Genomic DNA, 128,470 nt, shown 5'->3' on the forward strand with positions numbered 1-128,470 from the left:
CCTTTGAAAAAACAATGCTGATGATAACTTGCATTTCCTTCTTATTTTTGAGGATCCATTGGCTGCCACCTACCTGGAATAGATAATGTGCTCTCTCTGCTGGACAAAACTTTATTATATCTCTTAATCATTATCTTAATATAATACAAAGCTCTCTGCAAAGCTTTAGAAGCTTTATAAATTCCCTGCAACACATGCAGGAGGCTGCATTACGTGATGCATCTTCCACTCAGGAATTCTTTAAGTGGATTGTGCTTACTGCTATTGACCTCTGGGGTGGGGTCATGGATCTCTGACAAAAATGTGTGTCCAGCATCGAGGTGGCTGCTCCCATGTGCCATGCACAGCATGTGCACTGTGCTACTGTTAAACTAGATTTCAAATTACTGAGCTGACAACAGATGGGTGGCTTCTGTGCAAGAGCAGAAAGCAGGAGTGTGTTTCAGAAGATGGTTTCTCTTTCCTAAAATATTTATCTATTCTTCAAGGCAGTGTAAATCAGAAGCTGCTGAACAAAGGCAGGCAGTACTACTAGATTTGTGTGATTATCTCTCAGAATTTCTTCTCTCATCAATTACAAACAAGCCTATTTTTTTATTGGTGGTGGTTTGAAATGAAATAAGATTCTCAGTCTTATCACATTGGAGCTGTTGCTTTCATCCACCTCTTATTGTGGGTACCAGGCCCCACTGCTTTTCTCCCTTGCAACCCCCTGGAGTTTGGTATTTCCTTGTGGAAGCTGTGTTTCCAGCCAGCTGTGTCTCACTGTTCCAAAGCTGCTGAGCCTCTGAGCCATCACTCTGAATACTACAGAAATGAAAACAGTATTGTCATATTTGCTTTTGTTGCTGTTGCAGTTCGCCTTTAGGCAAGACTGCTTCTAAGAAAATTTTTGCTGTGTCTGGTGATGCTGGACCTCAATTACCTGTGCAGTTCAACACCTGTCTTGATTTTTCTGATGTTTGACTTGTGAGCCATGTGCATAAATAAATAAAAATTATGTTCAAGGCAAGAGAACAGGTTTATTCTGTTCATCTTAAAGCTTTTGCCAAGCAGATTCTGTGATGGTTTTTTATGAGCATTTAGTAGGAAGTGGGAGTGACTTGGTTTAGCATTTTAATGTAAATAACTCGTACTCCATCTAGTGAGCAACGCTGTAGAGAACATTTGGCTGCTCCTGTCACTGTATTCAGTACCCCAGTTTTCCCCTCAGAATGGCAGATGTTTGTGTCTTGGGCACAGAGCTTTCTTCCTCCATATGTTCCAAAGAACATTCGCTTGATTTTGGGATTAAAAAGTTGATTTTAAGGGATTTATTCACCCAGGCAGCCCATAGTAATTGTTAACCTCTCTCAGAATCACCTATGACTTTGTACTGGATTTGGGGGCTTTTTCTTTGAGTATTTCTTTCTTTAGCTACCTTGATTAATACATCTGGAAATAGAATGAAGTGGATGAAAGAAAAAAATGAGGAAGAAAAGAGACATTTACTCAGTTGTTAAGTGCCACTTGCTAATGAGTGTAGTGCATGTTTTAAATGGAAGGCTAAGAATCACTCCAGTCCTGTGCTGAAGTTCCTGCCAGCAGATATCCAGAGGTGATACCTTCTTTAGAAATCACTTTTAGAAGAGGAAAAAGGAAACAAACTATTTTGTTAAATCCCTAAGGTATAAATGGGAGATTTACAGCAGTGCAGGATATGCTTGCTTCTCAAAATGTATTTTAAATCACTAAATCAGTCATGGACAAACCTGGGAATTTTACTTTAAACTAAGGCATGTGATGAGAAATATTCTATAAATATATGTATTCCTGACAGCTGCCTCTCTGAAGAGGTGCCTCTGACCCCTTTCTTTGTTTCTGTAAAAGTTAAACAGAAAACAATCATGTAGTAATGAATGTGGACACAATTCTTTAAGTGTGTTTTAAAAGGTACAAGTACTTTCTGCATTAGACACTCTGGCTTGACAGGGATGCCAGTTAGGAGATTATTTAGCTGCTGGAGTCTCCCACACCAATCCCAGATTCCCAGGGTTTAAGCTGGCTGCTGTCCTCACTTGCCCTGCAGCCCCAGTGCTGGGAGAAACCAGCACACTGCTCAATACTGCTGCAATTTCATTTCTGTTCAGGGCCAAGGACACAAAGCACTGGGGACCCCAAGGGATAAACTGATCCCTGTGGCTGCTCCATGACCCACATCCCCTCCCAAACCCTGCTCATCCCCAGCATCCTGGATCCCCCCTCTCAATCTCACTGCCTCACTCATAGCCTCACATCTCTCCTTCTCCCCAGCCTCTTGCTCTGAGTGTGATCTGAAATGCTTTCCCTGGATGTGAGAGTGTGCTCCTTTCCCCAGGGCAGGAGCAGAGCCCAGATCCTGTGAACGAGGATGCTGCTGGATGGGTGGGTGGATAAATAAATGGAGGAATGGATGGATAAATTCATAGGTAGATCTGTAAATGAAGAAAATGATAGATAGATGGATAGATGGATAGATAGATAGATAGATAGATAGATAGATAGATAGATAGATAGATAGATAGATAGATGGATAGATGGGTGGATGGATGGACGGATGGATAGATGGATGGATGGATGGATAGATGGATGGATGGATGGATGGATGGATGGATGGATGGATAGATAGATAGATAGACAGATAGATAGATAGATGGATGGATAGATGGATAGATGGATGGATGATGGATGGATGGATGGATGGATGGATGGATGGATGGATGGATAGATAGATAGATAGATAGATGGATGGATAGATGGATAGATGGATAGATGATAGATAGATGATAGATAGATAGATAGATAGATAGATAGATGGATAGATGATAGATAGATAGATAGATAGATAGATAGATAGATGATAGATAGATTGATAGATAGATGATAGATAGATAGATAGATAGATAGATGGATAGATAGATGGATAGATAGATAGATGGATAGATAGATTGATAGATAGATAGATAGATGGATGGATAGATGGATGGATGGATGGATGGATGGATGGATGGATGGATGGATAGATAGATAGATAGATAGATAGATAGATAGATAGATAGATAGATAGATAGATAGATAGATAGATAGATGACAGATAATACAGAGGCCTGCCTCTCTCGGGGGATTGTCCCTTCCCAGCTGGCCCCGCGATGCTGCCGAGCCCGGCTGTTCCCGGTCCAGCCCCGCCGCTCCTCCCCGTGACTTGCATCTTTTCCGCTGGGTTTTTCCTTTGTGGCGGCTGCTCTCTGGTGGGAAAATGGAGAATTGCAGCCGCTGGATTGGACCCCGCCGCCTCCGCCGCTCCCCGGGCAAGGAGTGAACTTGCTGCTGGTCAATAAACTGCATTTAAGTGGTCCCAAGGAGCGTCCAAATCTCATCTGGTCAAGCCTGACCAAAAGAAAGTGGTAATAGTTTTATATATGACAGATATACAAGCAGTACTGGCTGTTTTCTATTAGCCCTCCCCATCATTGATGCAATCCAGGGGTTTTAATATAAAAATATGGTTTTCCCCCCTCCCAAATGCATGAACCTGGCAGTAGGAGGACCATGACATCAGGATTGTGTTCCACCTATCCAGATACAAACTCTTTGTGAAATAAATTAGCTGACATTCACTTTCAGTGGTACCTGCTAAATGTGTTGAGTTTGTGTCTGTTTACCTTATTTTGCACTAGGAACAGTTTGTGCACCTGTCAAACCTGAAACTGGTTTTCAGTTTGTCTTTACCAGTGTGTCCTGCCCTTTAGAACATGTGATACAGGTATGAGTACCTGTCTGTTGCCTAAACAGTGAATAAACTCTGGATTTCTGTCTACAGAATGGATGTTTTGTTTTCTGTGAGTCTCTTTTTTTCCCCTGTAAGTCTCATTTCTTTCAGGGTATCTACATGCTGTTGGTCAAAAGCACTGAGCATGTCAAAGGACCATCCAAAAGAAAGACAGCTTTTCACTGCTCAGCTTTGTCAAAATACAAAAGTATTTAAAAATTAAATAAAAGACCAGATACAAGTGGGATAACAAGAGTCTAAACTTCACTGCTTTGTGTGAAGGATGACCTGGGTAGTTCAGTGGTCACTCTGTGTTCTGGGGATGGTTTGGCTGTGCCAGAGGCCCAGGGGCCATCCTGTGATCCCAGACAGTGCCTGCTTTGCAGTTGCTGCTGGAATCATGTGGGAGAAAGTGACCTGCAGCTGAGGCCAAAGGAAGTTAAACAGAGACCCCCAAACCCCTTTGCTTTCCCATCCTCCCCAAAAGGGACATCTCTGCTGTTTCAGTAAAACATAAACCAGATTTCCCTCATGCTGGGGTTACCCAGCTCTCACTACTCAGCTGGATGTGGCTTAGAAATAGTGTTGGTCACTAATTTAACTGCTGGACTAGTCCCTGTGCCTTCAGAAGCACCAGACATGGATTGAGGGGTGATCCCCTCATGTTGGTGCATCTGTGTTCACCAGTGCCATGAGCAAACACCATCACTCCCTTGATCTCTGTCTTATAGGGATAAAATATTTCTAAAATCATGGAATATTCAGGGGAGTTAGAAAGGAAGGATAGGCCTGGTAGGCCCTGGGAAAATGTTAGGCTGCACTTGTACAATCATTTGATGACTGTGATAAATGATATGATTGTTAGATGCAACGACTGTTTGGTAATTGGACAAAATTATTGTTAAATAGTAACAAGAATCATGAGAAACTATGCTGGGGTGTTTGATGGAAATTACAAAATCCATGCTTGGATGAAATCAGTGTATACAACAGAACAATATAAGTTTAATAATGAATATGTAGTTATACAAGGATAAGGGTATAAAAACCTGTTCATTCCAAACTCATGTCAGAGTCAGATTTGGGACTGTACCCCTGACACCCAGAGCTCTTCAATAAAAGCACCTGCATAGAATCATTCTGTCATTGTGTGTTCCTGAATGCTAACATTGTGGGAATTAGTAAAGGTTACAAGAAAAGCTGGGAAAGCAGGCCTTAGAAACAGAAAAAAACAGAAAATTTAGAGCAAACTACAGCTGCAAAACCTGAAAGCAGAAAAAGTTACAATGGTACAGCAAACAAGGACATTGAACAATAGATTGAGACTTAGGCTTGGCTAAGATAGACCTTAAGACTGCAGAAAAAATATCCTTACAAGGTAGTAGAAGGTTTTAAACTTAATACTGGAGTCTTGTGTATTGTTAATAGAAAGCAGACAAGCAGGCTTTGTGTGAAGCAGGTGTGTGTGTGCTTTTAACAATTGGCTAAACCAACTGGCTGTAAGCTTTAGCAAAGTGCTCTTGGCTAAAAGAGTTTTTAAAATGCTCTGTAACAAAGCAATCTTTGGCTGCTGCTGGCTCTACAGGAGCTTTGCCATCTTCCCACTGTCTCAGCCATGCAGTGAGGATGATCTCAAACCACGACATGCTGCAAATAAAGCTCCAGGAACAGATCCCAACAGTCCCACCCCATTTGTGAAAAGGAAAAAAAGACACACCAGAATCACAGAATGGTTTGGATTGGAAAGAACTTTCAAGATCATCTTGTTCTACCTCTTGCCATGGGCAGGGACACCTTCCTCTATCCCAGGCAGCTCCAAGCCCTGTCAAACCTGGCCCTGGACAGTTCCAGGGACAGGGCAGTCACAGCTTCTCTGGGCAACCTCAGGCCTCACCATCCTCACAGTAAGGAATTTCTTGTTAATGTCTCATCTAAACCTGCTCTCTGTCAATCTGGCAGGTATCTTCTGTCCAGAATTGCCTTTGGGGACTGGAGAATGCAGAATGTCTCTGAGGAAATCCATGAGCTTAGACTTTTGAAGCAGGAGTTTTCTCATTATTCTTTGAAGCTGGAAGGTACACAGGGAGGTTTTAGAGCACATGGGCTCATGAACTGGTGTCATTTGAAAGGAAATGCTGCTGCCTAGGAAGAAATATATTCTCTGTTGTGTCTGAGGAGCAGCAGCAGCATTTCTGCCTCAATCCAAACACTGAAGTCCTGACTTAAAAGTAGTCACTAGACCAAGGAGAGATCTGGCCACAGAGCAATACCTGCAGGCTCATCTTTAAGTATTCTTTGGAAATCTATTGCAGCTGACCCAAGGGGCAGTGGAGGTTCGTGCTGCTGTTAACACTGAATTGATTCTTAACTTTAGGGGAGGACAGACAATTGGAGATCTCCTTCTGAAATAGAAAGTATTCAAAACTCAGCCTCCCACAAACAGCCTGGGCATGAAAACGCCTTTATTTCCTGGAAAATGTAGTGCACAGCACATGAGCAGTGTTTGCTACGTTTGCCCTTTGTTACGCACACTTGATGGAAGGTTGGCATTGGACATTTCACGTTTTACTGGATGATAAATGCCAAACCAAACGTCTCAACAAATACCAAGGCAGCGCATTTACGTGCCAAAGAATCCAGGTGGGAAATATATTTCAGAATTCGCCCTTGCAGCAGCGGGAAGGCGAGAGAGGAGATTCCAGCCGAGGCTCGGCGCAGACGCCGCGGTGCAGTTCCTGCTCTGGCCGCTCAGCGGCGCTCTCGGCCCGCGCTGGGCGCGCGTTGCTGCTGCGGGGCAGGGCGGGGACACCGGTGAGACACCGTGTCACAGCAGTGACAGGCTGCGGGGCTAGCACCGGCTGAGAGCCCCGCAGAACGCCCCGGTTGCTCCGGAATACGCCCTGGTTTAAAACCTTTCCACAGGATGAGCTGGGAATCGCCGCATCGAGACGCGTCTGGAAAAGCCAAGAGCACAAAGTGAAACAGGGAGTGTGAAGGATGGAGATCGGCTCCCAGGGCCATCCCTGCGGGGTTTGGGACGATTTCACCGGAGGGCTGGGGTAGCTCAGGGTCGCTTGGTTGGTAAGCAGAGTTACTACCGAAAGAAATAAATGTCTGCTTTTAACCGACTGATGGGGAAAGCACTCGCTGCTCCGACTGCAGACAGAGGGAGGAGGATGGTGTGTGTCTCTGAGCCTCAGAACAGGTACCCGTGGTGTTTACAACACAACCGAGAGCCAGAAGGTTGGGAATGATTCTCCCAGCTTTCCTCACGTTTGCAGCCGGCTGAGAGCTCCGGCCCCAGTTCCGCGGGATAGCCGGGAATTCGGGGTGCAGCCTGACTGTTACAGAGACGGAAGAAGAAATCCATCCTGGGAGCTGTCCGGGAAGGAGAGGTCGGGAGTGTTGGTCCGTCCTTTTTATTCACAGGAAAACGCTGTGACTCAGGGAAGTGTCTGTTGTTCTGTTCTGCAGCCTCCTCCCAAGCCACCCTGTCCTCAGGGGGTGCTGGAGGGGAGCGGACAGTGGCAGCAGGGATGGAGAAGAAGCCTTTATCCGGGGGGACCACAAAACCGGGCATGGGATGGCTGAGATTTCATTCAGCGGAGCTGAATTCCCAGATGAAAGACCTGGAAGGATTTTGGAAATGGAAATTGCTCAGGCTTCAAGTGCGGGCAGAATTTTCTTTTAGCACGGTTGTGTTCAAAAACACGGAGCCACACCAGGAACTGAGCAGGATATCCTTCTGTAATGCTTTTCCAGCATGAAGTTTTAAATGACAGAGTGAAGAGGACTGTTTTTTTGGTTCTTCTTAGGATAAAGATGTCATCAGTAAAACAAAAGATGAGGAAGCCTGCAATATCACTGTATGCCCGAGGAGATAAGTGAATTCTTTGGCACATTTATGCAAATCTTTCTTATTATGGGCAGAGTTCCTTCGTTTGTCCTAAAATACAATGTGCCTCCGTCCGGCAGTGTTCAAACTTCTTTTTTTTTAATTAATACCCATCCATTTCACTGTTGTGACCCAAAGGAAAAGACCAGCATTGTCTCTCTAGTGCTGCACGGTAAGTGACCCTTTTTCATTTCTCCAAAAGAATTCTGAATATACTCTGAAAGAATATAAACATGGGTGGAAAAGCAGCATCTTCTGATGAGCAAAGATATTGCCACAGCCAAGAGCTCCGTCAGGGATCACAGTTCCCCTTACACCTGAAGCTGAAGAACACAATTTCCTTGCTGAAATGATGGCAGCAACAATAATTGAGCTCCTGCACTCAGGTAGGAAATGTCTGTGGAAGCTCTTCTCGGTCTGTGTCTTTCCCAGTGCTGCAAAGAGATGCCAAAGATTAGGATAAGTAGAAGGAAATACACATTTCCCCCTAGGAGGTGAAAAAACAGGCGCAAAGCAAGTGGATTACCGGTGTCACGGTTGGTTTTGCGTGGCCAAAAAAAAAAAAAAAAAGAGAGAAGCCACTTTTTCAGCACATCTGCTGCTGTGCTTGGCCTACGGTTTGAGTTCTCTGTTGGTGACAATGACCGCAGCTCGAGAGATGGACGTGCCCTGGAAGGGAAGAAAAGAGGAGCTGCCCTTTGATGTATGTCAGTGGTTTAGATCTTATCACGCGTCCAAGTCAAGGGGTGATAAGAGAAAGTCGCCGAAAATCACTTCGTTCGTGCAAGATCTTTTAGTAGCTAAAGTTTCCGGGAATCCTGAAACAACCCTAATGGTTACGAAGTTTTTACTTTAAAACAAATGAAGACATCAGAGAATTTCTAGGACTTGACCTCTTGAGTATTGTTTGACAGCGTCACTCTTTTTAGCAAACTAAAATAAGGGGAAAACCTCTAGGAAATTAAAGAAAAGGTGTCAAACCCAAGAGGGTTATGATACTGTATAATATTTTTTAATAGCGTAGTTTCTTTTATAGTAAAATCCGAATTAAAAATGCTCGAGACACAGGTAAATAATGCGAGCACTATTTTGTTCCCTCCTTCATTTTTTAATTCTCTTAAGAGAAAGGCTGGGCTGGGCTCGCAGGCAGCTGTGAACATCCTCAGTGCATTTGACACAGAAGCAGTCCAGGTGTCAATCTGTCTTCGGGGCCTGCCTGACCCTGAGGTTTTTATCCGATTTCCGGCACGAATTCTGCCCCACAGTACCCGACTGTGCTCAGAACCCCTCGATATCCCCTTCCACCTCCGTTTTCCCACGGTTGTTCCTACCAGGTCTGCTGTAGACATCCACCTCTTAGCGAGTTTGATTTTACCTCTAATCATCTCTCACAATAAGCCTTGCAAATTCCTGGAGCCCCTCTCAAACACCTCATAATCAATTCGTTCTCTTCCATTACATTTTTTCCTGATAATCCGTGAGAATCTTTAGAACTTTTTTCTTTTCCTTTATCTTTTACAGAGTTTTTTGTTGAACCTCTGAGGTCTACGTTTCAATTATTCTTTTAATGGCCTGGCAATTAGTGTGGTGAGAGCTTTATCTTTGCTATTGTCTCCGTTAGCTCCTCGTTAGCGTTTGTGTATCGAGGAGTTTAATTTAGGAGCTCCCTGTTTGTTTCCTTGCCTTCCGTATTAACCGGCTCTTGGCCATACATCCTAAGGCGGACACAGGACTTCAAGTTTAGCACTTTTTTCCCATATAGAAGTGTAAAATTCGGGCGAGTTGTGATACCCAGAAAGAAAAGAACAGCATTAGGATGATGTGTCCTAGGACAGCTTTGTCATCCTGCTGTGATGGCGAGCTGTGGTGATAATGAAACTTTTACTTAGGGACAATTCCTCGTCAGCTCTCTGGCACCAGCTCTTATTTTCACTAACTTCTCTGACTCGTCCCACTTGCTAATCGCCCTTTGCTGATGAACAACTGGAGAAGAGAAGGAAAATCTCTTCTGTGGCAGTGGAACTCGCCGTGTCTACACAAAGCAAACCAGAAGCTGTGTATGAAGAGTTCGTTGTTGCGAGTTGGGATGTGATACCCAGAGCAGAGCTCTGTGTGTGGGCAGGGATCCCACTTCTGAGAGAGGAGAGCTTTTACACCGCACCTCTTTTTTCCTCTTTGGCACAAAGAGTGCGGGTTGAAGCAGCAAACCCGGAGCCAGCGGCGCTGCCCCGATGGAGAGGAAATATTCCCCCTTCCGACGCTGGGTGGGGATGTTGGCCGCGGACCGGAGCGTTCCTCTGTCCGCCCCGGGTTTCCAGACACAGGGAGACAAAAAAGCCGTGCGAGCTGAGCTGCTCGCAAAGGAGTCAGAGCACTCGGGGGCTTCCAGATTCCTTCACCCCAGGATTGCTGGCCCACAGCGCTCATTTTCGGACGCTACTAAAAAATGCTGGGAGCCGCCGAGGACTGTGGATGGCTTTTTTGGAGAGAGATGGCCTGCGGGAGACGGAGCGGAGACAGAAAGAGGCAAGCGATCTTGCTTATTCTGTGTGTTTGCGTGTGTCAGAGCGGGGCTGAAACCCTCCGCTACTCCCTGCCGGAGGAAATGGAGAGGGACTCCTTTGTCGCCAATATCGCCAAGGACCTGGGGGTTCCTCTGAGCCAGCTTGCGGCTCGCAAAGCCCGCGTTGTGTCCGAAGGGAACGAGCAGCTTTTCCGGCTCAATCAAAACACCGGAGTCCTGACGGCGAAGGAATCGCTGGACCGAGAGGAGATCTGTCCTCAGAGCGATACCTGCACGCTCGTCTTTAAGATATTCTTTGAAAATCCATTGCAGCTTATCCGAGGGGAGGTGGAAGTTCGTGACGTAAACGACAACTCGCCCGTGTTCCCGGAGAAGGAGAGGGTTTTAAAAATTCTGGAAACAGCATCTCCTGGCTCCCGTTTTCCCCTGGAAAGTGCTCAGGACAAGGACGTGGGCATTAACGGTTTGCAGAACTACAGCCTTGCGCCCAATCCTCATTTCTCCCTCGCTATTGGAACAGCGAAAGATGGAGTAAAATACCTGGAACTTGTCCTACAGCGCCAGCTTGATCGTGAAGAGCAAGGAGAGCTGAATTTACTTCTGACCGCCACCGACGGGGGGTCACCACCCAGGTCGGGCACGGCTCAGGTCCGGATCGTGGTGCTGGATGCCAATGACAACATCCCGGTCTTCGAAAGGGAGACCTACGAGGTGCGCCTGGCTGAGAACAGCCCCCTGGAGCAGCTGGTGGTCAGAGTCGCTGCCGCGGATCCTGACGAAGGGTCCAACGGGGAGGTTCGTTATGCCTTCACCCAGACATCAGAGCGATCCCGGCAGCTCTTCCAGCTGAACCCGACCACCGGTGAAATACGAGTCGCTGGCAAGCTGGATTTTGAGGAAGCAAAATCCCACACTATGGTGGTGAAAGCTACTGACGGCGGAGGGCTATATGCGCATTGCAAAGTGCAGGTGGAGGTCCTGGACGTGAATGACAACGCCCCGGAGATAGCGCTCACCTCCCTCAGCGCCTCCATTCCCGAGGACGCCCCGCCACGCACCGTGGTGGCTCTGTTCAGTGTGCGGGACCGGGACTCCGGGGACAACGGCAGGACGGAGTGTTCCATCGACGGGGACTTGCCGTTCAGTCTCACCCCCACTTTTGATAATTACTACGAACTGAGAACAAACGCGGCTCTAGACAGGGAGAGGACGGCGGAGTATAACATCACCATCACAGCCACGGACTGGGGCAGGAAGCGGCTGAGCTCTCAGGAAAGCATCTTCGTGCAGATATCGGATGTGAACGACAACCCCCCAGAGTTCACCCAGGAGGTTTACACCATGTCTGTCACGGAAAACAACAGCCCCATGCTCCGCATCGGCAGCATGAAGGCCACGGACCCTGACGCAGGAATAAATGCCCGTGTGAATTACGCATTGGTGCGGCAGGAGGGCAAAGAGCAGCCCGAAGTGTCAGTCAACGCTGAAAACGGGGATGTTTATATCCTCCGCCCGCTGGACTACGAGAAGGTGCGCGCCTTCGAGGTGACGGTGCGCGCAGCCGACGGCGGCTCCCCGCCGCTCAGCGCCCAGGCCGTGCTGCACATCGCCGTGCGCGACGAGAACGACAACGCGCCCGTGCTGCTGCACCCGGCCCCCGAGAGCAGCGCGGCCGGAGAGCTGGTGCCGCGCTGGGCACCGTCCGGCTACCTGGTGGCCAAGGTGGTGGCGGTGGACGCGGACGCGGGGCAGAACGCGTGGCTGTCCTACGAGCTGGCCAAGGCCACGGAGCCGGGGCTGTTCCGCGTGGGGCTGCACAGCGGCGAGGTGCGCACGGCGCGGGCCGTGACAGAGAGGGACGCGGCCCGGCAGAGGCTCATCGTGCTGGTGCGGGACCGCGGGCAGCCCTCGCGCTCTGCCACCGCCACCCTCGCCGTGACACTGGTGGACGGCTTCTCCGAAGCCTATTTACGGGTGAGCGAGGAGGCACCGGCCGCCGAGCCCGACGGGCCGCTTACTCTGTACCTCATCGCCTCCCTGGTCTGCGTGTCGGCGCTGTTCCTCGCCACCGCGGTGGCCGCCGCCGTAGTGAAGGTGCGGCGGGCCAGGCGGAGAGAGACGGAGACTTTGCCCACGTTCCCGACGACTGCCACGGAGAGCAGCGCGGGCTCCCTGCCCCGCAGCTACGTGTACGACGTCTGCTTCGCCGCCGGCACCGTCAACAGCGAGTTCCGTTTCCTCAGGCCGCTCTTCCCCTGCTTCCCCGCCGGGCTGCCCCCCGGGCCCGGCGAGCAGCGGAGCTCGGTGTGCTCGCAGGATGCGGCCAACCTCGGGGCCGAGGGCGACTGGGCTGCGCAGGTGAGGGACTGACAGGGCCATCGGGCAGGAGGGAGGGAGGGAGGTGTGACAAGCCCTGGGAGCCAGCACTATTGAAGCTGCAGAAGTGCTAGTGGAGGAGTCCCTGGGTGGGAGGAGATGACGGAAGGGGTCTCAGAACTGCTGGAGAGGCTTCCCAGGAGGATCCAGCAGGGCTCAGCTGCTCCCCAAATGCTGACTAACCACGCCTCTCTGCGTCAGAGAAGGATAGAACATTTTGGGTTGGAATGGACCTTTAAAAGCTGTTAAGTCCAAACCCTCATGCACTGAGCATGGATACTTTCAACTAGATCAGGTTGCTCACCGCTCCATCTAACCTGACCTTGGATATTTCCATGGGTGGGGCACTCACCACCTCTCTGGGCAGCTGGGCCCGTATATGCTGAATATTTGTGATAGATCAAGTCTTTGGTGTCACTTCAAAGGGGAGGAGTTAGGCCATGAGAAGCTGAAAAGTACAGGTAGAGATGGCCACAACACACAGAGTATCACCATACAGTTTCAGAAGGCTTCAATCACAACCCCATACTACTCCAGAAGACTCCAAGCCTGTGCTTTTCTTGTTCTTTAGCCCAGCCTTTTATACCCTTCATGTTCATGCATTGCACCTGTGCATCCTCTCTACCTTATGGTGGTTGGCACCTGGGCATGCCAGGTCTCATTACCTTAAATACTGTTCACCTGTCCTGCACGGCTGTACCCCTTGGGGTTGAGGCTGGGACCCAGCCCCACTCCCAATTGCCACACACCGTGTGCCTACAGACATGTGGGTCCTGCCCACGCACTGTGTAGAGCCTGTAGGGACCTGGAGCAGGAATGACACCATTCCTAGGGATACGTCCACCCGGAGGTGACAGTAGTGGGAAAGTAGTGGCCTGTCCAGATGGTACTTCAGGGACAGCTGTGCAAAGAGTGACACCAACTATGTCCCCTGCCCTGCTGTTGGGAGCTGGTGCTCGGTGCTGCCCTGTGCAGTCACCAGGGTGGTGGCAGTCCTGAACTCAAGCTGTCTTACAAACTGCTGGAGCCTATGGAGATGGGAACCTCTACCATATAATTCCTTTATGTTTTTGTGACTTGCATGGATAGTGTTGGCCAGAAAACTGTGGTTATCAGTCAGTCACCTCTTAGTATGGGATTCTGTGGGGACTTCATGGAGAGTGTCCAAGGATCCATCTAGCATTTCACAGTAGACAGGATGATGAATATATAAGAGGTTGGAGAAACACAAACACCATCAGTGTCAGTTAATAGTTTCGTATTTCATAACCACCACTTGCACTCACTTTACTGCAGAGTGTCAGAATCACAGTAGCCTCAGGGAAGACAAGGACCCTTCTTGATATATCAACATTAAACTGCATTTACAGTTTGTGAGAAAGTGGTTTTTGTTTGGGGCTGTCAACATTTCGAATTACTCAAAATTCATCAAAGTTTTATAGAGACTCATTAAGGTTTTGCAATAGTACCATTTTGGAGGATGGTTTCTCACTTCAGGTGTTCTCTATTCAGGTCAGAGATCCACCAAGTGCTGCTTTCTCTTTGGCTCCCGGTGGAGAGGAGGGGTGTGACACAGGCACTGGTGTAAGACACATCCTCTAAGCTTCTCGGTGACTCCTGCTTTCCTTCAATCCATGTGACAACTGCTTTCTCTGTTCTTTGCAGGGCAGTGCTCCCTTCTCTGAAGATACAGGGCCCAGAGCTGCAGGTGCAGTTTGCCCTGCAAACAGGGAGCTGGAGCTGAATGTCAGTTCTGAGCAAAACCCTTGGCTTGCCCATCAATAAGAGAAAGACAAGTTTGTCTGTCCTCACAGGGAAAAGGGAACAAAGAGACCAAACACTTCCCTTTAAAGTACCAGGGAGATGAAGCCTTCTCTGTGAGAGTACTTTCCCCTTGAGCAGTACTTTATTCATGTAGGTATTTTGTAATTGTGCCGTCGATGGAGGAGAACTGTGCTGCATGTTAATTACATAATAATCAACTATTATCATAATAATCAATAATCATCATACATGATAATGTATGATTGTGAGAATGCTACTGCTTCTGCATACTTCGAGAAATACTGAAAACTGGCAGCAGATCTTCAACTTCTTGTTATACCACCTTCTCTTGGGGGTTTCCTTTCATGCTTTGTTTGTTTCTTTCTTTTTATGGAGAGAGCTTTGTAATAATATCTTAATTTTCTGCCGTGTATTCAACAACAGGCGAAAAAGATATTATGCAAAATAAAGTGGTGCTTGCAAAGGAATTTCTTAGAAAATAAGCAGAAGCTGTTTACATTTTGAACTGCTGGCATTGGCACACTTGGCATATTTGACCAGGAGTTTACAGGCTCTCCTAATGGTAAAGAGTGGGCTTTGAGCCGTGTATTCTTTCTTCCTTTCTTTTGTTCCATAAAGTTGAAAATACTATTTCACGGTTTTAAAAAACCAAGATATTTAAAAGTATTGTTTGTGTTTTTTCAGTAAAATAGACGAAGCCATTTACAATTAGCTTAGGACACTGTAGAATATAGGGTGCTAAGAAGCTTTCCGGGTTTCTTTCGTCACTATTAAACTATAAGGTAATGTGATAATTCCTATCGTTTAACCATTTTAAAGAGTCAAATGAGTGATGTTAGAAAACAATAAAATCTGCTTGGAACTCCCTCGGTGAGTGTGCTGTCTCGAGATCACTTGCCACAGTCATAGCCGAGGAAAAAGCCAACTCTAGAGCAAAATTTCGGGAATAAATCCGTGCATTTGGAGTGGAATTAATGCAGGGGAAGTCAGAACGACATGGGAAATAAGACGGACTCAGAAGTCGGAGCAAGGCGGAGGAGTTTTTTCTGAGTGGAGCTGAGGTCTGAGATGCTGTCCATTCCCAAAGGCTCCCAGCAGGAGAGGTCATGAACTGCGGGAACAATCTCTGTCCACTCCGAGAACGACTCTGGCGATTGCTGCCGCGGTTAAAAGACCACCTCACCTGCTGGCTGGACGCCTGTAACAATACACAGCTGTTCCAGCTGAGCAGTCGGAGAGTCATTTATTCAAAGCGTTCCTACCACGGGGAAGGGAGGGGGAACCAAAACAAAAGGAAAAACCCAGCTTTAAACAAACTCCATTTTGAAGTAGAAGGCAAACAGAGGCATTGCTCATTCAGCCAGTGGCCATACTTTGAATACGGTTGTATGGACATTTCAATCTCTATGCTTTGACCTAGGAAGGGAGAAAACGAGCCGTAAATCTCTGCTTTCCAGGCTTTGCGCTGGGAAATCTTCGAATCCTTCTGCAGCTTGGCCGCCTGGTGCCGCTGCTGACCGCGGGAGCTCCGCGCAGCTCCAGAGTTCCGCCGCCCCCGCGATTCGGGAGGGCGGGGCTGCACCATCTCGGGCTGCCCCGCTCGGGGGTCGGCAGGCTGTATCGGCAGCTCCATCCAGCTTACAGGAGGGGACATCGGGTCTCTGGAAGGGAATGAAGCCGAGGAAGAGCGAGGAACCGCTCCCGGGGCGAGCGGTGGCTCTGATCCTTGTCCTCTGCGTCTCGGGGATGAGAGCAGAAACTGCTCGGTACTCTGTGCCCGAAGAGGCCGAGAGAGGCTCTTTTGTGGCGAATATCGCTAAGGATTTGGGACTAACCGGTGAGGAATTATTGGCCCGTCAGGCTCGAGTCGTTCCTGAAGGAGAAAAGCAGTATTTACAGCTGAACCAGCACACCGGGGATTTGGTGGTGAGAGAGCAAATGGACCGGGAAGAGCTGTGTGGACAGAGCGAGCCCTGCTTGGTGCGTTTTGAGGTGCTGCTGCAGAGCCCACTGCAGTCCTTCCGAGCTGAGGTAAGACTCACCGACATAAATGATCATGCTCCTGTGTTCCTAAATAAAGAGATTGTTTTAAAGATCCCGGAATCAGCAATGCCGGGGACTCGGTTTTTGTTGGAAAGCGCTCACGATCCAGACGCGGGGAACAATAGCCTTCAGCATTATAGTATCAGCTCGAACGAGTATTTCCTTGTCTACACCCGGCGGCGGAGTGACGGCAGGAAGTACGCCGAGCTGGTGTTGGATCGAGCTCTGGACCGAGAGCAGCAGGCAGAAGTTGCTTTCAGCATCAGGGCTGTGGATGGTGGGAATCCACCGCGGTCTGGCACAGCTTTAATCCGCGTGGTAGTCCTTGATATAAACGACAACAGCCCTGTATTTACTCAGAGTCTGTATAAAGTCTCTGTATTGGAAAATAGCTCAGAGGACACCACAGTGGTGGTAGTGTCTGCTAGCGATTTAGACGCGGGAACGAATGGAGAAATAGTGTACTCCATAGTTCAAAATTCAGAAGAAAATCTCCAAACGTTTAAAATAAACCCAGAGACAGGCCAGATTCGACTCAAAAAGCCTTTGGATTATGAAAAAAAAAAGAGCTACGAGATAGACGTCCAAGCCACAGATGGAGGGGGCCTGTCCACGCATTGCAATGTGGAGGTGCAGGTGAAGGACGTGAACGATAATGCCCCCGAGGTGATCATCACCTCGCTCACCAGCACCCTCTCCGAAGCCGCCCCTCCGAACACCGTGGTAGCCCTCTTCAACGTGCGGGACCGGGACTCGGGGGACAATGGCAGGACGACCTGCGAGCTGACGGGAGAGCAACCCTTCAGGATCACGCTGCTGGCAGCCGACGCGTACGCGCTGGTGACCTCAGAGACGCTGGACCGGGAGCAGGTGGAGGAATACAACGTGACGGTACGAGCTCGAGACGAGGGCTCCCCCGCCCTTTCGGCATCCAAAACCCTGCTCGTGCGGCTCTTGGATGTGAACGACAATGCACCCACCTTCACCCAGGCCATTTACACCATGGTAATGAGCGAAAACGAACCCGCGGGGAGGAGCCTGGGCAGCCTCAGTGCCACGGACCCTGACGCGGGAGAAAACGCCCGCGTGAGATACTCGCTAGTGCCGCCACCGGCGGGCACCCTCGCCGCCGCATCACTCGTGTCAGTGGACGCGGAGAGTGGAACCGTCCGGACTTTGCGCCCGCTGGACTACGAGAAGGTGCGCGCCTTCGAGGTGACGGTGCGCGCAGCCGATGGCGGCTCCCCGCCGCTCAGCGCCCAGGCCGTGCTGCACATCGTCGTGCACGACGAGAACGACAACGCGCCCGTGCTGCTGCACCCGGCCCCCGAGAGCAGCGCGGCCGGAGAGCTGGTGCCGCGCTGGGCACCGTCCGGCTATCTGGTGGCCAAGGTGGTGGCGGTGGACGCGGACGCGGGGCAGAACGCGTGGCTGTCCTACGAGCTGGCCAAGGCCACGGAGCCGGGGCTGTTCCGCGTGGGGCTGCACAGCGGCGAGGTGCGCACGGCGCGGGCCGTGACAGAGAGGGACGCGGCCCGGCAGAGGCTCATCGTGCTGGTGCGGGACCGCGGGCTGCCGCCGCGCTCTGCCACCGCCACCCTCGCCGTGGCACTGGTGGACGATTTCTCCGATGCTTTCCACCAGCTTGGTCACGATCCCGCAGGCGGACAGCAGCCGCAGGTGGCCGAGGAGGAAATGCTCACCACTTATCTCATCGGCTCCCTGGTCTGCGTCTCGTCACTTTTCCTCTTGTCCGTCCTGGTCTTAACGGCGAACACGCTCTGCAAAGCTCGCGTCCGGGCAGAACTTCCTCCTCCCTCTCCCAGCTGCTACGGGGACGAAGGTTTCGCCAGCGACGGCGTGGGCGTGGGCAGCACTGGCATTCTGTCGCCGGCTTACCGCTACGAAATGAGTCTGACCAGCGGCTCGGGGAGGAGCGAATTGCAGTTCTTGAGGCCCATCCTGCCCAGCCTTCACAGAAATCCTGAGGCGGGGCTGGACAAGGACGAGGAGCCGCTACGCCGCTCGCAGCCTGCCAGCGACCGGGAAGCCCAGGCAGGGAGCGCAGCCACTCCTCCCTTTTAGCCGCAAGACTGGCCAGTAGCCGTGCGTGGCCAAGCCTGAGCCATGCTGGAACTTACCTCCGTTCCCCGTCCTCAGCCTGAGATTCCCCAGTAGTTGTAGTGTCGTTCCCTGCTGTTATAGGAGTAATCTCCCTCTTTAGGCCCCAGGCCGGTTTCTCATGCCGTGGAAGGCGGCTCAGTCCCTCCGAGATCAGCCTCTCCCTCATTCTGCTCTGGAAAATAGTTGAGCCGCTCTTGCCGCCGCGTTTCTTAAAAGCTGCAGACGCGCAAATAGCTGGAAAAGAGCACACCAGATCGCGAGCTCAGGCAAGGGAACGGAGAAGACTGGAAGAGGACGAGCCCCCGCTACGGGTTCGGGATCCCGGGCCGGGCCGAGCGGCAGCGCGGGCTGCGGGCGGCGGCGGCTGCAGTCCCAGCGCGCACCGCTGGGTGGTGCCCTCGGCCAAGGCGGCGCCGAGCGGCTGCGGCAGCGGAGGCGGCCGAGCCCGGAGCGCCACAGCCCGAGCAAGCTCAGCCCAGCCCAGTTCAGCTTAGAGCCAGCTCTTTTCACCTTAGACCAGCACAGCTCAGCCGGGCGGAGGTGGCAGCGGCTGCGGCAGCGAGCGCTGCCCCGTGTCACTCGCTGCCGGCACACCCCGGCTGCGTTACGGACAGCCGGCCGGAATCCCAGCCAGCGAGGGAAGGCGCCCGCCCCGCACTTCGCCGCTCTCCGCGGGGAATCGCCCGCAACACCCGCCGCGACACCGATACCGACACCGCAGCATCCGCCGCCGCCGCGCCATGGCGCTCGCAAGGCAAGTGCTTTGTGTCTCTGCTTTCCTGTGGCTGCCGCTCGCTCGCGCCGAGCCCATCCGCTACTCCGTAGCCGAGGAGGCGGAAAGCGGCTCCGTGGTGGGCGAGCTGGCGGAGGATGCGGGGCTGACGCCGGCGCAGCTCTCGGCTCGCCGCGCCCGCCTGCTCTCGGAGGACGGCCGGCAGCATTTTCGCTTAGAGCGCGCCTCCGGCCGCCTCGTCGTGGCGGGGAGGCTGGACCGGGAGGAGCTGTGCGCCCAGTCCGCCACCTGCATGCTCCCCTTCGAGCTGCTGCTCTCCAACCCCCTCCAGTTCTTTCGGGTCGAGGTGATAGTGAAGGATATCAATGATCATTCGCCAATTTTCTCCGATGAACGAGTCACTTTTAAGATCGTGGAAAAGAGTGATCCGGGTTCACTTTTCCCACTGGAGGTGGCTCGGGACCTTGATATTGGTAGCAACACAGTCCAGGCTTACAGCATCTCTCCCGAGAACGAGTATTTTAGTGTCTCCTATGGTAGTCGCAATACAGGCAAGAAGTATCTTGAACTTGTATTGGAAAAGCCACTAGACAGAGAGGAGCAGGAAGAGATAGAGTTCAGTGTTATTGCGTTGGATGGGGGCTCTCCTCCAAGGACTGGCTCTACTGAAGTGAAAATTATCATTCTAGATGTAAATGACAATGCTCCCATCTTCACGCAGGAGGTGTATCAAGGGCAGGTTTTGGAGAACATGTCAGAAGGCTCTGTGGTTCTGACTGTGCTAGCAACTGATCCCGATGCAGGAATTAACGGGGATATCTCCTATCAACTCAGCCATGCCATGGGACAGAGTGATTCAGCATTTGTGATTGATCCCACAAATGGTGAAATTAAACTCAAAAAACCTCTGGACTTTGAGGTAGCACAAACTCATGACCTCAGTGTGAGAGCCACAGATGGAGGGGGGCTCTCAGCAATCTGCAAAGTGTTGGTGGAGGTGGTGGATGTGAATGACAACGCCCCAGAGGTGGTGGTCAGTTCCTTCAGCAGTCCCCTCCCCGAGAACACAGTGCCCGGCACGGTGGTTGCCCTGTTCACGGTCCGGGACCGGGATTCTGGTGCCAACGGGAAGATCTCCTGTGCCCTGGAGGATCAGCTCTTCTTCTCCCTGCGGCCAGCCTATAAGAATTACTACGAGCTGGTGACAGTGAGCGCGCTGGACCGCGAGGAGACGCCTCAGTACATGCTCAGGGTCACGGCAGCAGATGCGGGCTCGCCCCCTCTCACAACCACGCAGACCTTCACCGTGGACATCTCGGACGTCAATGACAATGCGCCCGTCTTCAACCAGACCTCCTACACCATGTACGTGCGTGAGAACAACGTCGCCACGGTGTTTGTAGGAGCCGTGAGCGCTGCAGATGCTGACGTGGGGCTGAATGCCAAGGTGACCTATTGGCTGGCAGCCGAGCAAGGGCCGGAGCGGGCCTGGTGCTCCTGCATCTCGGTGAACTCGGAGAACGGACACGTGTTTGTGCTGCGGCCCCTGGACTACGAGCACTTGAGGCAGAGCGAGGTGACGGTCAGTGCCTCTGACGCGGGCTCTCCTCCCCTCAGGGCCAACGTCACCGTCCGCCTTGTGGTGCTGGACGAGAACGACAACGCACCGCTCGTGCTCTACCCGGCCCAGGAGAGCAGCCCGGCCTCCAGCGAGCTGGTGCCCGTGTCGGCCGAGGCGGGCTACCTCATCAGCAAAGTGGTGGCCGTCGATGCCGACTCGGGACAGAACTCCTGGCTCTCCTACCACCTGCTGAGGGCCACCGAGCCGGGGCTCTTCTCCGTGGGCCTGCAGAGCGGCGAGGTGCGTCTGAGGAGGCCGGTGACAGAGAGAGACAGCGTCAAGCAGAAGCTCCTTGTGCTGGTCAGAGACAACGGGCAGCCCCCGCTCTCAGCCACGGCAGCTCTGAGCGCTCTCCTGCTCAAGGACTTCTCCGACGTGCGCCTCCCTCAGGGCAGCCCGGCCACCGAGGATCAGGACGCCTCCCTGACCACCTACTTAATCCTTGCCCTGGTCTTTGTCTCCCTCCTCTTCCTCATCTCCACCGCAGTCCTGCTGGCTCGCAAGGTGTGCCGGAGGAAGGAGCTGAAGGCCGGCCATGTGCTCTATGCTGCCGACACCTTGCAGAGCGGCCTGGCCGATGCAGCCGCCGCAGGGACCCTGCCCCGCCCCTATTGCTACGAGATCAGCCTCACAACGGGCTCGGGCAACAGCGAGTTCAGATTCCTCAAGCCCATCCTGCCCAGCCTGCCCCCACAGCACTGCGCCCTGGGCCAGGGCCCCGATGAGGAACAGGATTTCCCCGCTGTCCCTGTCAGCACCGAGGACATGGCCCCAGACAACGCTGGCACTCTCTCTGCAGGACAGTTCAACGCTCTTTCCTTCAACTAGCTGGGGTAGGAACAGACTGAGGCTTTGTGGCTCTTGGGTGGTCACGATCCCTCCTGCAGTATATGACAATGTTTCCTCCTGAGTATATCTGTATTTGCAATTGTTGCAAAAAATTTCCTGCAAATTCTATTCCAAATAAAGATCTGCCTATCCAAGAAACAAAGAAGGAAGGAAAAGAAGCCAAGATTCTTTTTCTTCGTTACTAATGCGTTTGACTATTTTACTTCCATTTCCTGCAAGCTTTAACTGTGTAGTTAGCACTTACAGCAATGCTCCTGTTTCTTTTCCTGCCTGAGGAGACAGTGGAACCTTTTATTCTGAGCTTTAAGAAAATGTCACTGGGTGCCCTACCAGTCACATCATTACTGAAATGCAAAAAGCCCTTTTTGTGCTTCAGGAAAGCAAGAAGTCATGACTACTGAGTCACAATGTCTAGTTGGCATTAGGCCCTTTCTTCCCTGGGTTCTGGATGTCTCTGAATGAGATGTGAGCTCTGTGTGCTTTGCTTTCTTGACATTCTCATTATTTGTCCATGCAGACATTGAATATCTGCAGGTGCTTCAGCAGTGCTGCCTGGTGAAGCAGGGAGTTGCTCCCACCCAGCCAGTGCAACACAGGCAGTTCCAGCTCTGAAGGGAATGAGGTGATTTGGACACTGTTGGTACAGCAGTCTCATCTTCCTTATCTAGCTTAGAGTAGAGATACAACAAAATGTGCAACAAAATCTTCCTTTGGATTACGAGAAGGGCTTGGGTGTTCTGTCACCTCGGGATTGCCTTGGAAACACAGGAGCACAAAAAGTCTTAGGGGAGACTGTAAATGAACAGAGTGGTACAAACACGTTCTTTGTCATTGAATGCAGTGAAGGAAATCTCCACAATTATTAAAAGAGTATTATTGGGATGAGGAATAAAGAAGAACTTAAAAAGAGACATTGAGATAGGTCTTTTCATTGCTGTTCCTGAATCCCAAGACTTCTTGATGGGACTAAAAAGCTGTCCATGCATGATTTTCTGTGTTAGTGTCAGAGTATCTGCATTCCCATGTTTGCCCTTTCTCCTCTGAAATATACAAAGCACTGTACTCAGCCTTTTGCTCTAGAGAAGGACCATCACCCCATCTAGAGTAACTGGTTATTTCAAGGATGTCTGTGATTCATGAAATACTCTGAACGCCTACCTCACGCTATGATGTTCTGAACTTAGTTTAATATAGTAAATTTCTATAACCAAGTGATTAACAAGTGAAAAAAGGTGTTAGACTGAAATAAAGAGAGTACTCTGACTGATTTTGTGGTGACAGAAGTCTTTTTAGAGACGTTCTTTCTGGGAAAGCCCTCCCAAACTTCTGCGAAATTATTTCTCAATGTATCCCTTGACTGAAGCACTGTTGGTACAGTTCCTGCGTGTGCAGATGCAGCCAGTACAGTGTTCATTGGCATACCAGTTACGTCATCATGGCCCATGCCAGTGTGATTTCTCCTGCTAAAGAATGAGGCTTTTCTCACCTTCTCGGCTGAGCCTCGTCTTTATGCTGCCCTGGTTGAGGCCGCGTTCCGTTGCTGGCCCCGGGTGTCCCGGTGGCTTCGGCATCGCGGGCCGGGCCGAGCGGCAGCGCGGGCTGCGGGCGGCGGCGGCTGCAGTCCCAGCGCGCACCGCTGGGTGGTGCCCTCGGCCAAGGCGGCGCCGAGCGGCTGCGGCAGCGGAGGCGGCCGAGCCCGGAGCGCCACAGCCCGAGCAAGCTCAGCCCAGCCCAGTTCAGCTTAGAGCCAGCTCTTTTCACCTTAGACCAGCACGGAGCAGCCGGGCGGAGGTGGCAGCGGCTGCGGCAGCGAGCGCTGCCCCCTGTCACCGCTGCCGGTACACCCCGGCTGCGTTACGAACAGCCGGCCGGAATCCCAGCCAGCGAGGGAAGGCGCCCGCCCCGCACTTCGCCGCTCTCCGCGGGGAATCGCCCGCAACACCCGCCGCGACACCGATACCGACACCGCAGCATCCGCCGCCGCGCCATGGCGCTCGCAAGGCAAGTGCTTTGTGTCTCTGCTTTCCTGTGGCTGCCGCTCGCTCGCGCCGAGCCCATCCGCTACTCCGTAGCCGAGGAGGCGGAAAGCGGCTCCGTGGTGGGCGAGCTGGCGGAGGATGCGGGGCTGACGCCGGCGCAGCTCTCGGCTCGCCGCGCCCGCCTGCTCTCGGAGGACGGCCGGCAGCATTTTCGCTTAGAGCGCGCCTCCGGCCGCCTCGTCGTGGCGGGGAGGCTGGACCGGGAGGAGCTGTGCGCCCAATCCGCCACCTGCATGCTCCCCTTCGAGCTGCTCCTCTCCAGCCCCCTCCAGTTCTTTCGGGTCGAGGTGACTCTGGACGATATCAATGACCATTCGCCAGTTTTCCGGGAAGATCGAGTCAGCTTTAAGATCCCCGAAACGAGTGAGTCAGGTTCTCGTTTCCCACTGGAGGTTGCTCGGGACCTAGATATTGGTAGCAACACAGTCCAGGCTTACAGCATCTCTCCCGAGAACGAGTATTTCAGTGTCTCCTATGGAAGTCGGAATAATGGTGACAAATATCTTGAACTTGTATTGGAAAAGCCACTGGACAGAGAGGAGCAGGAAGAGATGGGTTTCCGTGTTATTGCGTTGGATGGAGGCTATCCTCCTAGAAGTGGAACCATCGAGGTCTCTGTTATCGTTCTAGATGTAAATGACAATGCTCCCATATTCACGCAAGAGGGTTATAGTGGGAAGGTTCTGGAAAACCTGCCAGAAGGTTCTGTGGTTCTGACTGTGCTGGCAACTGATCCCGATGCAGGAATTAATGGGGACATCTTTTATCAGCTCAATGAAGTGGTTGGTCAGAGTGACTCAGCGTTTGTGATTGATCCCAGAACCGGTGAAATTAAACTCAAAAAACCTCTGGACTTTGAGGCAGCACAAACCCACGAGCTCAGTGTGAGAGCCACAGATGGTGGAGGGCTGTCAGCAATCTGCAAAGTGTTGGTGGAGGTGGTAGATGTGAATGACAATGCCCCAGAGCTGGTGGTCAGTTCCTTCAGCAGTCCCCTCCCCGAGAACACAGTGCCCGGCACGGTGGTTGCCCTGTTCACGGTCAGGGACCGGGATTCTGGTGCCAACGGGAAGATCTCCTGTGCCCTGGAGGATCAGCTCTTCTTCTCCCTGCGGCCAGCCTATAAGAATTACTACGAGCTGGTGACAGTGAGCGCGCTGGACCGCGAGGAGACGCCTCAGTACATGCTCAGGGTCACGGCAGCAGATGCGGGCTCGCCCCCTCTCACAACCACGCAGACCTTCACCGTGGACATCTCGGACGTCAATGACAATGCGCCCGTCTTCAACCAGACCTCCTACACCATGTACGTGCGTGAGAACAACGTCGCCACGGTGTTTGTAGGAGCCGTGAGCGCTGCAGATGCTGACGTGGGGCTGAATGCCAAGGTGACCTATTGGCTGGCAGCAGAGCAAGGGCCAGAGCGGGCCTGGTGCTCCTGCATCTCGGTGAACTCGGAGAACGGACACGTGTTTGTGCTGCGGCCCCTGGACTACGAGCACTTGAGGCAGAGCGAGGTGACGGTCAGTGCCTCTGACGCGGGCTCTCCTCCCCTCAGGGCCAACGTCACCGTCCGCCTTGTGGTGCTGGACGAGAACGACAACGCACCGCTCGTGCTCTACCCGGCCCAGGAGAGCAGCCCGGCCTCCAGCGAGCTGGTGCCCGTGTCGGCCGAGGCGGGCTACCTCATCAGCAAAGTGGTGGCCGTCGATGCCGACTCGGGACAGAACTCCTGGCTCTCCTACCACCTGCTGAGGGCCACCGAGCCGGGGCTCTTCTCCGTGGGCCTGCAGAGCGGCGAGGTGCGTCTGAGGAGGCCGGTGACAGAGAGAGACAGCGTCAAGCAGAAGCTCCTTGTGCTGGTCAGAGACAACGGGCAGCCCCCGCTCTCAGCCACGGCAGCTCTGAGCGCTCTCCTGCTCAAGGACTTCTCCGACGTGCGCCTCCCTCAGGGCAGCCCGGCCACCGAGGATCAGGACGCCTCCCTGACCACCTACTTAATCCTTGCCCTGGTCTTTGTCTCCCTCCTCTTCCTCATCTCCACCGCAGTCCTGCTGGCTCGCAAGGTGTGCCGGAGGAAGGAGCTGAAGGCCGGCCATGTGCTCTATGCTGCCGACACCTTGCAGAGCGGCCTGGCCGATGCAGCCGCCGCAGGGACCCTGCCCCGCCCCTATTGCTACGAGATCAGCCTCACAACGGGCTCGGGCAACAGCGAGTTCAGATTCCTCAAGCCCATCCTGCCCAGCCTGCCCCCACAGCACTGCGCCCTGGGCCAGGGCCCCGATGAGGAACAGGATTTCCCCGCTGTCCCTGTCAGCACCGAGGACATGGCCCCAGACAATGCTGGCACTCTCTCTGCAGGACAGTTCAACGCTCTTTCCTTCAACTAGCTGGGGACTGCACAGGCAGGGGCTTCATGGCCCATGTGGGGAGGCGATCCTCTCTGCAGCAATGATTTCTTGAGAGAAAATATGCTCCCTATTGGCCAGGCAAATTCCTGCAAATTCTAAGTCTGACTAAAATTTGTCTTCCTCTCCAAAAACACAAGTTAGGTAAAAATGTTACTTTGATTCTCTCCCTCTGATAATGGTATATTTCTCCTTTGTCACAGCCTTTTGATAGGCTTTCCTTATGCACTTCCACCTTTCTCTTGTATCTCTTGCTGTCTGAACAGACCTTGGACTTCTTGTTCTTTTTACAGCTCGTTGGCACAGTTGCATAGACAGGTCTCATGCTTGCTGAAAGGACACAAAGTCCCTTTCCCAGAAAAGCAAGGTGGTTCTCAATGGTGTGTCATGATGCTCTGCTTGCAAACGCATTTTTCTTTCTGGGATTCTGGATGTCTCTGCCTGAGATGCATGGGCTCTGTGGGTTGCACTTTCTTCTCAGTATTTCTGCCTGCATGGCCATTGTGCCTCTGCAGATGTTTCAGTAATTCTGCCCAGTGAAACAGTGAATCTGTCCTGTCCAGCCATTGCAATGCTGACAATTCCAGCTCTGCAGAGTAAAAGGCTGTTTTGACCCTATGAGTACAGGGATCTCATCTTCTTCAGGGCAGGCAGGAACAGGAAAAAGCACAACAAAATCATCCTTTGGCCCATGTGTGGGTTTTGTGTTCTGTCCCCTTCAGATTGTCTTGAAATACAGCAGCAGGAGATGTCTTAGGGTAGGCTTTAGAGAGTCATGAACACATATTGATTGTCCTTGTGTGCATGAAAATGTCACATGTCCTTCAAAGATCATTTTCTGAAAATAGAAACAAGAAGGACTTGAGAACAGGACTTTGAATTTTGTTTCTCATTCTTGTTTCTGAATTCAGTTCTTTCTGTTTGGGAGAAGAAGGCTGTCCCTCTAGGAATAAATCCTTTTGTGATAGAGGGTTTGCATTCCCATTTTCGCCCTTTCTTCCTCTCTTCTCCTCTCCTCTCTGCAATGTACTGAACATTATTTTGTTGTTTGCTCTTGAGAAGTTCTTCCAACCCTACTAGAATAATTGGTTGTTTAAATAATGTCTGAGATGCATGGAATATCCAGAAAGCCTCCCACACACTATATTGTGCTAAAGTTACACAGTTTAACATTGAAAGCTGCTAAACCACCAAGTTGAACAATTTAAAAGAATGTGTAGAAGTGTAATAAAGGGAAGACCATACCTCCTTTTGTGGAGACAGAAATTTTGCAGATACGTTCTTTACTGGAAAGCTCCTTCAAGGTTTCCCAAGGTTCTGCGAGTCTTTTCGTCACTATATCCCTTGAATAAAGCAAAGTTGGGTGGGTAGAATAACCACCCAGCGTGAGGATGCAGGCAGGAGAGACTTCATTGACACGTCCATGCTTTTACAAATTCCCTGTCTCAGAGCACTTTGTCCTGTCGAGAAAGGCGCTTAGCCGTTGCGGGCTGAGAATCGTCTTCAGGCTGTCCTTGTGAAGGCCGCGTTCTGTTGCTGGCGCCGGGTGTCCCGGTGGCTTCGGCATCGCGGGCCGGGCCGAGCGGCAGCGCGGGCTGCGGGCGGCGGCGGCTGCAGTCCCAGCGCGCACCGCTGGGTGGTGCCCTCGGCCAAGGCGGCGCCGAGCGGCTGCGGCAGCGGAGGCGGCCGAGCCCGGAGCGCCACAGCCCGAGCAAGCTCAGCCCAGCCCACTTCAGCTTGGAGCCAGCTCTTTTCACCTTAGACCAGCACAGCTCAGCCGGGCGGAGGTGGCAGCGGCTGAGGCAGCGAGCGCTGCCCCGTGTCACCGCTGCCGGCACACCCCGGCTGCGTTACGAACAGCCGGCCGGAATCCCAGACAGCGAGGGAAGGCGCCCGCCCCGCACTTCGCCGCCCTCCGCGGGGAATCGCCCGCAACACCCGCCGCGACACCGACACCGACACCGCAGCATCCGCCGCCGCGCCATGGCGCTCGCAAGGCAAGTGCTTTTTGTCTCTGCTTTCCTGTGGCTGCCGCTCGCTCGCGCCGAGCCCATCCGCTACTCCGTAGCCGAGGAGGCGGAAAGCGGCTCCGTGGTGGGCGAGCTGGCGGAGGATGCGGGGCTGACGCCGGCGCAGCTCTCGGCTCGCCGCGCCCGCCTGCTCTCGGAGGACGGCCGGCAGCATTTTCGCTTAGAGCGCGCCTCCGGCCGCCTCGTCGTGGCGGGGAGGCTGGACCGGGAGGAGCTGTGCGCCCAGTCCGCCACCTGCATGCTCCCCTTCGAGCTGCTCCTCTCCAGCCCCCTCCAGTTCTTTCGGGTCGAGGTGACTCTGGACGATATCAATGACCATTCACCCGTCTTCCCCGAGGATCGAGTCAGTTTTGACATCCCGGAAACGAGCGAGCCAGGTTCACGTTTCCCGCTGGAGGGTGCTCGGGACCTCGATATTGGCAGCAACACAGTCCAGGCATATAGCATCTCTCCAGAAAATGAGTACTTTACTGTCTCCTATGGAAGTCGGAGTGAGGATGACAAATATCTTGAACTTGTCTTAGAAAAGCCACTAGACAGAGAGAAGCAGGAAGAGATGAGTTTTAGGGTTATTGCCGTGGATGGGGGCTCTCCTCCCAAGAGTGGCACCACCCAAGTCCACATTGCAATTCTAGATGTAAATGACAATGCTCCCATCTTCACACAGGAGGTGTACACAGGGAAGGTTTTAGAAAACATGCCAGAAGGCTCTGTGATTCTCACTGTGCTGGCAACTGATCCGGATACAGGAGTTAATGGGGACATCTCCTATCAGCTCAGCCAGGCAGCGGGACAGAGTGACTCAGCATTTGTGATTGATCCCACAAATGGTGAAATTAAAATCACAAAACCTCTGGACTTTGAGGTAGCAGAGCATCATGAACTCCGTGTGAGGGCCAGAGATGGTGGAGGGCTATCAGCAATCTGCAAAGTGTTGGTGGAGGTGGTGGATGTGAATGACAACGCCCCAGAGCTGGTGGTCAGTTCCTTCAGCAGTCCCCTCCCCGAGAACACAGTGCCCGGCACGGTGGTTGCCCTGTTCACGGTCAGGGACCGGGATTCTGGTGCCAACGGGAAGATCTCCTGTGCCCTGGAGGATCAGCTCTTCTTCTCCCTGCGGCCAGCCTATAAGAATTACTACGAGCTGGTGACAGTGAGCGCGCTGGACCGCGAGGAGACCCCTCAGTACATGCTCAGGGTCACGGCAGCAGATGCGGGCTCGCCCCCTCTCACAACCACGCACACCTTCACCGTGGACATCTCGGACGTCAATGACAACGCGCCCGTCTTCAACCAGACCTCCTACACCATGTACGTGCGTGAGAACAACGTCGCCACGGTGTTTGTAGGAGCCGTGAGCGCTGCAGATGCTGACGTGGGGCTGAATGCCAAGGTGACCTATTGGCTGGCAGCAGAGCAAGGGCCGGAGCGGGCCTGGTGCTCCTGCATCTCGGTGAACTCGGAGAACGGACACGTGTTTGTGCTGCGGCCCCTGGACTACGAGCACTTGAGGCAGAGCGAGGTGACGGTCAGTGCCTCTGACGCGGGCTCTCCTCCCCTCAGGGCCAACGTCACCGTCCGCCTTGTGGTGCTGGACGAGAACGACAACGCCCCGCTCGTGCTCTACCCGGCCCAGGAGAGCAGCCCGGCCTCCAGCGAGCTGGTGCCCGTGTCGGCCGAGGCGGGCTACCTCATCAGCAAAGTGGTGGCCGTCGATGCCGACTCGGGACAGAACTCCTGGCTCTCCTACCACCTGCTGAGGGCCACCGAGCCGGGGCTCTTCTCCGTGGGCCTGCAGAGCGGCGAGGTGCGTCTGAGGAGGCCGGTGACTGAGAGAGATAGCGTCAAGCAGAAGCTCCTTGTGCTGGTCCGAGACAACGGGCAGCCCCCGCTCTCAGCCACGGCAGCTCTGAGCGCTCTCCTGCTCAAGGACTTCTCCGACGTGCGCCTCCCTCAGGGCAGCCCGGCCACCGAGGATCAGGACGCCTCCCTGACCACCTACTTAATCCTTGCCTTGGTCTTTGTCTCCCTCCTCTTCCTCATCTCCACCGCAGTCCTGCTGGCTCGCAAGGTGTGCCGGAGGAAGGAGCTGAAGGCCGGCCATGTGCTCTATGCTGCCGACACCTTGCAGAGCGGCCTGGCCGATGCAGCCGCCGCAGGGACCCTGCCCCGCCCCTATTGCTACGAGATCAGCCTCACAACGGGCTCGGGCAACAGCGAGTTCAGATTCCTCAAGCCCATCCTGCCCAGCCTGCCCCCACAGCACTGCGCCGTGGGCCAGGGCCCCGATGAGGAACAGGATTTCCCCGCTGTCCCTGTCAGCACCGAGGACATGGCCCCAGACAACGCTGGCACTCTCTCTGCAGGACAGTTCAATGCTCTTTCCTTCAACTAGCTGGGGGATGCACAGACAGAGGCTTCATGGCCTTTGGGAAGCGGCGCTCCAGGCTGCAACATGTGGCAATTGTTTCTCTAGAATTTATCTGAGTTTGCTTTTGGAGCTCCCAACTTTCTGAAAACTCTTTTCAGAATAAACACCATCTGCCTCTCCAAAAAACAGCGGTGGAAGTACAAGACATCAAGATTCACTCACTTTTTAAATGAATTTGGTTCAGCTCTTTAACTGCCATTTCTAACAGGCTTCATGTATGCGGTTAGCACTCACAGCTGTGTTCTTCTTTCTCCTGCTGGCTCACAAGACAGAGGACCTTTTTATTCTGACCTATAACTAATATCACTGTTGGCCAAACAAGTCATATCCTCACTGAAATGCAAAAAGCCTTTTTTTGTACTTCAGTAATCAAGGAACTTGTGAGTTTTGAGTTACAACGTCACATGAGCCCTAGGCCCTTTCTTCCCTGGATTCTGGATGTCCCTGTCTGAGATGTGGGCTCTGTGTGCTTTACTTTTTCTCACTACAACAGAAAAGACAAGCTTCCTTGTTCATTCAGGCACTGAATACCAGCTTCAGCAGTGCTGCCTGGTGAAGCAGGGAGTTGCTCCCACCCAGCCACTGCAACACAGGCAGTGCCAGCTGAGCAGGGAAGGAACTGATTTGGACACTTTCACAACAGCAGTCTCATCTTCCTTATCTAGCTCAGAGTAGAGCCAGAAAATGCAGAACAAAACTTTCCTTTGGCTTACAAGAAGGGCTTGGTTGTTCTGTCACCTCAGGATTGCCTTGGAAATACCGGAGCACAAACAGTGGTATGGTTGACTGTAACTGAACAAAACTGGAGGAACATGTTCATTGTCTTTGGCCACATTGAAGGAAAACTCCACAAATACTAAAAGGCAATTACTGGAAGATAGAGACAAGAAGAACTTTAAAAAAAAGACGTTGAGTTTGGTCTTTTCATTTGTGTTCATCAATCACAAGGTTTCTTGAAGGGAACAGAAAGATGTCCCCACATGATTATCTGTGTTTTTGTCAGAGCATTTGCATTGTCATGTTTGCCCTTTCTCCTCTGAAATGTACTGAGCACTGTACTGACCCCATTCCCCTAGAGAAAGACTGCCACCCCATCTAGAATACCTGGTTGTTTGAATGATGTCTGTGATGCATGGAACACTCGGAAAGCATCCCTCACGCTATGATGTGCTGAAGTTATGCAGTTTATAATATTATGAATTGGTATAATTGTTGGATTAAAAAGTGAAAAAATGTGTGAAACTAAAATAAAGAGAACACCATGACTACTTAAGTGGAGAGAGAAGTCTTTGTAGATGCGTTATTTCTTGTAAAGACCTTCCAAGACTTTTCGGAATTGTGCAATTTACTCTCTCACTGTGTCCCATGTCTGCAGCAAAGTTGGGTGGGTACAGTTCCTGAGCATGGGGATGCAGCCGAGAGTGTTCATTGGCAGGCTGATGCTGTCACCATCGCCCTATGCCTGTGCTGTTTCTCGTGCTGAGGGATGAGGCTCGCCTCTCCTCCTGGACTCGTCTTTAAGCGGGCCAGGTTAAGGCCGCGTTCCGTTGCTGGCGCCGGGTGTCCCGGTGGCTTCGGCATCGCGGGCCGGGCCGAGCGGCAGCGCGGGCTGCGGGCGGCGGCGGCTGCAGTCCCAGCGCGCACCGCTGGGTGGTGCCCTCGGCCAAGGCGGCGCCGAGCGGCTGCGGCAGCGGAGGCGGCCGAGCCCGGAGCGCCACAGCCCGAGCAAGCTCAGCCCAGCCCAGTTCAGCTTGGAGCCAGCTCTTTTCAGCTTAAACCAGCACAGCTCAGCCGGGCGGAGGTGGCAGCGGCTGCGGCAGCGAGCGCTGCCCCGTGTCACCGCTGCCGGCACACCCCGGCTGCGTTACGGAGCGCCGGCCGGAATCCCAGCCAGCGAGGGAAGGCGCCCGCCCCGCACTTCGCCGCTCTCCGCGGGGAATCGCCCGCGACACCCGCCGTGACACCGACACCGATACCGCAGCATCCGCCGCCGCCGCGCCATGGCGCTCGCAAGGCAAGTGCTTTGTGTGTCTGCTTTCCTGTGGCTGCCGCTCGCTCGCGCCGAGCCCATCCGCTACTCCGTAGCCGAGGAGGCGGAAAGCGGCTCCGTGGTGGGCGAGCTGGCGGAGGATGCGGGGCTGACGCCGGCGCAGCTCTCGGCTCGCCGCGCCCGCCTGCTCTCGGAGGACGGCCGGCAGCATTTTCGCTTAGAGCGCGCCTCCGGCCGCCTCGTCGTGGCGGGGAGGCTGGACCGGGAGGAGCTGTGCGCCCAGTCCGCCACCTGCATGCTCCCCTTCGAGCTGCTCCTCTCCAACCCCCTCCAGTTCTTCAGGGTCGAGGTGACTCTGGACGATGTCAATGATCATTCACCCGTCCTCCCGAATGAACTAATCACTTTTAAGATTCCAGAGACGAGCGAGCCTGGGTCTCGTTTCCCACTGGAGGTGGCTCAGGATCTAGATATTGGCAGCAACACAGTCCAGGCTTACAGCATCTCTCCCGAGAACGAGTACTTTAGTGTCTCCTATGGGAGTCGGGATAATGGTGACAAATACCTTGAGCTTGTATTGGAAAAGCCACTAGACAGAGAGGAACATGCTGAGATGGGTTTCAGAGTTGTTGCTGTTGACGGTGGCTCTCCTCCCAAGAGTGGAAGCATTGAGATCTCTATTATAATTTTAGATGTAAATGACAATGCTCCCAAATTCATGCAAGAGCGTTACGTTACGAAAGTTCTGGAAAACCTGCCAGAAGGTACTTTGGTTCTCACTGTTATGGCAACTGATCAGGATGAAGGAGTTAATGGAGACATCTCCTATCAACTCAATGAAGTGGTTGGTCAGAGTGACTCAGCCTTTGTGATTGATCCCACAAATGGTGAAATTAAACTCAAAAAACCTCTGGACTTTGAGGCAGCACAAACCCACGAGCTCAGTGTGAGAGCCACAGATGGAGGGGGTTTCTCAGCAATCTGCAAGGTGTTGGTGGAGGTGGTGGATGTGAATGACAATGCCCCAGAGCTGGTGGTCAGTTCCTTCAGCAGTCCCCTCCCCGAGAACACAGTGCCCGGCACGGTGGTTGCCCTGTTCACGGTCCGGGACCGGGATTCTGGTGCCAACGGGAAGATCTCCTGTGCCCTGGAGGATCAGCTCTTCTTCTCCCTGCGGCCAGCCTATAAGAATTACTACGAGCTGGTGACAGTGAGCGCGCTGGACCGCGAGGAGACGCCTCAGTACATGCTCAGGGTCACGGCAGCAGATGCGGGCTCGCCCCCTCTCACAACCACGCAGACCTTCACCGTGGACATCTCGGACGTCAATGACAATGCGCCCGTCTTCAACCAGACCTCCTACACCATGTACGTGCGTGAGAACAACGTCGCCACGGTGTTTGTAGGAGCCGTGAGCGCTGCAGATGCTGACGTGGGGCTGAATGCCAAGGTGACCTATTGGCTGGCAGCAGAGCAAGGGCCGGAGCGGGCCTGGTGCTCCTGCATCTCGGTGAACTCGGAGAACGGACACGTGTTTGTGCTGCGGCCCCTGGACTACGAGCACTTGAGGCAGAGCGAGGTGACGGTCAGTGCCTCTGACGCGGGCTCTCCTCCCCTCAGGGCCAACGTCACCGTCCGCCTTGTGGTGCTGGACGAGAACGACAACGCACCGCTCGTGCTCTACCCGGCCCAGGAGAGCAGCCCGGCCTCCAGCGAGCTGGTGCCCGTGTCGGCCGAGGCGGGCTACCTCATCAGCAAAGTGGTGGCCGTCGATGCCGACTCGGGACAGAACTCCTGGCTCTCCTACCACCTGCTGAGGGCCACCGAGCCGGGGCTCTTCTCCGTGGGCCTGCAGAGCGGCGAGGTGCGTCTGAGGAGGCCGGTGACAGAGAGAGACAGCGTCAAGCAGAAGCTCCTTGTGCTGGTCCGAGACAACGGGCAGCCCCCGCTCTCAGCCACGGCAGCTCTGAGCGCTCTCCTGCTCAAGGACTTCTCCGACGTGCGCCTCCCTCAGGGCAGCCCGGCCACCGAGGATCAGGACGCCTCCCTGACCACCTACTTAATCCTTGCCTTGGTCTTTGTCTCCCTCCTCTTCCTCATCTCCACCGCAGTCCTGCTGGCTCGCAAGGTGTGCCGGAGGAAGGAGCTGAAGGCCGGCCATGTGCTCTATGCTGCCGACACCTTGCAGAGCGGCCTGGCCGATGCAGCCGCCGCAGGGACCCTGCCCCGCCCCTATTGCTACGAGATCAGCCTCACAACGGGCTCGGGCAACAGCGAGTTCAGATTCCTCAAGCCCATCCTGCCCAGCCTGCCCCCACAGCACTGCGCCGTGGGCCAGGGCCCCGATGAGGAACAGGATTTCCCCGCTGTCCCTGTCAGCACCGAGGACATGGCCCCAGACAATGCTGGCACTCTCTCTGCAGGACAGTTCAATGCTCTTTCCTTCAACTAGTTGGGGACTGCACAGGCAGGGGCTTCATGGCACATGTGGGGAGGCGATCCTCTCTGCAGCAATGATTTCTTGAGAGAAAATATGCTCCCTATTGGCCAGGCAAATTCCTGCAAATTCTAAGTCTGACTAAAATTTGTCTTCCTCTCCAAAAACACAAGTTAGGTAAAAATGTTACTTTGATTCTCTCCCTCTGATAATGGTATATTTCTCCTTTGTCACAGCCTTTTGATAGGCTTTCCTTATGCACTTCCACCGTTCAATTGTATCTCTTGCTGTCTGAACAGACCTTGGACTTCTTGTTCTTTTTACAGCTCGTTGGCACAGTTGCATAGACAGGTCTCATGCTTGCTGAAAGGACACAAAGTCCCTTTCCCAGAAAAGCGAGGTGGTTCTCAATGGTGTGTCATGATGCTCTGCTTGCAAACGCATTTTTCTTTCTGGGATTCTGGATGTCTCTGCCTGAGATGCATGGGCTCTGTGGGTTGCACTTTCTTCTCAGTATTTCTGCCTGCAAAACCACTGTGCATCTGCAGATGTTTCAGTAATTCTGCCCAGTGAAACAGTGAATCTGTCCTGTCCAGCCATTGCAATGCTGACAATTCCAGCTCTGCAGAGTAAAAGGCTGTTTTGACCCTATGAGTACAGGGATCTCATCTTCTTCAGGGCAGGCAGGAACAGGAAAAAGCACAACAAAATCTTCCTTTGGCCCATGGGTGGGTTTTGTGTTCTGTCCCCTTCAGATTGTCTTGAAATACAGCAGCAGGAGATGTCTTAGGGTAGGCTTTAGAGGGTCATGAACACATATTGATTGTCCTTGTGTGCATGAAAATGTCACATGTCCTTCAAAGATCATTTTCTGAAAATAGAAACAAGAAGAATTGAGAACAGGACTTTGAATTTTGTTTCTCATTCTTGTTTCTGAATTCAGTTCTTTCTGTTTGGGAGAAGAAGGCTGTCTCTACAGGAGTAAATCCTTTTGTGACAGAGGGTTTGCATTCCCATTTTTGCCCTTTCTTCCTCTCCTCTCCTCTCCTCTCTGCAATGTACTGAACATTATTTTGTTGTTTGGTCTTGAGAAGTTCTTCCAATCCTACTAGAATAATTGGTGCTTTAAATAAAGTCTGTGATGCATGGAATATCCTGAAAGCCTCCCACACACAATATTGTGCTAAAGTTACACAGTTTAACATTGAAAGCTGCTAAACCACCAAGTTGAACAATTTAAAAGAATGTGTAGAAGTGTAATAAAGGGAAGACCATACCTCCTTTTGTGGAGACAGAAATTTTGCAGATACGTTCTTTACTGGAAAGCTCCTTCAAGGTTTCCCAAGGTTCTGCGAGTCTTTTCGTCACTATATCCCTTGAATAAAGCAAAGTTGGGTGGGTAGAATAACCACCCAGCGTGAGGATGCAGGCAGGAGAGACTTCATTGACACGTCCATGCTTTTACAAACTCCCTGTCTCAGAGCACTTTGTCCTGTCGAGAAAGGCGCTTAGCCGTTGCGGGCTGAGAATCGTCTTCAGGCTGTCCTTGTGAAGGCCGCGTTCTGTTGCTGGCGCCGGGTGTCCCGGTGGTTTCGGCATCGCGGGCCGGGCCGAGCGGCAGCGCGGGCTGCGGGCGGCGGCGGCTGCAGTCCCAGCGCGCACCGCTGGGTGGTGCCCTCGGCCAAGGCGGCGCCGAGCGGCTGCGGCAGCGGAGGCGGCCGAGCCCGGAGCGCCACAGCCCGAGCAAGCTCAGCCCAGCCCAGTTCAGCTTACACCCAGCTCTTTTCACCTTAGACCAGCACAGCTCAGCCGGGCGGAGGTGGCAGCGGCTGCGGCAGCGAGCGCTGCCCCTGTCACCCGCTGCCGGCACAGCCCGGCTGCGTTACGGAGCGCCGGCCGGAATCCCAGCCAGCGAGGGAAGGCGCCCGCCCCGCACTTCGCCGCTCTCCGCGGGGAATCGCCCGCAACACCCGCCGCGACACTGATACCGACACCGCCCGCCGCCGCCGCCGCGCCATGGCGCTCGCAAGGCAAGTGCTTTGTGTGTCTGCTTTCCTGTGGCTGCCGCTCGCTCGCGCCGAGCCCATCCGCTACTCCGTAGCCGAGGAGGCGGAAAGCGGCTCCGTGGTGGGCGAGCTGGCGGAGGATGCGGGGCTGACGCCGGCGCAGCTCTCGGCTCGCCGCGCCCGCCTGCTCTCGGAGGACGGCCGGCAGCATTTTCGCTTAGAGAGCGCCTCCGGCCGCCTCGTCGTGGCGGGGAGGCTGGACCGGGAGGAGCTGTGCGCCCAGTCCGCCACCTGCATGCTCCCCTTCGAGCTCCTCCTCTCCAACCCCCTCCAGTTCTTTCGGGTCGAGGTGACTCTCGAGGACATAAATGATCACTCGCCAATTTTCTCCGATGAACGAGTCACTTTTAAGATCCTGGAAAGGAGCGACCCGGGTTCTCGTTTCCCTCTTGAGGTAGCTCAGGACCTCGATATTGGCAGCAACACAGTCCAGGAGTACAGAATTACCCCCGAGAACGAGTATTTCAGTGTCTCCTATGGAAGTGGGACTAATGATGACAAATATCTTGAACTTGTTTTGGAGAAGTCACTGGACAGAGAGGAGCAAGCAGAGATGGGTTTCCGTGTTATGGCTGTGGACGGTGGCTCTCCTCCCAAGAGTGGGACCATCGAGATCTCTATTACCGTTCTAGATGTAAATGACAATGCTCCCATATTCACCCAAGATCGTTATGTTGGGAAGGTTTTGGAGAACGTGCCAGAAGGCTCTCTGGTTCTGACTGTGCTGGCAACTGATCAGGATGAAGGAGTTAATGGAGACATCTCCTATCAACTCAATCAAGTGGGACAGACTGATTTGGCATTTGTGATTGATCCCAAAACTGGTGAAATTAAACTCAAAAAACCTCTGGACTTTGAGGCAGCACGGCATCATGAACTCCGTGTGAGAGCCACAGATGGAGGGGACCTCTCAGCAGTCTGCAGAGTGTTGGTGGAGGTGGTGGATGTGAATGACAATGCCCCAGAGCTGGTGGTCAGTTCCTTCAGCAGTCCCCTCCCCGAGAACACAGTGCCTGGCACGGTGGTTGCCCTGTTCACGGTCAGGGACCGGGATTCTGGTGCCAACGGGAAGATCTCCTGTGCCCTGGAGGATCAGCTCTTCTTCTCCCTGCGGCCAGCCTATAAGAATTACTACGAGCTGGTGACAGTGAGCGCGCTGGACCGCGAGGAGACGCCTCAGTACATGCTCAGGGTCACGGCAGCAGATGCGGGCTCGCCCCCTCTCACAACCACGCACACCTTCACCGTGGACATCTCGGACGTCAATGACAATGCGCCCGTCTTCAACCAGACCTCCTACACCATGTACGTGCGTGAGAACAACGTCGCCACGGTGTTTGTAGGAGCCGTGAGCGCTGCAGATGCTGACGTGGGGCTGAATGCCAAGGTGACCTATTGGCTGGCAGCAGAGCAAGGGCCAGAGCGGGCCTGGTGCTCCTGCATCTCGGTGAACTCGGAGAACGGACACGTGTTTGTGCTGCGGCCCCTGGACTACGAGCACTTGAGGCAGAGCGAGGTGACGGTCAGTGCCTCTGACGCGGGCTCTCCTCCCCTCAGGGCCAACGTCACCGTCCGCCTTGTGGTGCTGGACGAGAACGACAACGCACCGCTCGTGCTCTACCCGGCCCAGGAGAGCAGCCCGGCCTCCAGCGAGCTGGTGCCCGTGTCGGCCGAGGCGGGCTACCTCATCAGCAAAGTGGTGGCCGTCGATGCCGACTCGGGACAGAACTCCTGGCTCTCCTACCACCTGCTGAGGGCCACCGAGCCGGGGCTCTTCTCCGTGGGCCTGCAGAGCGGCGAGGTGCGTCTGAGGAGGCCGGTGACAGAGAGAGACAGCGTCAAGCAGAAGCTCCTTGTGCTGGTCCGAGACAACGGGCAGCCCCCGCTCTCAGCCACGGCAGCTCTGAGCGCTCTCCTGCTCAAGGACTTCTCCGACGTGCGCCTCCCTCAGGGCAGCCCGGCCACCGAGGATCAGGACGCCTCCCTGACCACCTACTTAATCCTTGCCTTGGTCTTTGTCTCCCTCCTCTTCCTCATCTCCACCGCAGTCCTGCTGGCTCGCAAGGTGTGCCGGAGGAAGGAGCTGAAGGCCGGCCATGTGCTCTATGCTGCCGACACCTTGCAGAGCGGCCTGGCCGATGCAGCCGCCGCAGGGACCCTGCCCCGCCCCTATTGCTACGAGATCAGCCTCACAACGGGCTCGGGCAACAGCGAGTTCAGATTCCTCAAGCCCATCCTGCCCAGCCTGCCCCCACAGCACTGCGCCGTGGGCCAGGGCCCCGATGAGGAACAGGATTTCCCCGCTGTCCCTGCCAGCACCGAGGACATGGCCCCAGACAATGCTGGCACTCTCTCTGCAGGACAGTTCAATGCTCTTTCCTTCAACTAGCTGGGGGCTGCACAGGCAGGGCGTTCATGGCCCATGTGGGGAGGCGATCCTCTCTGCAGCAATGATTTCTTGAGAGAAAATATGCTCCCTATTGGCCAGGCAACTTCCTGCAAATTCTAAGTCAGACTAAAATTTGTCTTCCTCTCCAAAAACACAAGTTAGGTAAAAATGTTACTTTGATTCTCTCCCTCTGATAATGGTATATTTCTCCTTTGTCACAGCCTTTTGATAGGCTTTCCTTATGCACTTCCACCTTTCTCTTGTATCTCTTGCTGTCTGAACAGACCTTGGACTTCTTATTCTTTTTACAGCTCGTTGGCACAGTTGCATAGACAGGTCTCATGCTTGCTGAAAGGACACAAAGTCCCTTTCCCAGAAAAGCAAGGTGGTTCTCAATGGTGTGTCATGATGTTCTGCTTGCAAACGCATTTTTCTTTCTGGGATTCTGGATGTCTCTGCCTGAGATGCATGGGCTCTGTGGGTTGCACTTTCTTCTCAGTATTTCTGCCTGCAAAACCACTGTGCATCTGCAGATGTTTCAGTAATTCTGCCCAGTGAAACCGTGAATCTGTCCTGTCCAGCCATTGCAATGCTGACAATTCCAGCTCTGCAGAGTAAAAGGCTGTTTTGACCCTATGAGTACAGGGATCTCATCTTCTTCAGGGCAGGCAGGAACAGGAAAAAGCACAACAAAATCTTCCTTTAGGCCATGTGTGGGTTTTGTGTTCTGTCCCCTTCAGATTGTCTTGAAATACAGCAGCAGGAGATGTCTTAGGGTAGGCTTTAGAGAGTCATGAACACATATTGATTGTCCTTGTGTGCATGAAAATGTCACATATCCTTCAAAGATCATTTTCTGAAAATAGAAACAAGAAGAATTGAGAACAGGACTTTGAATTTTGCTTCTCATTCTTGTTTCTGAATTCAGTTCTTTCTGTTGGGAGAAGAAGGCTGTCTCTACAGGAGTAAATCCTTTTGTGATAGAGGGTTTGCATTCCCATTTTTGCCCTTTCTTCCTCTCCTCTCCTCTCTGAAATGTGCTGAGCATTATTTTGCTCGTTGCTCTAGAGAAGGACTTCCCCCCCTACTAGAATAATTGGTTGTTTAAATAATGTCTGAGATGCATGGAATCCCCAGAAAGCCTCCCACACACTATATTGTGCTAAGGTTACACAGTTTAACATTGTAAGCCGCTAAACCTTTGAATTTACAATTTTAAAAATATGTAGAATTGAAATAAAGGGTACACCCTACCTCCTTTCGTCGAGACAGAACTCTTTGTAGAGTCGTTCTTTACTGGAAAGCTCCTTCAATGTTTACAAAAGTTCTGCGAGTCTTTTCGTCACTATATCCCTTGAATAAAGCAATGTTGGTTGGGTAGAATAACTGAGCGTGAAGATGCAGGTGGGAGAGTATTCATTGACATGTCCACACTTTTACAAACTCCCTGTCTCAGTGCGCTTTGTCCTGTCGAGCAAGGCGTTTGGCAGTTGCGGGCCGAGCTTAGGCTTTATGCTGCCCTGGTGAAGGCCGCGTTCCGTTGCTGGCGCCGGGTGTCCCGGTGGCTTCGGCATCGCGGGCCGGGCCGAGCGGCAGCGCGGGCTGCGGGCGGCGGCGGCTGCAGTCCCAGCGCGCACCGCTGGGTGGTGCCCTCGGCCAAGGCGGCGCCGAGCGGCTGCGGCAGCGGAGGCGGCCGAGCCCGGAGCGCCACAGCCCGAGCAAGCTCAGCCCAGCCCACTTCAGCTTAGACCAAGCTCTTTTCACCTTAGACCAGCACAGCTCAGCCGGGCGGAGGTGGCAGAGGCTGCGGCAGCGAGCGCTGCCCCCTGTCACCCGCTGCCGGCACACCCCGGCTGCGTTACGGAGAGCCGGCCGGAATCCCAGCCAGCGAGGGAAGGCGCCCGCCCCGCACTTCGCCGCTCTCCGCGGGGAATCGCCCGCAACACCCGCCGCGACACCGATACCGACACCGCATCCGCCGCCGCCGCGCCATGGCGCTCGCAAGGCAAGTGCTTTGTGTCTCTGCTTTCCTGTGGCTGCCGCTCGCTCGCGCCGAGCCCATCCGCTACTCCGTAGCCGAGGAGGCGGAAAGCGGCTCCGTGGTGGGCGAGCTGGCGGAGGATGCGGGGCTGACGCCGGCGCAGCTCTCGGCTCGCCGCGCCCGCCTGCTCTCGGAGGACGGCCGGCAGCATTTTCGCTTAGAGCGCGCCTCCGGCCGCCTCGTCGTGGCGGGGAGGCTGGACCGGGAGGAGCTGTGCGCCCAGTCCGCCACCTGCATGCTCCCCTTCGAGCTGCTCCTCTCCAATCCCCTCCAGTTCTTTCGGGTCGAGGTGACTCTGGACGATATCAATGACCATTCCCCTATTTTCCGAGAAGACCGAGTCACTTTTAGGATCCCTGAAACGAGCATGCCGGGTTCACGTTTCCCGCTGGAGGGGGCTCGGGACCTCGACCTTGGCAGAAACACGGTCCAGGAGTACAATATCTCTCCCGAGAACGAGTACTTTAGTGTCTCCTATGGAAGTCGGAGTGAGGATGACAAATATCTTGAACTTGTCTTAGAAAAGCCACTAGACAGGGAGGAGCAGGCAGAGATGAGGTTCAATATTATTGCTGTAGATGGGGGCTCTCCTCCCAGAAGGGGGACCACAGAAGTGATAGTTGTCATCCTAGATGCAAATGACAATGCTCCCATATTCACACAGGAGGTGTACATTGCAAAGCCTTTGGAGAACATGCCAGAAAATGCTGTGGTTCTGACTGTTAGGGCAACTGATCAGGATGCAGGAATGAATGGAGACATCTCCTATCAACTGAGCCAGGCAGTGGAAGAGAGCGAATCAGCATTTGTGATTGATCCCATAACTGGTGAAATTAAACTCAAAAAACCTCTGGACTTTGAGGCTGCAAAGCATCATGAACTCCGTGTGAGAGCCACAGATGGAGGGGGCCTCTCAGCAATCTGCAAAGTGTTGGTGGAGGTGGTGGACGTGAATGACAATGCCCCGGAGCTGGTGGTCAGTTCCTTCAGCAGTCCCCTCCCCGAGAACACAGTGCCCGGCACGGTGGTTGCCCTGTTCACGGTCAGGGACCGGGATTCTGGTGCCAACGGGAAGATCTCCTGTGCCCTGGAGGATCAGCTCTTCTTCTCCCTGCGGCCAGCCTATAAGAATTACTACGAGCTGGTGACAGTGAGCGCGCTGGACCGCGAGGAGACGCCTCAGTACATGCTCAGGGTCACGGCAGCAGATGCGGGCTCGCCCCCTCTCACAACCACGCACACCTTCACCGTGGACATCTCGGACGTCAATGACAATGCGCCCGTCTTCAACCAGACCTCCTACACCATGTACGTGCGTGAGAACAACGTCGCCACGGTGTTTGTAGGAGCCGTGAGCGCTGCAGATGCTGACGTGGGGCTGAATGCCAAGGTGACCTATTGGCTGGCAGCAGAGCAAGGGCCGGAGCGGGCCTGGTGCTCCTGCATCTCGGTGAACTCGGAGAACGGACACGTGTTTGTGCTGCGGCCCCTGGACTACGAGCACTTGAGGCAGAGCGAGGTGACGGTCAGTGCCTCTGACGCGGGCTCTCCTCCCCTCAGGGCCAACGTCACCGTCCGCCTTGTGGTGCTGGACGAGAACGACAACGCACCGCTCGTGCTCTACCCGGCCCAGGAGAGCAGCCCGGCCTCCAGCGAGCTGGTGCCCGTGTCGGCCGAGGCGGGCTACCTCATCAGCAAAGTGGTGGCCGTCGATGCCGACTCGGGACAGAACTCCTGGCTCTCCTACCACCTGCTGAGGGCCACCGAGCCGGGGCTCTTCTCCGTGGGCCTGCAGAGCGGCGAGGTGCGTCTGAGGAGGCCGGTGACAGAGAGAGACAGCGTCAAGCAGAAGCTCCTTGTGCTGGTCCGAGACAACGGGCAGCCCCCGCTCTCAGCCACGGCAGCTCTGAGCGCTCTCCTGCTCAAGGACTTCTCCGACGTGCGCCTCCCTCAGGGCAGCCCGGCCACCGAGGATCAGGACGCCTCCCTGACCACCTACTTAATCCTTGCCTTGGTCTTTGTCTCCCTCCTCTTCCTCATCTCCACCGCAGTCCTGCTGGCTCGCAAGGTGTGCCGGAGGAAGGAGCTGAAGGCCGGCCATGTGCTCTATGCTGCCGACACCTTGCAGAGCGGCCTGGCCGATGCAGCCGCCGCAGGGACCCTGCCCCGCCCCTATTGCTACGAGATCAGCCTCACAACGGGCTCGGGCAACAGCGAGTTCAGATTCCTCAAGCCCATCCTGCCCAGCCTGCCCCCACAGCACTGCGCCCTGGGCCAGGGCCCCGATGAGGAACAGGATTTCCCCGCTGTCCCTGTCAGCACCGAGGACATGGCCCCAGACAATGCTGGCACTCTCTCTGCAGGACAGTTCAACGCTCTTTCCTTCAACTAGCTGGGGGCTGCACAGCCAGAGGCTTCATGGCTCTTGGGAGGAGGGGATCCATTCTGCAGCAAGTTGCAATGTTTCTTCCGTAGAAAATATGTTCCCTGCTGTCATATGCAATTGCCTGCAAATTCTTAATAAGGCAGAAATTTGTCTTCCTCTCCAGAAACATAAATCAGGAACAAAAGATACTCACATTCACTCCCTCAGAAAATAGTATACTTCACCTCTTTCACAACCATTTTTGATAGTCTTTTTTAATGTATTCCCAGCTATGCTTTTGTGTCTCTTTTTTTCAGAGCAGACCTTGGACTTCTTATTCCTTGCTATAGCTCGTTAGCACTGTTGCACGGACAAATCTCAGACTTGCTGAAATTACAGAAAGCCTTTTCCCAGAAAAGCAAAGTGTTTCTGAATACTGTTTCATGATGTTCTATTAGCTTGGGGCTTTTTCTCTCTGGGGTTTTGGATTTCTCTGTCTGAAATGTGTGGGCTCTGTCTGTTACACTTTCTTCTCAGAAGGTTTGTCTATATGACCATTGTGCATCTGCAGATGCTTTAATAGTGCTGCCCACTGAAAGGGTGAATTTTCCCATTGCCATTAAGGCAATTCCAGGTCTGTGGGAAAATAGACTGGAGTTTTGATCCTTCCAGGGCAGAGCAGAGCACACTAAAACACAGCAGAGCAGCAAAATGTACAACAAAATCTTCCCTTGGCCTATAAGTGTACATTTGGTGTTCTGTCTCTTTGAAATATCCTTGGAAGTGCAGCAGTGTCAGGTCAAGCTGGTTTTAGACAGGGTATAACTGTACAGAGTTATGAATATGAATTAATCATCTTTGGGGACAAGAAAATGCTACATGTCTATCAAAGAATTTTCTGAAGGTAAAATCAAGAACTTGAAAGGTCTTGTGAAAAGGACTTTGAGTTTTGTTTCTTCATTCTTTTTACAGAATCCCGTGGGTTCTTTGGGACTTGAAAACTATCACCATATGAATTTCTCCTATATGTGTTAGAGCATTTGCATTCTCATTTTTGCCCTTTCTCCTGCTCTCTGAACTGTGTTTGAGCATTATCTTGCCTGTACCTCTAGAGGACTGCCGTCCCAAGTAGAAAAACTGGTAGTTTCAATAATGTCTGTAATGCAAGAAATAATCAGAAAGAATCCCTCATGCGGTGTGCCCTATAGTGATACAGTTTAATGTTGTAAATTGGTATAAGTCTTGGACTAGAAACAGAAGAAATGTGTTAGACAGAAGTAAAGAGAACACCCTGACTGCGCTACTGGAGACAGAATGCTTTTTAGAGTCATTCTTTCTGGGAAGCCCAGTCAATGCTTCACAAAATTCTGCGAGTTACTTTCTCGGTATGTACTTTGTCTGAAGCAATGTTGGGTGCGTACGCTCCTGAGCGAGGGGATGCAGCCGGGAAAGTGTTCATTTGCATGCCAGTGCTATCACCATCGACCTATCACGGTGCGGTTTTCCTGTCGAGGAATGTGGCTTAGCTATTGTGGGCTCATCCTAGTCTTAGGCTGCCCTGGTGAAGGCCGCGTTCCGTTGCTGGCCCCGGGTGTCCCGGTGGCTTCGGCATCGCGGGCCGGGTCGAGCGGCAGCGCGGGCTGCGGGCGGCGGCGGCTGCAGTCCCAGCGCGCACCGCTGGGTGGTGCCCTCGGCCAAGGCGGCGCCGAGCGGCTGCGGCAGCGGAGGCGGCCGAGCCCGGAGCGCCACAGCCCGAGCAAGTCCAGCCCAGCCCAGTTCAGCTTGGAGCCAGCTCTTTTCACCTTAGACCAGCGCAGCTCAGCCGGGCGGAGGTGGCAGCGGCTGAGGCAGCGAGCGCTGCCCCCTGTCACCCGCTGCCGGCACACTCCGGCTGCGTTACGGAGAGCCGGCCGGAATCCCAGCCAGCGAGGGAAGGCGCCCGCCCCGCACTTCGCCGCTCTCCGCGGGGAATCGCCCGCAACACCCGCCGCGACACCGACACCGACACCGCAGCATCCGCCGCCGCCGCGCCATGGCGCTCGCAAGGCAAGTGCTTTGTGTCTCTGCTTTCCTGTGGCTGCCGCTCGCTCGCGCCGAGCCCATCCGCTACTCCGTAGCCGAGGAGGCGGAAAGCGGCTCCGTGGTGGGCGAGCTGGCGGAGGATGCGGGGCTGACGCCGGCGCAGCTCTCGGCTCGCCGCGCCCGCCTGCTCTCGGAGGACGGCCGGCAGCATTTTCGCTTAGAGCGCGCCTCCGGCCGCCTCGTCGTGGCGGGGAGGCTGGACCGGGAGGAGCTGTGCGCCCAGTCCGCCACCTGCATGCTCCCCTTCGAGCTGCTGCTCTCCAACCCCCTCCAGTTCTTTCGGGTCGAGGTAGATCTGGACGATGTCAATGACCATTCCCCTATTTTCCGAGAAGATCGAGTCAGTTTTAGGATCCCCGAAACGAGCGAGCCGGGTTCACGTTTCCCACTGGAGGTTGCTCGGGACCTTGATATTGGCAGCAACACAGTCCAGGCATACAGCATCTCTCCCGAGAACGAGTATTTCAGTGTCTCCTATGGAAGTCGCAACACAGGCAAGAAGTCTCTTGAACTTGTATTGGAAAAGCCACTAGACAGGGAGGAGCAGGCAGAGATGAGTTTCAGTGTTATTGCCATGGATGGAGGTTCTCCTCCCAGGAGTGGCACAACCCAAATCCAAATTTTAATTCTAGATGTAAATGACAATGCTCCCAAATTCACACAGGAGGAGTACATCGCAACGGTTTTGGAGAACATGCCAGAAGGCTCTCTGGTTCTGACTGTGCTGGCAACTGATAAGGATGAAGGAGTTAATGGGGACATCTCCTATCAAATCAATGAAGTGGTTGGTCAGAGTGACTCAGCCTTTGTGATTGATCCCAAAACTGGTCAAATTAAAATCACAAAACCTCTGGACTTTGAGGCAGCACAAACTCATGAGCTCAGTGTGAGATCCAGAGATGGAGGGGGACTCTCAGCAATCTGCAAAGTGTTGGTGGAGGTGGTGGATGTGAACGACAATGCCCCAGAGCTGGTGGTCAGTTCCTTCAGCAGTCCCCTCCCCGAGAACACAGTGCCCGGCACGGTGGTTGCCCTGTTCACGGTCCGGGACCGGGATTCTGGTGCCAACGGGAAGATCTCCTGTGCCCTGGAGGATCAGCTCTTCTTCTCCCTGCGGCCAGCCTATAAGAATTACTACGAGCTGGTGACAGTGAGCGCGCTGGACCGCGAGGAGACGCCTCAGTACATGCTCAGGGTCACGGCAGAAGATGCGGGCTCGCCCCCTCTCACAACCACGCACACCTTCACCGTGGACATCTCGGACGTCAATGACAATGCGCCCGTCTTCAACCAGACCTCCTACACCATGTACGTGCGTGAGAACAACGTCGCCACGGTGTTTGTAGGAGCCGTGAGCGCTGCAGATGCTGACGTGGGGCTGAATGCCAAGGTGACCTATTGGCTGGCAGCAGAGCAAGGGCCGGAGCGGGCCTGGTGCTCCTGCATCTCGGTGAACTCGGAGAACGGACACGTGTTTGTGCTGCGGCCCCTGGACTACGAGCACTTGAGGCAGAGCGAGGTGACGGTCAGTGCCTCTGACGCGGGCTCTCCTCCCCTCAGGGCCAACGTCACCGTCCGCCTTGTGGTGCTGGACGAGAACGACAACGCACCGCTCGTGCTCTACCCGGCCCAGGAGAGCAGCCCGGCCTCCAGCGAGCTGGTGCCCGTGTCGGCCGAGGCGGGCTACCTCATCAGCAAAGTGGTGGCCGTCGATGCCGACTCGGGACAGAACTCCTGGCTCTCCTACCACCTGCTGAGGGCCACCGAGCCGGGGCTCTTCTCCGTGGGCCTGCAGAGCGGCGAGGTGCGTCTGAGGAGGCCGGTGACAGAGAGAGACAGCGTCAAGCAGAAGCTCCTTGTGCTGGTCAGAGACAACGGGCAGCCCCCGCTCTCAGCCACGGCAGCTCTGAGCGCTCTCCTGCTCAAGGACTTCTCCGACGTGCGCCTCCCTCAGGGCAGCCCGGCCACCGAGGATCAGGACGCCTCCCTGACCACCTACTTAATCCTTGCCTTGGTCTTTGTCTCCCTCCTCTTCCTCATCTCCACCGCAGTCCTGCTGGCTCGCAAGGTGTGCCGGAGGAAGGAGCTGAAGGCCGGCTATGTGCTCTATGCTGCCGACACCTTGCAGAGCGGCCTGGCCGATGCAGCCGCCGCAGGGACCCTGCCCCGCCCCTATTGCTACGAGATCAGCCTCACAACGGGCTCGGGCAACAGCGAGTTCAGATTCCTCAAGCCCATCCTGCCCAGCCTGCCCCCACAGCACTGCGCCGTGGGCCAGGGCCCCGATGAGGAACAGGATTTCCCCGCTGTCCCTGCCAGCACCGAGGACATGGCCCCAGACAATGCTGGCACTCTCTCTGCAGGACAGTTCAATGCTCTTTCCTTCAACTAGCTGGGGTCTGCACAGGCAGTGGCTTCATGGCCCATGTGGTGAGGCGATCCTCTCTGCAGCAATGATTTCTTGAGAGAAAATATGCTCCCTATTGGCCAGGCAAATTCCTGCAAATTCTAAGTCTGACTAAAATTTGTCTTCCTCTCCAAAAACACAAGTTAGGTAAAAATCTTACTTTGATTCTCTCCCTCTGATAATGGTATATTTCTCCTTTGTCACAGCCTTTTGATAGGCTTTCCTTATGCACTTCCACCGTTCAATTGTATCTCTTGCTGTCTGAACAGACCTTGGACTTCTTGTTCTTTTTACAGCTCGTTGGCACAGTTGCATAGACAGGTCTCATGCTTGCTGAAAGGACACAAAGTCCCTTTCCCAGAAAAGCAAGGTGGTTCTCAATGGTGTGTCATGATGCTCTGCTTGCAAACACATTTTTCTTTCTGGGATTCTGGATGTCTCTGCCTGAGATGCATGGGCTCTGTGGGTTGCACTTTCTTCTCAGTATTTCTGCCTGCAAAACCACTGTGCATCTGCAGATGTTTCAGTAATTCTGCCCAGTGAAACAGTGAATCTGTCCTGTCCAGCCATTGCAATGCTGACAATTCCAGCTCTGCAGAGTAAAAGGCTGTTTTGACCCTATGAGTACAGGGATCTCATCTTCTTCAGGGCAGGCAGGAACAGGAAAAAGCACAACAAAATCTTCCTTTGGCCCATGGGTGGGTTTTGTGTTCTGTCCCCTTCAGATTGTCTTGAAATACAGCAGCAGGAGATGTCTTAGGGTAGGCTTTAGAGAGTCATGAACACATATTGATTGTCCTTGTGTGCATGAAAATGTCACATGTCCTTCAAAGATCATTTTCTGAAATTAGAAACAAGAAGAATTGAGAACAGGACTTTGAATTTTGTTTCTCATTCTTGTTTCTGAATTCAGTTCTTTCTGTTTGGGAGAAGAAGGCTGTCCCTGCAGGAGTAAATCCTTTTGTGATAGAGGGTTTGCATTCCCATTTTTGCCCTTTCTTCCTCTCCTCTCCTCTCTGAAATGTGCTGAGCTTTATTTTGCTGGTTGCTCTAGAGAAGGACTTCCCCCCCTACTAGAATAATTGGTTGTTTAAATAATGTCTGAGATGCATGGAATCCCCAGAAAGCCTCCCACACACTATATTGTGCTAAAGTTACACAGTTTAACATTGTAAGCCGCTAAACCTTTGAGTTTACAATTTTAAAAATATGTCAAAGTGAAATAAAGCGTAGACCCTACCTCCTTTTGTCGAGACAGAACTCTTTGTAGTGTCGTTCTTTACTGGAAAGCTCCTTCAATGTTTCCAAAAGTTCTGCGAGACTTTTCGTCACTATATCCCTTGAATAAAGCAAAGTTGGGTGGGTCGAATAACTGAGCGTGAAGATGCAGGCGGGAGAGTGTTCATTGACATGTCCATGCTTTTACAAACTCCCTGTCTCAGTGCTTTGTCCTGTCGAGGAAGGCGTTTGGCAGTTGCGGGCCGAGCTTGGGCTTTATGCTGCCCTGGTGAAGGCCGCGTTCCGTTGCTGGCGCCGGGTGTCCCGGTGGCTTCGGCATCGCGGGCCGGGCCGAGCGGCAGCGCGGGCTGCGGGCGGCGGCGGCTGCAGTCCCAGCGCGCACCGCTGGGTGGTGCCCTCGGCCAAGGCGGCGCCGAGCGGCTGCGGCAGCGGAGGCGGCCGAGCCCGGAGCGCCACAGCCCGAGCAAGCTCAGCCCAGCCCAGTTCAGCTTAGACCAAGCTCTTTTCACCTTAGACCAGCACAGCTCAGCCGGGCGGAGGTGGCAGCGGCTGCGGCAGCGAGCGCTGCCCCCTGTCACCGCTGCCGGCACACCCCGGCTGCGTTACGGAGCGCCGGCCGGAATCCCAGCCAGCGAGGGAAGGCGCCCGCCCCGCACTTCGCCGCTCTCCGCGGGGAATCGCCCGCAACACCCGCCGCGACACCGATACCGACACCGCAGCATCCGCCGCCGCCGCGCCATGGCGCTCGCAAGGCAAGTGCTTTGTGTGTCTGCTTTCCTGTGGCTGCCGCTCGCTCGCGCCGAGCCCATCCGCTACTCCGTAGCCGAGGAGGCGGAAAGCGGCTCCGTGGTGGGCGAGCTGGCGGAGGATGCGGGGCTGACGCCGGCGCAGCTCTCGGCTCGCCGCGCCCGCCTGCTCTCGGAGGACGGCCGGCAGCATTTTCGCTTAGAGCGCGCCTCCGGCCGCCTCGTCGTGGCGGGGAGGCTGGACCGGGAGGAGCTGTGCGCCCAGTCCGCCACCTGCATGCTCCCCTTCGAGCTGCTCCTCTCCAACCCCCTCCAGTTCTTTCGGGTCGAGGTGATAGTGAAGGATATCAATGATCATTCGCCAATTTTCTCCGATGAACGAGTCACTTTTAAGATCGTGGAAAAGAGTGATCCGGGTTCACTTTTCCCACTGGAGGTTGCTCGGGACCTTGATATTGGCAGCAACACAGTCCAGGCTTACAGCATCTCTCCCGAGAACGAGTATTTTAGTGTCTCCTATGGTAGTCGCAATACAGGGAAGAAGTATCTTGAACTGGTCCTGGAAAAGCCACTAGACAGAGAGGAGCAGGAAGAGATAGAGTTCAGTGTTATTGCCGTGGATGGGGGCTCTCCTCCAAGGACTGGCTCTACTGAAGTGAAAATTATCATTCTAGATGTAAATGACAATGCTCCCATCTTCACGCAGGAGGTGTATCAAGGGCAGGTTTTGGAGAACATGTCAGAAGGCTCTGTGGTTCTGACTGTGCTGGCAACTGATGAGGATGCAGGAATTAACGGGGATATCTCCTATCAACTCAGCCATGCCATGGGACAGAGTGATTCAGCATTTGTGATTGATCCCAGAACTGGTGAAATTAAACTCAAAAAACCTCTGGACTTTGAGGCAGCACAAACTCATGACCTCAGTGTGAGAGCCACAGATGGAGGGGGCCTCTCAGCAATCTGCAAGGTGTTGGTGGAGGTGGTGGATGTTAATGACAACGCCCCAGAGCTGGTGGTCAGTTCCTTCAGCAGTCCCCTCCCCGAGAACACAGTGCCTGGCACGGTGGTTGCCCTGTTCACGGTCAGGGACCGGGATTCTGGTGCCAACGGGAAGATCTCCTGTGCCCTGGAGGATCAGCTCTTCTTCTCCCTGCGGCCAGCCTATAAGAATTACTACGAGCTGGTGACAGTGAGCGCGCTGGACCGCGAGGAGACGCCTCAGTACATGCTCAGGGTCACGGCAGCAGATGCGGGCTCGCCCCCTCTCACAACCACGCAGACCTTCACCGTGGACATCTCGGACGTCAATGACAACGCGCCCGTCTTCAACCAGACCTCCTACACCATGTACGTGCGTGAGAACAACGTCGCCACGGTGTTTGTAGGAGCCGTGAGCGCTGCAGATGCTGACGTGGGGCTGAATGCCAAGGTGACCTATTGGCTGGCAGCAGAGCAAGGGCCGGAGCGGGCCTGGTGCTCCTGCATCTCGGTGAACTCGGAGAACGGACACGTGTTTGTGCTGCGGCCCCTGGACTACGAGCACTTGAGGCAGAGCGAGGTGACGGTCAGTGCCTCTGACGCGGGCTCTCCTCCCCTCAGGGCCAACGTCACCGTCCGCCTTGTGGTGCTGGACGAGAACGACAACGCACCGCTCGTGCTCTACCCGGCCCAGGAGAGCAGCCCGGCCTCCAGCGAGCTGGTGCCCGTGTCGGCCGAGGCGGGCTACCTCATCAGCAAAGTGGTGGCCGTCGATGCCGACTCGGGACAGAACTCCTGGCTCTCCTACCACCTGCTGAGGGCCACCGAGCCGGGGCTCTTCTCCGTGGGCCTGCAGAGCGGCGAGGTGCGTCTGAGGAGGCCGGTGACAGAGAGAGACAGCGTCAAGCAGAAGCTCCTTGTGCTGGTCCGAGACAACGGGCAGCCCCCGCTCTCAGCCACGGCAGCTCTGAGCGCTCTCCTGCTCAAGGACTTCTCCGACGTGCGCCTCCCTCAGGGCAGCCCGGCCACCGAGGATCAGGACGCCTCCCTGACCACCTACTTAATCCTTGCCCTGGTCTTTGTCTCCCTCCTCTTCCTCATCTCCACCGCAGTCCTGCTGGCTCGCAAGGTGTGCAGGAGGAAGGAGCTGAAGGCCGGCCATGTGCTCTATGCTGCCGACACCTTGCAGAGCGGCCTGGCCGATGCAGCCGCCGCAGGGACCCTGCCCCGCCCCTATTGCTACGAGATCAGCCTCACAACGGGCTCGGGCAACAGCGAGTTCAGATTCCTCAAGCCCATCCTGCCCAGCCTGCCCCCACAGCACTGCGCCGTGGGCCAGGGCCCCGATGAGGAACAGGATTTCCCCGCTGTCCCTGTCAGCACCGAGGACATGGCCCCAGACAATGCTGGCACTCTCTCTGCAGGACAGTTCAATGCTCTTTCCTTCAACTAGCTGGGGGCTGCACAGGCAGAGGCCTCATGGCCCTTGGGAAGCGGCGCTCCAGTCTTCAACATGTGGCAATTGTTTCTCTAGAATTTATCTGAGTTTGCCTTTGGAGCTACCAACTTTCTGAAAGCTCTTTTCAGAATAAACACCATCTGCCTCTCCAAAAAACATCGGTGGAAGTACAAGACATCAAGATTCACTCTCTTTTTAAATGAATTTGTTTCAGCTCTTTAACTGCCATTTCTAACAGGCTTCATGTATGCGGTTAGCACTCACAGCTGTGTTCTTTTTTCTCCTGCTGTCTAACAAGTCAGAGGACCTTTTTATTCTGACCTATAAATATTATCCCTGTTAGCCAAACAAGTCATATCCTCACTGAAATGCAAAAAGCCTTTTTTTTGTACTTCAGGAATCAAGGAACTTGTGAGTTTTGAGTTACAACGTCACATGAGCCCTAGGCCCTTTCTTCCCGGGGTTCTGGATGTCTCTGTCTGAGATGTGGGCTCTGTGTGCTTTACTTTTTCTCACTACAACAGAAAAGACAAGCTTCCTTGTTCATTCAGGCACTGAATACCAGCTTCAGCAGTGCTGCCTGGTGAAGCAGGGAGTTGCTCCCACCCAGCCACTGCAACACAGGCAGTGCCAGCTCTGAAGGGAATGATGTGATTTGGACACTTTCACAACAGCAGTCTCATCTTCCTTATCTAGCTTAGAGTAGAGATACAACAAAATGTGCAACAAAATCTTTCTTTGGATTATGAGAAGGGCTTGGGTGTTCTGTCACCTCGGGATTGCCTTGGAAACACAGGAGCACAAACAGTGGCAGGGTAGGCTGTAAATGAACAGAGTTGTACAATCATGTTCTTTGTCATTGAATGCAGTGAAGGAAATCTCCACAATTATTAAAAGAGTATTATTGGGATGAAGAATAAAGAAGAACTTAAAAAGAGACATTGAGATAGGTCTTTTCATTGCTGTTCCTGAAACCCAAGACTTCTTGATGGGACTAAAAAGCTGTCCATGCATGATTTTCTGTGTTAGTGTCAGAGTATCCACATTCCCATGTTTGCCCTTTCTACTCTGAAATGTACTGAGCTCTGTACTGAGCCATTTGCTCTAGAGAAGGACTGTCACCCCATCTAGAATAACTGGTTATTTCAAGGATGTCTGTGATGCAAGAAATACTCTGATCACCTTCCTCACGATATGATGTTTTGAACTTACACAGTTTAATATAGTAAATTTCTATAACCAAGTGATTAAAAAGTGAAAAAAAGGTGTTAGAGGGAAATCAAGAGAGCACTCTGACTGATTTTGTGATGACAGAAGTCTTTTTAGAGACGTTCTTTCTGGGAAAGACCTCTCAAGACTTCCCAAACTTCTGCGAGTTTATTTCTCAATGTATCCCTTGACTGAAGCACTGTTGGTACAGTTCCTGCGTGTGCAGATGCGGCCAGTACAGTGTTCATTGGCATACCAGTTATGTCATTATGGCCCATGCCTGTGTGATTTCTCCTGCTAAAGAATGAGGCTTTTCTCACCTTCTCGGCTGAGCCTCGTCTTTAGGCTCGCCTGGTGAAGGCCGCGTTCCGTTGCTGGCGCCGGGTGTCCCGGCGGCTTCGGCATCGCGGGCCGGGCCGAGCGGCAGCGCGGGCTGCGGGCGGCGGCGGCTGCAGTCCCAGCGCGCACCGCTGGGTGGTGCCCTCGGCCAAGGCGGCGCCGAGCGGCTGCGGCAGCGGAGGCGGCCGAGCCCGGAGCGCCACAGCCCGAGCAAGCTCAGCCCAGCCCAGTTCAGCTTAGACCAAGCTCTTTTCAGCTTAGACCAGCGCAGCTCAGCCGGGCGGAGGTGGCAGCGGCTGCGGCAGCGAGCGCTGCCCCGTGTCACCGCTGCCGGCACACCCCGGCTGCGTTACGAACAGCCGGCCGGAATCCCAGCCAGCGAGGGAAGGCGCCCGCCCCGCACTTCGCCGCTCTCCGCGGGGAATCGCCCGCAACACCCGCCGCGACACCGATACCGACACCGCAGCATCCGCCGCCGCGCCATGGCGCTCGCAAGGCAAGTGCTTTGTGTCTCTGCTTTCCTGTGGCTGCCGCTCGCTCGCGCCGAGCCCATCCGCTACTCCGTAGCCGAGGAGGCGGAAAGCGGCTCCGTGGTGGGCGAGCTGGCGGAGGATGCGGGGCTGACGCCGGCGCAGCTCTCGGCTCGCCGCGCCCGCCTGCTCTCGGAGGACGGCCGGCAGCATTTTCGCTTAGAGCGCGCCTCCGGCCGCCTCGTCGTGGCGGGGAGGCTGGACCGGGAGGAGCTGTGCGCCCAGTCCGCCACCTGCATGCTCCCCTTCGAGCTGCTCCTCTCCAACCCCCTCCAGTTCTTCAGGGTCGAGGTGACTCTGGACGATGTCAATGATCATTCACCCGTCTTCCCGAATGAACTAATCACTTTTAAGATTCCAGAGACGAGCGAGCCTGGGTCTCGTTTCCCACTGGAGGTGGCTCAGGATCTAGATATTGGCAGCAACACAGTCCAGGCATACAGCATCTCTCCCGAGAACGAGTACTTTAGTGTCTCCTATGGAAGTCGGGATAATGGTGACAAATACCTTGAGCTTGTATTGGAAAAGCCACTAGACAGAGAGGAACATCCTGAGATGGGTTTCAGAGTTGTTGCTGTTGACGGTGGCTCTCCTCCCAAGAGTGGAAGCATTGAGATCTCTATTATAATTTTAGATGTAAATGACAATGCTCCCAAATTCATGCAAGAGCGTTACGTTACGAAAGTTCTGGAAAACCTGCCAGAAGGTATTGTGGTTCTGACTGTTATGGCAACTGATCAGGATGAAGGAGTTAATGGAGACATCTCCTATCAGCTCAATGAAGTGGTTGGTCAGAGTGACTCAGCCTTTGTGATTGATCCCACAAATGGTGAAATTAAACTCAAAAAACCTCTGGACTTTGAGGCAGCACAAACCCACGAGCTCAGTGTGAGAGCCACAGATGGAGGGGGTTTCTCAGCAATCTGCAAGGTGTTGGTGGAGGTGGTGGATGTGAATGACAATGCCCCAGAGCTGGTGGTCAGTTCCTTCAGCAGTCCCCTCCCCGAGAACACAGTGCCCGGCACGGTGGTTGCCCTGTTCACGGTCAGGGACCGGGATTCTGGTGCCAACGGGAAGATCTCCTGTGCCCTGGAGGATCAGCTCTTCTTCTCCCTGCGGCCAGCCTATAAGAATTACTACGAGCTGGTGACAGTGAGCGCGCTGGACCGCGAGGAGACGCCTCAGTACATGCTCAGGGTCACGGCAGCAGATGCGGGCTCGCCCCCTCTCACAACCACGCAGACCTTCACCGTGGACATCTCGGACGTCAATGACAATGCGCCCGTCTTCAACCAGACCTCCTACACCATGTACGTGCGTGAGAACAACGTCGCCACGGTGTTTGTAGGAGCCGTGAGCGCTGCAGATGCTGACGTGGGGCTGAATGCCAAGGTGACCTATTGGCTGGCAGCAGAGCAAGGGCCGGAGCGGGCCTGGTGCTCCTGCATCTCGGTGAACTCGGAGAACGGACACGTGTTTGTGCTGCGGCCCCTGGACTACGAGCACTTGAGGCAGAGCGAGGTGACGGTCAGTGCCTCTGACGCGGGCTCTCCTCCCCTCAGGGCCAACGTCACCGTCCGCCTTGTGGTGCTGGACGAGAACGACAACGCACCGCTCGTGCTCTACCCGGCCCAGGAGAGCAGCCCGGCCTCCAGCGAGCTGGTGCCCGTGTCGGCCGAGGCGGGCTACCTCATCAGCAAAGTGGTGGCCGTCGATGCCGACTCGGGACAGAACTCCTGGCTCTCCTACCACCTGCTGAGGGCCACCGAGCCGGGGCTCTTCTCCGTGGGCCTGCAGAGCGGCGAGGTGCGTCTGAGGAGGCCGGTGACAGAGAGAGACAGGTCAAGCAGAAGCTCCTTGTGCTGGTCAGAGACAACGGGCAGCCCCCGCTCTCAGCCACGGCAGCTCTGAGCGCTCTCCTGCTCAAGGACTTCTCCGACGTGCGCCTCCCTCAGGGCAGCCCGGCCACCGAGGATCAGGACGCCTCCCTGACCACCTACTTAATCCTTGCCTTGGTCTTTGTCTCCCTCCTCTTCCTCATCTCCACCGCAGTCCTGCTGGCTCGCAAGGTGTGCCGGAGGAAGGAGCTGAAGGCCGGCCATGTGCTCTATGCTGCCGACACCTTGCAGAGCGGCCTGGCCGATGCAGCCGCCGCAGGGACCCTGCCCCGCCCCTATTGCTACGAGATCAGCCTCACAACGGGCTCGGGCAACAGCGAGTTCAGATTCCTCAAGCCCATCCTGCCCAGCCTGCCCCCACAGCACTGCGCCGTGGGCCAGGGCCCCGATGAGGAACAGGATTTCCCCGCTGTCCCTGTCAGCACCGAGGACATGGCCCCAGACAATGCTGGCACTCTCTCTGCAGGACAGTTCAATGCTCTTTCCTTCAACTAGCTGGGGCCTGCACAGGCAGGGGCTTCATGGCCCATGTGGGCAGGCGATCCTCTCTGCAGCAATGATTTCTTGAGAGAAAATATGCTCCCTATTGGCCAGGCAAATTCCTGCAAATTCTAAGTCAGACTAAAATTTGTCTTCCTCTCCAAAAACACAAGTTAGGTAAAAATGTTACTTTGATTCTCTCCCTCTGATAATGGTCTATTTCTCCTTTGTCACAGCCTTTTGATAGGCTTTCCTTATGCACTTCCACCTTTCTCTTGTATCTCTTGCTGTCTGAACAGACCTTGGACTTCTTGTTCTTTTTACAGCTCGTTGGCACAGTTGCATAGACAGGTCTCATGCTTGCTGAAAGGACACAAAGTCCCTTTCCCAGAAAAGCAAGGTGGTTCTCAATGGTGTGTCATGATGCTCTGCTTGCAAACACATTTTTCTTTCTGGGATTCTGGATGTCTCTGCCTGAGATGCATGGGCTCTGTGGGTTGCACTTTCTTCTCAGTATTTCTGCCTGCAAAACCACTGTGCATCTGCAGATGTTTCAGTAATTCTGCCCAGTGAAACAGTGAATCTGTCCTGTCCAGCCATTGCAATGCTGACAATTCCAGCTCTGCAGAGTAAAAGGCTGTTTTGACCCTATGAGTACAGGGATCTCATCTTCTTCAGGGCAGGCAGGAACAGGAAAAAGCACAACAAAATCTTCCTTTGGCCCATGGGTGGGTTTTGTGTTCTGTCCCCTTCAGATTGTCTTGAAATACAGCAGCAGGAGATGTCTTAGGGTAGGCTTTAGAGAGTCATGAACACATATTGATTGTCCTTGTGTGCATGAAAATGTCACATGTCCTTCAAAGATAATTTTCTGAAAATAGAAACAAGAAGAATTGAGAACAGGACTTTGAATTTTGCTTCTCATTCTTGTTTCTGAATTCAGTTCTTTCTGTTTGGGAGAAGAAGGCTGTCCCTCTAGGAATAAATCCTTTTGTGATAGAGGGTTTGCATTCCCATTTTTGCCCTTTCTTGCTCTCTTCTCCTCTCCTCTCTGCAATGTACTGAACATTATTTTGTTGTTTGCTCTTGAGAAGTTCTCCCAACCCTACTAGAATAATTGGTGCTTTAAATAATGTCTGTGATGCATGGAATATCCTGAAAGCCTCCCACACACTATATTGTGCTAAAGTTACACAGTTTAACATTGAAAGCTGCTAAACCACCATGTTGAACAATTTAAAAGAATGTGTAGAAGTGTAATAAAGGAAAGACCATACCTCCTTTTGTGGAGACAGAAATTTTGCAGATACGTTCTTTACTGGAAAGCTCCTTCAAGGTTTCCCAAGGTTCTGCGAGTCTTTTCGTCACTATATCCCTTGAATAAAGCAAAGTTGGGTGGGTAGAATAACCACCCAGCGTGAGGATGCAGGCGGGAGAGTATTCATTGACACGTCCATGCTTTTACAAACTCCCTGTCTCAGAGCACGTTGTCCTGTCGAGAAAGGCGCTTAGCCGTTGCGGGCTGAGAATCGTCTTCAGGCTGTCCTTGTGAAGGCCGCGTTCTGTTGCTGGCGCCGGGTGTCCCGGTGGCTTCGGCATCGCGGGCCGGGCCGAGCGGCAGCGCGGGCTGCGGGCGGCGGCGGCTGCAGTCCCAGCGCGCACCGCTGGGTGGTGCCCTCGGCCAAGGCGGCGCCGAGCGGCTGCGGCAGCGGAGGCGGCCGAGCCCGGAGCGCCACAGCCCGAGCAAGCTCAGCCCAGCCCAGTTCAGCTTACACCCAGCTCTTTTCACCTTAGACCAGCACGGAGCAGCAGGGCGGAGGTGGCAGCGGCTGCGGCAGCGAGCGCTGCCCCCTGTCACCCGCTGCCGGCACACCCCGGCTGCGTTACGGAGAGCCAGCCGGAATCCCAGCCAGCGAGGGAAGGCGCCCGCCCCGCACTTCGCCGCTCTCCACGGGGAATCGCCCGCGACACCCGCCGCGACACCGACACCGACACCGCAGCATCCGCCGCCGCGCCATGGCGCTCGCAAGGCAAGTGCTTTGTGTCTCTGCTTTCCTGTGGCTGCCGCTCGCTCGCGCCGAGCCCATCCGCTACTCCGTAGCCGAGGAGGCGGAAAGCGGCTCCGTGGTGGGCGAGCTGGCGGAGGATGCGGGGCTGACGCCGGCGCAGCTCTCGGCTCGCCGCGCCCGCCTGCTCTCGGAGGACGGCCGGCAGCATTTTCGCTTAGAGCGCGCCTCCGGCCGCCTCGTCGTGGCGGGGAGGCTGGACCGGGAGGAGCTGTGCGCCCAGTCCGCCACCTGCATGCTCCCCTTCGAGCTGCTGCTCTCCAACCCCCTCCAGTTCTTTCGGGTCGAGGTGATAGTGAAGGATATCAATGACCATTCGCCAGTTTTCCCCGAGGATCAAGTCAGTTTTAAGATTCTGGAGACGAGCGAAATAGGCTCTCGTTTTCCACTGGAGGTTGCTCGGGACCTTGATATTGGCAGCAACACAGTCCAGGCATACAACATCTCTCCCGAGAATGAGAATTTTAGTGTCTCCCATGGTACCGGGATTTCAGGCAAGAAGTATCTTGAACTAGTCCTGGAAAAGCCGCTTGACAGAGAGGAGCAGGAACAGATGAGTTTCCTTGTGGTTGCCCTGGATGGGGGCTCTCCTCCCCGGACTGGGACCACCAAAGTAAACATTAGAATTCTAGATGTAAATGACAATGCTCCCAAATTCACACAGGAGGTATACATTGGAAGGGTTCTTGAGAACGCACCAGAAGGCTCTGTGGTTCTGACTGTGCTGGCAACTGATCCAGATGAAGGAGTTAATGGGAACATCTCCTATCAACTTAGCATTGCCATGGGACAGACTGATTTGGCATTTGTGATTGATCCCATAAATGGTGAAATTAAACTCACAAAACCTCTGGACTTTGAGGCAGCCGAAGTTCACGAGCTCAGTGTGAGAGCCACAGATGGAGGGGGACTCTCAGCAATCTGCAAGGTGTTGGTGGAGGTGGTGGATGTGAATGACAATGCCCCAGAGCTGGTGGTCAGTTCCTTCAGCAGTCCCCTCCCCGAGAACACAGTGCCTGGCACGGTGGTTGCCCTGTTCACGGTCAGGGACCGGGATTCTGGTGCCAACGGGAAGATCTCCTGTGCCCTGGAGGATCAGCTCTTCTTCTCCCTGCGGCCAGCCTATAAGAATTACTACGAGCTGGTGACAGTGAGCGCGCTGGACCGCGAGGAGACGCCTCAGTACATGCTCAGGGTCACGGCAGCAGATGCGGGCTCGCCCGCTCTCACAACCACGCAGACCTTCACCGTGGACATCTCGGACGTCAATGACAACGCGCCCGTCTTCAACCAGACCTCCTACACCATGTACGTGCGTGAGAACAACGTCGCCACGGTGTTTGTAGGAGCCGTGAGCGCTGCAGATGCTGACGTGGGGCTGAATGCCAAGGTGACCTATTGGCTGGCAGCAGAGCAAGGGCCGGAGCGGGCCTGGTGCTCCTGCATCTCGGTGAACTCGGAGAACGGACACGTGTTTGTGCTGCGGCCCCTGGACTACGAGCACTTGAGGCAGAGCGAGGTGACGGTCAGTGCCTCTGACGCGGGCTCTCCTCCCCTCAGGGCCAACGTCACCGTCCGCCTTGTGGTGCTGGACGAGAACGACAACGCACCGCTCGTGCTCTACCCGGCCCAGGAGAGCAGCCCGGCCTCCAGCGAGCTGGTGCCCGTGTCGGCCGAGGCGGGCTACCTCATCAGCAAAGTGGTGGCCGTCGATGCCGACTCGGGACAGAACTCCTGGCTCTCCTACCACCTGCTGAGGGCCACCGACCCGGGGCTCTTCTCCGTGGGCCTGCAGAGCGGCGAGGTGCGTCTGAGGAGGCCGGTGACAGAGAGAGACAGCGTCAAGCAGAAGCTCCTTGTGCTGGTCAGAGACAACGGGCAGCCCCCGCTCTCAGCCACGGCAGCTCTGAGCGCTCTCCTGCTCAAGGACTTCTCCGACGTGCGCCTCCCTCAGGGCAGCCCGGCCACCGAGGATCAGGACGCCTCCCTGACCACCTACTTAATCCTTGCCTTGGTCTTTGTCTCCCTCCTCTTCCTCATCTCCACCGCAGTCCTGCTGGCTCGCAAGGTGTGCCGGAGGAAGGAGCTGAAGGCCGGCCATGTGCTCTATGCTGCCGACACCTTGCAGAGCGGCCTGGCCGACGCAGCCGCCGCAGGGACCCTGCCCCGCCCCTATTGCTACGAGATCAGCCTCACAACGGGCTCGGGCAACAGCGAGTTCAGATTCCTCAAGCCCATCCTGCCCAGCCTGCCCCCACAGCACTGCGCCGTGGGCCAGGGCCCCGATGAGGAACAGGATTTCCCCGCTGTCCCTGTCAGCACCGAGGACATGGCCTCAGACAATGCTGGCACTCTCTCTGCAGGACAGTTCAACGCTCTTTCCTTCAACTAGCTGGGGTAGGAACAGACTGAGGCTTTGTGGCTCTTGGGTGGTCACGATCCCTCCTGCAGCATATGACAATGTTTCCTCCTGCGTATATCTGTATTTGCAATTGGTGCAACAAATTTCCTGCAAATTCTATTCCAAATAAATATCTGCCTATCCAAGAAACAAAGAAGGAAGGAAAAGAAGCCAAGATTCTTTTTCTTCGTTACCATTGTGTTTCGACTGTTTTACTTCCATTTCCTGCAAGCTTTAATTGTGTAGTTAGCACTTACAGCAATGCTCCTGTTTCTTTTCCTGCCTGAGGAGACAGTGGATCCTTTTATTCTGAGCTTTAAGAAAATGTCACTGGGTGCCCTACCAGTCCCATCATTACTGAAATGCAAAAAGCCCTTTTTGTGCTTCAGGAAAGCAAGAAGTCATGACTACTGAGTCACAATGTCTAGTTGGCACTAGGCCCTTTCTTCCCTGGGCTCTGGATGTCTCTGAATGAGATGTGAGCTCTGTGTGCTTTGCTTTCTTGACATTCTCATTATTTGTCCATGCAGACATTGAATATCTGCAGGTGCTTCAGCAGTGCTGCCTGGTGAAGCAGGGAGTTGCTCCCACCCAGCCACTGCAACACAGGCAGTGCCAGCTCTGAAGGGAATGATGTGATTTGGACACTGTTGGTACAGCAGTCTCATCTTCCTTATCTAGCTTAGAGTAGAGATACAACAAAATGTGCAACAAAATCTTCCTTTGGATTACGAGAAGGGCTTGGGTGTTCTGTCACCTCGGGATTGCCTTGGAAACACAGGAGCACAAAAAGTCTTAGGGTAGACTGTAAATGAACAGACTTGTACAAACACGTTCTTTGTCATTGAATGCAGTGAAGGAAAACGCCACAATTATTAAAAGAGTATTATTGGGATGAAGAATAAAGAAGAACTTAAAAAGAGACATTGAGATAGGTCTTTTCATTGCTGTTCCTGAATCCCAAGACATCTTGATGGGACTAAAAAGCTGTCCATGCATGATTTTCTGTGTTAGTGTCAGAGTATCCACATTCCCATGTTTGCCCTTTCTACTCTGAAATGTACTGAGCTCTGTACTGAGCCATTTGCTCTAGAGAAGGACTGTCACCCCATCTAGAATAACAGGTTATTTCAAGGATGTCTGTGATGCAAGAAATACTCTGATCACCTTCCTCACGATATGATGTTTTGAACTTAGACAGTTTAATATAGTAAATTTCTATAACCAAGTGATTAAAAAGTGAAAAAAGGTGTTAGACTGAAATCAAGAGAGCACTCTGACTGATTTTGTGGTGACAGAAATCTTTTTAGAGACGTTCTTTCTGGGAAAGACCTCTCAAGACTTCCCAAACTTCTGCGAGTTTATTTCTCAATGTATCCCTTGACTGAAGCACTGTTGGTACAGTTCCTGCGTGTGCAGATGCAGCCAGTACAGTGTTCATTGGCATACCAGTTATGTCATCATGGCCCATGCCTGTGTGATTTCTCCTGCTAAAGAATGAGGCTTTTCTCACCTTCTCGGCTGCGCCTCGTCTTTAGGCTCGCCTGGTGAAGGCCGCGTTCCGTTGCTGGCGCCGGGTGTCCCGGTGGCTTCGGCAGCGCGGGCCGGGCCGAGCGGCAGCGCGGGCTGCGGGCGGCGGCGGCTGCAGTCCCAGCGCGCACCGCTGGGTGGTGCCCTCGGCCAAGGCGGCGCCGAGCGGCTGCGGCAGCGGAGGCGGCCGAGCCCGGAGCGCCACAGCCCGAGCAAGCTCAGCCCAGCCCAGTTCAGCTTAGAGCCAGCTCTTTTCAGCTTAAACCAGCACCGCTCAGCCGGGCGGAGGTGGCAGCGGCTGCGGCAGCGAGCTCTGCCCCGTGTCACCCGCTGCCGGCACACCCCGGCTGCGTTACGGAGCGCCGGCCGGAATCCCAGCCAGCGAGGGAAGGCGCCCGCCCCGCACTTCGCCGCTCTCCGCGGGGAATCGCCCGCGACACCCGCCGCGATACCGACACCGACACCGCAGCATCCGCCGCCGCCGCGCCATGGCGCTCGCAAGGCAAGTGCTTTGTGTCTCTGCTTTCCTGTGGCTGCCGCTCGCTCGCGCCGAGCCCATCCGCTACTCCGTAGCCGAGGAGGCGGAAAGCGGCTCCGTGGTGGGCGAGCTGGCGGAGGATGCGGGGCTGACGCCGGCGCAGCTCTCGGCTCGCCGCGCCCGCCTGCTCTCGGAGGACGGCCGGCAGCATTTTCGCTTAGAGCGCGCCTCCGGCCGCCTCGTCGTGGCGGGGAGGCTGGACCGGGAGGAGCTGTGCGCCCAGTCCGCCACCTGCATGCTCCCCTTCGAGCTGCTGCTCTCCAACCCCCTCCAGTTCTTTCGGGTTGAGGTAGATCTGGACGATATCAATGACCATTCCCCTATTTTCCGAGAAGATCGAGTCAGTTTTAGGATCCCCGAAACGAGCGAGCCGGGTTCACGTTTCCCACTGGAGGTTGCTCGGGACCTCGACATTGGCAGCAACACAGTCCAGGAGTACAATATCTCTCCTGAGAACGAGTATTTCAGTGTCTCGTATGGGAGTCGCAATACAGGCAAGAAGTCTCTTGAACTTGTCTTGGAAAAACCGCTAGACAGAGAGGAACAGGCAGAGATGAGTTTCAGTGTTATTGCCATGGATGGAGGTTCTCCTCCCAGGAGTGGCACAGCCCAAATTCAAATTTTAATTCTAGATGCAAATGACAATGCTCCCAAATTCACACAGGAGGAGTACATCGCAACGGTTTTGGAGAACATGCCAGAAGGCTCTCTGGTTCTGACTGTGCTGGCAACTGATCCAGATGCAGGAGTTAATGGGCACATCTCCTATCAACTCAATGAAGGGGTTGATCAGATTGACTCAGCATTTGTGATTGATCCCACAAATGGTGAAATTAAACTCAAAAAACCTCTGGACTTTGAGGCAGCACAAACCCACGAGCTCAGTGTGAGAGCCACAGATGGTGGAGGGCTGTCAGCAATATGCAAAGTATTGGTGGAGGTGGTGGATGTGAATGACAACGCCCCAGAGCTGGTGGTCAGTTCCTTCAGCAGTCCCCTCCCCGAGAACACAGTGCCCGGCACGGTGGTTGCCCTGTTCACGGTCCGGGACCGGGATTCTGGTGCCAACGGGAAGATCTCCTGTGCCCTGGAGGATCAGCTCTTCTTCTCCCTGCGGCCAGCCTATAAGAATTACTACGAGCTGGTGACAGTGAGCGCGCTGGACCGCGAGGAGACGCCTCAGTACATGCTCAGGGTCACGGCAGCAGATGCGGGCTCGCCCCCTCTCACAACCACGCACACCTTCACCGTGGACATCTCGGACGTCAATGACAATGCGCCCGTCTTCAACCAGACCTCCTACACCATGTACGTGCGTGAGAACAACGTCGCCACGGTGTTTGTAGGAGCCGTGAGCGCTGCAGATGCTGACGTGGGGCTGAATGCCAAGGTGACCTATTGGCTGGCAGCAGAGCAAGGGCCGGAGCGGGCCTGGTGCTCCTGCATCTCGGTGAACTCGGAGAACGGACACGTGTTTGTGCTGCGGCCCCTGGACTACGAGCACTTGAGGCAGAGCGAGGTGACGGTCAGTGCCTCTGACGCGGGCTCTCCTCCCCTCAGGGCCAACGTCACCGTCCGCCTTGTGGTGCTGGACGAGAACGACAACGCACCGCTCGTGCTCTACCCGGCCCAGGAGAGCAGCCCGGCCTCCAGCGAGCTGGTGCCCGTGTCGGCCGAGGCGGGCTACCTCATCAGCAAAGTGGTGGCCGTCGATGCCGACTCGGGACAGAACTCCTGGCTCTCCTACCACCTGCTGAGGGCCACCGAGCCGGGGCTCTTCTCCGTGGGCCTGCAGAGCGGCGAGGTGCGTCTGAGGAGGCCGGTGACAGAGAGAGACAGCGTCAAGCAGAAGCTCCTTGTGCTGGTCAGAGACAACGGGCAGCCCCCGCTCTCAGCCACGGCAGCTCTGAGCGCTCTCCTGCTCAAGGACTTCTCCGACGTGCGCCTCCCTCAGGGCAGCCCGGCCACCGAGGATCAGGACGCCTCCCTGACCACCTACTTAATCCTTGCCTTGGTCTTTGTCTCCCTCCTCTTCCTCATCTCCACCGCAGTCCTGCTGGCTCGCAAGGTGTGCCGGAGGAAGGAGCTGAAGGCCGGCCATGTGCTCTATGCTGCCGACACCTTGCAGAGCGGCCTGGCCGATGCAGCCGCCGCAGGGACCCTGCCCCGCCCCTATTGCTACGAGATCAGCCTCACAACGGGCTCGGGCAACAGCGAGTTCAGATTCCTCAAGCCCATCCTGCCCAGCCTGCCCCCACAGCACTGCGCCGTGGGCCAGGGCCCCGATGAGGAACAGGAGTTCCCCGCTGTCCCTGTCAGCACCGAGGACATGGCCCCAGACAATGCTGGCACTCTCTCTGCAGGACAGTTCAATGCTCTTTCCTTCAACTAGCTGGGGGCTGCACAGGCAGGGCGTTCATGGCCCATGTGGGGAGGCGATCCTCTCTGCAGCAATGATTTCTTGAGAGAAAATATGCTCCCTATTGGCCAGGCAAATTCCTGCAAATTCTAAGTCAGACTAAAATTTGTCTTTCTCTCCAAAAACACAAGTTAGGTAAAATTGTTACTTTGATTCTCTCCCTCTGATAATGGTATATTTCTCCTTTGTCACAGTCTTTTAATAGGCTTTCCTTATGCACTTCCACCTTTCTCTTGTATCTCTTGCTGTCTGAACAGACCTTGGATTGTTATTCTTTTTACAGCTCGTTGGCACAGTTGCATAGACAGGTCTCATGCTTGCTGAAAGGACACAAAGTCCCTTTCCCAGAAAAGCAAGGTGGTTCTCAATGGTGTGTCATGATGCTGTGCTTGCAAACACATTTTTCTTTCTGGGATTCTGGATGTCTCTGCCTGAGATGCATGGGCTCTGTGGGTTGCACTTTCTTCTCAGTATTTCTGCCTGCAAAACCACTGTGCCTCTGCAGATGTTTCAGTAATTCTGCCCAGTGAAACAGTGAATCTGTCCTGTCCAGCCATTGCAATGCTGACAATTCCAGCTCTGCAGAGTAAAAGGCTGTTTTGACCCTATGAGTACAGGGATCTCATCTTCTTCAGGGCAGGCAGGAACAGGAAAAAGCACAACAAAATCTTCCTTTAGCCCATGGGTGGGTTTTGTGTTCTGTCCCCTTCAGATTGTCTTGAAATACAGCAGCAGGAGATGTCTTAGGGTAGGCTTTAGAGGGTCATGAACACATATTGATTGTCCTTGTGTGCATGAAAATGTCACATGTCCTTCAAAGATAATTTTCTGAAAATAGAAACAAGAAGAATTGAGAACAGGACTTTGAATTTTGCTTCTCATTCTTGTTTCTGAATTCAGTTCTTTCTGTTTGGGAGAAGAAGGCTGTCTCTACAGGAGTAAATCCTTTTGTGATAGAGGGTTTGCATTCCCATTTTTGCCCTTTCTTCCTCTCCTCTCCTCTCCTCTCTGCAATGTACTGAACATTATTTTGTTGTTTGCTCTTGAGAAGTTCTTCCAACCCTACTAGAATAATTGGTGCTTTAAATAATGTCTGTGATACATGGAATATCCTGAAAGCCTCCCACACACTATATTGTGCTAAAGTTACACAGTTTAACATTGAAAGCTGCTAAACCACCAAGTTGAACAATTTAAAAGAATGTGTAGAAGTGTAATAAAGGGAAGACCATACCTCCTTTTGTGGAGAGAGAAATTTTGCAGATACGTTCTTTACTGGAAAGCTCCTTCAAGGTTTCCCAAGGTTCTGCGAGTCTTTTCGTCACTATATCCCTTGAATAAAGCAAAGTTGGGTGGGTAGAATAACCACCCAGCGTGAGGATGCAGGCGGGAGAGTATTCATTGACACGTCCATGCTTTTACAAACTCCCTGTCTCAGAGCACGTTGTCCTGTCGAGAAAGGCGCTTAGCCGTTGCGGGCTGAGAATCGTCTTCAGGCTGTCCTGGTGAAGGCCGCGTTCCGTTGCTGGCGCCGGGTGTCCCGGTGGCTTCGGCATCGCGGGCCGGGCCGAGCGGCAGCGCGGGCTGCGGGCGGCGGCGGCTGCAGTCCCAGCGCGCACCGCTGGGTGGTGCCCTCGGCCAAGGCGGCGCCGAGCGGCTGCGGCAGCGGAGGCGGCCGAGCCCGGAGCGCCACAGCCCGAGCAAGCTCAGCCCAGCCCAGTTCAGCTTAGAGCCAGCTCTTTTCAGCTTAAACCAGCACAGCTCAGCCGGGCGGAGGTGGCAGCGGCTGCGGCAGCGAGCTCTGCCCCGTGTCACCCGCTGCCGGCACACCCCGGCTGCGTTACGGAGCGCCGGCCGGAATCCCAGCCAGCGAGGGAAGGCGCCCGCCCCGCACTTCGCCGCTCTCCGCGGGGAATCGCCCGCGACACCCGCCGCGATACCGACACCGACACCGCAGCATCCGCCGCCGCCGCGCCATGGCGCTCGCAAGGCAAGTGCTTTGTGTCTCTGCTTTCCTGTGGCTGCCGCTCGCTCGCGCCGAGCCCATCCGCTACTCCGTAGCCGAGGAGGCGGAAAGCGGCTCCGTGGTGGGCGAGCTGGCGGAGGATGCGGGGCTGACGCCGGCGCAGCTCTCGGCTCGCCGCGCCCGCCTGCTCTCGGAGGACGGCCGGCAGCATTTTCGCTTAGAGAGCGCCTCCGGCCGCCTCGTCGTGGCGGGGAGGCTGGACCGGGAGGAGCTGTGCGCCCAGTCCGCCACCTGCATGCTCCCCTTCGAGCTGCTCCTCTCCAACCCCCTCCAGTTCTTTCGGGTCGAGGTGACTCTGGACGATATCAATGACCATTCGCCAATTTTCTCCGACGAACGAGTCACTTTTAAGATCGTGGAAAAGAGTGATCCGGGATCACTTTTCCCACTGGAGGTGGCTCAGGACCTCGATATTGGCAGCAACGCAGTCCAGGCATACAGCATCTCTCCCGAGAACGAGTATTTTAGTGTCTCCTATGGTAGTCGCAATACAGGCAAGAAGTATCTTGAACTGGTCCTGGAAAAGCCACTAGACCGAGAGGAGCAGGAAGAGATAGGGTTCAGTGTTATTGCCGTGGATGGGGGCTCTCCTCCAAGGACTGGCACTGCTGAAGTGAAAATTATCATTCTAGATGTAAATGACAATGCCCCCGTCTTCACGCAGGAGGTGTACACAGGGCAGGTTTTGGAGAACATGCCAGAAGGCTCTCTGGTTCTGACTGTGCTAGCAACTGATGAGGATGCAGGAATTAACGGGGATATCTCCTATCAACTGAGCCAGGCAGTGGGACAGAGGGACTCAGCATTTGTGATTGATCCCGTAAATGGTGAAATTAAACTCAAAAAACCTCTGGACTTTGAGGCAGCACAAACCCACGAGCTCAGTGTGAGAGCCACAGATGGTGGAGGGCTCTCAGCAATCTGCAAGGTGTTGGTGGAGGTGGTGGATGTGAACGACAATGCCCCAGAGCTGGTGGTCAGTTCCTTCAGCAGTCCCCTCCCCGAGAACACAGTGCCCGGCACGGTGGTTGCCCTGTTCACGGTCAGGGACCGGGATTCTGGTGCCAACGGGAAGATCTCCTGTGCCCTGGAGGATCAGCTCTTCTTCTCCCTGCGGCCAGCCTATAAGAATTACTACGAGCTGGTGACAGTGAGCGCGCTGGACCGCGAGGAGACGCCTCAGTACATGCTCAGGGTCACGGCAGCAGATGCGGGCTCGCCCCCTCTCACAACCACGCACACCTTCACCGTGGACATCTCGGACGTCAATGACAATGCGCCCGTCTTCAACCAGACCTCCTACACCATGTACGTGCGTGAGAACAACGTCGCCACGGTGTTTGTAGGAGCCGTGAGCGCTGCAGATGCTGACGTGGGGCTGAATGCCAAGGTGACCTATTGGCTGGCAGCAGAGCAAGGGCCAGAGCGGGCCTGGTGCTCCTGCATCTCGGTGAACTCGGAGAACGGACACGTGTTTGTGCTGCGGCCCCTGGACTACGAGCACTTGAGGCAGAGCGAGGTGACGGTCAGTGCCTCTGACGCGGGCTCTCCTCCCCTCAGGGCCAACGTCACCGTCCGCCTTGTGGTGCTGGACGAGAACGACAACGCACCGCTCGTGCTCTACCCGGCCCAGGAGAGCAGCCCGGCCTCCAGTGAGCTGGTGCCCGTGTCGGCCGAGGCGGGCTACCTCATCAGCAAAGTGGTGGCCGTCGATGCCGACTCGGGACAGAACTCCTGGCTCTCCTACCACCTGCTGAGGGCCACCGAGCCGGGGCTCTTCTCCGTGGGCCTGCAGAGCGGCGAGGTGCGTCTGAGGAGGCCGGTGACAGAGAGAGACAGCGTCAAGCAGAAGCTCCTTGTGCTGGTCAGAGACAACGGGCAGCCCCCGCTCTCAGCCACGGCAGCTCTGAGCGCTCTCCTGCTCAAGGACTTCTCCGACGTGCGCCTCCCTCAGGGCAGCCCGGCCACCGAGGATCAGGACGCCTCCCTGACCACCTACTTAATCCTTGCCCTGGTCTTTGTCTCCCTCCTCTTCCTCATCTCCACCGCAGTCCTGCTGGCTCGCAAGGTGTGCCGGAGGAAGGAGCTGAAGGCCGGCCATGTGCTCTATGCTGCCGACACCTTGCAGAGCGGCCTGGCCGATGCAGCCGCCGCAGGGACCCTGCCCCGCCCCTATTGCTACGAGATCAGCCTCACAACGGGCTCGGGCAACAGCGAGTTCAGATTTCTCAAGCCCATCCTGCCCAGCCTGCCCCCACAGCACTGCGCCGTGGGCCAGGGCCCCGATGAGGAACAGGATTTCCCCGCTGTCCCTGTCAGCACCGAGGACATGGCCCCAGACAATGCTGGCACTCTCTCTGCAGGACAGTTCAATGCTCTTTCCTTCAACTAGCTGGGGTAGGAACAGACAGAGGCTTCATGGCCCTTGGGAGGAAGATACCCTGCCTGCAGCACGTGGCAGTAGTACCTCTAGACTAAATTTGTATTTTCATTTGGTGTGATTAATTTCCTGCAAATTCTAATTCAGAATAAATATTTTCTTCCACTCCAAAACACAGACAGGAAAGACAAGGATCTCATGTTCTCACGCTGAGGCAATAGTATGTTTCACCTCTTATGGTCATTTCTGGGAGCGTTTAAGAATGGGGTTACCTCTCCAGCTATGCTGTTGTCTCTCTTTCTGTCCAACAAGACAGTGGTGCTTTTCTTCTCATCTGGGACACCAGGGCACAATTTTGCAGTTTATGATCCATCTTCTCATTGATAAAATTTAGAAATTTCCCAGCTCGGGAAAGAAAATAGATTGAGAGTACAGTTTCACAATGTTGTTTGACGACTGGGCTCTTTCTTCCCTGGGTTCTGAATGCCTCTCTCTGAGATGTGTGGGTTCCATGTGCTTTGGTTTCCTGTCTGTCAGTCAGTCCGTCAGTCAGTACAGCCAGTGTGCATATGCATATGATTCACCAGTGCTGCCTGGTGGAGTTGCTCCCACCCAACCTCTGCAATGCAGGCACTTGCAGCTCAGCTGGCAGGATGAGTTTTCTGACCCTCTGAGTACAGGGGTCTCATCCTCTCCAGGGCAGAGAAGAGCAGTAAAATGTATGACAAAATATTCTTTTTGCCCTATAAAGCAGTGCTCGGTGTTCTGTCTCCTTGAAATACAGAAATGTAACAGAACAAATGGTGTTTGGTTTACTATAACTGTACAAAGTTTTTTAAAAATGTTTATTTCCTTTGGCTATATTTCATGACAACTCCATAAGCCCTTCAGAGAGCATTTTCTGAAGGGCAGAATCGACATGAAATGGTAAAAAGGAGATTGATGCTGGTGCTCTTATTGTTCCCGTATACAGTGCTTTCTTGTTGGGAGTAAAAAGCTGTCCCCACGTGATTTTCTCCATTTGTATTAGATCATTTGCATTCTCCTTTTTTCCCTTTCTCCTACTACTCTCTAAACTGAGCTTGAGCATTGTCTTTCTTTTTCTGCTTAAGGACTGCCACCCCATGTATAATAACGTTTACTTGAATGATGTCTGTGATGCATGGAATATTCAGAAAGCCTCATGCTGTGTTTTGTTGAAGTTATAAAGTTTAATATTGTGAACTTGGACACCCCTGAGAGCAAAACTAAAATAAAGAGAACACCTGAATGCCTTGTGTGGAGACAGTCCTTGTATTTTCCTTTGCCCTAGCTAGTGGGTGAGTGGGCATACCTCTCCAGTTTCAAGGTACAGCTGATAAAGCATTCAGGAAAATTGGGAGGTCAATGGAATTGCTATCAGGCCTCTATGGTTCTTTTGAGACTTTTAGGCTGAGATGGAGCCCAGGCAGGTCAGGGGAAACTGGGCCCTACTTCCACACAGGCCCTGGGTGTGCTCTGTCTCTGTAAAGCAGTGATGTAGGGGAGTGACCTTCTCACATCTCCTGACAGCTGCATCTGCAGATGGCAATTGCAAGGTGTTTGTAACACTTCAGGTGCAGGAATTTTGGGAAAGAATGGCACAAAACCAGGAAGTACTTCCCTTGGGAAGAATTTTTAGGGAGTGCCTGGAGGTGGGAATTTGACAATTCAATAAAAGAATAAAATCTGCTACCAGGGAGAAGCTTTGGTATCATGAAATGCAGAGGACTACAGCAGGACTGCTTTCACAAGGCCCAGATGAAAAGGTAAGTCTGGGGAGGAAATGGTGCAGTGATGCTGACCAGAAGACTGATGAACATCAAGGATGAAGTGATCCATAATCCAGTTAATCTGGGAAGACACAGGCCTCTGCTGTGCTGTGTTCTGCTCCACAAATACATTGATGGAGGGTTAGATTCATCTCATTTCATCCAAGGAACCTGCAGGCAGGTTCCCCTTCCCACTGGCAAGAAAGCCACCTGCAAACAAGAAGTCTGCATGCAAACTTCCTTAACTGGAACTCTAAAAATTATGAATAAACCTGGTTTACTGTGTGAAAGTCCTGTAGTGTCTTGACTGAGTGGAACAGGGGCACACCTCCTTTCCTGGGACCAGGATCTGCTTGGCACTCTGTGTGTGGCTGAATTCCTGTGTGAAGTTACTTTTACTCAATGTTCTTCACATCTAAAGAGATGTAAGATTACCTGTGCAAATCTCTTCCACTGGTGTGTGTTATGAAAGAGTTGGTGTCTGTCTCTTACTGAGATCATGAGAGACCATCACCTTCTGTGGTTAAACTTCTGGGCTTTGAGTCATTCCAGTTTGAAGCTTCAAGTGTCTGAGGCCATTCATAAACAGATGGTTTATTATGGCTTTTACCCTGTGAGAGGGGGAGGCAGTGCCCTGTCTTGAAAGGGCACTGCTGAGTTCTCCCAAGAAACTCACCCTTCCCTTTAGGAAGGATTGAGGCCTTAGTCCAGCCCTCCTTACCAGAAGAAATGTTTCTGGACTTGTTGGTCATCAACACAGATGAGCTAATCAGAGATACCAAGACTGGAGGCAGCCTGGGCTGCCATGACCATTCACTGGTCAAGTTCTTAGTCCTGAGGGATATGGATCAGGCAGAGTAAAGCCAGGACTGTGAATTTTAGAAAAGCAAAGTTCCAGCTCTTAAAGGATTTAGTCAATGGGGCCCCTCAGGGGAAAGTGCCCTGAAGGACAAGGGAGCAGAACAGACCTGGCAGATCTTTAGGGATGCTTTCCATACAATGTGTACCCTCTAGAACCCATGTGTAGGAAAGCAGGAAAAGAAGGGAACAGACTAGCATGGCTGAGGGAAGATTTGCAGGTCTAAAAAAAAGGGAAAGAAAGAAATGAGCAGCTGTGGGATAAGGGACAGGTGTCCTGAGAAGAGTTTAGGGATGCTGACTGGTTGTGTTGGGATAGGGTGAGGTCAGCCAAGGCATGGCTGGAGCTGGACTCTACAAGGACGGCAAAGAACAGCATGAAGGGCTTCTACAGGTAAGTCAGACTGAATAAAAAGGTAATAAACCTGTGTGTCTCCTGATGAACAGAACTGACAATCTGATAAAAACAGACCATGAGAAGGCTGAGTTACTCAGCCATATCTTTGCCTCAGTCATCACTGGCAAGGTCTCTTCTCACACATGTCAAGTGGATGGAGCTCAAGGCAGGGACTGTGGAGGAAAAAAGTCCCTCTCACTGTAAGAGAAGATCAGGTCCGAGACCACCTGAGGAACTCGAACACAGAAAAGTCTGCTGCTGGCTTGTTCTACCACATGGAGTTCGAGAATCTGAGGTTGCTAATGGCATTCCAAAATTAAGCTCTATTGGCAGAAAAGGTGAGTGGGATAAAAAGGTCATCCAACCACGACTGCTTAAAAAGCTGGGCCATTGCTGGGGAATATTGTGGTTTTAAACGAATGGACTATGACTAGTAATACTTCTCTTGTTAAGAGAACTTTTTATCAATATTGTATCACCATTACAAAAGCATTTTCCTGTGCGGTAGAAACAGCATTAGGACGCCTCTGCCTTCTTCCCGGTCTTGATCAGCTTCTCAAAGAAGAGATGGGCTGGAGAGGACCAAAGGCAGGAGGTCCCTTCTGGGACCCGATGTCTCCGTGGCGCTGTGCTGTCCCCGCGAACTGCCCGTGTGCAAGGCAGCGCTGGGCAGCGCTCGGTGCCTGCAGTGCCGGGAGGAGGCTGCGGGCGCCGCTGTTGACCGAGAGGAGCGAGAGGAAGCTCGGAGCGCTGCAGCCCCGCCCGCTGCGGACAGGATCTCTTGCCCGCTCCCTCTCCGACTCGGCAGATGCCGGATTGGGATCGTACCCGCGGTGCGGATCGGTGCTGCAGCGAGAAGGAGGGCCCAGCGGCAGCGGCCGGAAGCGGTGAGCCGGAGAAGAAATTAGGGCAGAAGCGGGAGCCGGAGCGGTTGAAGATCGGCGGTCGGGGGGCGAACTGCTCGCTGTGTTGCGGTGCCGCGGCGGAGATGTGCGCGGCGGGGAGGCGCTGGGGCCGGCGGCAGCGAGCTCTGCTCTGGGCCGTCCTGCTGGCGGCGTGGGAGGCGGCGTGGGGGCAGCTGCGCTACTCGGTGCCCGAGGAGATGCCCAAGGGCTCGTTCGTGGGCGACGTGGCCAAGGACCTGGGGCTGCAGCTGCTGGAGATCCACAACGGCGGTGTGCACATTACAGAAAGAGGTAGGACTCAATACTTCTCTCTGCACGGGAAGACGGGACATTTAGTGACGGCGGAGAGGATCGACAGAGAGCAGCTGTGCCGGCTGGTGGAGAAATGCGTGCTGCGCTGTGAGCTGATAGTGGAGGGACAGATGCAGGTTTACCGAATCGAAGTAGAAATCATGGACGTTAACGACAACGCGCCCAGCTTCAGAGAGGCAGAAACAGAGCTGAGAATGAGCGAGATGACAGCCCCGGGGTCGCAGTTTCCACTTCCCAGGGCTCATGACCCCGATACGGGCCGGAATTCCCTGCAGAGCTACGAGCTCAGCGGTGACGAGCACTTCACGCTGGCCGTGCAGGCGGACCCCGGCGGCGATCAGCGTCCCGAGCTGGTGCTGGCGAAGGCGCTGGACCGGGAGGAGGCGGCGTTTCACGAGCTGGTGCTGAGGGCGAGCGACGGCGGCGATCCGGCACGGACGGGCACGGCTCGGATCCGCGTGACTGTGCTGGACGCGAACGACAACGCGCCCGTGTTCAGCCAGGCGGAGTACACGGTGCGTGTGGCCGAGGACGTGCCCGTGGGCTCTGTCCTGATCACCGTCACGGCCACCGACGCTGACGAAGGCTTGTTCGGGCTCGTGAAATACTCTATGAAGAAAGTGACGGACATGGCATCAGATATTTTCCATCTGGATACTGAAACTGGAGCGATCAAGCTGTTGATGGTACTGGATTTCGAGGAAAGTGATTCGTACGAACTGGAGGTGCAGGCACATGATAGTGGAGCTCTTTTCGACACTGCCAAAGTCGCGATCACCGTGACAGATGTGAACGACAATGCGCCCGAGCTGACAGTATCATCAAAGCTGAACGAGATCTCTGAGGACGCCCCCTCGGGAACTGTTGTTGCACTCTTGTATGTGCAGGACCGGGACTCGGGGGCCAACGGCGTGGTGCGCTGCTCGATCGACAAGGACATCCCGTTCCGGCTGGAGAAATCCTTCGAAGACTACTACCGTGTGGTGACAACGAGAGAGCTGGACCGGGAGCAGGTGTCAGAGTACAACGTGACGGTGCGGGCGGCCGACGGCGGGTCGCCGTCGCTGCAGAGCAGCGCGGTGCTGGCGCTGCGGGTGCTGGACGTGAACGACAACGCGCCGGTGTTCGCGGAGGAGCGCTACAGCGCGCGTCTGGCGGAGAACAACGCGGCGGGCGCGCTGGTGCTGACGGTGCGCGCCACGGACGCGGACTGGGGGCAGAACGCGCGCGTGCGCTACCGGCTGGCGGAGGGGCGGGTGCGGGGCGCGCCGCTGTCGTCGTACGTGTCGGTGCAGGCGGAGACGGGCGCGCTGTACGCGCTGCGCTCCTTGGACTACGAGCAGCTGCGCGAGCTGCAGCTGTGGGTGCGGGCGGAGGACGGCGGCGCGCCGGCGCTGAGCAGCAACGTGTCGGTGCGGCTGCAGATCGTGGACGAGAACGACAACGCGCCGCAGGTGCTGTACCCGCCGCCGGCCACGGCGGCCGCGGGCTCGGGCTCGGTGGCGGCGTGGTCGGGCGTGGAGCTGGCGCCGCGGCGGTCGGAGGCGGGCGCGCTGGTGGCCAAGGTGGTGGCGGTGGACGCGGACGCGGGGCAGAACGCGTGGCTGTCCTACGAGCTGGCCAAGGCCACGGAGCCGGGGCTGTTCCGCGTGGGGCTGCACAGCGGCGAGGTGCGCACGGCGCGCTCGCCGCTGGCCCGCGACGCGGCGCGCCACAGCCTGGTGGTGCTGGTGCGGGACCACGGGCGGCCGGCGCTGTCGGCCACGGCCACGCTGAGCGTGGTGCTGGCCGAGAGCGTGGCCGAGCTGCTGGCCGAGCTGGGCAGCGCGGCCGACGAGGCGGCGGCGCCGGCCGAGCCGGCCGCCGGCCTGACGCGCTGGCTCGTGCTGGCCGTGGCCGCCGTGTCGTGCCTCTTCGTGGCCTTCCTGCTGCTGCTGCTGGCGCTGCGCCTGCGCCGCTGGCACCGCCGGCAGCTGCTGCCGCCCGACAGCGGCGCCTTGCGCGGCGTGCCCGTCTCGCACTTCGTGGGCATCGACGGCGTGCGCGCCTTCCTGCAGTCCTACTCGCACGACGTGTCGCTCACGGCCGACTCGCGCAAGAGCCAGCTGCGCTTCTCGGCCGCCAGCTCCTGCGACACCCTCCCGGCCCGACCACCAGATCAGGCTTCGGGTGATCTCGTCCCTTCAGAAGACCAAGTTACCGAAAGCGGCGGGCAAGTTGCATTTCAGGTACGGTAATTTTTTTACTCTATTTAATGGGCGAGGTGTTTAGGATTCTTAGGCTAGCCACAGATGATTTACAGTCTTAGAAACCATGTTTTTACAAAGTCACCCGCTCATGAATGTCATCCCCTGAATGCGTGCTGAGTCTGCCTTTTATGTTCTACGTGCCATGTTCTTTACCGCTTGCAAGAGCTCTTTTTGCCTGGCTTTCCCCAAGGCTGGAAGGTTCTGATGCATGTGTAACTTCAGGAAATCTCATTCTCTCGGTCCTCTACTGACCGTTCTTTGAAATTGTTTAAATACTTGCTAGCACCCGGTTCCAAGCAATTCAGTGTCATTCCTTGTATCAGCTCTCAAATTCCAGTTGAATTCGGGGATCTTGAAAGCCGACACACTGAACTTCCAGATTTCTTCCATATCCTCCTTAAACAAACGAATTATTTAATCCTTCTTAAGCGTATTTGAATAGACTAGTATTAATTTGTGAATAATTCCTCTGATCGAGTTCTTTCCCACAGCTGTGTTTCGTGACTTAACCTTTGGATTCCATACAAATGGTCCATTACTATGCAGGCATAGTCATCGAAATAAAGTATATTTACTAGAATAAAGATTAAAAAAATACCTAAATGTAAAGTACGATTCCTCACTATCTATTTATAGTAAAGCTAATTTTGGAATGTGAGTAAATCTTGAAAACAGAGATTTTAACAGTGTTTCAGTGTGTGATGCTTGAAAATGTGTGTCTAGCTTGTTACAGGCAATTCTCGCCATATAGGAGGCAGTGAATTGACTGCTAAATATTTCAACAGAAGTCCCCTGCCCCCATGTAAAGAGCCACATCCATCTCTCAGTATCTTGTGGAGATGGTCACAGTCTTGCGTGCTTCGGATCCATTACAAATTGAAATCCACATCTTGTTGTGACAGAATGGTAATTTCTTACGAGAAGTTGTGTATAGGTTCAGCTGGATGGAAAGGAATTGTCCTTCACTTGATGAACTACCAGAGTTAGCAGGAAAATATATTTTCTAACGAGACATTACTGGTCCAGTGAGGATAGCTTGACATTGGCACCACAGAGACCCAGGGCTGGAGAACGTGTCAGAGCAACTCCATGGAGGAGACAGTGTGGAGAGTTTTCTAACCTCTCCTTGTCTTCTGCATAAGGGGCTGTGATGATACACAGCCTTCCTTCAGGATTTTTTGTTGTTATTTTTTTGTTTGTGGCTTTGGCGATTTTTTCTTTACTGTAGAAGAGACGAGGATCTAATTTACAGGTAAGATAAAACGGTTTTTTGCAAGGAATCTGTCTGTTTACTCTTGGTTGTTCAAACAACCATAGCTGCTGCCAACATTTCCCAGGAAATCTTCTTTAACGCCTGAGACCAGCTACTATCTGCCTGTTTAGGATATCAGGGAATGGTTTCTGGGATACACACACAAAAGTAATTCGGGGTTGGGTAGTATGGGTACTGATAAGATGATGCTGAGCTTTGAATGCCAAAAGAGATGGGATCGGGTGTGGTGTGACCTCTGTGGTGTTCTCAGAGCCTGGGATTCCGGCTTCGCTTGTCCATCAGCGACCACTGTTCAAAGCTGGTAAGCTTAGCGCTAGCTGGGTATCTCAGCCATTGTAAATATACCCACTACCCAAAGAAATGTTTCAGTACTCGATACACCTTGCCTTTTCTTTCCCTCACGGAGGCGGCACAATGGCAGCGAGGTCACCGAGCACCCCACCCTAGAGATCAGTAAGCTGACAGTAGGGGCAGAGACCAAGATCCTGCCCCACATCCCTCAAGAAAAGGGAGAGGATCTGTCCGACAGAAGACTTGCAAGTGTAAACAATTCAGACAACGGGAATTCCTAGGAGGTGCACGGTTTCAGTACTGATAGATTTTCTCTTTCTCGCTCCTGACAACATCTGTATTTTTTAATCCATCCCGATGCAAGCGAATGCAGGGCAGGACCTTGGGCTGGTTTTTTTTCCTTGGACGTTGCGGTTCTCAGGCTCGGACTCAGGGTGTCACTGTTGGCCAAGGCGGAGAAGCTGCTCAGCCGTCGGCTCCTCCCCCGCGCCCGTGTAGCGCTACTCCGCACTGCGCAGAGCAGAGAGAAAAGCAGGAACCGCTCGACTCAACCGTCCTCCGACCCGCAACAGGGATTTCTTCTATTTATTTCTCTCGAATACTGGTTCAGCTACCCGGAAAGGCTAATTTTTATCCGTCCACAGAATACCCTTCAGGAAAGCACGGAATGGAGGTCAGATGGGCAGCTCAGGGCTGGGCAGGCGCTGGGCGGGTCGCTCTGCTGGCCGCGCTGCTGCTGCTGCTGTGCGCGTGGGGCCGGGTGGCGACCGAGCGGGTCCGCTACGCCATCCCCGAGGAGCTGGGCAGAGGCTCGCTCGTGGGGCCGCTGGCGCGGGACCTGGGGCTCAGCGCGGACGAGCTGCCGGCGCGCAAGCTGCGGATAGTCACTGGTGATGAAAAGCAGTACTTCACTCTCGAGGAAGATAATACAAATCTGCGTGTAAACGGCAGGATAGATCGAGAGAGCATCTGCGGGGCCGTGTCTCCCTGTGTCCTCAGTTTGGAGGCGGTCGTGGAAAACCCTTTCGACATATTTCATGTGAGTGTTACTATCCAGGATATCAATGACAACGCACCGCAGTTTGACAGAGAATTTGTTACCATAGAAATTATCGAGTCGACGCCTCCTGGGACCAGGTTCCCTCTGGGCAGTGGCAGGGACCCCGACATTGGAGTGAATTCTTTACAAAACTACGAACTTACCCCCAACCCAGTCTTCTCCCTCTTAGTGAAGGAGAGCCCTGATGGGACAAAACACGCGGAACTGGTACTGGAGAAAGTCTTGGATCGAGAAAAACAGAGAAACTACCATTTGATACTGACGGCAGTGGATGGTGGGGATCCAGTCCGATCTGGGACGGCCCAGATTAAGATTACCGTGACCGACGCAAATGACAACCCGCCAGTATTCACCAAAGAAATCTACACGGTTCGACTGATGGAAAACCTTCCAGAGGGCTCCCTAGCTTTTCAGGTGAAAGCTACTGACAATGATGAAGGTACAAATGCAGATATTACCTACTCCTTCAGTGAAATAGCAAAAAATATCCGCCAGCTCTTCTCTCTGGACCCTAGGACAGGGGAGGTGAAGGTTACGGGAGCCTTAGATTATGAGGAAATGAAATACTATGAAGTGAGTGTTGAAGGCAAGGATGGGGGCGGGTTGACAGCACACGCCAAAGTGCACATAGACATTATAGACGTAAACGACCATGCACCAACACTTTCCCTCCTGCCTATCTTGAATCCGATACCTGAAGACTCAGTCCCGAGCACAGTTGTGGCTGTGATCAATGTCCGGGACAGAGATTCGGGAGAAAACGGAGACGTGAGCTGTAAAATGGACGGAAATTTGCCTTTCAGATTAGAAACTTCATCAGAGAACACATACAAACTAATAATAGCAAGTCCACTGGACAGAGAAAACGTCTCCGCTTACAATATCACCATCACTGCCACGGACCGGGGCAGTCCACCAATGTCGAGTAGCGTGGAGCTGGTGCTGGAGGTGTCGGACGTGAACGACAACGCGCCGGAGTTCGAGGAGGCGGCGTACAGCGCGTACGTGGCGGAGAACAACGCGGCGGGCGCGCTGGTGCTGCGCGTGCAGGCGCGGGACGCGGACGCGGGCGCCAACGGGCGCGTGAGCTACTGGCTGGCGGGCGGCAGCGCGGGCGCGGCGGGCGCGGCGCCGCTGGTGTCGGTGGAGGCGCGGAGCGGCGCGCTGTACGCGCAGCGCTCCTTGGACTACGAGCAGTGCCGCGAGTTCACGGTGGCCGTGCGGGCGCAGGACGGCGGCTCGCCGGCGCGCAGCTCCACGGCCACGGTGCGCGTCTTCGTGCTGGACCGCAACGACAACGCGCCCAGGGTGCTCTGGCCCGCGGCGGCGGCGGCGGCGGGAGAGGCTCCGGGAGGGGCGGCGGCGACGCCTTTCGAGGTGGTTCCGCGCTCGGCCGAGGCCGGCTACCTGGTGGCCAAGGTGGTGGCGGTGGACGCGGACGCGGGGCGCAACGCGTGGCTGTCGTACGAGCTGGTGCAGGCGTCGGAGCCGGCGCTGTTCCGCGTGGGGCTGCACAGCGGCGAGGTGCGCACGGCGCGCGCCGTGGGCGAGCGGGACGCGGCCAAGCAGCGTGTGGTGGCCCTGGTGAAGGACCACGGGCAGCCGGCGCTGTCGGCCACGGCCACGCTGCACGTGGTGCTGGCCGAGAGCTTGCAGGAGGCGCTGCCGGAGCTGAGCGAGCGGCCGGCGGGCGCCGAGGCGGCCGAGGCGGCGGCCGAGCTGCAGTTCTACCTGGTGCTGGCGCTGGCGCTGCTCTCGGCGCTCTTGGTGCTGAGCGTGGCGCTGGCCGTGCTGGCGCGGCTGCGCCGGGCCGGGCCGCCCGCCGTGCTGCGCTGCCTGGGCGCGCAGCGCTTCTCGCTGGCCGGCGCCGCCTTCCCGGCCGACTTCTGCGAGGGCACCTTGCCCTACTCCTACAACCTGTGCGTGGCGGCGCCGGCCCGCGCCGTGCCCGAGGCCGTTTGGCCGCCGCCTCCGCCGGTGCCCATCCTGTCGGCGGAGGAGCTTCTGGGCGGGGATTCCTGTGACAAGCCGAGCTCCAACAGCAGCGCCGTCGAGAGAGAGGTGCCCGCTAATCCCGACGCACCGCAGGTCTGTAAAACCGTAAGGTTCTGCTCTTCTCCTTGAGCCTTTCTTAACAGGCTTTCTCCTTTCCGTCAGATTGATACGCTTGTCGAGACCTGGGCGTTATCTGTTGGTCAATACTATTTCGGTATTTACTCCAAAAGGGGACATGCACCTGGCCCTGTTGGTCGAAAAGTTGCATGTTGTTCTAACCCTCTTCTGCTTGCCCTTCCACGTTCTGAGAGAAGGTTGCCTCACATATTGTAGGTCTAGTGAGGCATACTATTTTCTTTCCCTCACATTATTTTTTTAATGTAAACCCGGGATTTAATCCTGTTTCAAAACTTGCCGTGTAGTGTCCCATGTTTTGAGGGAATGCTGCTGCAGAAAACGCAGCATTGCTGGGACGGATGTTTATTTCCCCATCATGATTTTTCAAAGGTTTTTTTTAACAATTATTTTTCAGTTCAATGGAGAACACGCGTTCTTGCTCTTCAGAAAGAGATTCGCTGATTCTGTTTGACATAATTCTGAAAAGGGCATTAACACTTTTGGTTTGTTGGGAGGATGGGACACGTGTTTGCTTGGTTTTTTGGGGCTTTTTTCAGAGATGTGTGCGTTTTCGACATAAAAGGAAAATTTTCAGGTTGTTCCTCCCTGCTGGAAGAGTGTCAAATGTATTCGGGGATAAGTTTTCTTCAGGAGTGGTAGGCGGGATTGGTTACTTATTCGAGTCATTATTTATCTCTGCAGTTCTTTCTGCAGAGCCACGAGTTCTTCTCTTCTCTTTCTCTTCCACTGTTCCATTCCAGCTGTTTCCCTTGAATCTTTCTGAACCGTTGCTCTCCTCTCCTTGCGTTTACGCGGGTATGTGGGAACAGCTGGTCCATGTCTCCGAGAAGGAATGAAAGAACGGGGTGATCTCTTCTTCTAAGAACAGGCAGTTAGCCATAGCGCTTGATTCTGCCGTGACCACAGCTCTAGATTCATCTAAGAGGTTTTGTCTGCATCTCTTGAGCTTATTAAAATCATATTCATTAGTACCTGTGATGGGGAATCATAACTGGGCAGGAGATTCGTGGTTCTTCGTGAAGGAATCAGGGAAATAATGCAGATACTAGCTGCTGGAGATTTTTCCTTAATGATCTGTGTATCCTGAAGCTGTATTCTGGGACCTGGTTAAAAGCTGGCCACATACCCCTTGTTTAACACCTTTTCGGTCTTGCACTCTAGAAAGACTCATTTCTCCTGGATAGAAAAGTGACAGGACCTCCATTCGGAGTAGAAGAAGAGACTGTCACTCATCTTGTGCGTGAACACTGTTGCAGAAAAGGCAGGACTGGTACCATTAGCGGGGCGAGTTAATTTTGCTAGTTTTCTTTTTCCATTCTGGCTGGTAGTTCCCTCTTTTTTTTTTTTTTTTTTTAAATATAATTTCTAATATTTCCTTTATACACAGGTGTAAATGAAGACTGAGGTCTCAAACGGGGAAAAAAATCGTTGGTGGGTTTTTTCTGTTTTGTTTTGTTTTGTTTTGTTTTGTTTTGTTTCAGAGCTTGTTCTCTTTACCTTTTTACAAAAAGAGAGGACATTTTACCCTGTATAGAGAATTCGTCATCTTTGTTTCTTTGTTTGATTGTTTTCTGATTGGTTCCCCCTACTCCCCTCCCTCCCCAGTATCTCTTATGCATGTCTGTTTAGAAAGATAACAAGGCTCTAAGATCCAAATATAGAAATCAATTGTGCAGGAGATACGTCAATTGACACTTTAGGCACTTGAATCAGCTATACTTGACAATTTATCACAGCCCATCGGAGTCTAAGGTGTGCAGCTCAACTTCTCTTTTCCCGCTGCCCTAAAGAATTTTGTTGAAAATGTGCCATAGCTACATAAATACACGATAATTAGAACAAGGTTTTGCTTACGAGCGTCAAAACCATACATCTTAATTTCTGAGGAAAGAAAAGCCTCTTCCTGGAATTACAAAATGACTTGACTGAATATAATTACTTATAAACGGGAAAGGATCATTGCTGGAGCTTTCCTAACTCCTGGGTAGCTGTAAATACAGTTGGCACAGAGTGATGAAGTAACCGACAGCTGTATATTAGGGACGGCTTTCTTTTGCCGCTCTCGCCCCGGTAATTCCATTGTGTCTTCTAAATATATTTGTGATTAAATATTTGTATTACTGTGTTAGGACTCGTAATACTCCGTCCGTCGTATTAAAAGAAATACATTACATTTCACTGCTTGCAGTGCCGGGAGGAGGCTGCGGGCGCCGCTGTTGACCGAGAGGAGCGAGAGGAAGCTCGGAGCGCTGCAGCCCCGCCCGCTGCGGCCCGGCTCTCTCGCGGTCCCGGTGTGCGAGTCGGCGGCGGAGCAGTCTGCGATCGTCCCCGCACTGGGGGACGTGCTGAAGGGGGTCGAAAGGGCCTGGCAGGAGCGGCGGGAAGCAGAGCGCCGGAGCTACACCGTGAACCCGATCGGTGAGCGGCAGAGGAGAGCTCCCGACAGGGTTGTCGTGCCAGCGGCGGAGATGTGCGCGGCAGGGAGGCGCTGGGGCCGGCGGCAGCGAGCTCTGCTCTGGGCCGTCCTGCTGGCGGCGTGGGAGGCGGCGTGGGGGCAGCTGCGCTACTCGGTGCCCGAGGAGATGCCCAAGGGCTCGTTCGTGGGCGACGTGGCCAAGGACCTGGGGCTGCAGCTGCCGGCGATCCTGGATAATGCCGTCCGTGTTGTCTCTGAAAGTACGACGCAGTACTTTGCTCTGCACGGGAAGACGGGACATTTAGTGACAGCAGAGAGGATCGACAGAGAGCAGCTGTGCAGGCTGGTGGAGAAATGCGTGCTGCGCTGTGAACTCATAGTGGAGGGACAGATGCAGGTGTACGGAATCGAAGTGGAGATCACGGACGTTAACGACAACGCGCCCAGCTTCCGAGAGGCAGAAAATGACCTGAGACTTAGTGAGACGACCGCCCTGGGGGCGAGGTTTCCCCTGGCCGAGGCTCACGATCCGGACTCTGGTCGGAATTCCCTGCAGAGTTACGAGCTGAGCGGTGACGAGCACTTCTCGCTGGCCGTGCAGGCGGGCCCCGGCGGCGATCAGCGTCCCGAGCTGGTGCTGGCGAAGGCGCTGGACCGGGAGGAAGCGGCGTTTCACGAGCTGGTGCTGAGGGCAAGCGACGGCGGCGATCCGGCACGGACGGGCACGGCTCGGGTCCGCGTGACAGTGGTGGACGCGAACGACAACGCTCCCGTGTTCAGCCAGGCGGAGTACACGGTGCGTGTGCCCGAGGACGTGCCCGTGGGCTCCGTCCTGATCACCATCACGGCCACGGACGCCGACGAGGGTCTGAACGGGCAGGTGAAATACAGCTTCCATAAAATTTCAGACCGAGCCTTAGAACATTTTAATCTGGACTCTGAGACAGGAGAAATAACTGTTAAGGACGACTTGGATTTCGAGGAAATCTCCTCCCACGAAGTTAAGGTGCGGGCACATGACGGAGGAGAGCTCTCTGATACTGCAAAAGTGGTGATCACCGTGACAGACGTCAATGACAACAAGCCAAAGATTTCGCTGAGGTCAGCTCTTAAAGAGATCTCGGAGGACGCCCAGCCGGGAACTGTTGTGGCCCTACTGCACGTGCAGGACCGGGACTCGGGGGCCAACGGCGAGGTGAGCTGCTCGATCGACAAGGACATCCCGTTCCGGCTGGAGAAATCCTTCGAAGACTACTACCGTGTGGTGACATCGAGAGAGCTGGACCGGGAGCAGGTGTCGGAGTACAACGTGACGGTGCGGGCGGCCGACGGCGGGTCGCCGTCGCTGCAGAGCAGCGCGGTGCTGGCGCTGCGGGTGCTGGACGTGAACGACAACGCGCCGGTGTTCGCGGAGGAGCGCTACAGCGCGCGTCTGGCGGAGAACAACGCGGCGGGCGCGCTGGTGCTGACGGTGCGCGCCACGGACGCGGATTGGGGGCAGAACGCGCGCGTGCGCTACCGGCTGGCGGAGGGGCGGGTGCGGGGCGCGCCGCTGTCGTCGTACGTGTCGGTGCAGGCGGAGACGGGCGCGCTGTACGCGCTGCGCTCCTTGGACTACGAGCAGCTGCGCGAGCTGCAGCTGTGGGTGCGGGCGGAGGACGGCGGCGCGCCGGCGCTGAGCAGCAACGTGTCGGTGCGGCTGCAGATCGTGGACGAGAACGACAACGCGCCGCAGGTGCTGTACCCGCCGCCGGCCGCAGCGGCCGCGGGCTCGGGCTCGGGCTCGGTGGCGGCGTGGTCGGGCGTGGAGCTGGCGCCGCGGCGGTCGGAGGCGGGCGCGCTGGTGGCCAAGGTGGTGGCGGTGGACGCGGACGCGGGGCAGAACGCGTGGCTGTCCTACGAGCTGGCCAAGGCCACGGAGCCGGGGCTGTTCCGCGTGGGGCTGCACAGCGGCGAGGTGCGCACGGCGCGCTCGCCGCTGGCCCGCGACGCGGCGCGCCACAGCCTGGTGGTGCTGGTGCGGGACCACGGGCGGCCGGCGCTGTCGGCCACGGCCACGCTGAGCGTGGTGCTGGCCGAGAGCGTGGCCGAGCTGCTGGCCGAGCTGGGCAGCGCGGCCGACGAGGCGGCGGCGCCGGCCGAGCCGGCCGCCGGCCTGACGCGCTGGCTCGTGCTGGCCGTGGCCGCCGTGTCGTGCCTCTTCGTGGCCTTCCTGCTGCTGCTGCTGGCGCTGCGCCTGCGCCGCTGGCACCGCCGGCAGCTGCTGCCGCCCGACAGCGGCGCCTTGCGCGGCGTGCCCGTCTCGCACTTCGTGGGCATCGACGGCGTGCGCGCCTTCCTGCAGTCCTACTCGCACGACGTGTCGCTCACGGCCGACTCGCGCAAGAGCCAGCTGCGCTTCTCGGCCGCCAGCTCCTGCGACACCCTCCCGGCCCGGCCGCTGCCCGACGAGCCCGCGCCGCTGCTCGACCACGAGGTCCCTGCCAGCGGCCCACCAGTGGATCCCGCTGCTCTCCTGGTGAGTTCCGCGTACAAATTTTTATCCGCTATTCTTTCTTCTACTTCTTGTCTACTCTTTCCCGCGTTCTGCAGAGCGATATTTGCTGACAAGGAAGGCAAAGTATCTTTTAGGGACGTGCTGATAGCGGGGCTTCTTTTTACACCACGGTGGGCATGGGGTCGGGTCTTGGCTTTCCAGTTTGTGAGGGGAGCATGATAAGAGGGACTGATCTTGGCTGGATGCTTTTTTGTAAAGGAAGTTGTTTCTGTATCATATGATCCTTTCTTCCTCAGTATCTTTTGAAGGACAGGTCGTGTTTCACCTCCTTCCTGCTTCTTCTGTCACATGAATTTAGCAGACAAATATTTCTTCTCCCTCAGCACAAAGCTATAAAGTTTGAAGACTGTAGGTTATCCTGGTGCATGTTAAAGGGAAACGGTCTGAATATCTGGTATTTTGATGGAAACTGCTTTCAAAGGATCAAGGTCGAGACATAGCATGCAAGATTTTAGAGGCAGGAGATGAAAATACTGGGCTCTGCATATGAAAAACTGTTAAGGGATAAGATAGATAAGATGAGTGTTCAGGGTTGACCTGTAGTATAATGTAATGCGATTTTCTCCTTCCCAAATATGTGTGGCTTAACAGATATTACTGAAATTCTATGGAGAACAGGTGTTTTTACAGGTTATTGCAATCTATTTAATGTATTGCAATATATTCAATGTATAGCAAATATATGTAATTAATAGTCTTATATATTCTAATCTGAAATGTCATAATGGGAGCATTGCAATAAGGAAATCCATTCCAATCCGAACTTTTAATACCTAGATTATGTATTTTCCCTAAGGGCCCTAATATAGATGAGTGTGATTCTTTCAATTCTGCAGATGTTGCCTTTTTGTCTTGTTCTTTGTACTGACCTCAAGCTGCGCCTTTGTATCTGGTAGTATCTGATCATATCTCTTACATTTGCCAGGCTGTCCCATGCATGCCTTTCTTTCTTACAACTCGACAGGGAAAGACATTCATAGATGTGTTCCCTTAAATTTTTAATGGGAGCAATTGTCTTCTTTCTCACATGCAAACATTAAGAACTTAAATGATAGCCATGGTAAGTTGTCTCTTCGATTCATGTTGCAGTGGAGTCCCTCTGCTAATGGTAAAGATCAGAGAGGACCAAACAATCTGTAACGAGTTTTGGGAGATTGTTGCAGGTGCAGTGTGTGAGGAAGCACTGTTGGAGAGAAAGCAGGTGGTTTTTACCTTCCATGGTCCATTGCTGGACTACACAAAATGAATATGCTCAGATTATAAATGGCCAAGCTGTGGATTCATAAGTTTGCTTTCCTGTAAAGGGGTGCTCTCTCTGAAGGATAATTAAACTGTTGACTTGTTTGTCATGACCAGGTAGAGGTGGGCCTGTGTGTGTGCCTGAAACTTTATCTGAAAATGTCTCTAGAATCACTGATCTTACTTGTAACATACTCACGGTGAACAGTCAGGGAGAGATTGTTCCCAGGGAGAGACTGGCCCCTCAACAGGCCAAGGGGGGTTCTATGATCCAATAATGTGGGTGTGCCAAAAACTGTGCCCCTTACACCAAGTGCCCTTTTCCTGTGTCCAGAAAAGGATGGCAATGCACCAATGAATTTGTCTGTAGCAATGCCCAGGGAATTGCATGCTTCAGGGGCTCTGTGCTTCCAGAGTGCTGCTGGAAATGTCATTTCCCCAGCTATATGTCCTTGTTACAGTTGTGATGTAGAGTTTCACTGTGTTTGTGCTCAGCTTTCCCAAGCTTTGAGCAAAGCTTCAGATGTTAATAATGACCTTGCTTGTTGATGTTACTGCTGATGTTTTGTTGATATTGCAGTTGGTAGGATTGCAGGGATGGGAGAGTCTAATTTACCAGCAAAGTCTGGGTTTGGGGCTGTTTATTTGAAGCACGTGCCAGAAAGTCACTCATTTTATCCTGTGTCATGTCTGATACAGCTCTTCCCTGTGAGTGGTAGCTCTTGGATGTGGACATAAACTTCACATTAACGGTTCCAAAGTGACATACATTCAAAACTGTCCATGTTCCTTGGAGGAATGAAAACATCTTTGAGTTGATCCTGATCTGAGTCTTTAAGTGTCCTGCATATTGCTTATGACAGTCAGAACACGTTACATTTCTTCAAGTATCAGTGATGAGCAGAGTCCATATGTGTGGACCTGTGTTGTGATCCCTGTTCTCCATAAGGAGAATTTGTGTAGAAAACTTCTTCCAGTGGTGTCTGTCTGCAAAGGGGGTCCCTGTAGGGTGATGTTTGAACATTCTGTCAGCGCAGAGACAGGGCTGGTGGAAGAGTAGCTGAAATACCTCAAGGGTTGGTGTAAATATTCCGTTTTCCCTAGCTGTTATATGGATCACATAGTTATGGTTCTGTGCATTTTTCTTTGCTTTTCCTCCAAAGGAATTACTTGGAGTGCCTTACCTGTAGATATTCAATATGTTTCTTTTGTACCTGTTACAGCTGACACAATTTAGGCCTTCAAACTTAGGCCTTCAAACATAGGCTTTTGAATTTGGGCCTGTAAACTTAGGCCTTCAAATCTGTGGGGTATGAACAGGCCACATGGTCGAAAATCTGATGAGAGCTCTTGAGTGTTTATTGAAATGAAGTCACACTGGTAGTCCAGAACAAGATTTCAAGGTCTCACTTCCAGCCTGAGACCTCAGTGGGTTCCAGGAGCTCTTGGGGATGAATTTCCTTGCCCACAGAGAAGCCTGAGCTATCCTTCTGGTGAGTTTCTCTGAAAGAGCTCCTAATGCATCCCTGCATTGCTTGTGTGATTTTCTTTCCTTGACATGTTATTACAGCTGATGTGGAATGAGGACATGTGAGGGGGGTCCATCTGTGTTCTAATTTTGTCATATATCAGAGATGTAAAAATGACCTTAGGAGCAGTCACATCTTTGTGGATCCGTGCACAGGATAAAAAGAGGGGAAGTGCATAGCTTGACAAAGAGTTTATGAAAGTGATAATTCTATTTTCCACCTTGGATCTCCCTTCAGACCCTGTTTCCTGGAAGGCCATGGTTCTGGTTTCCTTCCCACTCGTGAGTGCTGCTTTGCAGGAAATAGTAACTTCCCCTGAGAACCAAATGAAGACAGAGTGTTGTGTGTGAGGAAAATGAAAAATTGCTGAACTCAGGTGGGTAGCTGTCAAATGCTGCTGTCCAATTCCACTCACCTGGGGATTCTTCTTGTGTCTCTGAGGTCTACACAGCCTCGTGCTGCTCCCTGTGGTTTCCTGCACTGCACAGGCCCTGATGTGTCACAGTGGCCAATGACTGGCCCCATGTATGACAGTGGGAAGGATTTGGTTTGGCTTCTTTGATTTGATAAGTGCCAAGGATTTCTGTTGTTCTGCTGCTTGGTAAAGTCATTTAGTCCAGTCAGAGAGACCTCATAGTCCTTTAATATTCCTGCAGCTTGCCTGCCTTGCACCTTGAGGCCTCAGGGAGTTTCCAGGGGTCCTGGGAAAGAATTTTTAAGGCTGTGTTGTGGTAAAACACCAGAAAATCCCAGCACTGAAATATCTCCCCCTCTCTGATGGGTCCGATGGAGGTTTGGGGTTTGTATATGAATTGTCAGAATTCATTGAAAACCCATTAGCTGATTTTGCAATCCTAAGCTTGATTGGGGAGATGTAAGGGCTTTTGCCTATGGGCTAGGAAAATCAAAACAAAGGAAATATTCAATCAATTATTGTAGCAGGCCTAATTTTTGAGTTTCCACCAAAAGCAGAGAAGGTTTTCTGTATGGAAGGAGAGCCAGTGTAAGAATGGACACAGGGCAGAGTCTGCACTGCTTTGCACTTTCATATTCTCTGCCAGGTATGTTTGTCCACTGCCATTTATCTGAGAGCACATCCACTGTTTCTGGGCTTCACATTTCTCTACAAGTGTTAATCACTGTAAAAACGTCCTTTTGATTTACACCGGTTTTACACAGGAGATGGCCAAACAATATCTCGGGTACCATTGGAACAATTAAATCACAAAGCATCTCAGCAATCTTCTTTTCTGATTTTGGCTTCGGTTCTTTGACTGTGCATGAGACAACCAATCTGTATTTTTGGAAGACATATTTGGTTTCTGATTTTCCTGCCATCTCAAACCAGAGAGTGAAAAGATCTTTGATAAGTAGTAATAGTTGTTTCAATGTGTATTGCACCTACAAATATTTAGATCGTTATAAAAAGGATATTTCTGCTGTAATCATAAGGGTTGCTACTTGTCTTTAAGCAAGTTCTCCTGCTCTCGCTGTTTGCAGTCGGGGAGAGTCCCCGGGGCCGGTGCAGCCGCCGAGCCGCGCCCAAAGCCGGGCCCCCTTGAGCGCGGCCATCCGGCGGCTGCAGTGGCGCGGCGGCGCCTCCGGGTGTCGCTGTTGGCCGTCGCCGAGCGCCGCTGGAGCCGCCGCCGCCGCAGCGTCCTGCCCCCGCAGGCTGCTCGCTCGCCCGGCGCCGGCCACAGCGGCAGCGGCACCGCCAACAGCAGCAGGAGCAGCGGCGGCGGCGAGAGGCGGCTGACCCCGGTGTCTTTCAGCGGTGTCTGTTGTGGCCGGCGAGAGCGGCTGGAAGGGAGGCAGGGCAGCGGCAGGAGGCAGGAGCGCAGCGAGCGCAGCCGGCAGAGAATGGCGGTGAGGCGGCGGCAGAGGCGCGGGCCGGGCGGCGGGCGAGCGCTGCTGGCCGCGCTGCTGCTGCTGCTGCTGGGCGTGTGGGGCCGGGCGGCGGCCGAGCGGGTCCGCTACGCCATCCCCGAGGAGCTGGGCAGAGGCTCGCTGGTGGGGCCGCTGGCGCGGGACCTGGGGCTCAGCGCGGACGAGCTGCCGGCGCGCAAGCTGCAGGTGGCGTCTGCCGGCAAGAAGCAGCTGAAATACTTCACGGTGAATGAGGAGAACGGGAACCTGTACGTGAACGAGAGGCTGGACCGGGAAGAGATGTGCGGCGAGTCGGCGACCTGCTCCGTCAGCTTCGAGGCGCTGGTGCACAACCCGCTGAATGTTTTCCACGTCGAGGTGGCAATCGAGGACGTAAATGACAACACACCGCGCTTTCTGCGAGACAAATTTCAGCTGGAGATGAACGAGTTGACTTCTCCCGGCGCCCGGTTTTACTTGGGCACTGCAGAGGATCCGGACGTGGGTAGTAACTCGCTACAAGGCTACGAGCTGGAGGCCAACGGGTATTTCACAGTGGAGGTGAAAGAGAGCCAGGATGGCAGAAAATCCGCGGAGCTGGTGCTGCGCCACTCACTAGACCGGGAGAGCGAGCCGAGCCTGCAGCTGACGCTGACAGCTCTGGATGGCGGAGACCCGCCCCGGACTGGCACCGCCCAGCTGTGGATTAATGTCACCGACGCCAATGACAACCCACCCGTGTTCGCGCAGGACCGGTACCGCGTCAGCCTGCGAGAGGACACGCCTCCGGGATCGACGGTGCTGAACGTGTCAGCCTCAGACGCCGATGCCGGCACCAACGCACGCATCACCTATGGATTCGGAGAAATGCCGGCTAAGGTGCTTCAGAAGTTCACAGTAGATGCCCAGAGGGGGACGGTCACGCTGCAGGACGCACTGGACTTTGAGGACACGCGCGCGTTCAGCCTGGCTGTGGAGGCGACGGACGGCGGGGGTTTGGTGGCGCACTGCCAGGTGGAGGTGGAGGTGCTAGACGTGAATGACAATCCTCCTGAGATAAGAATTCTGTCGCTCTCGAGCCCGGTGCCTGAGGACGCGCCTGTCGGGACCGTGGTGGCTCTCTTGAACGTAAATGACCTAGACTCCGGCGAGAACGGTCAGGTGTCGTGTGAACTGTCGGGAGAGGCGCCGCTGACGATCGTGGCGTCCTCGGGCGGCTCGTACAAGGTGGTGACGGCGAGCGCGCTGGACCGCGAACAGGCGTCGGAGCATCGCGTGACCGTGGTGGCCCGGGACCGGGGCAGTCCACCAATGTCGAGTAGCGTGGAGCTGGTGCTGGAGGTGTCGGACGTGAACGACAACGCGCCGGAGTTCGAGGAGGCGGCGTACAGCGCGTACGTGGCGGAGAACAACGCGGCGGGCGCGCTGGTGCTGCGCGTGCAGGCGCGGGACGCGGACGCGGGCGCCAACGGGCGCGTGAGCTACTGGCTGGCGGGCGGCAGCGCGGGCGCGGCGGGCGCGGCGCCGCTGGTGTCGGTGGAGGCGCGGAGCGGCGCGCTGTACGCGCAGCGCTCCTTGGACTACGAGCAGTGCCGCGAGTTCACGGTGGCCGTGCGGGCGCAGGACGGCGGCTCGCCGGCGCGCAGCTCCACGGCCACGGTGCGCGTCTTCGTGCTGGACCGCAACGACAACGCGCCCAGGGTGCTCTGGCCCGCGGCGGCGGCGGCGGGAGAGGCTCCGGGAGGGGCGGCGGCGACGCCTTTCGAGGTGGTTCCGCGCTCGGCCGAGGCCGGCTACCTGGTGGCCAAGGTGGTGGCGGTGGACGCGGACGCGGGGCGCAACGCGTGGCTGTCGTACGAGCTGGTGCAGGCGTCGGAGCCGGCGCTGTTCCGCGTGGGGCTGCACAGCGGCGAGGTGCGCACGGCGCGCGCCGTGGGCGAGCGGGACGCGGCCAAGCAGCGTGTGGTGGCCGTGGTGAAGGACCACGGGCAGCCGGCGCTGTCGGCCACGGCCACGCTGCACGTGGTGCTGGCCGAGAGCTTGCAGGAGGCGCTGCCGGAGCTGAGCGAGCGGCCGGCGGGCGCCGAGGCGGCCGAGGCGGCGGCCGAGCTGCAGTTCTACCTGGTGCTGGCGCTGGCGCTGCTCTCGGCGCTCTTGGTGCTGAGCGTGGCGCTGGCCGTGCTGGCGCGGCTGCGCCGGGCCGGGCCGCCCGCCGTGCTGCGCTGCCTGGGCGCGCAGCGCTTCTCGCTGGCCGGCGCCGCCTTCCCGGCCGACTTCTGCGAGGGCACCTTGCCCTACTCCTACAACCTGTGCGTGGCGGCGCCGGCCCGCGCCGTGCCCGAGGCCGCTTGGCCGCCGCCGCCGCCGGTGCCCATCCTGTCGGCGGAGGAGCTTCTGGGCGGGGATTCCTGCGACAAGCCGAGCTCCAACAGCAGCGCCCTGACGGGAGAACCATCCGCCAATCCCGACGCACCGCAGGTCTGTAAATCTGCATGTTGCCGTTGTTGCCCTTGAGCCGTTTCGAAGCCTTGTCCTTTTTTCGTGTTATTTTCCCGGGGTCATATGGGTGAGGTGTGCTGCTGTGTCTGTGCGTGACGGGATGATAAAGCTGGGTCACTTTTCCTTCGAAGCGTAAGCATTTAGTGGCGGCAATTTTTTTTTTTTCTCTGGTATCTGTCTCATATTCTAATGGAAGATGTTGTCTAGAACTTTCACGTTGTGTTTAATTTGCATTAGTAGTAATGGTAAAGGAGAATCCTTACTCTATAGAGGAAAATATGCAGAATCTGTATGACGGATTTGGGAAGAACAAAATTGTCACTTGATGCTGGGGATTCTTCTTTCCTAATCAATTTTTTTTCCCTATATATTTCGTTTATGGATGCTGGTGGATGTCAGGACACAACCCTTGTGCTAATTCTTCCTTTTCATCATTTTACTCTCAAAGGCAACCTGAGAGTGGGATTAGGAGAATATTAGGAGAGTGTCAGGTAGTTCACCAGTTGCGAGAAAGGCGAGAATGTCGCCAATTCTGCAGGAATTCTGATATCGAAATGGCAGGAATCGGAATAGTAGTAGGAGCATTTAGCTGTTGTTAACAGTGTTTTTTCATCCTGCGTAGTACTTCAATCTTCTTTACATTCCTGATCTTTCTTTCATTCGCAAGTGAAATTGTAGAAAGTGTCAAAAAAGAAAAAGACATAGACCTACTTTTCTTTCTCTCTGCTTTTTACCGAATGAGAGGATACCTTGTACCTTATTTAACTTGTCCTCCGCTTATTCTCAATAGTTCTTATATTGGTTTTAACAAGGATAGACCTGTGAGATGGGAAAACCTTCTATAGAATGTCAAAGGGATCAGCCAAAATAACGATTTAAGTACTTGAATCAAGTCCATTTGTACATTTCTCTGTGGTCCGCAGTGTTTAGGGCATCCAGTTCTTCTCCTACTATTTTACAGTATTTTGTTGAAAATATGTATTGCCAAAGTGAAAAAAAAAAAAAAAAAAGGATTAACACTTCACTAACAAGCTTCTGTTCCTTGCACTTTAGGTTTTGAGAAAATCAAAGCCCTTTCTTGTTGCTACAGAACGACTTAATAAATGTAAATGTGTATTGACTGAGATTTTTCTGGTAAGGTTCTCTTCAGATACTTCCTGCTTCCCTGTCAGTTGTAGTACAATCGGCGGAAAGTGCTCCATGGACCTATAATTTTTAATCAAGGGGTGGGAAATAATGATCTTTGGGTATCCAGGTGCTCTCCTCCCTTCCTCTTTTCCCATGAATGTCTTATAGGTAGACATCCCAGAGCGCCTGGCAGGTGCTGAGCTATCAAACTTCATGTTAGTTGTTAGGGGCTTTGTTAGACCTCACCTTAATCCACCTTTAAACGCCTCTTCTTAGTCAATCACAGTGCAGCAGTTAATTTAGACCGTCTCCTGTATGAACCGGAGAATTTAAAACAAAGTCCCTCGCATTGGATTAATGAGCCTGATATCTCCACTACTCCTACGGGCAGAGTTGTGTGTTTGGTCATCGCGTTGGGTATTTGTGAGCCTCTTTTGTTTAGCTGTTGTCCTACCAGTCATTAAAGCAGCACGGCTTCAACTCGTGTTTTTAAACTAATAGGAATGGACTAAGACTGTTCTATCCAATAAAATCAGACAAGATATTTACCTATATTGCCGAAAGCAAATTATATTTTTCTATGAGTTAAAAATGCCCCGCTCACGAGACACCTCTGCTTTCCTCATGGTCGTGAAGTGTTCGGCCATAAAAGACGAGATTGGCTGGACAAAAGCAGGAGGTGGGTGCGGCGAAGGTCTCCTTCCCGCCCGTGTGCAAGGCAGCGCTGGGCAGCGCTCGGTGCCTGCAGTGCCGGGAGGAGGCTGCGGGCGCCGCTGTTGACCGAGAGGAGCGAGAGGAAACTCGGAGCGCTGCAGCCCCGCCCGCTGCGGACCGGCTCGATCGCTCGCTCTGTATTAGGCTCGACCGCTGTCTGCGATCGTCCCCGAGGTGCGGAACCGTGCTGTGGAGAGGCGGAAGAAGGGAGTGGAGAGCAGAGAGGGAGCGGGATAGGTGGAGTGAGCGGCGGGGATCGGCCGGAGTGTTTGCGGTGCGGGCGGTGCCGCAGCGGAGATGTGCGCGGCGGGGAGGCGCTGGGGCCGGCGGCAGCGAGCTCTGCTCTGGGCCGTCCTGCTGGCAGCGTGGGAGGCGGCGTGGGGGCAGCTGCGCTACTCGGTGCCCGAGGAGATGCCCAAGGGCTCGTTCGTGGGCGACGTGGCCAAGGACCTGGGGCTACAGCTCCTGGAGCTCAGCGATCGCAGTGTCCACATTACAGAAAGAGGCAGAACTCAATACTTCTCTCTGCACGGGAAGACGGGACATTTAGTGACGGCGGAGAGGATCGACAGAGAGCAGCTTTGCCGGCTGATGGAGAAATGCGTGCTGCGCTGTGAGCTGATAGTGGAGGGACAGATGCAGGTTTACGGAATCGAAGTAGAAATCATGGACATTAACGACAACGCGCCCAGCTTCCGAGAGGAAGATACAGAGCTGAGAATAAGCGAGATGACAGCCCCGGGGTCGCAGTTTCCGCTGCCAGATGCTCACGATCCAGATTCTGACCGGTATTCTCTACAGAGCTACGAGCTGAGCGGCGACGAGCACTTCACGCTGGCCGTGCAGGCGGGCCCCGGCGGCGATCAGCGTCCCGAGCTGGTGCTGGCGAAGGCGCTGGACCGGGAGGAGGCGGCGTTTCACGAGCTGGTGCTGAGGGCGAGCGACGGCGGCGATCCGGCACGGACGGGCACGGCTCGGATCCGCGTGACCGTGGTGGACGCCAACGACAACGCGCCCGTGTTCAGCCAGGCGGAGTACACGGTGCGTGTGCCCGAGGACGTGCCCGTGGGCTCCGTCCTCGTCACCGTCACGGCCACCGATGCTGATGAGGGTCTGAACGGGCACGTGAAGTACTCTATGAAGAAAGCGACAGACCTGTCATCAGATATTTTCCATCTGGATACTGAAACTGGAGCGATCAAGCTGTTGAGAATCCTGGACTTCGAGGAAGCCAATTTGTACCAACTGGAGGTGCGGGCACATGATAGTGGAACTCTTTTCGACACTGCTAAAGTCGCGATCACGGTGACAGATGTGAACGACAATGCGCCCGAGCTGACAGTATCATCAAAGCTGAACGAGATCTCTGAGGACGCCCCCTCGGGAACTGTTGTCGCACTCTTGTATGTGCAGGACCGGGACTCGGGGGCCAACGGCGAGGTGCGCTGCTCGATCGACAAGGACATCCCGTTCCGGCTGGAGAACTCTTATGAAGACTACTACCGTGTAGTGACAGCGAGAGAGCTGGACCGGGAGCAGGTGTCGGAGTACAACGTGACGGTGCGGGCGGCCGACGGCGGGTCGCCGTCGCTGCAGAGCAGCGCGGTGCTGGCGCTGCGGGTGCTGGACGTGAACGACAACGCGCCGGTGTTCGCGGAGGAGCGCTACAGCGCGCGTCTGGCGGAGAACAACGCGGCGGGCGCGCTGGTGCTGACGGTGCGCGCCACGGACGCGGACTGGGGGCAGAACGCGCGCGTGCGCTACCGGCTGGCGGAGGGGCGGGTGCGGGGCGCGCCGCTGTCGTCGTACGTGTCGGTGCAGGCGGAGACGGGCGCGCTGTACGCGCTGCGCTCCTTGGACTACGAGCAGCTGCGCGAGCTGCAGCTGTGGGTGCGGGCGGAGGACGGCGGCGCGCCGGCGCTGAGCAGCAACGTGTCGGTGCGGCTGCAGATCGTGGACGAGAACGACAACGCGCCGCAGGTGCTGTACCCGCCGCCGGCCGCAGCCGCGGGCTCGGGCTCGGGCTCGGTGGCGGCGTGGTCGGGCGTGGAGCTGGCGCCGCGGCGGTCGGAGGCGGGCGCGCTGGTGGCCAAGGTGGTGGCGGTGGACGCGGACGCGGGGCAGAACGCGTGGCTGTCCTACGAGCTGGCCAAGGCCACGGAGCCGGGGCTGTTCCGCGTGGGGCTGCACAGCGGCGAGGTGCGCACGGCGCGCTCGCCGCTGGCCCGCGACGCGGCGCGCCACAGCCTGGTGGTGCTGGTGCGGGACCACGGGCGGCCGGCGCTGTCGGCCACGGCCACGCTGAGCGTGGTGCTGGCCGAGAGCGTGGCCGAGCTGCTGGCCGAGCTGGGCAGCGCGGCCGACGAGGCGGCGGCGCCGGCCGAGCCGGCCGCCGGCCTGACGCGCTGGCTCGTGCTGGCCGTGGCCGCCGTGTCGTGCCTCTTCGTGGCCTTCCTGCTGCTGCTGCTGGCGCTGCGCCTGCGCCGCTGGCACCGCCGGCAGCTGCTGCCGCCCGACAGCGGCGCCTTGCGCGGCGTGCCCGTCTCGCACTTCGTGGGCATCGACGGTGTGCGCGCCTTCCTGCAGTCCTACTCGCACGACGTGTCGCTCACGGCCGACTCGCGCAAGAGCCAGCTGCGCTTCTCGGCCGCCAGCTCCTGCGACACCCTCCCGGCCCGGCCGCTGCCCGACGAGCCCGCGCCGCTGCTCGGCGACGACGATCTTGCCAGCGCTCCGTCCCTTGACCCCGCCGCTGCACCGGTGAGTTCCTTTAATGCACACTCTTTGGACGACGCTTCCCTTTCCCACTTCCATCCTCTTTCATCCCATAGTCTGTGTTCTAAAAGAGAGGCGGTGGTCCTTGTTTCAGTCCTCACGCTTACACGTGGCAGGGATATTAGGCAAGAGCAATGAGTGTGTTGCTGGCTTGAGGTTCACATCTGGTGTTTCTAATTCATCTCTGTGTTTCACGCTGGTTACTGCCCCAGTCTCTCCTGAAGTGCAGCTTCCCCTTTGCCTCTACAATCTTGATGTTTCTTTTTTGAAGTGCATGTGGCCAATCTGCTTGCATATTACGAGCGTATAAAAACAAAGTTCGCCTTTCGAAGGAGTTGCCCATCTGTGTTCTTATTATGCAATGAGTGTCTCTTCCTTGCCGAGGTAAGCAAGTATAGAGAGCATTAGGTTTGCATCTGTATTCATTTGCAGCTTGATTAGATATATGAAACTAATAGAATAATGATAAAGATGCGAAATATTAGCTTTAGGAGGAGGAAAAGGATTGTTAGTTCCCCACTCAATGCCTGCGCCATAACCTTGAAGAGTTTGTGGTGATTACTATATTTCTGCGGGTGCTAATCTCCTGCATTGTTTTTTGGGAAGTTACAATTGTAGACCATTATCTATGATAATATCTGGTCAGATCTGTTGACATTGTTGCAGAGTTACCCTCGTGTTGAAGGTGCATTTGAACTGATCCTTTTTAATCTAGTATTTATCCAGATCTGTATTTTCTTATGAACTTGAGAACATTTTACGTTTCTTTGAGTAGTGTGAAAAGGGGAGAAATGTCTTTCACGTGTTAATGTTTTGACCTTTGTTCTTACATGCCGAGAAGATGTGCACACAACTATATCAGAGATGTCTGTTTGCAAAGGCAGTTTTGATGTTGTTTGGTGTTTGGGCAGGGTGAAATATGGACGAGTGGGTTCATCAGTTTGCTTTCCCATTTCTCATGTTCTTCCCAGGGACTGGTGGTTGAATTCTTCCTTGACTGTTACTCTGAGGTACAGGCGGGCCTGTTGTGTGTCTGATAATGTGTCTGGACCTGTCAGCAGAATCAATGCTCTTGCTTGTCACACCTTCATGGTGAGCAGTCAGTGCGAGATCAGCCAGAGAGTGGCCTAAAGCAGGACAGGAGAGAGTTGGATGTTCCAGCTGGCTGGGTGTCTCTTCATGTCGTGGTGATTGCTAAGGCCTTGCCACTTACACCAGGTGCCCTTTTCCTGCATCCATAAAGGGGAGGTCAATCTTCTGATGAATTTATCTGCAGACAATACCCCGGGAAGTGCAAATTTCCTTCAGAAATTCTGTGTGTATGAACTGCCACATGAAGCATCATTTAGCCAGCTATATGTCCTTCTGTGTCTGGATGTAGAATTGCACCATGGTTGAATTATGCTTTTCTCAGCCTTGACCACTCTTCAGGTGTTATTATTTGACTCTTGTTCCTTATGAAGTAACTGTTGGTGTTATGTATTGAGTGAGTAAAGGCTGTGAATGCAGAACAGGGAGGAGAGAGGCCGGCATATTACCAGGGAAAGAGGTGAATCAAAGCAGTTTTACCTGAGCAATGGTTTGATACTGTGCCCAGTACCAAGGCCTGTGCCACCATTTCTGCAATCCTGGTTTCTCTGTTTTTGAAGGCATGGTAGTTCTCTGATCATAGAGCATTTGTGCAATAACTCTGCACTTAGAGAGATGATGCATGGGTATGTGCTGTGAATGAGGGATTTACATGGCTTAGAGAATCACCATAAGAGGTGTCAAAAGTAGTTTGAATGGGATTTTGTAGAGTACTAGGAATGTAAAGGATGAGAGGGTACATCTGCTAGAAATTCACTTTTCATTTGAAGTATTTGCAAGAAACTTACTCATTTAATCTTCTCTTATGTCTGATCGGGCTCTTCCTGAGAATGCTGCTCCTAGGATGTAGACATAAACTATGCATTAATTTTTGCAGAGTCAGGTATCTTCTGAAATGCCAATGTGATTACAAGGAATGATGCTGTCTTTCAGTTGACTTTGAAGACTGAGACTTTAACTGAGCTGCATGTAGCTTATACCCACTACAACATTTTCTACTCCTCCTTGTGTACCTGCTGCATTTGACACACCCTGAAACTTTAAGCTGTAATTGCTTCACTTCTTTGTTCTTGTCATTCCTTCTTTGTTGCTTTTCATGTTCTACAACTGGGTCTCAGTTTGCCTGATGGGCCTGGGAAAGGAGATCTCTTGAACTTAAGGGGCTGGGGAGCAGTTTCTATTCACACCTGGAGATTCTTAGTTGCCAAGATAAAGACTTTGATATTCTTCAGGTTTCATAAAGTACTGCTGATCTTCAGTGTGCCTTTCTTTTTCACTTGCAGTTGACATAAGACAACAAGAATCCAAGTAGCTGGATTTGTCCATGGTGCAACTGAATACTGTGAATGCAGAGCAAGTGGTTGAATTCCTCCTAGGAAATTAGGTAGACTAATGTGGTTTTGACTGAGGACTTCTTTGATTTCATGGTGGGCCATTTTTGGCCGTGATCCTGGTTTTCCTGTTTAGAAAGGCAATGGGAGGCCTCTGATAACAGAGCATTTGTCCAATAGCTCTGCATTGTAGAAGGCTGACACCTGGTTGGATGTCATTCATGAATGATTTGGATTGTCTAAAGAATCTCTGTCAGAATTTTAAGCAAAAGTGGCTGATGTTGTGGAAGTGTGTCTTGAACAAAGTTTGGTGTGTGTCCAGCTGCACTTCAGGCAGGACTCAAATTGGACCTGTCCAAAGATCTCTTCCTGGTAAAAGATCTCCATGGCTCGAGGAGCAAGCATGAGAGGTGCTCCCATGAAGGGAGATCATCACCACAGAGCCATGCTGCCTAGCAGGGAGATGTCAGTATGTAAAGATGGCAGCTCCCACTGGCTTTATGGGAGAAATTGTTTGGTTCAGAGTCAAATGGCATAAACCAGGAAAGGGCTGAATGAGACTCCTTGTAACCACAACTTCCTTTATTTGAGAGAGGAGCCTGGGAAAAGATCCTTGCACATCACTCTGCTCCTTGGAGGGTTTCCTAGAGGAGTTCCTCCCCAGTTTGTCTGGTTTCTAATTCCTATATGAAACCTCTTTATCTAAATTCTATCTCCCTGGAATGTTGCAATAGAGAGTTTGTTCAAAGTTGTACTAACACTTCCTTTTAGACATTCTTCCCTGGAAGGTCATGCTTCTTTTTCCCTGGATTTGGACAATGCTTTTGTATTAGAAGCTGTCAGTGGAGTTTTTTTCTGGAAATACTTACTTTGGTCACCTAAGGCAAAATTTTATGTGTGGGGATGAAGAAACAGAGTGTAAAAGAGAGCCTGTTCAACTTTCTCACAAAACTTACCTTGAGAAAGAGGCACATGATTAAGCCTTTAGAGTCAGGGCTTCTTACCCTGTGGTCCAGAGTAAGATCTCGGGGTTGCAGCTGGAGACTTCAAAGACTTCCAGGTACTCTCAGACATGAATTTCTCTGGTCAAAGTGAAATCTGAGCTGTCCTCTTGGTGAGTTTCTCTGAAAACACACTTAATGCATCCCTATCTTGCTCATACAATTGTTTTTTCTTTCTCCTCTCCATGTGGATGTTTAATTAGAAGTAGTGGCAAAACTTCATTTGCCAAGGCCTTGTTCTCTAGGGTCTGTTTAGTCACACTGTAGCTGGTGAGGAAGGGAGGAGATGAGAGTGGCTGACCCTCGAATTCTGGTTCTGAGTGAACAGATGTAAACATGGCCGTAGAGTAAGTCACAATTTTGTGGAACAGTGTGTGTGATAAAAGAGGGTAAGAGATTCCCCAAAGGGAATAGATTGAGACCATGTCCCTGTTGGATGGCCACTCCCGTTTTAGTTGGTCCATGTATCATTCCTGTGCTTTCCATAATTATAATTCTTCTCAGAATGGTGTTGATCAGACAGCTGCATCTCCTTTATGTGCATGATCTTGATGCATTGTCTTCTCATGAGGTATTTTGGTTAATGATGAGGTCATAAACAAACCTGAAATTCAAATAGGGTTTAAGAGAAATGAGAATGATGACATATGGGTAGAATAATTTATAAACGGGTAGAATGGTTTCTAATTCCTGTAGAAGCACTGGTGCATTTCCAAAACAGGACCCACTACTACATTGTCCAAAGTAAGACTTCACAGTCTCATTTGTTCGTTCAGACACTGGTGACTTTCAGGTGCCTTGTAAATGATCTTTTTAAGGGAGAGATTTGAGAATGCAGCCGTGTGTTCCAGGAGTCCACTATTTCCCTCAGAGAGGCCAGTGACAGATTTTGGGGTTGTTTCTAAATCTTCAGAAATGAGGGAGTGTTTTGAGCTTCTGCTTTGCAAAAAAGACCTGCTGAAGAGCACTGGAACACAGCCCCAGCCATTGCTGACTCCAAGTGGGTAAGAAGCATAAAAAAGATCGAGGAGCCTTATTCCATAGCAGCAGTCACCTCTGGACCCCTTCTGCCAAGCTCCAGAGCACAGTACAGATTGCAGAGCACAGATGGTCAGTCCCCCCAGCCTAGAGATTGTTCTTATTTCTTGGGGACTGCAGGACTACATTCTCCTCTGTGTGATATCCTGCACTGTGCAGACCTGGATTTCTCACAGTAAGAAACAATCAGCCCCATGTGGGGCAGTGGGGGATTTTTGGGTTGCATCTTCGGGTTATGAAATTCCAGGCATCATTGTTGTTCTGAAAAGAGCAATATCTGGAGCTTGGTAAAGTCACCCAGTACAGTTAAAAGACACCTAGCAACCCTCTGAAATCAGTGTAACCTCTGGGATTCAGTGAGTTTCCAGGTTGTCTGGGCATGAGTTTTTGAGTTGTGGCAAAGCAACTGAAAAACATAGACCCAGGATACCTTCCTCAATGAGGTCATATGAAGTTTTGGATTTCTGTATGAATCATGAGAACTGACGGTCAAATTTTCAGTTGATCATGCTGTTGTTAGTTGGGCTGACCAGATGATAGGGCCTTTATCTAGGAGCTCTCCAAATCAAAGAGGGAGAAAAATTGTAACAATACTTATGAAAAGCTTTTAAGATTTAACAGTCCACCGAGACCACTGAGGGTTTCTCCACATCAAAATGTAGTGGGTGCCAGGATGTGCCCAGTGCCGAGCCTGCATGACCTTTTGCTTTGCTTTTCTTTGGCAGGAATGTACAGTGACAAGGGTCTGAGTGCTGCTCCACTACCATTAAACTCAACATTTCACCGTCATTGTTAATTGTTGCCCAGAATCAGAAACAGATCTGAGCATTTCAGAGTAATGTGAACACATTTGTGTGCACTTCAGTGTCAACTGAGGGCAAGAAGGTGAAATATTGGCAAAGATTGAAAAGATTTCCTAATTTGGTATGAAGAGATAGGTTTGGAAAAGAGGCGCAACATGATTGAGCAAATTTACATTTTGCCTGTCTGTTCTTGTTACAACCACACCGGGTTTGTAGCCGTAAGTGGGAGGGTGCCTTGCACACACTGGAATTGAGCTTTCACAAGGCGGCTGCAGTGGCGCGGCAGCGCCTCCGGGTGTCGCTGTTGGCCGCCGCCGAGCGCCGCTGGAGCCGCCGCCGCCGCCGCCGCAGCGTCCTGCCCCCGCAGGCTGCTCGCTCGCCCGGCGCCGGCCACAGCGGCAGCGGCACCGCCAACTGCAGCAGCGGCGAGAGGCGGCCCGAGCGGTCTGGCTGTCTTTCAGCGGTGTCTGTTGTGGCCGGCGAGAGCGGCTGGAAGGGAGGCAGGGCAGCGGCAGGAGGCAGGAGCGCGGCGAGCGCAGCCGGCAGAGAATGGCGGTGAGGCGGCGGCAGAGGCGCGGGCCGGGCGGCGGGCGAGCGCTGCTGGCCGCGCTGCTGCTGCTGCTGCTGCTGGGCGTGTGGGGCCGGGCGGCGGCCGAGCGGGTCCGCTACGCCATCCCCGAGGAGCTGGGCAGAGGCTCGCTGGTGGGGCCGCTGGCGCGGGACCTGGGGCTCAGCGCGGACGAGCTGCCGGCGCGCAAGCTGCGGCTGAGCGAGGAGAAGCAATACTTCACGGTGAATGAGGAGAACGGGAACCTGTACGTGAACGAGAGGCTGGACCGGGAGGAGATGTGCGGCGAGTCGGCGTCCTGCTCTGTCAGCTTCGAGGCGCTGGTGCACAACCCACTGAACGTTTTCCGAGTGGATGTGGCGATCGAGGACGTGAATGACAACTCCCCGACCTTCAGTAAACCAGCTCTGGGCCTCGAGATTGGTGAATTAATCCCTCCCGGTGCCCGTTTTCCGCTGGAGATGGCCCGAGATACGGATGTTGGCAGCAACTCGCTGCTGACTTACCAGCTCACCAGCAATCCGTTTTTCACTTTGGCCATGAAGGAGAGCCCTGTTGGAAAGAAGCAGCCGGAATTAGTCCTGGAGAAGGCACTGGACCGAGAGAAACAGAGTTCCTTCGAGTTGATACTGACGGCCGTAGACGGTGGGGACCCCGCGAGATCCGGGACTGTCCAGATTCGCATCAACGTGACAGACGCCAACGACAACCCACCCGTGTTCAGCAAGCACCTCTACGAGGTACGAGTGGCAGAGAACCTGCCAGCGGAATCTCTGGTACTGCGGGTGCAGGCGACGGATGCAGACGCGGGCGCTAACGGGCGGGTCTTTTATTACTTCGGCCACGTCCCAGAGAGCATCCGCACTCTGTTCACTATTGATAGTGAGAGTGGCGAGGTCAGGACGACGGGTCCCCTCGATTTCGAGGGACAGAGTAAATACAGCTTCCGACTGGAGGCGACTGACGGTGGTGGACTCACTGATCACTGCGAAGTGCAGATAGATATCACGGACGAGAACGACAACGCCCCGGAAATCACCATTCTGTCACTGTCTAGCCCTGTGCCCGAGGATGCTCCGACAGGCACCGTGGTGGCTCTGCTGAAAGTGCGGGACCGGGACTCAGGCGAGAACGGTCAGGTGTCGTGCGAGCTGTCTGGAGAGGCGCCGCTGTCGATCGTGGCGTCCTCGGGCGGCTTGTACAAGGTGATGACTGCGAGCGCGCTGGACCGCGAGCAGGCGTCGGAGCACCGCGTGACGGTGGTGGCCCGGGACCGGGGCAGGCCGTCGCTGTGGAGCAGCACGGAGCTGGTGCTGGAGGTGTCGGACGTGAACGACAACGCGCCGGAGTTCGAGGAGGCGGCGTACAGCGCGTACGTGGCGGAGAACAACGCGGCGGGCGCGCTGGTGCTGCGCGTGCAGGCGCGGGACGCGGACGCGGGCGCCAACGGGCGCGTGAGCTACTGGCTGGCGGGCGGCAGCGCGGGCGCGGCGGGCGCGGCGCCGCTGGTGTCGGTGGAGGCGCGGAGCGGCGCGCTGTACGCGCAGCGCTCCTTGGACTACGAGCAGTGCCGCGAGTTCACGGTGGCCGTGCGGGCGCAGGACGGCGGCTCGCCGGCGCGCAGCTCCACGGCCACGGTGCGCGTCTTCGTGCTGGACCGCAACGACAACGCGCCCAGGGTGCTCTGGCCCGCGGCGGCGGCGGCGGCGGCGGCGGGAGAGGCTCCGGGAGGGGCGGCGGCGACGCCTTTCGAGGTGGTTCCGCGCTCGGCCGAGGCCGGCTACCTGGTGGCCAAGGTGGTGGCGGTGGACGCGGACGCGGGGCGCAACGCGTGGCTGTCGTACGAGCTGGTGCAGGCGTCGGAGCCGGCGCTGTTCCGCGTGGGGCTGCACAGCGGCGAGGTGCGCACGGCGCGCGCCGTGGGCGAGCGGGACGCGGCCAAGCAGCGTGTGGTGGCCGTGGTGAAGGACCACGGGCAGCCGGCGCTGTCGGCCACGGCCACGCTGCACGTGGTGCTGGCCGAGAGCTTGCAGGAGGCGCTGCCGGAGCTGAGCGAGCGGCCGGCGGGCGCCGAGGCGGCCGAGGCGGCGGCCGAGCTGCAGTTCTACCTGGTGCTGGCGCTGGCGCTGCTCTCGGCGCTCTTGGTGCTGAGCGTGGCGCTGGCCGTGCTGGCGCGGCTGCGCCGGGCCGGGCCGCCCGCCGTGCTGCGCTGCCTGGGCGCGCAGCGCTTCTCGCTGGCCGGCGCCGCCTTCCCGGCCGACTTCTGCGAGGGCACCTTGCCCTACTCCTACAACCTGTGCGTGGCGGCGCCGGCCCGCGCCGTGCCCGAGGCCGCTTGGCCGCCGCCGCCGCCGGTGCCCATCCTGTCGGCGGAGGAGCTTCTGGGCGGGGATTCCTGCGACAAGCCGAGCTCCAAGAGCAGCGCCGTAGTGGAGGAGGTGCCCGCCAATCCTGACGCACCGCAGGTCTGTGAAGCCTCGCGCTTGCGCTTTTCGCATTGAACCTTTCTAAACCTTCATTCTCCTTCCCCTCTATTTCCCCGAGATGTTTCGCTCTCCTTCGGTGGTTGCAGTTTCTGGTTCAGTTTAGGGACTTTGACTACCTCTCCCATATATATCTTTTGCTGTGAGCTCGCTAAATTAATGGTGTTGGAGATTTTTCGTTCTCTTTGTCTTCCCAAATTTATATATTTGACCTCTTTGACAGATGGGTAGTTAATACTGTTTCGCTATGGGACAGGCTAGGAAACCGTTCCTGTGATTTCATAAATTACGAAGTTATCTATGCTCTCTAGCCCTCTTCTCTTTATCCCCCCGTGTTTTGTTGGTATTCTGCTGTAGAATATGGTAGCTTTTATGAGGGTGACTATTATTGTCGAGGAATTATTTCTCTGATGAGAAACGGTTGGCACTGCTTTTTCACAAGTAAATGTTGTAGATTGTTCCTCCCTAATGAATATTTCCAACTTTGGCTGTGTATCCTTCTGTCTTTTGCAAAGGCTAGTACAGAAATTACAGCAGTAGTGGGATTGATAAATTATATCCAGTCCTGGCTTTTCCCGATCTTTGTATGGTTCTTTTCTTACCCTGTAGATTGTGATTGTCAATTCCTTTTACAGAACACTGCTGTTTCATGGCGGACTTCTGTTAAAGGACTTCACATTAGGAATGGGATTTTTTTTTCCCTTGAGCTGTAGGTATATTTGCCATGAAAAATTTTTCCTTCATGATGATGTAGGTCAGTGTTTGTCATGTTTTGGGGTTAGGTTTTTGCAGAACGGGGAGCCTAAGTGGGACAGGTTACTTATTCCAGGATGCCGGGTATTATTTCTCTCTGCAGGTATTTTTCTTCTGCTTTGCTGTTTATTTGGTTTGTTGGTTGGCTTTTTTGTTGGTTTATTTTTTTTTCTGCCCTGGGTTGTAGTTTTCTGTATTGAAGAAAGCAGTGAAGGTGCAGAGTGAGATATCAAAAGAAAATATGTAAAATTCATAGGTGTGGGCTCAGTGAGTAGAGTCTTGCTGTTCTGCTTCTTCTGAGTAAAATATTTAAAGTGTTTGAAACTCCTCTTTTAAACCATCACACATATGGGTTCCGCTGAGAATATTTGTCTACAAATATCGTCTGAATTTTTAGGAATTGCTTTACTTCCTAAAATGAAAAGCTTTCCGGATTCTGTCTTTCTGAAAGCAGTGTACTTGGACCTGGTTTATAGCTGGGCAAAACCCCGTCGTTTAATGCTCTTGAGATTTTGGACTTCCAAAGGAAGTGCTTAGGGATCCGTGAAAAGGAATTTACAGCTTGTTCCTCTGCCATGTGCTTTCCCATCTTTTGAGGCGTGGAGCAGATGGCTACACTATGGGATGGATTTCTTTTGTCCAGTCGTTATTTAGCTGGAGCTCAGCAATAGAATAGATCTCCAAAAGCAAAAACTTCTTTTTTTTGTACTTCAGAACCTTTTTCCTATTCATTTGCCTCTTATTCCAAAGACACATTTGGTTTATCCTGGGTTTTGGGTTTATTTTGGAATGGATCACGGAGTTCCTGTGCATGGCTGGTGCTGCTCTCTAAGAAAGAACTGTGTAATCGTGTAATGTGTGTAATCACGAGCTGTAGTATTGCAGCAATTTGAGAGTGATGGTTGGAGAATGTAAAACAGCACAGTTGATTCAGGGCATCCGATGATGTCCAGGTAAAAACTTAGTAAGTCCGTCAGGAAGGTCACTAATTTGGAAAGATTCACTTCGAGCAGGGATCGTCATCACTGCAGTCTGGTATGGTGGGGTTTGGTAGACGAATGGCAGTGATGACATTCCAGTGTGATGCCATTTTGATTTATAAAAAGGCAGATATAAAATATATCAAGCAAGACAGATGCAGAAGCTGTGCCATTCAAATCAGAAATACGGGTTTTGAACGAATAGGGTAATAACTGTAATATTCTACATGCCATATTAAAATAACTTTGTCATAAACCAGCATTTCAAGAATATTTTCCAATGCGATAAATGTAGTAGAATCACAGAAGTTCTATTATTGACGTCTGGTCGCGATCAACTAAAGGATCGAAGACGAGATCTACTGGAGAAAAGTACAAGGCACATAGTCGCGGCTGAACGGGACCCCGCGACTCAGTGACGACTGTGTCCCCCCAGCGAGCTGCCCGTGGGAAAGGCAGCGCTGGGCAGCGCTCGGTGCCTGCAGTGCCGGGAGGAGGCTGCGGGCGCCGCTGTTGACCGAGAGGAGCGAGAGGAAGCTCGGAGCGCTGCAGCCCCGCCCGCTGCGGACCGGCTCTTCTGATTGCTCCCTCCCGGCCCGAACCTACGGCCACCGATCGTCCCCGCGGTGCTGGTCCATTCTGGAGCCAGGCGGAGGCACCGGCAGCTGCGCACGGTGCAGACCCCGGAGAGCATTGAGTGTCAGCGGGATTGGATCGCCGGAGCTGCGGTGCCGGAGTTTCCGCGGCGGAGATGTGCGCGGCGGGGAGGCGCTGGGGCCGGCGGCAGCGAGCTCTGCTCTGGGCCGTCCTGCTGGCGGCGTGGGAGGCGGCGTGGGGGCAGCTGCGCTACTCGGTGCCCGAGGAGATGCCCAAGGGCTCGTTCGTGGGCGACGTGGCCAAGGACCTGGGGCTGCAGCTGCAGCTCCGAGATCACGGTGTCCGCATTGTCTCGGAAGGTAGGACGCAGTATTTCTCTCTGCACGGGAAGACGGGACATTTAGTGACAGCGGAGAGGATCGACAGAGAGCAGCTGTGCGAGAGAGTGCAGCAATGCGTCCTGCGCTGTGAGCTGATAGTGGAGGGACAGATGCAGGTTTATGGGATCCAAGTGGAAATCACGGACATTAACGACAACGCGCCCAGATTCAGAGAGGAAGAAACAGAGCTAAAAATGATAGAAACAACAGTCCCGGGGTCGCGGTTTCCCCTGGCCGAGGCTCATGATCCTGACATGGGCCGGAATTCCCTGCAGAGCTACGAGCTGAGCGGTGACGAGCACTTCTCGCTGGCCCTGCAGGCGAGCCCCGGCGGCGATCAGCGTCCCGAGCTGGTGCTGGCGAAGGCGCTGGACCGGGAGGAGGCGGCGTTTCACGAGCTGGTGCTGAGGGCGAGCGACGGCGGCGATCCGGCACGGACGGGCACGGCTCGGATCCGCGTGACCGTGGTGGACGCCAACGACAACGCGCCCGTGTTCAGCCAGGCGGAGTACACGGTGCGTGTGGCCGAGGACGTGCCCGTGGGCTCCGTCCTCGTCACCGTCACGGCCACCGATGCTGATGAGGGTCTGAACGGGGAAATTAAATACTCCTTTAAGAAAATCACAGAGAAATCATCGCAGACTTTCCAGCTGGATAGCGACACGGGAGCGATCAAGCTGTTGCGTAGCCTGGACTTCGAGGAAGGCGACTTTTATGAAATGGAGTTGCAGGCACACGATGGGGGAGGGCATTTTGATACGACAAAAGTCGTGGTAACTGTGGCAGATGTCAATGACAATGTGCCAGAGATTTCCGTGCGCTCGGCACAGAGCGAGATCTCAGAAGACGCCCCCTCGGGAACTGTGGTCGCCCTGTTGCATGTGAGGGACGCAGACTCCGGGGCTAACGGCGAGGTACGCTGCACGCTGGACGAGGGAGTCCCATTCCGGATGGAGAAATCTTTTGAGGATTACTACCGTGTGGTGACAGCGAGAGAGCTGGACCGGGAGCAGGTGTCGGAGTACAACGTGACGGTGCAGGCGGCCGACGGCGGGTCGCCGTCGCTGCAGAGCAGCGCGGTGCTGGCGCTGCGGGTGCTGGACGTGAACGACAACGCGCCGGTGTTCGCGGAGGAGCGCTACAGCGCGCGTCTGGCGGAGAACAACGCGGCGGGCGCGCTGGTGCTGACGGTGCGCGCCACGGACGCGGACTGGGGGCAGAACGCGCGCGTGCGCTACCGGCTGGCGGAGGGGCGGGTGCGGGGCGCGCCGCTGTCGTCGTACGTGTCGGTGCAGGCGGAGACGGGCGCGCTGTACGCGCTGCGCTCCCTGGACTACGAGCAGCTGCGCGAGCTGCAGCTGTGGGTGCGGGCGGAGGACGGCGGCGCGCCGGCGCTGAGCAGCAACGTGTCGGTGCGGCTGCAGATCGTGGACGAGAACGACAACGCGCCGCAGGTGCTGTACCCGCCGCCGGCCGCAGCCGCGGGCTCGGGCTCGGGCTCGGTGGCGGCGTGGTCGGGCGTGGAGCTGGCGCCGCGGCGGTCGGAGGCGGGCGCGCTGGTGGCCAAGGTGGTGGCGGTGGACGCGGACGCGGGGCAGAACGCGTGGCTGTCCTACGAGCTGGCCAAGGCCACGGAGCCGGGGCTGTTCCGCGTGGGGCTGCACAGCGGCGAGGTGCGCACGGCGCGCTCGCCGCTGGCCCGCGACGCGGCGCGCCACAGCCTGGTGGTGCTGGTGCGGGACCACGGGCGGCCGGCGCTGTCGGCCACGGCCACGCTGAGCGTGGTGCTGGCCGAGAGCGTGGCCGAGCTGCTGGCCGAGCTGGGCAGCGCGGCCGACGAGGCGGCGGCGCCGGCCGAGCCGGCCGCCGGCCTGACGCGCTGGCTCGTGCTGGCCGTGGCCGCCGTGTCGTGCCTCTTCGTGGCCTTCCTGCTGCTGCTGCTGGCGCTGCGCCTGCGCCGCTGGCACCGCCGGCAGCTGCTGCCGCCCGACAGCGGCGCCTTGCGCGGCGTGCCCGTCTCGCACTTCGTGGGCATCGACGGCGTGCGCGCCTTCCTGCAGTCCTACTCGCACGACGTGTCGCTCACGGCCGACTCGCGCAAGAGCCAGCTGCGCTTCTCGGCCGCCAGCTCCTGCGACACCCTCCCGGCCCGGCCGCTGCCCGACGAGCCCGCGCCCCTGCTCGGCGACGACGATCTTGCCGGTGCTCCATCCCTTGACCCCGCAGCTGCACCGGTGAGTTCCTTTAATCCACACTCTTTGGACGACGCTTCCCTTTCCCACTTCCATCCTCTTTCATCCCATAGTCTGTGTTCTAAAAGAGAGGCGGTGGTCCTTGTTTCAGTCCTCACGCTTACACGTGGCAGGGATATTAGGCAAGAGCAATGAGTGTGTTGCTGGCTTGAGGTTCACATCTGGTGTTTCTTATTCATCTCTGTGTTTCACGCTGGTTACTGCCCCAGTCTCTCCTGAAGTGCAGCTTCCCCTTTGCCTCTACAATCTTGATGTTTCTTTTTTGAAGTGCATGTGGCCAATCTGCTTGCATATTACGAGCGTATAAAAACAAAGTTCGCCTTTCGAAGGAGTTGCCCATCTGTGTTATTATTATACAATGAGTGTCTCTTCCTTGCCGAGGTAAGCAAGTATTGAGAGCATTAGGTTTGCATTTGTATTTATTTGCAGCTTGATTAGATGTATGAAACTAATAGAATAATGATAAAGATGTAAAATGTTAGCTTTAGGAGGAGGAAAAGTATTGTTAGTTCCCCACTCAATGCCTGCGCCATAACCTTGAAGAGTTTGTGGTGATTACTATATTTCTGCGGGTGCTAATCTCCTGCATTGTTTTTTGGGAAGTTACAACTGTAGACCATTATCTATGATAATATCTGGTCAGATCTGTTGACATTGTTGCAGAGTTACCCTCGTGTTGAAGGTGCATTTGAACTGATCATTTTTCATCTAGCGTTTATCCAGATCTGTATTTTCTTATGAACTTGAGAACATTTTACGTTTCTTTGAGTAGTGTGAAAAGGGGAGAAATGTCTTTCACGTGTTAATGTTTTGACCTTTGTTCTTACATGCCGAGAAGATGTGCACACAACTATTTCAGAGATGTCTGTTTGCAGAGGCAGTTTTGATGCTGTGTGGTGTTTGGGCAGGGTGAAATATGGACAAGTGGGTTCATCAGTTTGCTTTCCCATTTCTCATGTTCTTCCCAGGGACTGGTGGTTGAATTCTGCCTTGACTGTTACTCTGAGGTACAGGTGGGTCTGTTGTGTGTCGGATAATGTGTCTGGACATGTCAGCAGGATCAATGCTCTTGCTTGTCACACCTTCATGGTGAGCAGTCAGTGCGAGATCAGCCAGAGAGTGGCCTAAAGCAGGACAGGAGAGAGTTGGATGTTCCAGCTGGCTGGGTGTCTCTTCATGTCGTGGTGATTGCTAAGGCCTTGCCACTTACACCAGGTGCCCTTTTCCTGCATCCATAAAGGGGAGGTCAATCCTCTGATGAATTTATCTGCAGACAATACCCCGGGAAGTGCAAATTTCCTTCGGAAATTCTGTGTGTATGAACTGCCACATGAAGCATCATTTAGCCAGCTATATGTCCTTCTGTGTCTGGATGTAGAATTGCACCATAGTTGAATTATGCTTTTCTCAGCCTTGACCACTCTTCAGGTGTTATTATTTGACTCTTGTTCCTTATGAAGTAACTGTTGGTGTTATGTATTGAGTGAGTAAAGGCTGTGAATGCAGAACAGGGAGGAGAGAGGCCGGCATATTACCAGGGAAAGAGGTGAATCAAAGCAGTTTTACCTGAGCAATGGTTTGATACTGTGCCCAGTACCAAGGCCTGTGCCACCATTTCTGCAATCCTGGTTTCTCTGTTTTTGAAGGCATGGTAGTTCTCTGATCATAGAGCATTTGTGCAATAACTCTGCACTTAGAGAGATGATGCATGGGTATGTGCTGTGAATGAGGGATTTACATTGCTTAGAGAATCACCATAAGAGGTGTCAAAAGTGGTTTGAATGGGATTTTGTAGAGTACTAGGAATGTAAAGGATGAGAGGGTACGTCTGCTAGAAATTCACTTTTCATTTGAAGTATTTGCAAGAAACTTACTCATTTAATCTTCTCTTATGTCTGATTGGGCTCTTCCTGAGAATGCTGGTCCTAGGATGTAGACATAAACTATGCATTAATTTTTGCAGAGTCAGGTATCTTTTGAAATGCCAATGTGATTGCAAGGAATGATGCTGGCTTTGAGTTGACTTTGAAGACCGAGACTTTAACTGAACCACGTGTAGCTTATACCCACAAGAACATTTTCTATTCTGATGCATGCATCTGTACTATGGTCCTCAATCTCCATAGCAGGGGTTGTGTGGGAAACATATCTTTCAATGATGTCTGTTTGCAAAGGTAGCTCCCCTCCTGCATGATATTTGGGCATGCTAAAAGCATTCTGTCTGCACACAGATAGGACAGGTTTGCTTGGCTGTGGTTTGAAATGCCGAAAAGGGTTGTGAAAGCATTCTGTTTTCCCCATTTGCTGTATTATTCCCATTGTTGTGCTCCTCTGCATTTTCAATTTCTTCTTCTTCAAAGAAATTACCTACAGATCTGTGCCTGCTGAAACCAGATACTCCTCCCTGTGTACCTCCCACATTTGACACAGCCTGAAAAGTTAAGCTGTAATTGCTTCACTTCTGTGCTCTTGTCATTCCTTCCTTGTTGCTTTTCATGTTCTACAACTGGGTCTCAGTTTGCCTGATGGGCCTGGGAAAGGAGATCTCTTGAACTTAAGGGGCTGGGGAGCAGTTTCTATTCACACCTGGAGATTCTTAGTTGCCAAGATAAAGACTTTGATATTCTTCAGGTTTCATAAAGTACTGCTGATCTTCAGTGTGCCTTTCTTTTTCACTTGCAGTTTACATAAGACAACAATAATCCAAGTAACTGGATTTGTCCATGGTGCAACTGAATACTGTGAATGCAGAGCAAGTGGTTGAATTCCTCCTGGGAAATTAGGTAGATTAATGTGGTTTTGACTGAGGACTTGTTTGATTTCATGGTGGGCCATTTTTGGCTGTGATCCTGGTTTTCCTGTTTAGAAAGGCAATGGGAGGCCTCTGATAACAGAGCATTTGTCCAATAGCTCTGCATTGTAGAAGGCTGACACCTGGTTGGATGTCATTCATGAATGATTTGGATTGTCTAAAGAATCTCTTTCAGGAGTTTAAGCAAAAGTTGCTGATGTTGTGGAAGTGTGTCTTGAACAAAGTTTGGTGTGTGTCCAGCTGCACTTCAGGCAGGACTCAAATTGGACCTTTCCAAAGATCTCTTCCTGGTAAAAGATCTCCCTGCCTCGAGGAGCAAGCATGAGAGGTGCTCCCATGAAGGGAGATCATCACCACAGAGCCATGCTGCCTAGCAGGGAGATGTCAGTATGTAAAGATGGCAGCTCCCATTGGCTTTATGGGAGAAATTGTTTGGTTCAGAGTCAAATGGCATAAACCAGGAAAGGGCTGAATGAGACTCCTTGTAACCACAACTTCCTTTATTTGAGAGAGGAGCCTGGGAAAAGACCCTTGCACATCACTCTGCTCCTTGGAGGGTTTCCTAGAGGAGTTCCTCCCCAGTTTGTCTGGTTTCTAATTCCTATCCTATCTAAATTTTATCTCCCTGGCATGTTGCAATAGAGAGTTTGTTCAAAGTTGTACTAACACTTCCTTTTAGACATTCTTCCCTGGAAGGTTATGCTTCTTTTTCCCTGGATTTGGACAGTGCTTTTGCATTAGAAGCTGTCAGTGCAGTTTTTTTCTGGAAATACTTACTTTGGTCACCTAAGGCAAAATTTTATGTGTGGGGATGAAGAAACATAGTGTAAAAGAGAGTCTGTTAAACTTTCTCACAAAACTTACCTTGAGAAAAAGGCACATGATTAAGCCTTTAGAGTCAGGGCTTCTTACCCTGTGGTCCAGAGTAAGATCTCAGGGTTGCAGCTGGAGACTTCAAAGACTTCCAGGTACTCTCAGACATGAATTTCTGTGGTCAAAGTGAAATCTGAGCTGTCCTCTTGGTGAGTTTCTCTGAAAACACACTTAATGCATCCTTGCCTTGCCCATACAATTGTTTTTTCTTTCTCCTCTCCATGTGGATGTTTAATTAGAAGTAGTGGCAAAACTTCATTTGCCAAGGCCTTGTTCTCTAGTGTCTGTTTAGTCACACTGTAGCTGGTGAGGAAGGGAGGAGATGAGAGTGGCTGACCCTCGAGTTCTGGTTCTGAGTGAACAGATGTAAACATGGCCGTAGAGTAAGTCACAATTTTGTGGAACAGTGTGTGTGATAAAAGAGGGGAAGAGATTCCCCACAGGAAATAGTTTGATGACCATGTCCCTGTTGGATGGCCACTCCTCTTTTAGTTGGTCCATTCCTGTGCTTTCAATAATTTTAATTCTTCTCAGAATGGTGTTGATCAGACAGCTGCATCTCCTTTATGTGCATGATCATGATGCATTGTCTTCTCATGAGGTATTTTGGTTAATGATGAGGTCATAAACAAACCTGAAATTCAAATAGGGTTTAAGAGAAATGAGAATGATGACATATGGGTAGAATAATTTATAAACGGGTAGAATAGTCTATAATTCCTGTGGAAGCACTGGTGCATTTCCAAAACAGGACCCACTACTACATTGTCCAAAGTAAGACTTCGCAGTCTCATTTGTTCCTTCAGACACTGGTGACTTTCAGGTGCCTTGTAAAAGATCATTTAAGGCAGAGATTTGAGAATGCAGCCGTGAATTCCAAAAGTCCACTATTTCCCTCAGAGAGGCCAGTGACAGATTTTGGGTTTGTTTCTAAATCCTCAGAAATGAGGGAGTGATTTGAGCTTCTGCTTTGCAAAAAAGACCTGCTGAAGAGCACTGGAACACAGCCCCACCCATTGCTGACTCCAAGTGGGTAAGAAGCATAAAAAAGATCGAGGAGCCTTATTCCATAGCAGCAGTCACCCCTGGACCCCTTCTGCCAAGCTCCAGAGCACAGTACAGATTGCAGAGCAGAGATGGCCAGTCCCCCCAGCCTAGAGATTGTTCTTATTTCTTGGGGACTGCAGGACTACATTCTGCTCTGTGTGATTTCCTGCACTGTGCAGACCTGGATTTCTCACAGTAAGAAACAATCAGCCCCATGTGGGGCAGTGGGGGATTTTTGGGTTGCATCTTCGGGTTATGAAATTCCAGGAAGCATTGTTGTTCTGAAAAGAGCAATATCTGGAGCGTGGTAAAGTCACCCAGTACAGTTAAAAGACACCTAGCAACCCTCTGAAATCAGTGTAACCTCTGGGATTCAGTGAGTTTCCAGGTTGTCTGGGCATGAGTTTTTGAGTTGTGGCAAAGCAACTGAAAAACATAGACCCAGGATACCTTCCTCAATGAGGTCATTTGAAGTTTTGGATTTCTGTATGAATCATGAGAACTGACGGTCAAATTTTCAGTTGATCATGCTGTTGTTAGTTGGGCTGACCAGATGATAGGGCCTTTATCTAGGAGCTCTCCAAATCAAAGAGGGAGGAAAATTGTAACAATACTTATGAAAAGCTTTGAAGATTTAACAGTCCACCAAGACCACTGAGGGTTTCTCCACATCAAAATGTAGTGGGTGCCAGGATGTGCCCAGTGCCGAGCCTGCATGACCTTTTGCTTTGCTTTCCTTTGGCAGGAATGTACAGTGACAAGGGTCTGAGTGCTGCTCCACTACCATTAAACTCAACATTTCACCGTCATTGTTAATTGTTGCCCAGAATCAGAAACAGATCTGAGCATTTCAGAGTAATGTGAACACATTTGTGTGCACTTCAGTGTCAACTGAGGGCAAGAAGGTGAAATATTGGCAAAGATTGAAAAGATTTCCTAATTTGGTATGAAGAGATAGGTTTGGAAAAGAGGCGCAACAGGATTGAGCAAATTTACATTTTGCCTGTCTGTTCTTGTTACAACCACACCGGGTTTGTAGCCGTAAGTGGGAAGGTGCCTTGCACACACTGGAATTGAGCTTTCACAAGGCGGCTGCAGTGGCGCGGCGGCGCCTCCGGGTGTCGCTGTTGGCCGCCGCCGAGCGGCGCTGGAGCCGCCGCCGCCGCCGCCGCCGCCGCCGCAGCGTCCTGCCCCCGCAGGCTGCTCGCTCGCCCGGCGCCGGCCACAGCGGCAGCGGCACCGCCAATAGCAGCGGCGAGAGGCGGCCCGAGCGGTCTGGCTGTCTTTCCGCGGTGTCTGTTGTGGCCGGCGAGAGCGGCTGGAAGGGAGGCAGGGCAGCGGCAGGAGGCAGGAGCGCGGCGAGCGCAGTCGGCAGAGAATGGCGGTGAGGCGGCGGCAGAGGCGCGGGCCGGGCGGCGGGCGAGCGCTGCTGGCCGCGCTGCTGCTGCTGCTGCTGGGCGTGTGGGGCCGGGCGGCGGCCGAGCGGGTCCGCTACGCCATCCCCGAGGAGCTGGGCAGAGGCTCGCTGGTGGGGCCGCTGGCGCGGGACCTGGGGCTCAGCGCGGACGAGCTGCCGGCGCGCAAGCTGCGGCTGAGCGAGGAGAAGCAATACTTCACGGTGAATGAGGAGAATGGGAACCTGTACGTGAACGAGAGGCTGGACCGGGAGGAGATGTGCGGCGAGTCGGCGACCTGCTCCGTCAGCTTCGAGGCGCTGGTGCACAACCCGCTGAACATTTTCCACGTCGAAGTGGCGATCGAGGACGTGAATGACAACTCCCCGACATTCAGCAAGTCTGCTCTTGACCTCGAGATCGGTGAATGGACTCCTCTCGGGACTCGTTTTCCGCTGGAGGTGGCTCATGATGCAGACGTGGGCAGCAACTCGCTGCTGACTTACCAGCTCACCAGCAACCCGTCCTTCTCTCTCGCCATGAAGGACAGCCCGGAAGGAAGCAAACCGGAATTAGTTCTGGAGAGAGCATTGGACCGAGAGAAGCAGAACTCCTTTGAGCTGGTGTTGACGGCGGTTGATGCCGGGGATCCCGTGAGGTCCGGGACTGTCCAGATTCGGATCAACGTGACGGATTTAAACGACAACGCACCCGTATTCGCACAGGACCGGTACCGCGTGAGCCTGCGAGAGGACTTGCCACCAGGTTCAGCCGTACTGAACCTGTCAGCCTCGGACGCCGACGCCGGCAGCAATGCTCGCATCACTTATGGCTTCGGGAAAATGCCCGTCAAGGCACTTCAGAAGTTTATGGTGGATGCAGAGAGTGGGTCTATCACGCTGCAGGAGGCACTGGACTTTGAGGACATGCATGCATTCAGCCTGGCTGTAGAGGCAAAGGACGGAGGGGGGTTGGTGGCACACTCCGTGGTGGAGGTGGAGGTGCTGGACGTGAACGACAACCCACCTGAGATAACCATTCTGTCGCTCTCGAGCCCAGTGCCCGAGGACGCTCCGGTGGGCACCGTGGTAGCCCTGCTGAAAGTGCGGGACAGAGACTCAGGCGAGAACGGTCAGGTGACATGTCAGCTGTCGGGAGAGGCGCCGCTGTCGATCGTGGCGTCGTCGGGCGGCTCGTACAAGGTGGTGACTGCGAGCGCGCTGGACCGCGAGCAGGCGTCGGAGCATCGCGTGACGGTGGTGGCCCGGGACCGGGGCAGGCCGTCGCTGTGGAGCAGCACGGAGCTGGTGCTGGAGGTGTCGGACGTGAACGACAACGCGCCGGAGTTCGAGGAGGCGGCGTACAGCGCGTACGTGGCGGAGAACAACGCGGCGGGCGCGCTGGTGCTGCGCGTGCAGGCGCGGGACGCGGACGCGGGCGCCAACGGGCGCGTGAGCTACTGGCTGGCGGGCGGCAGCGCGGGCGCGGCGGGCGCGGCGCCGCTGGTGTCGGTGGAGGCGCGGAGCGGCGCGCTGTACGCGCAGCGCTCCTTGGACTACGAGCAGTGCCGCGAGTTCACGGTGGCCGTGCGGGCGCAGGACGGCGGCTCGCCGGCGCGCAGCTCCACGGCCACGGTGCGCGTCTTCGTGCTGGACCGCAACGACAACGCGCCCAGGGTGCTCTGGCCCGCGGCGGCGGCGGCGGCAGAGGCTCCGGGAGGGGCGGCGGCGACGCCTTTCGAGGTGGTTCCGCGCTCGGCCGAGGCCGGCTACCTGGTGGCCAAGGTGGTGGCGGTGGACGCGGACGCGGGGCGCAACGCGTGGCTGTCGTACGAGCTGGTGCAGGCGCCGGAGCCGGCGCTGTTCCGCGTGGGGCTGCACAGCGGCGAGGTGCGCACGGCGCGCGCCGTGGGCGAGCGGGACGCGGCCAAGCAGCGTGTGGTGGCCGTGGTGAAGGACCACGGGCAGCCGGCGCTGTCGGCCACGGCCACGCTGCACGTGGTGCTGGCCGAGAGCTTGCAGGAGGCGCTGCCGGAGCTGAGCGAGCGGCCGGCGGGCGCCGAGGCGGCCGAGGCGGCGGCCGAGCTGCAGTTCTACCTGGTGCTGGCGCTGGCGCTGCTCTCGGCGCTCTTGGTGCTGAGCGTGGCGCTGGCCGTACTGGCGCGGCTGCGCCGGGCCGGGCCGCCCGCCGTGCTGCGCTGCCTGGGCGCGCAGCGCTTCTCGCTGGCCGGCGCCGCCTTCCCGGCCGACTTCTGCGAGGGCACCTTGCCCTACTCCTACAACCTGTGCGTGGCGGCGCCGGCCCGCGCCGTGCCCGAGGCCGCTTGGCCGCCGCCGCCGCCGGTGCCCATCCTGTCGGCGGAGGAGCTTCTGGGCGGGGATGTTTCCTGCGACAAGCCGAGCCCGAACAGCAGCGCCGTCGAGGGAGAGGCGCCCGCCAATCCCGACGTACAGCAGGTCTGTAATGCCGCGCGCTCGTTCTGTTATTGAGGCTTTCTTATAATCGTCCTTTCCCCCCTTTTTTTCTCTGCATGGTGTCCATGAGCAGTCTTCATTTGTGTCTCAATGTGGCCTCGGAAAGTTTTGATCTTTCCATGGTATCGGCTTCCGTTTCAGCTGAGATGCTTCGACTATAACTGTCTTTTTAACTTGGAGCACTGTTGCCGTTTAGGGGGTTATATCGTTATGGGAGACACACAGCTCTCTCTATGAATTAAGGAAATTAAGAACGTGAATTAAGGAAAGGGCTATGCTCCTTCCATGGAGAGCAGGAGGCTAGTAGTAGTAGCTGGTTCTTCCTTGGTTACACGGTCAAGTACAATGGAAGACGTTTTGTCTTCAGAACTGGTGCTCTATAAATTAAAATGCGTTTCCAGCGCTGATTCTGTGTAATGGATTTGGACAGAAAAAAAAAACCAAACAATCTCTAACTAGTTATGTTGTAGCTTTTTTCTTTCCTGGTTTTGTTCAGAAACAGTGCTTTTGAGACTGGTTTTTAGCTTTACACATATTCAGTTATTAATTTTTTGGGGAATTTTTGCCGATTGGACTGAAAGGAAACTTTGGTGGAATGTTGTGTTCTGCATTCTGAGTGAAAGAAAATAATGTCACTCCTTTGGGCTGTACTCCAGTAGTGGCTGGCTTCATTTTTGCATCCTGGCTGGCTGTTCCTTGTTTTACTCTTCATGATATTTATTTCATACAGAGGTGAACGTCCAGAAAGGTTTGCTTCACATGTTTTTCCTTTTCCTTTCGTCTTTACCCTAAGGGTTTGAAATGTACGGAGATGTCGAGTTTTTGCAGAATAGCAGGATTTTAAAATTCTGACTCTTTCCAAGGATTGACATCTGAGATAGGAATATATGACAGTATCAAGGAGATTAGCCAAATGACTGTTCAGGAACGTGAATCAAACTCATTTGTACACTTTCCACGGGTAATCAAAGTTTCAAGTGGGCAACTGTACTTTTCTTTTACTGTTCTACAAATCTTTCCTTCAAACTATTCCTGTGATCTTTTCGTAACACACTTAAATGCTTTACAAGTAGATTCATGATAAATTCTTTTTCTTGTGACTATAGAATTACTTGATTAGGTGTAAATGTGTAAAAAGTAAGGAAACAAATAAATAACTGAGGATGCCGAGTTTAAACATTTCAATCTTGGTCCCTTAGAGTTTCCTTTTGAGAGTATTAGCTACATCTTTATTTCTACCTATAATAATCATATAACAATTAGCTCCCTGACTTCAAGAAGCAAGTAGTTGTTCTCTTTCTGCTTACGTTAATGAGCCTAATAGCTCAGGTTATTGGGGTGTGTGGATGTATGTTTTCAATCTCCTCGTTGTTGAAGAGGTTTTTGAACATATGGGGTAAGACGAATAGTAATCTGGAGCTTGAAATGGGAAAAATATGCTTTCATTTACATATATTGCCATTAGTACCTTATTAGTACTTCCTGTGGTTCAAGAACCACCCCCACGGAATGCCTCTACCATTCCTCCCGATGGTGATCCCCTGAAGGATCAAAGCAGAGGTGGGCTGGAGAAAAGGCGGTGCAGAAGATCACCGCTGTACGGGAAAATTTTTTCCGTGGCAAATATCCGTTCAACGCGCGCTGCTCGTGTGCAAGGCAGCGCTGGGCAGGGTTCGGTGCCTGCAGTGCCGGGAGGAGGCTGCGGGCGCCGCTGTTGACCGAGAGGAGCGAGAGGAAGCTCGGAGCGCTGCAGCCCCGCCCGCTGCGGACCCGCTCGATCATTCGCTCTGTGTTAGGCTCGGCGACCGAGCGGTCTGCGATCGTCCCCGCTGTGCTCAATCGTTCTGCAGCGAAGCGGGGGGTCTGCTGCCGGCAGAGCGGTCGGGAGCGGCGAGACGGATAAGGACAGTGAGGCAGATCGGCGGTGGTGCGGTGGAGACCTGCACCCTGCGTAGCGGTGCTGCGGCGATGTGCGCTGCGGCGGGGAGGCGCTGGGGCCGGCGGCAGCGAGCTCTGCTCTGGGCCGTCCTGCTGGCGGCGTGGGAGGCGGCGTGGGGGCAGCTGCGCTACTCGGTGCCCGAGGAGATGCCCAAGGGCTCGTTCGTGGGCGACGTGGCCAAGGACCTGGGGCTGCAGCTGCCGGAGACGAGCGACCGGGGCGTCCGCGTTGTTACCGAAGGTCGGTCGCAGTATTTCTCTCTGCACGGGAAGACGGGACATTTAGTGACAGCGGAGAGGATCGATAGAGAGCAACTGTGCGAGAGTGTGCAGCAATGCGTCCTGCGCTGTGAGTTGATAGTGGAAGGGGAAATGAAGTTTTATGAAATAGAAGTGGAGATTGTGGATATAAACGACAATGCACCCAGCTTTCAAGAGGCAGAAACAGAGCTGCGAATGAGCGAGACGACAGCCCCGGGGTCGCGGTTTCCCCTGACCGAGGCTCACGACCCGGACTCGGGCCGGAATTCCCTGCAGAGCTACGAGCTGAGCAGTGACGAGCACTTCTCGCTGGCCGTACAGGCGGGCCCCGGCGGCGATCAGCGTCCCGAGCTGGTGCTGGCGAAGGCGCTGGACCGGGAGGAGGCGGCGTTTCACGAGCTGGTGCTGAGGGCGAGCGACGGCGGCGATCCGGCACGGACGGGCACGGCTCGGATCCGCGTGACCGTGCTGGACGCGAACGACAACGCGCCCGTGTTCAGCCAGGCGGAGTACACGGTGCGTGTGCCCGAGGACGTGCCCGTGGGCTCTGTCCTCGTCACCGTCACGGCCACCGATGCCGACGACGGACTGAATGGGCTAGTGAAATACTCTTTTAAAAAGAAAAAGACGTCATCGCAGATATTCCACCTGGAATCTGAGACGGGAACGATCACTCTGGGACGAAGCCTGGACTTCGAGGAAGGCGATGTATACGAGCTGGATCTGCAGGCATACGATGGTGGGGCTCTTTATGATACGGCAAAAGTCGTGATCACTGTGACAGACATCAACGACAACGCACCCGAAATTTCCGTGCGGTCGGCACTTAGCGAGATCTCGGAAGACGCGCCCTCGGGAACTGTGGTGGCCCTTTTGTACGTTCAGGACCGGGACTCCGGCGCCAACGGCGTGGTGCGCTGCTCGCTTGACAAGGACATCCCGTTCCGGCTGCAGAGATCCCAGGGCAATTACTACAGCGTGGTGACAGCGAGAGAGCTGGACCGGGAGCAGGTGTCGGAGTACAACGTGACGGTGCGGGCGGCCGACGGCGGGTCGCCGTCGCTGCAGAGCAGTGCGGTGCTGGCGCTGCGGGTGCTGGACGTGAACGACAACGCGCCGGTGTTCGCGGAGGAGCGCTACAGCGTGCGTCTGGCGGAGAACAACGCGGCGGGCGCGCTGGTGCTGACGGTGCGCGCCACGGACGCGGACTGGGGGCAGAACGCGCGCGTGCGCTACCGGCTGGCGGAGGGGCGGGTGCGGGGCGCGCCGCTGTCGTCGTACGTGTCGGTGCAGGCGGAGACGGGCGCGCTGTACGCGCTGCGCTCCTTGGACTACGAGCAGCTGCGCGAGCTGCAGCTGTGGGTGCGGGCGGAGGACGGCGGCGCGCCGGCGCTGAGCAGCAACGTGTCGGTGCGGCTGCAGATCGTGGACGAGAACGACAACGCGCCGCAGGTGCTGTACCCGCCGCCGGCCGCAGCGGCCGCGGGCTCGGGCTCGGGCTCGGTGGCGGCGTGGTCGGGCGTGGAGCTGGCGCCGCGGCGGTCGGAGGCGGGCGCGCTGGTGGCCAAGGTGGTGGCGGTGGACGCGGACGCGGGGCAGAACGCGTGGCTGTCCTACGAGCTGGCCAAGGCCACGGAGCCGGGGCTGTTCCGCGTGGGGCTGCACAGCGGCGAGGTGCGCACGGCGCGCTCGCCGCTGGCCCGCGACGCGGCGCGCCACAGCCTGGTGGTGCTGGTGCGGGACCACGGGCGGCCGGCGCTGTCGGCCACGGCCACGCTGAGCGTGGTGCTGGCCGAGAGCGTGGCCGAGCTGCTGGCCGAGCTGGGCAGCGCGGCCGACGAGGCGGCGGCGCCGGCCGAGCCGGCCGCCGGCCTGACGCGCTGGCTCGTGCTGGCCGTGGCCGCCGTGTCGTGCCTCTTCGTGGCCTTCCTGCTGCTGCTGCTGGCGCTGCGCCTGCGCCGCTGGCACCGCCGGCAGCTGCTGCCGCCCGACAGCGGCGCCTTGCGCGGCGTGCCCGTCTCGCACTTCGTGGGCATCGACGGCGTGCGCGCCTTCCTGCAGTCCTACTCGCACGACGTGTCGCTCACGGCCGACTCGCGCAAGAGCCAGCTGCGCTTCTCGGCCGCCAGCTCCTGCGACACCCTCCCGGCCCGGCCGCTGCCCGACGAGCCCGCGCCCCTGCTCGACCACGAGGTCCCTGCCAGCGGCCCACCAGTGGATCCTGCTGCTCTCCCGGTGAGTTCCTCTGTCCTGACTTCCTCTGTAGCAATTTCCCCTTCTGCGCCTCTGTGGTCCGTCTCGTGCATAGGGAGGTTCGCTGACTTAGGCAGGAGTTGTCCAGACAAGCATTGTTCACGCTAGTGGTGGAGGAGCATGGAGAAATAATGCTACTTGTGCTTTGAGCTGTTATTCGTGGATTAACTAAATAATTAATCACGTCATTATTATTTCTCGTTCTTTCTGGTTATCCAATATCTCCTGGAAAGTTGCTCCTCTTTCATCTTTAGAAGCTTGATAATTCTTACAAGCGTAGATGACAAAATTTCTTGCACTTTACAAATTGCATAAACCTACCCTTTGACTTTTTCAGAGCCTATAGATGTGAATCCTGGGAGCTTTTTCCTGAGGGTCTCCTGCAGTAAGCATGCAAATGTTTTGCTTCTGTTCATCATCAGTGCTCACAACTTTATCCAGTGTTACATCCCATACAGCTCTTCCTGTGAATGGTAGTTTTTGGACATAGGTGTAAAGATTGTACTAATGGCTGCAGAATGAGTTGTCTTCCAAAATACCCATGTGCTAAGGAAGAATGATGGCGTCTCAGTGTTGATTCTTTTTGTTGAGGCTTATATTCTGATTACTGAGCTCTTTATCTGAGCTACATGTTTCTTATAGTGCTTAGAACATTTCATTTAACTTGTGAGTGTGTTGAGCAGACAAGGTCCTATGCATGGATCTTTTTGGGATTCTTGTTCCCCATAAGGAGATGCTGGGTGGAAAATGTCTTTCAGTGGTATCTGTTTTCAAAGTAGATTGCCTTGCTTCATGGTGTTTCAGCCTGCTGAGGTATTGTGTCTGCACAGAGTCAGAGCAGCTGGAAGACTTTGCTGTTGTGTAGTTTGAAATGTTAGTGTGTTTATTTCACTCAAGCTGGTATTTGGTTCCCTTTGTTGTGCTTCTGTGCATTTTCCTTTTCTTGTTCTCCAACGAGATTACTTGGAGATTTGTGCCTCTAGATGCTACCTACTCCTCTTTTGTACCTACAGCAAAAGGACTACTACTACTATTTGACACAGCCATAAGTGTCAAGCTATGATTCCTGCACTGTTGGGGCTTTCCCATTGCTTCCTTGGTTACTGTGTTCTAAAACTGGTTATTTGTTTGGCCAGTAGTCCTAAAAATAGGTATCTATTCAAATTATAAGGCTGGCAGAGCAGTTTCCATCTATCCCTTGATGCTGTGCAGTTGCTAAGACAAAGGCATTGATACGCAGGTCTCAGTGTGGTTTTGGCTGAAAAATGGTTTGGTATCATTTCTGGTACCAGTGTGTAGGGGTACAGCTAGAAAGCCAAGCTGGGAACACTGCCCAGCTCATGACAAAAGTGGATAAGTTAGCATCAGTAGGCCACAAGCCTTGGCATCAGAAAGCAGAACCTTGAAGAAGGAATGCAGAAGTGAGCAGTGTGCTTGGTGCGATGTAAGCAGAACTCATATGAGATAACACATACCTGCACTAGTTAGTAGGAGGCTTTGGATAAAGCAATGTTACCTGGTTGCATGTTATAGTTGTGCTCTTTTTAGTAAGTGCTGAAAAGGTATAAAAACTCAGCTTTGCAAATCAATAGATGGTTTCATGTGTGCATGGAGTCCACATCTGTTTTGTCAATTGCCATCACCAATGCCTCTGCCATTTTTTTCTATGATCCCAGTTTCCCTGTACTGAAAAACAATGGTAGTCTTCTTATAATACAGCTTTTGTACAATAAATCTGCATTTAGAAGGATGATGCATGTGTAGATGTTGCAAATGAGCAATTTAGATGGCTTAAAGAATCAGTATCAGAGCTGTTACTAAAACTGTTTTCAGTACGACTTCAGAGAAGTGCATCTTAACTAAGGTTGATGGTAAGGTTCACTCTACTCCATGCTATATGGATAATATATATGAGGTATTTGTTAGGGAGTGGCAAGCCTTGAGAGTTGTCCCTGCTCAAGGGGAGAGTCACCTGACCTTGCAGGCCAGATGCACTTCAGGGAGAGATCAAATTGAATTCATCCAAAGGTCTGTTGTTGGCAAAATTGTCTCTGCCTCGAGGAGCAATCCTATATCTCTCTGCAATGTTGTGATTGAGAGCTTCTTCACAGTTGTAATTACATTTTCTTTCAGGCCTTTCTCTCCTGGAATGTTGTGGTTCCTTTTATCCCCTTTTCTGGACCGTAATGCATTAGAAGCTGTGAGTGGTTTTTTGCAGTAAATACCTCAAGGAACTAAGACAAAATTTCATATGCTAGGAACAAAGTAACAGAAGGTAAAATAGAATCTATTACACATTCTCAGAAGATTTATTTTGACAATCAGACCTATAATAAGGCTTTTAAACTTATGGCTACTTATTCATGTAAGATGAACAGCAGACCATAGAGAAATCAATGAGAGATGATGACAGCTTAAAAAAAATGCAACCATGTACATTGTGGTCCAGCGTAAGACTTCAACTTCACACTTTGATCTTGAGACCTCAGTGAGTTCCAGGTGCTCTTGGGGATGAATTTCCATGCTGACAGTGAAGACTAGAATATCCTCTTTGTCAGTTTCTCTGAAAACATTTCTTTACATTGACCATTTCCTTTTGTCTTGGGTTTTTTTCCCAGTTCCAGCCCCCCTCCCCTTGCTGATCTTCTGTGTATGTAGGTTTCATTTAGGTAGTGATATATCTTCATTTAGGAATGTATTTTCTGGTCACATTAATGCTGGTGTGGGGAGCAGGAGAGGGGGGTACATTTCTGTTTCAGTATTGTTATGGGTTGATAGACCTACATATGACCTTAGAAGAAGTTGTATCTTTGTGGAGCTGTGCATGTGATAAGGGGGGAGAAGATATTCCCTCTAAGCAAATAGTGAGATGATGTGGGAAATAGATTTGTAGAGAGTTTTTAGGGCCTGGCAGAAGGCCCTAAGGAGTGGCCAATATTCAATCATGACAAATATTAGTGTGAGGCTACCAACAAGACCAATCCCACAACTAATTAGTATCATTGGACCTTTAATCTTCTTAAAACACCTTCTAAACATCAAAAATTGAAAATTCTCAGTTCTTTGGCAATAGAATTTTGTGCTAAGTTTCAGTTCTGAAGAGATCCACAATTAAATTTACTCCCCATCATCCTGTGTACAAACTGAACTTTCTAGTCCAATTGTACTACCCCAGTACCCCCTAAGAGTGAAATTGCTGAGCTGGATGAGTCCCCACAGAAATTACCAAAGGATATTGGCTCATTTGTGGAAATAGAACCTAACAAAACATTGCCTCAAAAATTAAAAGTAGGCCAAGTAACATCAGACAGCTCACTCTGATAACACCTAGAGTGTAAAGAGCCATCAAGAGAAAAAAGATTTGCCCATCATTACGAGGAAAACTGTAATTGAGGCCCTGCAAATTGACTTACATCAGCATTTCTTCTGCCTCAACTCGCCTCAGGTGAAGCATTGAAACAATTACACCTACTAAGGTGTTAGCTGAGT

The 128,470-nt window shown here is 54.1% G+C and overlaps 13 protein-coding genes and 1 pseudogene across 13 annotated transcripts; all 14 read left to right on the forward strand.

The window, feature by feature from the left end:
* Nucleotides 1–9,995: 9,995 nt before the first annotated feature.
* On the forward strand, nucleotides 9,996–15,233 carry LOC132334275 (protocadherin beta-15-like). The gene is made up of 2 exons (XM_059860209.1): nucleotides 9,996–12,564; nucleotides 14,248–15,233. Exons 1-2 carry the CDS (start codon nucleotides 10,129–10,131, stop codon nucleotides 14,365–14,367), a joined length of 2,556 nt encoding a protein of 851 aa, XP_059716192.1. The 5' UTR covers nucleotides 9,996–10,128; the 3' UTR covers nucleotides 14,368–15,233.
* Nucleotides 15,234–15,974: 741 nt separating this feature from the next.
* Nucleotides 15,975–18,852, forward strand: LOC132334276 (protocadherin beta-16-like). Its single transcript, XM_059860211.1, has one exon. The coding sequence runs from the start codon at nucleotides 16,039–16,041 to the stop codon at nucleotides 18,493–18,495; it is 2,457 nt and encodes an 818-aa protein (XP_059716194.1). The 5' UTR covers nucleotides 15,975–16,038; the 3' UTR covers nucleotides 18,496–18,852.
* Nucleotides 18,853–19,020: 168 nt separating this feature from the next.
* Nucleotides 19,021–23,004, forward strand: LOC132334326 (protocadherin beta-4-like). Its single transcript, XM_059860287.1, has one exon. It carries the CDS (start codon nucleotides 19,275–19,277, stop codon nucleotides 21,714–21,716), a length of 2,442 nt encoding a protein of 813 aa, XP_059716270.1. The 5' UTR covers nucleotides 19,021–19,274; the 3' UTR covers nucleotides 21,717–23,004.
* A 499-nt stretch (nucleotides 23,005–23,503) lies between these two features.
* LOC132334315 (protocadherin beta-15-like) lies at nucleotides 23,504–27,527 on the forward strand. The gene has a single exon (XM_059860278.1). It carries the CDS (start codon nucleotides 23,725–23,727, stop codon nucleotides 26,164–26,166), a length of 2,442 nt encoding a protein of 813 aa, XP_059716261.1. The 5' UTR covers nucleotides 23,504–23,724; the 3' UTR covers nucleotides 26,167–27,527.
* Nucleotides 27,528–28,167: 640 nt separating this feature from the next.
* LOC132334317 (protocadherin beta-15-like) lies at nucleotides 28,168–31,930 on the forward strand. The gene has a single exon (XM_059860280.1). The coding sequence runs from the start codon at nucleotides 28,168–28,170 to the stop codon at nucleotides 30,607–30,609; it is 2,442 nt and encodes an 813-aa protein (XP_059716263.1). The 3' UTR covers nucleotides 30,610–31,930.
* A 506-nt stretch (nucleotides 31,931–32,436) lies between these two features.
* On the forward strand, nucleotides 32,437–36,180 carry LOC132334327 (protocadherin beta-15-like). The gene has a single exon (XM_059860288.1). It carries the CDS (start codon nucleotides 32,646–32,648, stop codon nucleotides 35,085–35,087), a length of 2,442 nt encoding a protein of 813 aa, XP_059716271.1. The 5' UTR covers nucleotides 32,437–32,645; the 3' UTR covers nucleotides 35,088–36,180.
* Nucleotides 36,181–37,088: 908 nt separating this feature from the next.
* Nucleotides 37,089–40,780, forward strand: LOC132334320 (protocadherin beta-16-like). The gene has a single exon (XM_059860282.1). The coding sequence runs from the start codon at nucleotides 37,089–37,091 to the stop codon at nucleotides 39,525–39,527; it is 2,439 nt and encodes an 812-aa protein (XP_059716265.1). The 3' UTR covers nucleotides 39,528–40,780.
* Nucleotides 40,781–41,291: 511 nt separating this feature from the next.
* Nucleotides 41,292–44,847, forward strand: LOC132334321 (protocadherin beta-15-like). Its single transcript, XM_059860283.1, has one exon. The coding sequence runs from the start codon at nucleotides 41,519–41,521 to the stop codon at nucleotides 43,958–43,960; it is 2,442 nt and encodes an 813-aa protein (XP_059716266.1). The 5' UTR covers nucleotides 41,292–41,518; the 3' UTR covers nucleotides 43,961–44,847.
* A 987-nt stretch (nucleotides 44,848–45,834) lies between these two features.
* On the forward strand, nucleotides 45,835–49,661 carry LOC132334322 (protocadherin beta-15-like). Its single transcript, XM_059860284.1, has one exon. The coding sequence runs from the start codon at nucleotides 45,966–45,968 to the stop codon at nucleotides 48,405–48,407; it is 2,442 nt and encodes an 813-aa protein (XP_059716267.1). The 5' UTR covers nucleotides 45,835–45,965; the 3' UTR covers nucleotides 48,408–49,661.
* Nucleotides 49,662–50,125: 464 nt separating this feature from the next.
* Nucleotides 50,126–53,784, forward strand: LOC132334323 (protocadherin beta-15-like). The gene has a single exon (XM_059860285.1). It carries the CDS (start codon nucleotides 50,400–50,402, stop codon nucleotides 52,839–52,841), a length of 2,442 nt encoding a protein of 813 aa, XP_059716268.1. The 5' UTR covers nucleotides 50,126–50,399; the 3' UTR covers nucleotides 52,842–53,784.
* An 838-nt stretch (nucleotides 53,785–54,622) lies between these two features.
* On the forward strand, nucleotides 54,623–58,203 carry LOC132334316 (protocadherin beta-15-like; annotated as a pseudogene).
* Nucleotides 58,204–59,313: 1,110 nt separating this feature from the next.
* LOC132334325 (protocadherin beta-15-like) lies at nucleotides 59,314–63,328 on the forward strand. Its single transcript, XM_059860286.1, has one exon. It carries the CDS (start codon nucleotides 59,320–59,322, stop codon nucleotides 61,759–61,761), a length of 2,442 nt encoding a protein of 813 aa, XP_059716269.1. The 5' UTR covers nucleotides 59,314–59,319; the 3' UTR covers nucleotides 61,762–63,328.
* A 432-nt stretch (nucleotides 63,329–63,760) lies between these two features.
* LOC132334319 (protocadherin beta-15-like) lies at nucleotides 63,761–67,114 on the forward strand. Its single transcript, XM_059860281.1, has one exon. It carries the CDS (start codon nucleotides 63,789–63,791, stop codon nucleotides 66,228–66,230), a length of 2,442 nt encoding a protein of 813 aa, XP_059716264.1. The 5' UTR covers nucleotides 63,761–63,788; the 3' UTR covers nucleotides 66,231–67,114.
* A 1,090-nt stretch (nucleotides 67,115–68,204) lies between these two features.
* Nucleotides 68,205–71,951, forward strand: LOC132334311 (protocadherin beta-4-like). The gene has a single exon (XM_059860269.1). The coding sequence runs from the start codon at nucleotides 68,234–68,236 to the stop codon at nucleotides 70,673–70,675; it is 2,442 nt and encodes an 813-aa protein (XP_059716252.1). The 5' UTR covers nucleotides 68,205–68,233; the 3' UTR covers nucleotides 70,676–71,951.
* The last annotated feature ends 56,519 nt before the right edge of the window (nucleotides 71,952–128,470 follow it).

The sequence above is a fragment of the Haemorhous mexicanus genome, chromosome 15, assembly GCF_027477595.1.
Source record: "Haemorhous mexicanus isolate bHaeMex1 chromosome 15, bHaeMex1.pri, whole genome shotgun sequence".
NCBI classification, from domain to species: domain Eukaryota; kingdom Metazoa; phylum Chordata; class Aves; order Passeriformes; family Fringillidae; genus Haemorhous; species Haemorhous mexicanus.

Bases quoted from the DNA above. Each gene is read 5' to 3' on its own strand.
- LOC132334319 (XM_059860281.1), top strand. From the start codon at position 63,789: ATGGCGCTCGCAAGGCAAGTGCTTTGTGTCTCTGCTTTCCTGTGGCTG.
- LOC132334315 (XM_059860278.1), top strand. From the start codon at position 23,725: ATGGCGCTCGCAAGGCAAGTGCTTTGTGTCTCTGCTTTCCTGTGGCTG.
- LOC132334322 (XM_059860284.1), top strand. From the start codon at position 45,966: ATGGCGCTCGCAAGGCAAGTGCTTTGTGTCTCTGCTTTCCTGTGGCTG.
- LOC132334311 (XM_059860269.1), top strand. From the start codon at position 68,234: ATGGCGCTCGCAAGGCAAGTGCTTTGTGTCTCTGCTTTCCTGTGGCTG.
- LOC132334321 (XM_059860283.1), top strand. From the start codon at position 41,519: ATGGCGCTCGCAAGGCAAGTGCTTTGTGTCTCTGCTTTCCTGTGGCTG.
- LOC132334327 (XM_059860288.1), top strand. From the start codon at position 32,646: ATGGCGCTCGCAAGGCAAGTGCTTTGTGTGTCTGCTTTCCTGTGGCTG.
- LOC132334276 (XM_059860211.1), top strand. From the start codon at position 16,039: ATGAAGCCGAGGAAGAGCGAGGAACCGCTCCCGGGGCGAGCGGTGGCT.
- LOC132334325 (XM_059860286.1), top strand. From the start codon at position 59,320: ATGGCGCTCGCAAGGCAAGTGCTTTGTGTCTCTGCTTTCCTGTGGCTG.
- LOC132334323 (XM_059860285.1), top strand. From the start codon at position 50,400: ATGGCGCTCGCAAGGCAAGTGCTTTGTGTGTCTGCTTTCCTGTGGCTG.
- LOC132334326 (XM_059860287.1), top strand. From the start codon at position 19,275: ATGGCGCTCGCAAGGCAAGTGCTTTGTGTCTCTGCTTTCCTGTGGCTG.
- LOC132334317 (XM_059860280.1), top strand. From the start codon at position 28,168: ATGGCGCTCGCAAGGCAAGTGCTTTTTGTCTCTGCTTTCCTGTGGCTG.
- LOC132334275 (XM_059860209.1), top strand. From the start codon at position 10,129: ATGCTGGGAGCCGCCGAGGACTGTGGATGGCTTTTTTGGAGAGAGATG. The intron at 12,565-14,247 runs GTGAGGGACTGA...TGTTCTTTGCAG, and splicing joins AGGGCGACTGGGCTGCGCAG to GGCAGTGCTCCCTTCTCTGA.
- LOC132334320 (XM_059860282.1), top strand. From the start codon at position 37,089: ATGGCGCTCGCAAGGCAAGTGCTTTGTGTGTCTGCTTTCCTGTGGCTG.